The sequence below is a fragment of the Rhineura floridana genome, chromosome 4 (genome assembly GCF_030035675.1).
Source record: "Rhineura floridana isolate rRhiFlo1 chromosome 4, rRhiFlo1.hap2, whole genome shotgun sequence".
Lineage (NCBI taxonomy): Eukaryota > Metazoa > Chordata > Lepidosauria > Squamata > Rhineuridae > Rhineura > Rhineura floridana.
Window position 1 is genome coordinate 12,375,761 of NC_084483.1, and position 144,179 is coordinate 12,519,939.

Genomic DNA, 144,179 nt, shown 5'->3' on the forward strand with positions numbered 1-144,179 from the left:
GTATTCCTTGAGCGTTTGTCCAAGATCCTTCTCACATGTCGTATTGCTGAGCCAAGTATCCCCATCTTATAATTGTGCATTTGGTTTCTTTTCCCTAAGTGTAGAACTTTGCATCTATCCCTGTTAATTTCATTCTGTTGTTTTCAGCCCAATGCTCCAACCTATCAAGATCCCTTTGAATTCTGTTTCTGTCTTCCAGGGTATTGGCTATCTCTCCCAATTTTGTATCATCTGCAACTTTGATAAGCATTCCCTGCACCTCCTCATCCACGTCATTAATAAAATGTTGAAGAGCGCTGGGCCCTGCAGCACCCTGCTCATTACCTCCCCCCAGTTTGAGAAGGAATCACTGGTAAGCACTCATTGAGTACGATTCTGTAGCCAGCTGTGGATCTACCTGATAGTTGCTCCATCTAGCCCACATTTGGCTAGCTTGCTAATCAAAATATCATGGGGCATTTTGTCAAAAGCTTTGCTGAAGTTAAGATATATCGACAACATTCCCACAGTCCACCAGAGAGGCTATCCGGTCAAAAAAATTAGATAGAACTAGCGTGGCAAGATTTATTCTTGACAAATCCACGCTGGCTTTTAGTAATCACTGTATTGTTTTCAAGGTGCTTACAGAATGACCACTTTATAATCTGTTCCAGGATTTTCCCAGGGATTGATGTCAGGCTGACTGGTCTATAGTTCCCAGGTTCCTGCCTTTTGCCCTTTTTGAAGATAGAGACAACGTTAGCCCTCCTTCAGTCATCTGGCACTTCACCCATCCTCCACAATTTCGCAAAGATAATAGACAGTGGTTCTGAGAGTTCTTCAGCCAGTTTCTTCATTACTCTAGGATGCAGTTCATTGGGCCCTGGAGATGTGAACTCGTTCAAAGTAATAAGATCTATCAGTCTCAAGCCCCTTCAACTTGTACTTCACATTTGCCAGGAGGGTCATAGACTCTCTTTGGGACAAGACTGAGCCACAGTAGGAACTGAGCACTTCTGCCTTTTCTTTGTCATTTGTTATCATGTTCCCATCCTCACTGAATAACTGAGCCACTTCTTTTCTGTCTTTTACTGTAGACCTGCAAAAAGCTTTTTTGTTGCTGTTAGCATCCCTTGCTAACTTCAGCTCATTCCCAGCTTTAGTCTTCCTGACGTCATCCCAGCAATTCTATGCTACCTGTCTGTACTTTTCTTTTGTGACCTGGTCTTCCTTCCACTTCCTGTATGTGTCCTTTGTTTTCAGGTCACCTCTAAGCTTTTCGTGAAGCCACATTGGCAGCTTCTCCTGTCTTCTACCTTTTTTCCTTGTTGGAATTGTTTGCAATTGTGCCTTTTTAAAGAAACTTCACCATCTTGGACTCCTTTTCTTTGACGTGCTAGAGAATGTGCACTGTTGTGTGTGTGTGTGGGAAACTTGATTAATAGTACAATCCATTAAATTCAATGGGGCTTACTCCCAAGTAAGTGAGTGTAGGATCACATTCTTTTTAAAAAGGGTGGATTTTCTTGAAATGGCCGAGCATGCTGTGATGGAGTCAGTACCCCTGCACTATTTTTAAAGGGCTACAATCATGCAGATCAGTTAGGGATCAACAGTGGGAGATTTTGTGGCCATATCCAGTCTCCTGAGGAGCACCAGTTGCCCCCTGCCCTATTGCCAACCCAAGGCGCAAAGTAGGCAGGCAAAGGAAATTGTCAGATTTGCTGGCATGCCACTGGGAAGATAAAGGGGAAGCTATCACACTGCTTTTCATACCCACTTTAAAATATTTGTTTGCTTCTTTATTGTGGGATTTATATTCCACCACATGGTTCCATTGAGCTCCTAAGGCATCCAAGGCCCTCCTTTAAAAGCAATTGCTGCCAAGGGAAATGTTGGTAACCACGTATCCTTCACTGTACTAAAAGAAATGCTCTGGGTCTGTGTGTTACTTATCCCCAGTGATGCCATAAGCCAAGGGTGGGGAACCTATCCAGATGTTGTTGGGTCACAACTCCCATCATCCCTGGCTATTGTCCATGCTAGCTGGGGCTGATGGGAGTTGAACAATATCTGGAGGGTCACAAGCCTCCATTCCTGCCATAAACTCAACCAATAGCTACCCGCAGCAGCCATTCATAACTATTGTTGCAACACTTGAAGTGTGCAAGGAGCTAGTTCCCCCTTTTCCAAATACTGCTACAAAAATCTGCAAAAGCAGATTGATCTGAGAGAGTAGTGGGAAAGAAATGATCATGTGTCCAGAGAGCACTGATGGACTCAGCTTTTGAAGAAAATGACATGGACTAGGCTAGAAGCTTCTTACATCACGATGCCATCACAATTGCTTTGAGCTGCTTTTTGCCCCTGAGATCACAAACACGAGGATTCAATGGAGAATATGGTCTCCTCTCTAGTCTCTCAGTATGAGTGAGCTGTAATCTAGTCTTTTCAGGTTGGGGGTGCATTTTACTTCAACAGCAGAGGGTAGGACCCCCACCCCTACTAGCACCATTTCAACAGGCTTCAGAGAAGATAACATCAGGATGGCAAAGCAGAATCTAACATGCTGGAATTTCTTTCTCAAGTGCTTTGACCGAAATAAAAGGTACATTCAGAGAAAGAATCAGCAGCATAGGTGGAGGGGTGTCTACATAAACACCATACATTTAAAACATATGGCTTTCCCCAAAGAATCCTGGGAACTGTATTTTACCCCTCAGAGAACTACACTTCCCAGCACCCTTAACAAACTACAGTTCCTAGGATTCTTTGGGGGAAGTCATGTGTGTTAAATGTACTTTAAATGTATGGTTTGTACTAGGTGAGATGGGAAGTCCATCCATCCCATACTAAGCTTCTTGAAGGAATCACTCTGCCAACTCATCAGTGTGCTAGGAAATCACTGAGGTCTTCTAATTCTCATCAGTTTTGAGTGGACTTGGCAGGTGGAGAAAAAGATGCTGCTGCCTTGTCTATGGCAGGACATGTTGAAAATGAGCTCACATTGTGGTGTTAATTAGTGGAGAATGGAATGGAATTGCTTTGTGACCTAAGCCTTTGACTCCAGGGCTTGAAATCAAAGAACGTCATCTGCACAGGAATCCCAAATGACCATGTTATCTGAAAAATGAATATAGTGTAGGAGGTGGGATGGTGTCAGGTTGCTGGGGGACTGATAGGTCTAAAAGCATGCCACAGTCTTTCTTATTTCAGCTGTATCAGAACCGTAGCATCATCATCTTCTCTATTCCCCTCAAAATAAATCACCTCCTTCAGGCATGAGGGAGGGGAAAACTTGAAAGGAAATCTATCAAAGAATTTCAGGGCTGTAGTCCAATTCCTCTGATTTTTTTCTCCCACAGAATATTGTTAAAAAAAAGGAGGAGGAAATGAATAATGTGGACTAGTCTACGTGTGGAGCAGTTCATATTTTCTGAAAGAATCAAGCGGTAGGATTTTGGATTATTCAGTCCCCATATTAAAATGGAAGTGCAGTGCACTGGTCCATTTTAATTTTTCCTTATGTCTCTGGAAACCTTTAGATCAGGGGTGGGCAATCATTTTTTTTCTGTTGAGGATCATGTTCCTTCCTGTGTAATTTGTCAGGGGCCACATGCCAATGGTGGTGGAGCCACAGTTGATGATGGGCACCGGAGACAAAAGTGTGCTGAATGAAATAATCCAAAAGAAAAACGTACCTGCTTCACACAAACTGGGCTCCTGCGGATGACATATTTTTCATATTTTTGTCTTTCATCCTGATTTACTTGCATAAAGGTTACGTGGTGGTTAGATTATATCTGGTATTTATTTAGCATTTGTTCTGATCTGTTTAGAGTACAGTTGCATGGCAGTCAGCCTTCATCCTGATTTGCTTGGAGAGTGTTTAGTCTTCCTATAAATAATTCTTCCATTCCATTTTTCGGTGCATTTCCCTGTCACTTTCCAAAGCACAAAAAAGTGTAGATTAAAGTGGATTTGCTGTGCTAGGGCAACAGACTGCTTTAATCCACTTTAATAGTGCAGACCTTCCCAGCATGCACTGGAGTCCCTCCCACAAATTATTGACAGTCTGGAGGTGCCCACATATGCACTTATATGACAGACGCCTACCAATTTGCTCTCAGACAGCATGTTGTGGGCAGGGAATCTGTTTCCTCAAGACATACAACCAGGGGAAAATTTTTATTTAAAACAACAACAATTTATTTGTATCAAATACAATTCTGTCCAGCTTCAGCTGTTCTGAAACAACATAGAAAGGGGGGGGTGCACTTTTAAAGCCAGGGAAAATAAGGAGGAAATGAGCAGGAAGGAAGGAGTTCTGGGCGCTTCCTGACAACATGTTTAGTGAGCATTCATTCTGATTTGTTTGCAGGGAGATTAGATGTCTGTTAGCTATTTAATGAGCATTCATTCTGATGTGCTTGCAGGGGTTAGATGACCTTGCATCAAGGCAAGTGTTTTCCCACACTTCCACTGCATTTCCATGTCATTTTCCTTAGGGCAAAAGTCTGATCTTTGGGGGAAGTGGGTTTGTTGCTGCCCAATCAACAACAATGGCACAACCTGAATTGATCGGGATAGCCACAATCTCGACGAGCTCTCTTCTGCCATCACCTGGGCGAACAGGGCAGCTTCAAAGGGGATGCATACAGGCTTATAGCCCTTGGGTGGCAGGTTGCCCCCCTGTGCTTTAGAAGGCAGGTTTTCTTTATTGCTGTTGGTGGGTAGGGATTCTTGTTAATTAACATCCCACACACATACAGTGCTACAAATAGAGCCAAGAATCCCGATACCCATCCCTTCTTTAGTCATTACAAATCTTCTCCTCTCATTGGTAAGGAAACCTATCAAGACTAGCTTAACGAAAGAGCAGAGATTTCCCAATGTTGGTCTCTTTGCATCTTCAGAAGAGACCTCTCCCTCCCTCCCTCCCTCCCTCTTATATAAGTTATTTTTATTTATTTTGGCAAAAATTAAAAAAAACAAACAGAGATGACAACTCACAAGAAGAGTGATGGCACCCATACGAGGAAACACAAACATGTCAATAATGACTCCTGTGGATGACAATTGTTTGGATAGAAGCTAGTTATATGAGAAGTATCCCCTCCTTAAGGCAACATGAGTTGCAGGAGGTTGATAATGTGTTCTATTCCTATTAACAAAATGCATGAATGGAAACCACACAGTGTCAAACTTGTCATGTTTCCCATCTCCAGGAGACACTTCTTTGAGCTGGCAATTGCAGATGAGGAATCTCAGAACATGCAGGGACTGAAGATGGACGACATTTCCCACCTTTTGTCAGATGATCGAAGCATCATTGGGCACTGCAACATCGTCACCATTGTAGCAACGGTGCACATCACAGAGGAGAATGGAGATCTTTTGCAGGATGTTAAGACAGGACCAGACAGGGCTGCTGAACAATTCTGATGCCCCATGCAAAGGAAACGTGGGTGGAGATGCAGAGAACCCTAAGAGATCTGATGGTGGGAGAGAAAAGGACACCAGTGGGCAGCTGTCACTCAGAAATGATGTGGGGGGGGAATTCTAGGGCACTGAAAGAGCAAAGGGGAACAGAATAATCAAAATAAATGGCTTGTCACAATGCATGTGCCATCCAGGCACATGACATGCCTCCCTAGGCAGGATTTGGCTTCTGGTTGTATCACCCCAGCAGCAGGATGAGAAGAGATCTCTTAAATGAGGCACAACAATGACCACTCGTGGCTCGGGGTCACCCCCAAAGGCAAATCTGGCTAAGGAGATGCTCTTCTTACAAATGGAACATCAGAGAAAAGAACAGTGGCTGCATCACCCACCCTGCCACCCACTTGAGAGAAGGTAAGTTGTTCTATGCAGCTCTACTCCTTCACACGCTGTTATCATACCAGGGCTGGGGTACCTTTTTCAGCACAAGGGTTGCATTCCCTTGTGGGCACCTTTCTGAGGGCCACCTGCCAGTCATGGATGGGGCCAGAGGCAAAAGTGGTGGAAGAAATGAATGTGAATGTTACCTTTGTACAGTAGGCTAATTTCTACACACCCTCCCACACCTCTCTCTCTCCTCCACCTAGACACAAGGGAGGCATTACCAAAGTTCAAGGACACATTCCAGCCAGGCAAAAACACTCCGGATATGAAGCTGGGGTGGTGAGGGGTGTGGCTGGTGAGAGTTCCAAGGGCCAAATAGAGAAGCCTGGAGGGCCACACTTGGTCCCTGGGCATGTCTCCCTCCATCCCTCACTCGGCACACACAAGATGGCGGCCGTGGAGCTGGAGTGGGTGCCCGAGACGCTCTACAACACCGCTATCTTGGCCATGGTCAACAGCTGCGGCCAGGGGCGCCGCAGGGGCATCCACTCCTTGCCCGAGAACATCCAGTTCGACGTCTGTTACAAGTTTGCAGGTTCAGGAATGAGCAACGACTTTCAACTTGGTCTGGTGGACCTGTGTGAGCAGCCCCCCAGGCCCCCACCTGCACCCCAGCTGGCCTGGACCAGCTACTCCACCGTCTCTTCCTCCTCCACCCCATCCCCCTTTCCTTTCACTCTGTCCGGCTTCAAGGTCTCCCTGCCTGAGAAGGAAAAGGAACCCTCACGCAGCACCCCGCTGGCACCCCCATATCGAGAGGAGCCCCGCACCCCCACCGTCTCTCCCCACAGTGCTCCGCTGCCGCCCAAGAGAGAGGAGCCCTCACAGCTGCCAAGAAGGGCGCCATCTCAGGCTCACCTGGGCAGTTGGCCATTCGATGCTACTTGACGCCGCGGCCTGAGATTGGGCCGCCGGGAAGAACTAGGGTGGCGGCTGATGGAGACTGGTGGAGGCTAAGTTGAAGCTGCTTTAATTCTTTTTCTACTTTTGCAGTACTGATTGAATAAGTAATGTGGCCTTCTATTATATGTTATATTATATTTATAGTGTGGTATTAATTCTTGTATTGTAATATCTGCTATTTGTTATTTTTTATTACGGTTGTATTATTTTGTTTGAAATTGTCTTGTAATTGTTTGCTCTTGTTCTAAGTTATTTCAATTATTGTGTTTTTGCTTTCTTGTTGCAAGTCGCTTTGAGTTCTACTGTTGAAAAAAAAGCGACTAACAAATGCCAGTAATAAATAATAATAAATAAATAATAATGGTTTTATTATTATTATTGCCTGCCCTTGACCAGCAGGTTCCAGGACGGGTTATAACAGTTTAAAATTCCATGTTAAAAACAATTAGAACAGATTACAACCACAGGTTCCCTACCCCTGTCTTATATCTTGGTGCTCAGGCAAGATTGGTACATTTGAGGGCAACAGCTCTCTTTAGGTGTTCAGCCGCCCTGGACACTTCATATGTTCAGCCGGAAGGTCTGAACATGCCTACAAGCGTCCTCATGACTGAGAACCCTGTGTGCCTGGAGACATTGAGGGCAGGCAGCTGACGCCTACCGACACACCAGGGTGTAGTTGTCCAGGGTTCTGGAGGGTCTTAGACCCCTTACGTTTTTGGGAGTAGGGTCCCAGAAGAGTCCTTATGTCTCCAGCATCCTATGGGCCAATCAGCATGAAAGGGGAGTGATATGAGTCTTCTAACATGCTTTCTTATCCTTTCCTGCTGATTGGAGACAATAAGAGTGAAAGGAGATGAGTCAGCCACTAGGAAGACTCTTCTCAGTTGCTAACACTCTCCCCTTTCATGCTGATTGGCTCTTAGAGACATCTGTTGTTGTGGGAGAAGGCATTAATGAGGATCTCATTCTCAACCCTGTAGCAAAAAAGTGGGGAGGGGCGTGGTTGTGACTATCATGAAGGTACCCTGCACTTCCGAATTTGCCACTACACTACTGCGACCCATCGCTCTACACAGTTTTGTCCTCACATGTCCAAGCTGAACACCTGAAGGAGACATGGGCAGGTAAAGGGGTTTACTAGCCATCAGAAGTGACTAGCTGGCTGGGGCGGAGTTGCTGTGCCAACTTCCTGGCAGGTAAATCATTATCGCTTACTGGCAGGGGGAGGGGAGAGGTGTTGGGGAGCTTGGTCTGGTGCAAATCCATTGGTAGAGCCAATTCGGTGCTCACCTTCCTGTTGCTTAACCCCTCCCGCTTTCCCTCCCAGTAGGCAACAGTGACCCACCTGCAGGGAAGCTCACATAGCAGCTCCAGCCCACCTGGCAATTCGCTTCTGCCAACCACTCCCTGGAAACTGTAATCCTGACAAGACGCTGTGGTGCAGAGGTAAATTCTAAAGTGTAGGCACTCTTCATGACACCCTCTGTAGCCACACCCTTGTAGCCATGCCCCTTCTAAGACTATGCAACAAAAATGGTTTTTTTTTTTACCATTGCAGACATTGTGGCTTCAATGCAAAGCCGGCTTTCTTCTTTCTCGCCCCTCCCTTCCACTTTGGTTAATATCCAGACTGATGGAGAGTTCTGCCAGACTCAAAAGCGTGCACACTGTTTTGTGACATTTGGGTCAGTCCCAGTATTTACTTATTTAAAATATTTTTTCATATTGCCTTTCGTGAAAGCGTCACAAGGTGGTTCACAATAAAATTCACTAAAATACAGTAAAATACACAGGGTATTCAGCAACGTGCAAGGGTTAGCTTGAAACAGATAGGCATCTAGCTGGCATCAATAGGCAGCAAAAGCCTCTGAGAATAGTTAGGTTTTTAGGAGTTGGCACCTGCCTTATTTTAGAGGAGAGGCCCTTTCACTGGCTGGGCACCACAACTGACTTCGGAATCTTTCAAAATAAAGGTGGCAGTTTAACCCTTAGCCATGTACACTATGTAACCTACCTCTTCCTCTGCTTCGCTTATTTGGCAGGTTTCTCTGAGAACAGCTTAATTACTTGGCATTCAGAGAAGATTGGCAAATAGCACCCCAGGAGATGATGTCATTGTCCCTGCTGTGAACTGAGTAGTCGCACTTCAACCCTGCCCATACCTGCTCCACTACACCACTGGGGAGGAGGAATGGATCACTAACTGATAATGCTGAATATCTGCACCAGCCTGTAATTCCCAGGACCGTTTGTGGGGAAAGCCCAAGTTTAGGAAAAATCAACTCGTTTGAAATGCGGTGTTGGAGAAGAGCTTTGCGGATACCATGGACTGCAAAAAAGACAAATAATTGGGTGTTAGAACAAATTAAACCAGAACTATCACTAGAAGCTAAAATGATGGAACTGAGGTTATCATACTTTGGACACATCATGAGAAGACAGGATTCATTAGAAAAGATAATAATGCTTGGAAAAACAGAAGGAAGTAGAAAAAGAGGAAGGCCAAACAAGAGATGGCTTGATTCCATAAAGGAAGCCACAGACCTGAACTTACAAGATCTGAACAGGGTCGTTCATGACAGATGCTCTTGGAGGTCACTGATTCATAGGGTCGCCATAAGTTGTAGTCGACTTGGAGGCACATAACAACAACATATAATCAAAGTAATATAAAACTGAAACAAGCTGGTAGTGCAGACAAGCCACTGTTCTCCAGACACATTCCCAGATAATTAGTTTAGAGCATAATAAATGCTTTTCTGCAACTGATGTGTTGCAATAGACCAGATGTCTTCCCCCAGATGTTTATCCCCACCAGGTGTCTTCCCCTGCTTTTATGGGTATATCCAGCGGCAGCTGGTGCCCATTGGGACTGGTAGGGTGGAAAGCAAGGAACCCAACAGTAGGTGTAGCTAAAGGCAATGACAAACAGAGCCAATTAATTATAGTTTAGCCCCATGCTCCTCCCTGCTGAGTTCTGAAAGGGTAACAGTGAGACAATAGGAGGAAGCTGACAGGTAGTGTCATTCCCTGCACTGGTTATAAGTAGAAAAGTAGGTAGGTGGGGGCTGGCTGAGGTTGGTAGGGCAGTGCCCTATTAGCCCTAATAGACCAGCCTCCACTGGATATATCACATTTTACCACCACTTAAAGCACAATATTTTTGCCCATGCAAGATGAGATCCCCCAGCCTTCTGGCCAGTGGGTCAATTATGATAGAAAGTATTGTGTGGAATGTGAGTGTCATGTGCAGGACCGGCACCAGGCATGACTGGGCCCTTGGGTACCAGCCTGCCCCAGGCCCGTAGTGCCATAGCCCAATAACCCCTCAATACAGGCGGCGTGGAGCTAATAAGCCCATGCGCGCCCCCCACCTACCTCTTGTGTTGTGTGAATGACGTGCATGCATGCCTGCCATCAGCCTCTTAGGGAAGACTCCGTCACCAACAGGATGCATGACATTCACACTGACAGGAGAAGTAGCTGGGGCATGTGTGCAAGCCTGTGCTGTCTGTATTGGGGCGTGCCTGGAAGTTCCCTCTCTGTGATCTGCAGCAGGGTTGGATTGCAGGACCCAATGCTGTCACAGATCATGGAATGGGAGTGCCACCCTCCTAACCTAAAGAGGCGCCCTTCAGGGACCCCTCTGGGCTGCAGGGGCCCTCAGCCAGGGCCCAACCTGGCACCCTCTGGCGCTGGCCATGGTCATGTGCATCAGGTAGAGATGCATCTGGAACCTTCATTGTATAGCTTTGGTCATGTGCTGAAGATGCATCTCTTTATCCTGTTCTTTGACATCTATGTCTTTAGGATCCACCCTATTCTTTTGATTGTAAATTGTTATAACTGATTTTAATATTGTATTTTTACATTGCTTTCACCCGCCCTGGGACCTTATGGTAAAGGACAGATAAGAAATCTAAATAGTAATAATAATAATGATGACACATGCCTATTGGACAGTACCCACATCATGGCAAATGATGAGTATCTCAGTTTTGAGAACTTTGTGCTTTTCTAAAATGTTTTGAATACTGGGCTAACCTGAGCAATGCCACTGAAGTGCAGTATCACCTCATAATCCTTTAAGGCAATTAGTGACAAACTTCAGCATGGTTATCCTCTCCTTTGTCAGCAATGAAGCTTCTGATTTTTAAAAAACGTCGGGGGAGAGCTTTGAAGGCAGCGCACACCCCACCCTTTTCCAGTGCTGCAGTGCACATTTCTCCTGGGTTTTAAAAAAAGAGACCAAATCGTATGCAGCAAGGCTGTTTCTAACCTTTGTCTAGAGAAGAAATCTGCACTTGTATATAACTTACAATTTTCAGAGAAAGGTAGCTGTTTTGAGATTTGTACGGTGTCCCTGTTTCTTTCAGATCAAGAAGATATGAAGAGTGGTACATCCCCGTGTCTTCATTTTCCCAACCATCACCACAGGAAGGTGCCTAACATAAACTTTATTTTGGTAACCTGGAAAGCTGCATTAACACCGACACCCATTAAAAGTGTCTCGATTGTGGACAGACTTATCAATACACAGAGGTACTTGTTTAAGAAACCCTTTTCAGAAGATCTCCCTACAGCGGACCAGGTTAAGTAATAATTATCTATCGATCCCTTCTTGGGATCCACTGAAAGGTGAGGAATAGATTATGCAGGCAGGGTAAATTTTCCTTTCTTACAGCAGCTGTGCATTTTAGCCTGTTCTAAAGGTACCAGAGCAAGAGCATGTAAAGTGCACTATGGCCACATTTGAAAAATCATGGGAGTCTATTATGATACGTTGGCATTCCTCCAGTCTTTTAGGGGTGTGATTCCCAAGAATGGCCACTACATGCCAGTGTTGATGCGTATGAAGACTTTCTGAGCAGTCTCTCGGCCTAGAAACACAATTACTGTACAGAACCTAGTGCTGTTGGTTGGTCTCAAAGCGACTGAAACAAGCTGTGTTCCTTGGAGCCCTTCCAAGGACTTGATTTAATGTGGTTTGTGAAATGACCACCAGCTTTGAGAAGCGCCACCCTCTTTTGGTGCATTGCTATCCTGACATGCTCTTAGTCTGGTATCCCTTTGGCTAGATTTGTAGAACCGCTTCAGTCATGCATATCCTGATAACTCACAGCAATGAGGTATAGCCCACCTTTTGCTGCCATTTCAGTAGCCTATTTTTAATATACTCCTGGCCTTATCAGATTGCATCCAATCCTGACCTTTGCTCAACTGTTTGATCCACCAGAAGCTTCCATGAACAGAAGGGGGAGGGAGGCCATTTTTCCAAATTCTCAGTTTCATCTAAACCTCTCATGCCTCCTCCTGTGGTGTTCCAGGCAGTCTTCCAGTCCTCTGGAGCAGATTTGGAGCGGGGACATATGGAGGACATGACTGGAGTTTCTCTGTGCAGCACATACCTGCCTAACCTCTGTGAAAGTTAAAGGAAAGGAAAAGGGACATTGTGGAGACCAATGTCAGCCCCAATATTCCCAGGCCAGGTGCACTGACACCAGGCCTCTTTGCCACTGTGCTGCCCCTCTCTCCAACATTTAGAAACTACAGTGTTAGGCGGTATATATATTGTTGAAATAAATAAATACATAAACATTTGGGGCTGCCTCTGGTGGCGGTTCTGGGGAAATGAAGGTAGCTGGCATGGCTGGAGCTTCGCCCTCTGTAAAAGGTTTTTTTTAAAAAAAGACATTGTGGAAGGGGGCATCAGCCTTGGTATTCCATGCCAGCTGCTGAGGCTGGGCCTGTCTGTCTCTGTGTTGCCAAAAACACAAACAAAGAAAAAACCCCACATCATTTGCAGATGTCTTCAGCAGTTGTTGAGGGAATCCAGGCTTAGATCTTGAAATCTAGCCCTAACGGCTCTACAGTGTGTAGCAAAAGCACAGTGGGCCTTTCCCACGGCTGGGGGGAGGGGGAGATGTGATGCTTAATCCTTTCCCTGCCAATGCCTTTCCCCAGTTACTTTCACCCCCTCCCATCACTGCCCAGTGTTCTGAGGATTTGTTTACCTTGCCAACATGGGCCTATAACTCAGCCTTTCCCAACCAGTGTGCCTCCAGATGTTGTTGGACCACAACTCCCATCAGCCTCAGCCATGGCTGAGGCTGATGGGAGTTGTGGTCCAACAACATCTAGAGGCACACCGGTTGGGAAAGGCTGCTATCACTCCTTGGGGAGAGCGTAGCCTGGGGAGATTCAGAAGGAAGGGGCTGGCTGGCAAGGGAAGGGTTACAGAATGCTGAAACTGGAATGTAAGGGAAGTGGAGGGTCTGTTTGGCTGGTGGAGAAAAAACTCATGTAGGGACTAAAAGCAAGGGTGTTGTATGTTGAGGGCTACCTTGGGGGGAGCATCACATGGCAGGGGTGGCATAAGCAGTGGGCAGGGTCAGAGCTGGTGGAAGGTGTAACCACCCCTTTCCCCTTTTTCTGCCACCCCCTTCCCCAATGAAAAATGTTCTTCATATGGCAATTAGGTCTAGAAAGGAAATGTCTATTGGCATTGCTGATGATACTGGGGATCTAGGAGGCAGGATAGCTAAGGGCAAGAGAGCCAATGGAGTGGGAGGCAAGAAGACGAGATGGGATTAGATGGGCCACGAGGAAGCCCAGTCCCTTATTGTGAAAAGGGACCCTGAATCCCACCCATTGGTTCGAAAGAGCCAACCAAACTGTCCACTGCAGATTTCTAGTCATACAGGCTTGTCATTTGAGACTCAAGTGAATCAGATCAAAGGAAAGCTGTTTGTTTATTCTTCAGCACACTTTGCCCACTGCTGTGCTTTCACGGTATCATTCTCTTCTTTCTTGTTACTGGGAAAAGGTTCAAGTCCTCCTCACCCCAACAACATTGGCAGCATTCACATTTTAAACACCCGTTCTAATCTAGGCTGGAACCGTTGCATTTTTTTTTTAAATGCAAAGGTTATGTTTTAAGTGACATGGCACCATCTGGTCTCCCTGGCTTCCTGCTGCCAAAGGAATGCTTCAACCAGATCACATGGCTTTAGATCAGAGCTGGGGAGGCTCTGGCTGTCCAGATGCTGCTGGACTCTACCTCTTGAGAAAGACCGTTCTGTTCCAACAGGCATTTTAAATAAGTTGTGTTAGTCTTATTTTATGTACCTATCATTTTTAGTGTTTCACTGATGCATTGTTTTATTTGTTGTTTTGAAAACCACTTTGAGGTCATTTATAGTGAAATATTGGAAATAATAAATAAATAAAACTCCCATAATCTCCAACCATTGTCTATGCTGGTTTAGATGGGAACTGGAGTCCAACAACATCTGGAGGGCTACTGGTTTCCCAGCCCTGCTTTAGATGTTTGCTACAAAGTACAATCTTGGGTTGGACACATCTTCCCTACTCCACCACCGCTGCTGCTGTTCATCCATGTGCAGATGAGGCCAACAGTTTTAAGAGTAGCTTTTGTTTGATTCTTTCTATGTTTGGTTAAAACAGAGATGGGGAACCTGTGTGGCCCCCTAGATGTTGCTGGACTACAACTCTCATCATTCTTGACCATTGACCATGCTGGCCAGGGCTGATGGGAGTTGGCGTCCAACAACATCTGAGGGTTAAAGGTTTCCCATTCCTGGTTTAAAGAATGGCAGTGGTAGTTGTTCTTCAGTAAATGTGAGGACAGAAGTAACACATAGCCCCCAGCTGTCCCTATTGACCAAGGAGGGCCACAGGTTTCCCCACCCTACACTAAAAACATATTAACACTAAAACACCTGGGGTGACAGGAAGGTCTTCACCTGGCAGAAAAAGACCATAATGTGGATGCCCAATGAGACTGATTGGGAAGAGTATTCTATAATTGGGATGTCGCCACTGAAAAGGCATTGCTGTAGTGACCAGCTATTGTACCTTATTTGGCAAGGTCACTCATAGGAGGGCCTTGGCCAATGATATTTTATTTCAACAACTACAACAATTTATATCCCAGCCTTCCACCCAGAAGGAGCCCAGGACTGCAAACAAAAATACTAAAAGCACTTTAAAACATCTTGAAAACAAAAGACTTTAAAACATATTAAAACAAAACAGGTTTAAAAGCATCTTTTCTTTTTTAAAACAGCTTAAAAACATCTTAAAAAGCAATTCCAACACAGACACAGACTGGGATACTTAAGAGGAAGGCCCTATGAAGCATCTCAAAGCAATTTCACAATACAGTTAAACCCCATGTAAAACAATTGCATATAGAAAAACAATTAAAGACCATTACCTATATAAAAATATCAAATCTAATACAGATACCAATTGGGATAAAAAACTCTACTTAGAGATAAAATGGTATGTACAGGATGTCCTCTCCTGAAGAGTGCAGTGATTGGTTGGGCATAGGAGAGCCAGTGTGGTGTAGTGGTTAAGGCACTGTTCTTTAACCTTGGGTCCCCAGACGTCAAACTACAGCTCCCATCACCCCCAGCCATCTTATCTGATGGCTGAGGATGATGGGAATTGTAGTCCAACAACATCTGAGGACCCAAGGTTGAAGAACAGTGCGTTAAGGTGTTGGACTACGACCTGGGAGACCAGGATTCGAATCCCCACATAGCCATGAAGCTCATTGGGTGACCTTGGGCCAGTCACTGCTTCTCAGCCTTATGAAAACCCTATTCATAGGGTTGCTATAAGTCGGAATCGACTTGAAGGCAGTACATTTTATACTGGATAAGACTTTTAGGTATCCTGGTCCTAAGCTGTGTAGGGCTTTCTAAACTAGTACCAGCATCTTGAAATTAACTAATCTTAAGGCCTAGGTAGGTGTGTATGGGTTCTGAGACTCTTGGAATATCATCTCACCCACCTCCACAAGGCAGAACTAGGAAATGGCAGTTCTCCTCCTCTGTGTTGATGCATGAAGTTGTGATACTTTTGAAATTCTCGGAGACAAACATCCTTGAAAACCATTTGTTGTATCTTCATCTTGTGCTCTCAAGAATTTAAAGGCCCTGCCAGCTACAGTGCTGACTCCAGCGTGTGAAAATAAAACTCTTGAGAAGGATGTTGCTAGTCAGAACAGAACATTCCAGAACTCACTCTAAGCCACTTTATCTGCAAATGGAAACAATCCAAATACATTTTTTATTTGTTAAGCCAAGGTGATTCCCCCCACCCTCAAATGTTTGTTCTGCTTAAAAGGTCACTCTCTGGTATGATGGCAAAATGTCAGTTTGCCCCCAGTGTTTGGAAAGTGAAATTCCTCAAAGGAGGATTAAGGAGCTACACTGTGCTGGAAACCCAAATGTCAGGCAATCAAATGTCTTTTAAGGAACTGATCTTTTAACAGGCAAATTCTCTTTCGAGGAGAGGTAGCTGGCTTTGCTGGGAATTGATTTCTTCCAGAATATATTCCGTGTGAAGGATTAAGGAAGAGTTCTAGGCTTGGGGTAAGTTTCCAAGTTCTCCATCTCTGTTTTATTTATTAAATTTGTATCCCACCCTTTCTCCCAAAGGAGCCCAGGGCAGCAAACAACAAAATGTTAAAACAGTACAATTTAAAAGCAAATAAAAACATACATAAAACAATTACAAGAGGTCTTCTGTATGTTTAAAAGTTGTGCAGGGGGAAGGGAGAATTCCACCTTGTGGTTTTTCCCATTACAGTGTTGCAAGAACACTTGCACATGGCTGACTTTCTTTTCTCCTAAAGATACAGGATCAGTCTCAGGCCCTGAGCCTGGCAACCCTACTCCCAATAGAGGTCGTCATTCAGAACGACCAAAGGTGAAGCCAGATGGAAATATTTAGATAATCTGCTTCCTCCAGGCAAACCTGCAGTTGGCCAGCCACCACCCTCTCCATCACCTTGCCCAAGAAGGGAATATTAGAGACTGGACAGTAGTTTTCTAAAACCTCTGGATCTGGGGAGGGCTGCTTCAAGAGGAGCCTTGTCACCACCTGTTTCAAGGCAATGAATAAGAAGTTGGAATTTAGTAACTCAATAAATGAAGAATTGGAGAAAAATAGAAAACTGATCCAACTCTGAAATAAGAGTACGAGAACTTCAGCAAATTCTTTTTTTAAAATATTGAACTGAACTTTTTCCACTGTTATTTATATTTATTGCCTGTTTTGTCTTTTAAATCTCTTGGATGAATAATAATAAAAATTAAAAAGGAATAAAATAACCCAGTGGAGCTATGCCTGCTCAGCTGTGAAAAAGAAAAAGAATGCAAGAATAGTGTGCCTTCTTTAACATTCTTCTTCCTTGGGGCAAAGCTGCATGAGCAGTCTTTCTGGCTGCTCCCAGATTCAGTTCAACCAGCTGGGTGACAGCTTTTTTTTTTTTTAAAGGAGCCAGTGTGGTCTAGAACAGGAATGGGAATCTATGATCCTCCAGATGGTGTTCGACTCCAACTCCCATCAACCCCAGCCAGCATGGCCAATGGTCAGGGATGATAGGAGTTGTAGCCCAGCAACATCTGAAGGACCACGGGATCCTCATTCCTTGTCTAGAGCAGCCTTTCCCAACCAGTGTGCCTCCAGATGTTGTTGGACCACAGCTCCCATCTTTCCTGACCATTGGCAATGCTGGCTGAGGCTGATGGGAGTTGTGGTCCAACAACATCTGGAGGCACACTGGTTGGGAAAGGCTGCTCTAGAGGCTAGAAAGCTAGTCAGATGAATGTGATCAGGCTACTCAGAGCTTCACTTCCCTATCTATAGAAGCTTGAATAGTAATCCCTTGGGACAGGATAATTATGGAAGACAAAGGCAGTACAGTATTTTCCTTATAAAAGTATTAGATAAAATGATCAATAACTGCTGTGTAATAAGGCAATGGCATCATGATATAGCTCTTGTAAGTGCAACTAGTTGATCAGATACCCCAATAAACTAATTTTATTTAATTTTGTCACTTAAAACTGTTGCATTCACAAACATTATAAAGTTATGGAAGGCACAGATGAAATAAGCTGGTGTAGCGTGGTGTATAGTGGCTAGATCACGGTATGAATCAAGAGGTATCTGGTTCAAATCTCTTCACTGCCACAAACCTGCTAGGCGTCCTTTAGATCTACGGGTACAATACAGGAAAGATCTAAAGCAACAATGGGAAACCTGTGCCCCTCTAAACATGGCAGGACTACAACCTCCATCATTCTTGACCGCTGGGCTAGGACTACAGGTTCTCCACCCTCATCTCAAGATTGCAACAAGACAAATGTAAATGAAATGCTTCAAACACTAAGAACATTGTATAAATGCCAAGTAATATTATTGCCTGCGTAGGATATGACACACTGTGGTTAGTGGTATTTCAGAGCCCCAAAGCAGGAGGCCTCAACCTTTTTGGACTTGTGGGCACATTTGGGTTTTTGGGCATCGCTACAAAATGGCTGCTGTTGGGAGTGTGGCCAGTCACTAAGTAGTGTATGAGGATTAGGCCCTTCAGCCCACCCACATAGGAAGATAATACTGGCCTACCCTGCAGAGTTGGTGTAAGGATTAAGATAGTGTGTACATGAAGCACTATGAACATTTCAACCACTTGTGTGCTATTGTGTGGAGAAGTGTTCATTCCACACCTTGGAATTGGAAGAACAGATTTGCTGCTTTTTCTTCTCAAAAATTCTGCCACCTCAGACACTGCAGGACAAAGCTTTAAACACACCCACACCCCTAAAATAGTTCCTCTTCATTTAACTTACCCTCCATTGAATTCTGCACCCAATTAATTCTCCTTCAGTTGGGAAGGGATGTAACTAGTACATTGGGAAGGGCCAAAGCTCTGATAGAGCATCTGTGTTGCATTCAGAAGGTTCCAGGTTCAGTCTCCAACATCCCCAGATAGGACTGGGAATGTCCCTTGTATGAAATTCTTAAGAGGTGCTGCCTGTCTGTGTAGACAGTACTGAGCTAGATGGGCCAATGCTTTGATTGTCAGGTAGCTTCCTATCTCCATTCATAATTACCCTAGAACAGTGTTTCCCAACCAGTGTGCCTCCACATGTTGTTGGACCACAATTCCCATCTTTCCTGACCATTGGCAATGCTGGCTGAGGCTGATGGGAGTTGTGGTCCAACAACACCTGGTGGCCCACTAGTTGGGAAAGGCTGCCCTAGAATGACCTCAGATTAATTGAAGATGAATTTCTTTCGTTTCCCCAATTTAATTTCTTTCTCAGCAAGGTGGTCCAAAGGCTTTTTTTAAAAAAAATCCCTTGTTAACTTTAAAACCAAAGCTTCAGCAGGCAGTGTGATTTCTGTTCCTTACAACATTTGCAGCACTGCACTGCCTTGAAGCTTGCAACACTACGTGCTCTTATTAGGGAGTGAGCCCCCTGAACTCAAAGAGACTTGCTCCTGAGTAAAGTGTCCACTGACAGCATTTCACCAAGCTTCTGAAGGCAAGTAACCCTTTATTTTCTCCCCCCCTCCCCCCCCCCTCACATACACACCTATCTCTCCCTTTCTCTCTCTGTCTTACCCTTCGATACACACACACACCAGGACAGGAAGAAATTTGATCATGAAGAATGTATTTGAACATTAAATTGTCCTCCATTCTGAGCGTTTTGTTGTTGGGAAAGATGAGAAAAGAAGCCCAATGGATACTTTGGGGGGGGGAAGAGGAGAAAAGCCCAGTGACAAGGAAGCAATAGCAAGGGAAAATTTTCCTTAAAGTAAACATACTTAGCTGGTTCATGCTACCGGCAGGAAGACAGGCAAAAGGAAGAGGTGCATGTCCTGCCTCCTCTTCATTCTCGTTGCTTCGAGGCACGCAGGAGCTGCTGGCCTTGATAAGACCCCAGGAAGGGAGCTGGGAGCAGAGCAGCGCACCACACCACATGGGCACCTGGGAAGGTGTGTGTGGGTGTTTTGTTAGCCATGGGCACCACATAGCGGATGCCAGCCCTAGAGATTGCACCATCCAGAATGGAAGCATTACCTCAAAGTATGAGAGCAGAGACTCAGACTAAGTGTAGACATTACGAGTAATTGGAGAATTCATGTTAAAAACGAGCCCATTCACGACAGAGATGAAGGGTATGAGAACTAGACCATTTAGAAATTTTAAATTAATGGATGCTTAAGAAATATAAGTCTACAGTTAGGACATGGTCTAAATAATATATATATACATGACTCTAACCATTAGAGAGAAATCAAATGGAGAGCTAGATTACATTTAGATATAAAATGCGTTTTATTTTTAAAATAAGATCATTCCCAGAGACTTGAAGACTGCAATTTGTAGAGGACAAAAGGAAGTTCAATACAAAGGAATCAAGACAAACTGCCTCCCTGAAACAGCTCAGAAGTACAGACCAAAAACCATGTACATATACTTGCATTTATTGAACTTTTATATAATCAGCTTTGTACAGCAGTGACAAGATTCATATTATACAAGTGACTGTTTCAATTGCTGATATGCCATAGAAGGAAAATAAATATATATATATTCATTTTAATTATGCATTTAACACTTCAGTAAAAAGATACAGATGCTTGAGTTTCAATTACCTGGTACTGTAGAGAGGTATGGGTTTAAGTACATGCAAACATACGTATGTGACAAAATACTATATATCATAATTTCTGAATAAGTTATACACAGGGGTTAAAGACTGAGACCCTATTACATTTTGAAAATTGAATCTAACATTCTTTTTTTAAATACATCTGCTAGTGGCCAGAAATAAAAGAATGAGATTGTAAAAAAACCTCATTTCTCTATCTGCATATAAAGGGCTTATGTTTTTTCGACAACAAAGATTTAAGCATTTTTATTCAGCCCTTACTACCCTTGCATCATATAGCACCACAAGGGCACAAGGACTGCTGCATACAAGAGCTTCATGCTTAGTACTTACTTACTGGCTTTTATATTGTGCATCTGTGCCTTTAACATTTAAGGACAATGATACTCTTTTTTTAAAAAAAAATCTATAGTCAGACACTGGCAATTTGGCTTATACTGATTGAAACATTCTGAGCTTCAGCAAAATTCAGATACAAAACAGTGGAGGAGGGGTACTATACCCCTGTAGATTGCTAAACAGAATACACCATTCATCATTGTATCTGGCAAAATAAAGACAAGATAGCAGCAACCTGAAGGCAACGGGAAAAAAAAGAAAGTATATAATTGCAGTCTTGCAATGTGATGGCACACCTGTTTGAATAGATGCATGCATCGGTGCAAATGCACACAACTGAGGTACCTTTCCCCCCAGGCCAAATATAATCTTATACAGTACAGTCGTCTCCACTAGTATTGGAGTCAAATCAATTAAACAGTGATATTTGGCAGCTTAGATCCTAGCAATTTAGGCAACCATTGAACTTCAGCTTGCTCAGAAACCAGGTGCCTGTGTTACAATACACAGATTCCATCTTAACTGGTCAGTTCACAACATAGTCAACCAATAATTGCACTGACCAAGCATCTTAGCAATGACTTAGACAATCTAGCAATAATCTAATATTCTACAGTGGACCATTTGTTATTGCTTCATTTGGATGCAAGAACAGTGAGGCATACCTAGCATTGTTCAGTGGAAAGAATTGGATGTGCGTACCAAACAGCATTCCTTTCTGTGTGCAGCTCACTAGAAACTGTTTGAACTTTCTGTCTCTCTTGATTTTAAGGCGCTACTACTACACTTACACAGGCCTATAGTACTAAAATGGCTCACAGTGGGGCAAATGCAGCTTTTTAGCTCCGGTACTTCCTGCCTCAGCCGTTCTAGCTGCTCTGTCTGGAATATATTTGGTTGTTCAGGCATCCAGTCATAAATCCTAAGATGGACATACAAAAAACAAAAGGAATTAATACAAATCCACCCTATAGCAAAGTCATTCTCAAGGTCTCATATACATACGAGTTGATTTGCTCCAACACAACTAAATTTTTCACACACAAAAAAGCTTAATGCTAATGCTTAAAGTCATCTTGACTTGAATGAATGCAAAGGCAAACACACCATAACTTGAAATGAGCTTTTATATGCTTGTATGTTCAAGTATTTCACACAGTGGTATTTCTAGAAGAATACTTGGCAGCTAGCATGTCACCAACAGAAAGCTTTGAAACAACCCTGCTAACAAGTTATGGAGTAGCTTTCGTGATTCCTGGGTGTTAGAAGTTACTATGTTATGAATCCATCCAATTTTTAGGATGCATGCATTAACACGAGATATAGACGCTGCTTACTAGTTGCATGCCATGCTATACAACAATTTCAATTTTAAAATGTATGAAAAGCCTGTAGAAAACAGTGCATACTTGCTTCCAAATCAAAGCATTCAAAAATTGTTTTGAAAAGATAAGGGGGAAATATTATGATCCCAATGTGGAGTTACTGAATACATTTAAAAAAGTATTCTGGTGAGCAAGTACAAACCTGTTACATCATTGGGAAGCTGAGGATCTGGGGAATGTCTACAGGAAAAGGAATCCAGGTATCAGGGACTGCACCAGTTACTTTCCTATTTACAGAGCCTACTCCTCTCAACAATTGCTTAATTTTCCCTTAAGGCACTGTTACAATTCTTCATTAACTGCATTCTCCTGCTTCCCCAAAGCTAACCATGACCCTTAGGGCTCTAATTTCAGAAAGAGTTTATGACCTAGAATGCCAGCTTTCCACTATCCGCCTCAAGGACTGGAACGAAAATTGAACCCCTCCAGCCAGCTCCATAGCATTTTGTGCTGGTTCTGAACACCGGCATGTACATCTAGCACTGAGCCTGACATCCTGTTGATGTGCCAGGAAGTGTGACAAGCCCTGGGTTTCCCTCTTGTAGAATCTTACAACGGAATGAATCTGAGAATCTGGCAAAAATCCTGCTAAGTAGCAGTTCTTTTCAGTCTTGCACACATGGGTCTAATCAAGCTGAATGTTAGAACTGTGCTTTATGGCCAAAGTGGCAGGCATGTCATCTTGGGGAAATACAAGATAATCTTTAGGCTTCTGGCTCCTGATTCCATGATGGGTGAATACATCAATGTTAGCCCATGTAATAAATTAAATCTTGAAATATGTCAAGTAGTTATAGGTGTTGTTGTAAGGATTACAAGATAAATGTATGAGAAATGATTTGAATACTCTTAGATTTATATATAAATACTAAATATTCTTTTTCTTACAGCTCGCTTTCCATACAAAAAGGTTTCTGATAGGATTTAATCAGAAATTAAGTCCCTAGCTGTTGCAACATAGCAGGGTTTCCTGGCAAAGCTTATTCAGCCTCCAACTGCAAAATATGCTTTAAATGACCAATGTTTAAATCTAGTTAAATTAACAATGATAAAACAGTATTCAGTTTTTATTTTAAAATTAGCGATACATCTGAAATATGGTTTGGAGCAACCATCTCTCCCAATGTTTTAAGAGCCATCTCAGACAACAGCTACTAGATTCCCTCAGTATAGCAGGTGCATTATTTAATAAACAACCCAGCGCTCTATTTTCAAATTACAATATTATTTGAACAGTGTCCCCCCAACGCACACACAAGAGATACACAGAAGTGTCCCATCATTTCACTATTATTCAATCATGTTATCAGAACTATTAGCAGTACTCTGGAAAGATGGTTTTCAGATATCCAGGGAATTCAAATTGGTCCTTATAACTATCAACGAAACCACTCTGGCAAATTTTCAGGAACAAAATAGAAAAGGATAAATTTGGAAGCCATGAATAATTTTTAAAAGGTTAACTGAAAGCATTCACTGTAAATAACTTTAAAAAATAAAATACAGGAAATATTAATCTAGGTAGGTCACCTACTCACTTTGTAGTTAAAGATAACCAAAGTTGGTTCGCTCTCTCCAAGGGAGGAGTTAAAAGTTAACGCCTTGAATATTTTTTTCATACCAAATTATTTTTCTATTTACATTCCCAAAACATATTTTGCCAGATGTCAAACGGTGCCAAGATTGTTTCTAAGAACAAACTGAATTCTCCATGGATCTTCTCAGAGTGACAGGATTTAAAAACTCTCAGCCAATAATGTAGAGCCTCAAAAAAGCACCAGTGAAGCAGATATTAATGCTCCATTACCCTTTATTTGCAGGACTACATTTAGAGTACCAATATACTGGAAAGAAATATGTATAATACCTTTCAGAAAAGACACATGCTGTTTCCCAACAAGATGATTTCACCTTATATAAACGCTTTGGTAAAAAGCAGAAGATACACTAAAAGTCAGATTCCTAATAGCTCTACTTAACAGGCAGAGTGATAGGCAAATTCTAAATGTTGTGTCTCTAAAATGTATGACAGTATATTCAAAAGCCACCAAACCCTGAGCTAGATAAAACAAACTTAGCCAAAATTGACTTTACTGATTTTTACTTGCAAGTCTTTGCATGACGGTTGCGTTCCCTTTTCCAAATAACCTTTATTTAAATACACTGATATTTGGGCTTTATTTGTTTAATAAAAGGAATCTCTCTGAATTTCTCACTAAAATCTTCCCTGTGTACTGGGTCATCATGGTTAAAGGGTAGTTCACAAGGTTTTGCAATATTTTGGTATCCTCTGGAACTTTATGGAAGGAAAGTTAAAGTTCCTTACTGTGTAATATTTCTAGAGCTAGACTTAAAGGAGTGGTCCTTGTCAGCAGGGCTTAGAATCCACCAACCCCCAGCAGTAGGACAGTCTAGTGTTTTTCAGGCAAGTATCACCCTGACTAGTTGAGCCTATAAGGATGTCATCTAGTGAGAGAAAGGCTGGTTTAGAATAAAAATGAAAGATTTTGTGCCAACAGATTGCAGAATATCTAAACTAGCTCCTCCCTGACTCCTTCTGGCACAGTCCATAGATTCCTATAACTATGGTAAGGCACTGGATTTAAGACTTGTTCCATAAAATTATTTTTTCATTTGTAGTGTGTAACATACTCATATTACCTTTTGCTTCCATGCTATTTTTTCATGCTGCACATGACTCTACTTGTGTTGATGCCTAAATGTTAGTAAAGACTAAGGAATGTATCTTTCATGCTCATTTTAAAATTCAATGTCCGTGCAGTACTGTGGACCCACAAAAGCAGGTGCACCCTCTTCATGAGAGATTTAATGTTGCCTAGTTATCTGAGCAATTTAGTGCTGATCTAAATATTGTTGTGTGCAAAAGTTATTCATAAGAGGCAGTCCATTTATTTATTTAACAAAATTTATATACTGCTTGATCACAGAAAATGTTAAGCAATTTACAAAAAACATTTTAAACTGTTTTACTGATAATTTTAATGAAAAGTGGAAGATGTTTGCCAAAACAGGGGAACATTCACATATGAGTATACCAGAAATTGTAAATTATGTGGATAAGAGCAACTGTAAAATGTACAAGCTATTCAAATTACAATAATCAACAGAGAAAAGGGTGTATGCTCCCATTAGCAAGCTTTGCATTCAATATGTGTTTCACCATAGACGTATCAATATACAAAAAGGTACATTTTGTATATAAACATTTTTATACACAAATATTTTGTATATTGATACTTCTTTTCTTTTTTACAAAAAGAATTCAAGGCAACCTGAACATGCATATTGTTCTAAGCCAAGCTTTGGATGTTACACACAAAATCTACTACCACCACCACCAAGATACAAAAAAGGTCAGATGTGTGTGTACATTTGCCTCAATGAGTCAAGATTTTAAAAGCACTTGATTCCAAGCTTCGCCTGGTATCTCAGCAGCCATCAGAACACAGTTCAATGCAGATTGTATGCAATAGTTAACTACTATACCTGTCATATACCAGACCATGAACCCCATATTCCCTCAACTTCTTCCTGTTCTCTGGCTCATTTGTCTCATCACCCCAGCAGAAGACAACTAAGCCACTTGACTTGGCTTCTTCAACAAATGACGGATTGTGTAGCAACTCTTCTGTGTGTGCATTGATCCCCTGAAATAGAAAAAGAAAATATTTAAGCGTAATAGCTGAGATGTTAGTAGTGTAGTGATCAATCTTTCAAGTTGTTAGGTGTGTTACGTACGATACAATTATGGTAAAATACAATGCAGTTATCTTCAACAGGTTACAGTGCAATCTTAGAATTTGTAGCGAATAAGAAAACCCTATTCATGGGGTCACCACAAGTCGGGATCGACTTGAAGGCAGTCCATTTCATTTTTTCAAGATGATATAGCTAAAATGCCCTGTCTTCATTTAGAATGTATTTACCACTTATAGTTATCTAGATACTTTATGACTTACCAGCAGATTTTCAAACAGCGCAAAACTCATGGCAATAGCTGTTGTGCGGCACCTGAGATCCATGAGTTCTGGGTAAGTTTCACATTTTCCTTGAGTTAGAAATAATATTGGATATTTATTTTGTTTTTGTCTGACCCTGTGAAAGAAGTAAGAAGTAAGTTACAGCTTTGACGGAAAAACAATCTGCAGGATAATTCTCACATGGACAGACTACCCTAAACTTATTACGCAAGTAAATTAATTCTAAAGTCAACAGTTTAAATAGTGTCGCATTGTTAAATAGTAGCACATTAAATATGCAAAATGAAGATAGTTACAGAGAAAAGTGAAAACAAGTTATGAACACCACCTGATCTTCCATTTTGTTTTTCATAAAGCATGAGTCCTACATTTAGAACAGCCTAGGCAAAGTATTACAGTAGACTGGAAGTAAATGTGACTATTTGCATATTTAAACAACTTCACTAGTGATACACAGCAAGTTCAGATATGGCATTTCTTTACTTCTACTGACATCAAATGATACAGTGATACATGTAGGCAGAGATTATTTCTTGAAACTTTCATCATAAATGATGAAATTCAGCTGTGTTGAAGAGAAAACAGCATTTTAAACTGAACAGCTGCTTGCCTCTTCAGCGGTGTAAAAGCACAGGTGGAAACCTTGAAGGAAATGCCAGTTCCAGTATTATTCTTCCCACTGTTATGAAATCAAGTGAATTTTGACTTGGGTAGCCTATATCAGCTGAGTAAGATTTCATTCTGGTCATAAAAGGCATAGGAGAGGTGCATCTGTCAATATCACTATGCCATTGTTATATCAAGAAGAGGCATGATCATCAGGCATTTTAGGGCAGTTTACTCTCAGACTCACACCAGCAAGCCATGTGTCACACAATCATTATCCTGATAGCCAGGATCTTTGTTTTTTTGCTCAAACTGGGCTTAAAATTAAAATAAACAAAAACCTTTTGTCTTAGCAGCTAGGAAACTTTTGGATCTCAAAGTGACTATGTTTCCCTGCACCTGAACCCACCTGTGGACTTCCCCTCCCTTTCTTCTCCTCCCCTTCTCTTGTCACTTTCTGTTCCAGGACACTGAACTCCAGCCTTGCAGAAATAAGGACAGGTACTAAACAACCTTCCTTTTTGGCAAGTCCATCAGCTGGCCAAAGCTGTACTCTCTCTCCCCTTCTCCTATCTTAAGAGCATAAGAAGAACCTGCTGGATCAGGCCTATGGCCCATCTAGTCCAGCATCCTGTTTGCTCAGAGTGGCCAACCAAATGCCTATGGGAAGCCTGCAAGCAGGACCTGAGTGCAAGACCCCTCTCCCCTCCTGCAGTTTCCAATAACTGGTATTCAGAAGCATCTGACCGTGGAGAAAGAACATAGTCATTGTGGCTAATAGCCATTGATAGCCTAATCCTCCATGAATTTATCTAATCCTCTTTTAAAGTCATCCAAGTTGGTAGCCATCACTGTCTCCTCTGGGAGCATTAATTCCACAGTTTAATTATACTATGCACTGTTCCACAGTTTAACTTTTGCTTTCAACCCTTATCAAGTGCCTTTTTCTTGGGGTGATCTACTCCCCTCCCCTTTGCTGTGGCCATTTCCTCCTTCTTGGCCATTTCATCCAAAGACATCATATTCCCATTTCCTTCCAACTTCCAGATCATCCTCTAGCAGTACCAGAGTCTCCTGCCAGCTTTTTTTTAAAATTCTTGCCTTGAAAACTTTCCCAAAGTTCTATGAAACCAGAGTGGTTTAGTTGGTAGTATATAAGGGCAGATTCGAGGTTTAGACCATTAACATTATTCTCATATCAAGGCATACCTGCTTTTGTTTCTCTTATTTAATTCCCTGGAATTCTGAAAATCATTTTTGCAGAGCACTGCTAATAGTTCTAATAACATGACTGAATAATAGTGGAATGATGGGATTCTTCTGTTTATCTCTTGTGTGTGCGCTGGGGGGGCGCTGTTCAAATAATATTGTAATTTGAGAATAGAGAGCTGGGTTGTTTATTAAATAATGCACCTGCAATAGTGAGGGAATCTAGTAGCTGCTGTCTGGGATGCTAATACACTAAAATTACTTTTGATTGGTAACCCCCGGGGTGCTAACTTCTTGAGTGCGTTCAGGATTCACAGTAAAAAGATCCTAGAAGAGGCATCAGGGTTTTATGTGATGACTGGAGACGTGCATGTGAATTGCACACCACTTAACACCTGCATGTGCACACTACTGAGACATGCCAATGAAGAATGCTGGATGTAAGACAGGGCTAGGGAACATGTGGCTCTCCATACACTGCTGGACTCAACTTCCATCACCGACAACCGGCATGGCCATTAGTCAGGGATTATGGAAGTTGTAGTCCAGCAACATCTGGAGAGCCATAGGTTCCCCACTCCTGATGCAAGAGAATTATTCACATTTTCTTAGTTAAATATGAATCTTCTTGTGTGAATTCTAGGCACTGCTGCCTCTGCATATTTTGCATGCCAACCCCACCACCTAACCCAAGGAATAGCAACTCCAGGTACCCCATCCCCCACAGTGACATCAGGCATTGTCTCACAGCCGCTCAGCTGGACAGCCACTGGGTCACCTGCCCATCTCACTTGCTCACTGCATGCCAGCCTCGCTCACTCGCTCTGTGACTCACCCGCCCAGCAACATCACTTCCCATCACATTTTAGTTCACAGTGCCACCTGTCTGTGGCCAAGCAAACTGCAGTGTGATGACCTTGATATTTTGATATATATAGAAAGGAATATTATTTTAACATTGATATAAAAATAGTCCAACTTAAAAATCTCTCTAAAAATGATATTAAATATTTCCATCAACTCACATTGTGCATACATCTGCATCAAATGAAGAAAATATAATTCTCCTACTTCCAGCCTTGACCAAAACAGTTTTCAAAATTATGTCTAGATAGAGGTTCATGTCAAAGTAGGTTGAAAGGTTGCCATCCCATAAACCATCCTGCAAAAAGAAAAAAAGCCTGACATTTTAATTATTTAACTTGAAGGTTCATGAACATCCATTGATTTAGGTTAAGATTAAGCTACACCTTTTAAACACAAAAGACAAGCTACTCTGTTCTAGTCCATGTCAGTATAGTACAGAAAAATTGCTTTCCTTTGTCCATGCTTAAAATGTAAGCCAAGGTGTTACAGCCTAACAAGTTAGCCAAGAACAGAGTTGTGTTGGTTACAAAAATGCAATTTTTAAAAACTTAACACACCAATGCGAAACAGCAGACACCATCTCAGCAGAGAAAGTAGCAGATAATTATTTGGGGGATTGCTCTTTTTCTCTGGGGCTTAAAATGTTAACATGGTATGGACATAAACAGCCAATAAACATTTTCAGTTTACAGAGGCATTAGGGTAGTTCATACTCAGTGTTGGACTGTTCATACTTGGTGTGAAGAACAAAATGCAAGATTAGCAATGTCATGCAAGCAGACTGCCAGTTGTGCAATGGGATTTCACCACTTGCTCTCCTTCATCCTGCAGCCCCCTGTAACCTGTTGTAGAGGATCCCCAACCTTGGAGAGGAGATTTTGGGAGCACGTGGGGGGGACTGGAGCAGGGGAGCACAAACTGAAGCCTATTCCACTTGCACATGCACACCATTGGATTTCACCCTGTAGGATTTGATTTTAATGTTTTAAACTTCTCCTGCAGTATGAGGGCTGGCCCTTTTGCTTTAGTTGTGTGTTCTCCTGGCAGTTTTCTGCAATATATCTGGTCTTTGCTATGATTAGATTTGTCTCCACCAATCTCTGAGGGCTGCTGAGTGGTCCTTGCTTTCAGCAACAGGCTGGACTAGAAGGCTTCCTGCTTCCTTCCAGCTCCAATGTTCTATGAAAGCAATAGAGTGCCTCCATTTTCAGTAATCGTTTCTTAGAATTAGACATGCAAGCCACACATTCCAGAGGTAGACAACTATGCTAAATTTAGAAAGATAGTTCATTTGCTTTAACCAAAAGGGTATAAAAAGGTAAAAGGACTAGAAATGTACTATTTAGCACAAGCCTGTTCTAGAATTCTAGTAATAAAATAGGCAAGATACTATGCTTAATATGTATGTTAATAATGTTTCTTACCCTTTGCTGACAGATCCATTTAATTTCTATGTTAAACCCAACACTTTCAGGAATACTTTCTAGTACCTGGGTGGAAAAGCATTTATTGAAACAACCAAAACTAAATAGAGATATTAAGCAATACTGGTCAAGAACAACTGTACTAACATGTTAAATTTAGGAGTTGACACCATTACCTTTTAAATTTTAAATCAAAGTGATTCTGTAGAGAACCTACAGCAATTAAATTATAGTGGATTATAGGATTTCCCTTGCAAAGGGTAACAACTTTAGCAGTGCAGAACATAGCATTCCAATGATTATATAGTTAAGAACAAGTCGGCCAGTCTACACAGACACTTTCTGGATTCCCTCTCTGTCATATCAGCAACATTCTTTCAACATAACCAACCAGATCACAAGGCAAAGATCTGCAGATACCAGTTATGTTTATCAGTGACTCCCATTACATTGGCCTTGTTTCCCATAACACTAAGCCAAACCACGACTTAGTAAGAATAAGCAAGCGTGCAGGTACCCACAGCAAAAACTGCAGCTGCTTTGCCCCTCCGCAAGTCTTGCTGTTGCTGTGCTACCTGGCAATAAGCCATGGTTTGTGTTAGGGTTACACATGAACCTGGACTCGTGGTTTGCCACCCCCAAAGAAATCTCAAGTGGTAAACCAACAACAAACCTTGGTTCCAGAGGAGAGAGCTTAACCATGAGCCCTGGTACGGGTGGCATGCTAAGCTAAACCTTGGCTTAGCTCAACATGCCACAAGCAGCAAAAAGGAGTGCAGATGAGCAAAACAGCTCCTCTGCAGGAGCCCAGGGTGATCCGGTGAAGCCATTTGGCCTAGAGTATCACATGACCCAGAGTCCCATCTCGTTTACAGCCCTATGGAGAAACAGAACTCCAACTTCTAGTTATAGTATCTAAAATTCAAAATATCTAAAAGTAGCTGGAGCTTTTGAAGTGTACAGCATTATTTGTGTTCACCTGTTCTGTACCCCCTACTTAAAAAAAGAACAAGTAAAAAAAAACTTCAGATAAACATATTAGCTTGAGCCAAGCCTAGTCACCTTTTACAATTCTGAGTTTCACTTTTGACAGAAACCTCAGTTAGATGGCTCTTGCAAAAACTACATCCTTGGAACACTTGTGCAGTACAATGGGTTAGAAGGTGAGGATAAACCTGATATTTAAGCCAGCCTTGTGACACCAGTTTCTAGACTTAATTCAAGGTGCTGGTTATTACTTTTAAAATTCTAAACCAGGGATTGATGCCAACCCACAGAGGCAGAAGTGCCAACCCACAGAGAAGGAAGTGGAAGCAAGCAAAGTTCCCACAGATGGACAGCAAGGAATTAACTGACATGGGTTGCCCTGAGCTATCAGACAACAAGGGACCTGTCAAAATGGCGCAGGGTGGATAAAAATCAGGGAAAGGTGCAAAATTGACTAGCTCCCTAGGTGGGGCCCCTGAAACTGACAAATATGTTCTTAAAGTGTGACATGCTCCAATAGCAGACTGGACAGCAGCCTTATAGTCATTGGAGGCTAAACTAGAGACTGTTTCCATGACCACTGCAGATATCGCGAAAACAGCAAATGAAGCCATTACTTTGGGTCTCAGAAATCAATCAGAACTTGAACTCCTCAAAATGGGCGGCAAACTATACAGAGCTTAAACAGGACAAGCAGTCAGATAGGGAGCACTGCAACTTTTTCTGCTTTAGGAGGATCCTGGAGAAAGAGGAAGGGTGAAGAGATATGCAGTCCTTCCTAGTGGAATGGCTGAATGATATACAACCTGGGACACCCTTAACCCCTGCTGATACCGAAAGAGCTCACAGAGTGGTGGGTCCAAGGGCACACTCAGATGATTAACCTCAGGATACAGTTGTGCGGTTTGAACAATACCGCACCAAAGAGGCTGTATTCCAAGCACTCTGTAATTTCAGAGAATTAAAGTATGGCAAGACCACCACTGGAATATTCCAGTGCATCAGTCCTGAGACACTTAAAAGATGTTGATCCTTCCAACCTTACACCACTGCATTGAAAGAAAGAGGTTTTTCCTACAAATGTGGATTCTCATTTAAGCTAGTTGTGCAATCCATGGATAAAACCTCCACAATAGGCAAGCAGAACTTCTCCTGCAGGAGTTGGGAATTCATCCTCCAGCCAACGACCAAATGCCATTGTGTGTGTGCGTGTGTGTGGGGAATCAGGATTGGATGAAGCAACCAGTGGTCCCAGAAGAAAGGCTGGAAAGATAAGTTGATGCAACTGCTTATTGATGCAGATCCTTGTAGTTTCACAGCATTGATCACTGCTGGTGACTGTTCTGCATATCCATAGCAGCCAGGCCCCATGATTGGAGAGGTTCTGCACTCCATGGAAAGTCACATACTGACCCCCAATTTCCAATATGATCCAAAGCAACTTCCTATGAGGACTCACAATGCTCAGCCCAACGCTGAATACCTTCATATTAGGATTTTCCCTTCCAGTTTTTATTGCGCTCTGGCAATGTTTTCCCCTATCTGTTATTCAGTTACACAGCGAGCACCTCACTCACTTACTGATCTATTTATTACAATTGAATGCCGACTTTCCTCTCAGAAGGAACCCAGGGCAGCAAACAAGAAATAAAGCACTAAGAACAGCTTATATACCCACTCTGGAGCAATCCTGGACCTGCGGTTACCTTAGCAGGCCGTTTTATAACTGCTAATGCAGCAAACCTAAAAGTAGCTTCCTTGAATGTGAAGGGGCTTGTCAGTGTGGTTAAGAGAGATCAAATAGAGGCAGCGCTATGAAGGCATCACCCGGACATCATTCTACTCCAAGAAACACAAAGGAAGAAGTCCAATCATTGCCTGCTGAAAACAGCATGGATTGGCAAACACTTTTATGCCCCAGGCACCTCTAAATCAAGCGGAGTTGCAATTCTGATCACACGGAAGTGCCTATTGTCAATAAAGGACACACTAATCAATGCTGATGGTAGACTCCTCTATGCTGTTGGCTCCCAGGGGGTGGGGGCGTCGCAGCATTATGCTCAGATTGATCTATGCACCCAACATCAGCCAACAATTCTTCCAAAGAATATTATCAGCTCTAGAGGACCTTAGAAGGGGTTCTGTTCTTATTGGCAGAGACATCAATGAATGCTTATACAATATGCTGGACAGGAGTGGACAAAGATTGATCACTTCTTCTCAGGGGCAAGAATTAGCTGATATAATGACCTTATCAACCCCTGGAGGGAGAGGCACCCTGCTACTCGAGAGTACAGTTACATTTCTCCCAGGTGCAAGTAGGTACCATAAGTTTCGGAACAAATCCTTGAGACTTCTTGCCCATGCCCTTAAGCAAAGAAAGTCCAGAAACCTAATCACGGCATTTGCACTGAAAGTGAAGCAATGCGTTATGAGACCATGGAAATAAGCAAGATATTTAAAAATTTTACTCCTCCCTGTACTCAGACAACCCAGAAGCACAATCCGAGGACAATTACCTCACTGAAGTAGACATAGGCCCATTGTCCAATGAGCACAGGGATTTTCTGTATAGCCCTTTTTCGGAAACTGAAGTTAATGATACTAAAAAAGGCTGAAGAACTGGAAAGCCCAAAGCCCTGATGCTTATCTTGAGGACTGGAGTGATACTGGACACTTGGAAGCCTTCTAAATTCTTTGTTCTCTGAAAACTGGGCAGAGATTCAGTGCTAGTGGGGTCTTATCACCCCATTACCCTTATCAATGTGAATGCAAAATTATTATCCAGAGTCTTGGTCCAACACCTAAACACTTTTATTGGCGACGCTGCTGCTCCTGACCAGATGGGCTTTATTCCTAACTGGAGTATTGTGCATTCTATCCACCAGGTACTCAGTGTGGTACACAAAATGAATATAGCAGTGTCCCCAGCACATTACCTTACCTGGATGCCTTCAGGGTGTTTGATAAGATCAAACTGATCTTTCTTAAACGTTTATTTCATAAGATGAGGTCTAGATTTCTCCCAGAAATCAGGTTCAGGTTCCACTTTAATTATCACTGCCATTTTATTTCATAGCTTATATATCTAGGTAGAGCAAATTATTACTTACTATTTGTAGGGAGGGGAATGGTTGCATGTCAGAAGGAGCATTTTCATCTTCTTTAAATGATTCTGTAGGGAAATTATATAAAAGATGCTTTGAAAATAAATCTTAAGCCAAAGTCATAGGGTGAGATCCAACATCATTTGAGTAGATTTCTGCTCGCGCAACAGGATTTCTCCTCCCCAAATTACAAAACGAGTCAATTACAAAAAATGTAATTCTCCATCTTTGGAGATGCACTCCTGATCGCAGCTGTAGCCACCACTCACCATATGCTCAGAGGCACATGTTACCAAATTCTTCCAAGCTACACGGGAAGTGGATTGGACTGTGAAAGACCAACCTAAACTGTGTTTGCATTTTTACCAATTTGTAGGGCAGTACAATATCTCAGAGAGGTGGTCAGGTCTCCTGCTCCCCTGGTGCATTCACTATAGCTGCTCAATTGCCCTGCTTTTTAAAGTTTGATAGAAATATCTGTTGGCGTTAAGTTCTTAAAAGTCAAGGTTTTTTTTGCCTATTAGTGAAAATACTGTAAAAACTGTACACAAAAAGTACTTCACTAAAAGCACTTGCACTTCTTCACTAGCCCAACATTAATTGGAGCACGGCAATACAAGAATGGGCCTTTTCAGTGGTGGCCTCCTGCCTACAGAATGCTCTCCCCAGGGAGGCACACTGCACCTTCTTTATCCATCTTTAGAAGCCAGGCAAAGACCTTCCTTTTCACTCAGGACTTTGGTCCTTGATGTGTGCTGTCTTAGTTATTGTATGTTTAAAATCTGTTTCATATTGTATGTTTTTAAATCTGTTGTGAGTCACCTACAGACCGTTGGGTATGATGCTACTAACAAATGAAATAAATAGTTATAATAATGATTTCAAGATATAAGAGCAAGTGGCAATGCAGTCAGCTTAGCAGTAAAACAGATTTCAAAGAGGCTCTACCAGACAGTAGGATATATCCGAGAATCAAGTACAGTGTGAGCTTTGTTCTCATTCAACAAAGCTTGTGTACACAAGCTCTTGCAAAGTAATGAAAGGATACACTCCATCCTACAAAAACACCAGATATAATTGTTGAAATATTAACTAGCCTGTATGTTCATTATGAACCGAAGAACAGCTAAGAATTACCAAGATTTTCAACACTTCAATTTACCTTGGCTGTCTTTAGATTTCAATGCAGTCACATGTACCAGCTACAGGGAAGAAAAAAAAGATATACTTTTAAAAGCTTTGGTTGCCAGCAAGTGGAAATATCTTTCAAGTATGGGCCAGTCATTTTCTGAACTGTGCTTGCACACTGGCCTCAAAATAACGATGCGTACAATCTACAGTAAGAAGGAAGGCTTGTTCCTATTTGGTCACCTTGGGCATCCAGGTAGTTCTACAGACTATTCCTGATACCCATTTTTTGATAGGCTGTACAGAGACAAATTCAGATGCAGCCAGTTGTGAAGTTCCAGCACTTCAGGGCTCAATGAGAATGGAAAAGCAGGATTTTGCTGCTGGGTCTCTAGAAGCAACAGTTTAAAAAACCAAAACCTTTTCTTTTGCCTACAAGGACTGAGAAAATCTTGTCCAGCAGCACCCCCCTTCCACCCTCAAAAGCAATAGTTTAACCACAGCAAGTTATGTTGAGCTTTTTCTGAGAGATGCAGTGTACAGTATGAATTTGTGACACTTTTGAGCCCTTGTCAATAGGAATTTGGAGTTCCAAATTTTCCCCAGTTGCTGCTTTAGTAAACAGGACTCTAGCTCTGCTTTAGAATTGGCAGGAAAGGGAGAAAGGTGAGCAGAGATGACAGAACTGACGCCGCTCATTCCCACTGTGGAAGGACAACTGAGTGGATTATTCTGAATTGTTTAACATATGCCCCATGTCTTTTGACACTGCTGCTTTAATACAAAGTTTATTAGAGCATTTTTACAGCAAATAAGAAGGTTAGTAGCCTGGAACGGGGGAGCGTTAAGTCATGTTAAGACTATTGTGAGAAGCACTTGGTATGCATCTATATCAGAGATTCCCAAACTGTGGTCCACGAGTTTCATTCACGTGGTCTATAGCATGTCCCTATTAAATATTCATATTGATTTTAATGGCATTTTTATTGCTTCTTTGTAATACAATAAAACACAGTATTAGAAATAAAAGAAGCGATAAAAATACAATTAAAGATCATACCACGCTTAGAAAAGCACATTACAATTGTTACAACAGGCAGAAAGATCTTTAAGTAGTCCACCATGACCCTCAGCAAATTTAAAGTGGCCCATGGGAGAAAAAAGTTTGGGAACCACTGATCTATATTATTTTGGAAAAAACAAGTCTATACATTGGCAACCGTTTTGATCCTTCCATAAGATTCCCAATTCCATGGGAGGCTGGACTAGATGGATCTTTGTTCTGATCCAGGAGGGCTCTTCTTATGAGGCCTTAACGCTTAGCATAAATAGAATATGGAGAGCCTATTCCAAAGGCAGTATCCAGGGCAATGACCATTCTCTGGAACAAAGAGAATATAGACAATGCTTCAAATCACTCAAGTTGAATCTGAGTTTGAGCTTTCTGTAATCCAGTTTATCTCACGGAGCGCCTTCAACGCCACCAATTATGCCGCCCGACAAGATCGGCCACACAGGGCCTTCTCTCAATCCCGCCAACAAAAACAGCCAGATTGGCGGGTACAAGAGAGAGGGCATTCTCAGTGGCGGCCCCCACTCTTTGGAACTCCCTCCCACAAGATCTCCGACATGCCTCTTCCCTAAATGTATTTCGGAAAGCCTTAAAGACCTGGCTTTTTCAGCAGGCCTTCGGGGTATCCGGGGAGGGTTAATCGATATAATTGTAATGCCTCCTACCCAGTTTTAATATTGTTGTTGTAGATCTATTGTTTTTATTGTATTACTGTATTTTATTAATTGTATTTTAATAATTTTGTAAGTCGCCTAGAGTGGCCATTGGCCAGATAGGCGACGAAGAAATTAAATTTATTATTTATTATTATTATTATTATTAACCCTCACATGGAAGTAGTAACATTTCTAAATGCTGAGCGTTGTTCCTATAACAATGTCCTGTTCTGGATAACAAAGCTGTCTGGAATACATGCATTTGTCACTTCCTGATTTAATTACAGTGATGTGCTTTCACAGGCCTATTCTTAGAACCAAACAGAAAACTGCAGCCTGAAAATACTACTGTCCAACTACTGGTTGAAAAAAGTCAAAGGGAATTCATTACACATACCTTGAATGGGCTTCACTGCTTAGTAGTAATTTTCTGGGCTCAAGACACTGGTTCTTGCCTGGGATACTTAACTCCCTCTGTGTATATTGCTATCACCTGGAGAGGCCCTGCTTTGTGTGTGCATGTACACACACACTAGAAGCAGGGCCCTTCCTGTACTGGCACCAATCTTGTCAACCCCCCTTCCAGAAGGAGGCATGCCAGCTTCAGTCCATTTAGGCTTTCAGGAAGTCCTTTAAAATTTGTTTCTCCAGCAGTCAGATCAGGCAGACCCAGTAAGCAGTAAGCTGCTGCTATTTTTGTGATTTTACACTACCGTTATTAACTGTGGTAATTAATTCAGTTCTAGTAGTTGTGTGTTTTATGCATTTGTTTAAATTAATGTGTTGCCTTGATGGCCTATGTTGGGCAGGATAGAAATGTTAAAGGAAAACAGCCATTGGAATTATAAAACAAAACAGTTAAAAATGCAGTATAGGCCAGTCTAGTGCAATACCTTTAATAGCTGTAGTTGGGCAAATGTGAGCTCTTTAACGGGAATTTCAAACAGTTCCAACGGCTCAGATTCATCTTTCTTTTAAGAAAAAAGGAAAAAAGATTAGAAAGCTACTAACACTGCAGTCTGACAACAAGGGAGTAAGACTCATTGGCTATAACAGGACTTCTGAGTTAACATTTCTAGGACTGAACTGTAAGTAAATACAAGGACAATTAATCATTCTATCCCCCCTCCCTTAGAACCATTTCTACATAGAGGTTTCCATGCAGAGATCTGTTGTAGCAGAGGCGCAACAGGCCACTGCATCCTGCAACTAGCCTGTTCACCCAGTATAACAGTCCATGGAATTTTGTTCTTTCCCCCTTCACAGTTTGATGGCATGAGGGTTTGTGTGAGTAAAACCTCTCACACCATCAATACACAAACGTCAGACAGAGCAGGGAAGGCTTCCAGTCTCCTGCGTAAATACTCTTGAGCACAATAACTGGGAAGCCCATAGTTGAATCAGGGCCCATAGTTTGCGTCACTACAAAAAGGACTTTGACCTTAATCCTGTGAGTGGCAAGCAGAGGCAATATCATTTTTTAGAAACAGCAAGATCTTGAAGGACACTGCATGCTTTTATGTGTATGCTAGACACATATGAAATATTAGCTCTTTTCATGCGTTACTCAGGGGGCAACATGGATACAAAGGTGCTGCGGGGCCACATGTTTAATGCTGCCCTGAGATTATGCAGCTCCTCTCACACCTTTGCATGTTGAAGGGTAACTTCAAAAGCAGGGAGCCTTTTCTACCTGTGGAGTCTCCCCACTTGTTTTAGGACTCTGGGGAAGATCAGGGTTCTAAGTTATGCTCAGAGCCTTCACGGAGAGGAAAGGTGACATCAGGGGCAGGACTAAATCCACAGCCCTGCAACCCCTTTCTAGCCATGCTGCCTCATCATGAAGCTCATACTACTGCAATATTTGTTGTCACGTAAATACCTATCTGTATTCTAGATTACTTTAGGAGTTCTGGCAATAGGCTTCATTACTTTTAAAGCTCCTTGATCCATTACATACAACTCAGCAAACAAGCTAGAAAACTAAAAATTAATAACCCAAATCAACAGTGTTTGAATAAAAATATTCCAAGTTTCCTTTGTTTAGAAGTTGTCAAAATATTGGAATAAACATCATGACTGACTGGGACAGGAACAGCCGCCACATTTGGACATCATACTAAACCACAGTGAAGTGTGATGTAAAAGAGCCTAGGTTGGCCTTGGGTGGTCCCTGTCTTGAATGATTGTATGAAATAAACCATAGTTCATACTGAACATCATTTGTCAGTTCAGATGAAATAATAAACCACAGTTAAGCAAAAGTGAACATTTCTGAAAACCTCCTTCTAGCCATGCGACAAGAGAGGTGAGAGGGAGCAGAGGAGCCAGGAATTTGCTACTGCTCATTCCAGCTTGTTCATGTCTTGCTAAACTAGGATGTCTGAATGTGGACAGTGTCTTCATATGCAAACTAGCTAGCCCCCAGCCTATTTCAGAAAACCATACATTTTTCTTGGTTTCCTGTTTCAAATCAGGTGCATTACTTGAATTGTTGTTGCTGTTGTTATATGCCTTCTAGTCGATTATGACTTATGGTGACCCTATGAATCAGCGACCTCCAACAGAATCTGTCATGAACCACCCTGTTCAGATCTTGTAAGTTCAGGTCTGCGGCTTCCTTTACGAAATAAATCCATCCCTTGTTTGGTCTTCCATTTAAATGGTCTTCCATTTAAAAAAAAATGTTTTTAACATTTTGTTTTAATGTATTTTAAGGTCTGTTTTTATGATGTTTTAAAGTGTTTTTAGCGCTTCTGTTTGCCGCCCTGGGCTCCTGCTGGGAGGAAGGGTGGGATATATCAAATAATAAATAAAAAATGACGTACACAGTCAAAGGCTTTGCTGTAATCTATAAAGCACATTGTGATTTCCTTCTGAAATTCCTTGGTCTGTTCCATTATCCAACATATGTTTGCAATATGATCTCTAGTGCCCTCTTCCCTTTCTAAATCCAGCATGGACATCTGGCATTTCTTGCTCCATATATGGTAAGAGCGTTTGTTGTAGAATCTGGAGCATTACTTTACTTGCATGAGCTATTAAGGCAATACTTCAATAATTACTGCATTCCCTGGGATCCCCTTTCTTTTGAACTGGGATGTATATTGAATACTTCCAGTCTGTCTCCATATTTGTTGACAATTTTTTTGTCAAAATTTGGACAGATTTAGTCTCAGTAGCTTGTAGCAACTCTATTGGTATGCCATCTGTTCCTGGTGATTTGTTTCTTCCAAGTATTGTAAGAGCAGCTTTCACCACACATTCTAAAATTTCTGGTTCTTCATCATATGGTTCCTCCGTGAATGAATCTGTCATTCTTGCTCTTGCATGTCTTATATAGAGTTCTTCAGTGTATTGCTTCCATCTTCCTTTTATATTTATCTCGGTCAGTCAGTGTGCTCCCCTGTTGATTATTCAAAATCCCTACTCTTGGTTTAAATTTCCCTTTAATTTCTCTAATCTTTTGGAATAGAACTCTTGCTCTACCCTTTTTGTTTTCTATTTTTATACAGTAACTATATTTATACAATAACGTACTAGTCACTGTATAGTTGCATTTAGGGTTCTAACCGTGTTTCTATCTCCTTTTGGTTTTGCTTTCCTTCTCTCTTTAACCATTTTAAGAGTTTCTTCAGTCATCCATTGAAGTCTTTCTCTCTTTTTAACTAGAGGTATTGTCTTATTGCATTCTTCCCTGATAATGTCTCTGACTTCACTCCATAGTTCTTCTGGTTCTCTGTTAACTAAGTTTAAAGCCTCAAGTCTGTTCCTTATTTGATATTTATATTCTTCTGGGGTGTTATTTAAATAGTATTTTGGCATTATTTGTTCTTCTTTAGCTTTACTCTGATTTTCGATATTACCAGTTCATGATCTGTACTGCAGTTTGCTCCTGGTCTTGTTTTCACAGAAAGTATGGAAGTTCTCCATCTTCTGCTACCAATTATATAATCAATTTGATTCCTATATTGACCATTTGGTGATGTCCATGTGTATAGTCGTCTTTTCGGTTGCTCAAAAAATGTGTTTGCAAGAAACAAATTATTGTCTTCACAGAATTCAATAAGTCTTTCTCTTGCTTCATTTCTATCTCCTAAGCTCAATTTCCTCACAATTCCTAGTTCTTCTCTGTTCCCTACTTTTGCATTCCAGCCCCCTATGATTATCAGAACATCTTGTTTCGGTGTGTGATCTATTTCTTCCTGTACTTCTGTGTAAAATCTTTCCAATTTCTCTTCTTGAGTTTGCCGTTGGAGCATAAACTTGGATGATGGTTATACTAACAGGTTTCCCATTAAATCTCATTGATATCACTCACTCAGACCTTGCGTTGTAGCTCCTAATTGCTCTTGCTACATCACTTCTCACTATTAAAGCAACCCAATTTCTTCTTAATTTCTCATTTCCTGCCTAAAATATTTGTAGTTGCCTGACTGAAAATGTCCCATTCCCGTCCATTTTAATTCACTCAAGCCAAGTATTGTAATGTTGATACATTGCTTGAATAATGATGGCTAAAAAAATTACATGAACATTTCCACCAAATAAACTGCCTTTAGATTTGGACTGTTCCTTGACGGAATATAATATGAAAGCCACCACTCTCAATTAAAAGCAACTTTACCTTTTATCCTCTCAGAGTGAGCAGAAAAAATATCTTAAATTAATTCAACCCTGTAGTTCTAGGCAGATAAAAATGTGTTCAGAAATACCAGACATCTAGTCAGCAGTACACACAAGTCTGTGAATCATTGCATGGACAAGAAGGTGTTTTGCACCTCACCTGGATGAACCTCAAGTCAGGATTGAATATTGTAAAACAGCAAAGAGAACTAGTTACTTCCATTATGTTACCAGTAATGCTAGTCTTGACCACCCCAAAAACGTTAGCCAAGAAATGCAAACTGTACATTTTTATACCTTTTTCATTGCAATGCAGCAAGTGAGATCGTGATATATGATGGGGATCTGATCCCGGGAAAGGTGTACATCAAATTCTACGAAGGCTGCCCCCTAAGTCAGAAGAAAGGGTAGAGAAGACGACGGCATGCGGATTTTAACATTTGTACGGTTAGATAAATATATTTAACAATGAAGGTTTCATAACATTTCTGTAGCACCACGCTGCAAAGCTTGTACTTCATAGTTAGTGCCACAATACAATCGTAATAGAAAAGTTAACTTGGCACAACACTTTAAATAACTACTCGGAACAGATTCTGAAGTTAAAGCTTTGATAAAACCATAACAAAGGTTTTTAGAATAGAGCATCTCTGAGATTTCCCCTTCCTAATACAGACTCCAATTGTTATACAAATCCAGCAATCTAGGCCCCACACAAACTTCCAGCAGTAGTTTCCTATAGTAAGAATTACAAGTTCCCCAATATGAGTACAGGATTATGTCTCTTCTACATGGTTCAGATTTTCTTATTGTTGGCACAGGTGTTAACATGCAAAAAAGAAATTAAAAAAACCACCACAGGCTTACATGTCTAGCAGCATTTTTCAAAGAAGCAACAGTATTTTCTCGAAGTTTAGCAAGTCTGGGGACAAAAAAGGGTGAAAGGTTTTAGTTTACTATTTATTTATTTAATTAATTAAACGTATATCCCAGTCGTCCTTCCTGAAGGAGCCCAGGGTGGCAAATTCCTTTAAAAAAAAAGCAATTTACAAGTGGTTTCCTTTTGTGTATGAAATCAATCAGACAAGCATCAACTATTTATTTGCAATTCAAAGTAACAAGCCTTCACACCAATATAACCCAAGATCAAAATTTTGTGTGTAGAATACTACAAAGATGTTTTCCAATCTTTCTAGAAATATCTCAAAATCCATTTGTAATCAATAAATTAGATGCAATATCAGATAAATGAGTCATAATTACAATGTTCAGACCCCAAATTGCTATTGCCAGGGAGATGTAACAGATTAACAATTAGCCATCATCAGGAATATGAACATTAACTGATCTCAAGAAAAAAAATCTTTAAAGGGGGAACCCTGCTATTAGTATTTTGTTGCTGTAACATTGGATTGGCGCATTTCATCGTCTGTACGGGAGAAGTTCAAGGTCTGGAACTTGCCCTTTTGATCATTGTGGTAGTTTGTCCATCGTTATAAAAACAGAGGACAAGAAAGTTTTATTTGGCACATGCAGTGCCCTAATCTAACATGTCAAGATTATCAATCTGTTTCTCTTCCAGTGTTTCTTCTTCCCTTCCTGAACTTCTAACTAAAAACCTGTACAACTCCACACATAAAATACTACAGTGGTCTACAATGAAAGCAACAACCACAATCCATGGCAGATACATATATATGCAGACAAGGCAAGGGGCCATAGCTCAGTGGCAGATCTCATTTTTGGTATGCCAAAAGGCTCCAGGTTCAATATCCAGTGCCACTTCTTAAAAGCATCTTAGGTAGCAAGAGCTAGAAAAAATATGTATCTGAAACTATGGAGAGCTGCTGCCAGCTGGAATGTGCTCTTTAACACAGCTACAGCAACCAAAGGGATGTGTATACCAGTCTTACGTATGGGTAAATGTAGCATGTTTGGATCATGGCCAGAATGAGGGTGGTAAGCTAAAAAAATCTTATGAACACTTAGGGAGAACAACATTCTGCAGAATGCTGACCCCTGCATCCTAGGAACACACATTTGGGGTGAAGACACAAACCATTTCACTGATAGAGCCCCTCTTATTTTGAGTTGTATTGTATATGCAGGGTCTTGGATTTAATAGTGCCTTGATACTCCAAGGCTGCACCACGGAGAAAACCTCATTCCATGAGATGTCTGCTTGGGATTCATAGGGTCCAAAATTAATTCAATTATGCAAACTTACTTAGTGGTGGTTGTAGAGTTTCCTGCACCCCTATGCCCAACATCGAGTCCTGTTCTGGATCTCCAGTATTTGGCATATGAACCTTGCATATCACAGAAATATCCTTGAATTGGCTTAATAATCATGTAGTCAACTACAAAGAGAAAGTGAATGTCACTTGCTTGTGAAATTATTTTTATCCAATGAAAACAGTTCTCTCCTCACTTGTTGCAAAGAAACATTACTTAAAATTTACTGGAATGCACTCAAAGTACCTAGTGGAGAACAAATCCATTCATTTAAAATATATCCTTTACAATCTTAAACCTCTAATACTGGCTGAATATACAGGTTTTCTCAAATTCCTTGCATTAATACTTTTAAAGGCAAAAAAGGAAACATACTTAGCTTGCATTGCCACTATATTAAGCATACCTCTAACTTTTCCAATTGTTTTTCGTGAAATTCTGCTCATAATAGGAAGAGTGAGAATACCAGAGCTCTTTCCCGATTCTGCAATAGTGGAGGACAACAGACATGCAGAGCCCACATGCCCTGGAAGTGCATCGCCTTGAATCACTGCTTCACTAAGATCTTCCTAAAAATGCAACAATGTTTACATAATTAATTTTAACAACTGTGCTTATGAAAACAATTGAAACAAGTATTTTTCTGAACACAAGTCTTGCTTCACATATCCTGATAAAGAGCAAAGCACTGGGGAATGCATTTTTTGTTTGTTTAAATTAAGTTCATTTTTAAACTCAAGGTTTTTTCACCTACAGCTCACACAGAACCTATCTTGCCACACTTTTACATTCCTAGAAATAGGAGTATGTGGAACTTGGCAGCTTATAATGAGTTGTATCCAACTGTCATGCACCCTAAGTCAGATTATTTTACAAAGTGAGTCAGAAGATTTTGTGAACGTATTCCATACTCTTTTACATAGGTACTCTTTTATAATACTACTATTTTTAATGTAATCTATTATACTATGATTGAGAAGGATAAATTGTGTGAATGAAATGAATGAGTGGATACTTGGAAGGTGAACTCTGCAAGGTTGCCAAAGAAGAAAAAAACAGGTTCCTATAAACAGGACTTTGCTTTAAGCAAAACGTCAGATTAAAGGAAAACAATAGTCCTTGGACAGATGTGCCCATTTTGCCTAGAGGCACCCTGATACGGCCAGAGATCATGGCCTTTGCAATTAAAGGATGTCTGCAATCAACACACCAGTCCCCTTGGCCCGTAGCAAGAAACTAAGCAGACTATAAGGACTTTGGGGGCAGAGCCACTTTTGAGTGAAGATCTCTGCAGCACCCCAAGAAGTAGTTTGATGCTTCTACAATTGCTCCACTCCACCCCTCTGTGCTACTAGACTGGTCATCTAGTTAGACAGAGCAATGATCTTTGGTAACTGTGTCCCGGCAGAACATGGGTAAATGTGTTGCATGATTAAGAAGTCTTGAACAGAAGAAATTAATCATTTCTTCTGGAAACTGGCACTGTTGCCTTGGTCTCTGTGCTTTTCCCTCTTCGATCCTGGGTTGCATTCATGATACAATGGCTGTGCAAGCAGAAAGCATCTCGCACAACTTTTCCTTCCGTACCTCTTCTCCCTCCTGCAGCTCCTTGCACCCCCCCCAAAAAAAGAAGCTTCTCCAGGGCATCAGGGGCTACTGAACACTGTAAGCTGTGTTGTATGGAGTGTTGTATGGGGAATTGGCCAAAACTGGGCAAAGGATTTTTACAAGTGCAGCTCCATTGCAGCTCAGCCCAGTGATCAGCAGCCCCCCCCCGGAATACTTTTCAGGGGTACAGGGGCTGCAGAAGGGAGAAGAGGAAGGAAAAGTCTGGTTCCATGAGCTGCTTTCCGCTCATGCAATCACTGAATACAATCCAATCAGTTTTACTGGTTATTGAATTGAATTGAATTGAAACTTTATTTTTATCCCGCCCTTTTTCCAATCTGGAACTCAGGGCGGCTTACAAATAAAACTACATGTAGTTAAAAACATAGAAAAACATACAATTAAAATACAATTAAACTATGCACAACCTTAAAACCATAAAAGGCACTTTAAAAAAATCTAAAAACAATTTAAAATAATACAGATATAATATAAAACAATAAAACAAACCTTGGAGAGCCCAATCCTAAACACCTTCTATCCCAAAAGCCTGTCGGAATAAAAAAGTCTTTACATGCCGACGGAAGGATGGCAAGGAGGGGGCCATTCGTGCCTCCCTAGGAAGGGAGTTCCAGAACCTAGGAGCAGCCACCGAGAAGGCCCTATCTCGCGTCCCCACCAATCGCGCTTGCGAAGGTGTTGGGACTGAGAGAAGGGCCTCTCCTGAAGATCTCAGGGCCCGGGGTCAGGCTCGTATAGGGAGATACGGTCTGACAAATAGCCTGGACCTGGGCCGTATAGGGCTTTAAAGGTCAAAACCAGGTTATCAGTTAGTCAGTAGGGTAAAGTAGTAGTGGATGAATTGCATAAGCTCAATACATTTGATAGTGCCAAGAGATCTAAACATATTCCTCATTTTCTGTGACTTCCCTTCCCCTTCACCTCTGTCAACCATGTTGTAAGGGCAGATGCATGAAAAGCCATCTAGATGCTGATATCAAACAGATAAAATGCTTTCTTGCATAGCTAAACTCTCACCTCAAAAAAGTCAAAGATTAATTCCAAATTGTCTGGTTCCATGGTCTGTATAGTATATTCTGTCCATCTGTCAGGCTGCAGACCATAACCACATTCTGGCTGAGAATGTCGAGATTTGAATTCAGTATCACTTATTACTGAGATCTCCAACGTGTTTGCCATTTTTTGATGAAGTGTTGGCGTTAGTCTGTCATCCTCATCATCTTCACCCTCCTCCTCCAAGCCTTCAAGGGTGAGTTTCACCCTGAACAGTAAGGAAAAAGCACAACTGATGGCACATTATGTCACAAACCTTCAGTGACAGCAGTAGCCACAGAATGTGGAATCAGGGGATCTAATTGATGCATTATGCTTTTAGCAACACAAAGAACTCAGAGCATTATCCTATACATGCTAGGCCCACAGATGATAAACACTAGCTTTCTTTCCACATCCTTTGTTTTAAGCAGTAATTTATTACTTGTTTAACATCTTGGCTTTCCTCCAAGGAGTTCAAGGTGGCGTATGTGGTCCTACCTCCTCCAAAACCCATGACCACTGCAGCTAACATCAGAAATCCATAGATACTGATAAGCTTAACTATATATGTGAATATACAAACTCATGCATTTCAGTCCACTATGGAACTGCAGGTGGTATGTATCGTTCTCAAGCATCCAAGCAAAAAAGTGTCAAAAAGGAATTCCTGCAGGTGAACAAAGGGGGAACTCCAAGCAGCAAAAGTCACAAGTACATCTAGCCCTAGTCAGAGAACTCCAGATTTTAATGGATGTGCAACAATGGCAGCTTTTAAACACATATGCCTCAAACAGGGAAACAGGACTGATCAGTCTAAAACTCAATATGAAGTGAACTGCAACTGTGTAGTACACAGGCATCACCCCACTGAGATCAAATTTATGCCAACTTCAGGGCTGCAACCCCAATTCTCCATTACAGTACGCTTAACTGGATGCAATCTCCTAACACTCTTTCTCTACAAAACAATAAGCAAGTAACTACAATGGTGACAGATATTTCAGAGTCTACTTAAGGACTCCAGGTATTCAAGTATTCAAGTGTTTGGGAGGGTGGGGGTCAAGGAAGAAATTGTAAGAGCAAGCTTCACAATAGACCTAAATGCTACATTTCTTATTTTTAGGCTCCCAAAAGAAGATACTCAGTATTAAAAGATTGAGACGTAACAAATGAACCAGTGGTTACTTTGGAGAAAAAGGATTTTCAGTTTCTAAGGTCTTTAGAAAACAGACTGGGGAGGGAACTCAACCTCTTCAAAACTACACTAATATAGATTAGCATATCAATACTACTAGATCTACCTCAACACACAACCAGAAAGAAATGAAAACCAGGGCTGTGGAGTCGGTACGCCAAACCTTCGACTCCTACTCCTCTATTTTTCTACTGTCCGACTCCGACTCCACCCAAAATTGCTTCTTGTCAATCAAAATTTATTTGGAAGTCAGAGTCAGTACATTTCTACTGACTCCGACTCCACCCAAAATTGCTCCCGACTCCCGACTCCACCCAAAATTGCTCCCGACTCTGACTCCACGACTCCACAGCCCTGATGAAAACCACTGCCCACCAGGAAAGTCAAGAAAATGTTTCCCACTGTCTAGAAGATCATTAAAGATGGGATTTAGATTTAACAAAAAATGGCAAATTATGATTAGTGTAACCATACCTAAACCTGGATTTTTTAAATTTTCTCTTAGTTATAGATACAGGAGGTTTTTCAGAAAAGTGCAGGCGCAGTCTTATTTCTGTCTGACACGTCAGCCATCCAGAATCAGTACTTTCCACATCATCTGACAAAGGAAAGATATAGTAGTTACAGCATTATAAAATCATCTTGCCACAACCCAGAATGTCACCAAAATCTTCTTAGACACGGTCACCACTTCTTAGCATCTCTGTTTCCAAAAGGGAGGTGCCATCACATGCTTGCTGCTGTTGCTGAAGCTAGTTTTCCATATTACAGGTACAGAGGTTTGCGATACAAACAACGTGGAACAATTGTCATTATGTCTGAGCCAGGAGAAATGGTTTAAAATAAAGTCTAGATAATTTCAAAAAAAGCCAACTTCACACCATGGGTTATAAAGCTAGCTTGTTTAACAAACTAGAATTTATTTCTGGTTTGCACATAACAAATCAGGAACCAGCAAAAGCAAATCCTGGATTCTACCTCCTCCTGGCCAAGTGAAAGGAAGAGAAAGGAATGCTCGAATCAGAGACTTTTCTTGGGCTCAGACAGGCTGGTGCATGTAACGCTAGCATTACACGTAAACCCTCTCACTGTGTGAAATGCCCCCCAAATGCCCCCCCCAACAACCCTGAACACATACACCAGACTCTCCAGGAGGGGAGGAAATGTATTATTGTTTATTTAAAATATTTTAATCCATGTTTCTGGGCACTGTTTCTTCACAAGGCAGCTTACAAAGCTCTAACACATTGTTCTTCAACCTTCAGTCCCCAGATATTGTCAGACTACAACTCCCACCAGCCCCAGCCAGTTTAGTCAATGGACAAGGATGATGGGACTTGTCCTCCAACAACATCTGGGGACCCAAGGTTGAAGAGCAGTGCAACGCACATGAAAACAATACAAAAACAGAAACCACCACTAGCAGCTAAAGATTTTTTCAAGTACAGTACATCCAAACCAGAGCTTGGAAAAGTTACTTTTTTGAACTACAACTCCCATCAGCCCCAGCCAGCATGGCCACTGGATTGGGCTGATGGGAGTTGTAGTTCAAAAAAGTAACTTTTCCAAGCTCTGATCCAAACAGACCTGAATAAAAGCATCTTCAGAATCTTCTTCTTTTTTTTTTAAGACCAGCAATGATTGGGCCATACATATCTCCCTGGGAAGGGAGCTCCAAAAGGTGTGGGGCTACCACTGAGAAAAGTTATACAAAAGGCAGCTTTATTCTTGTTCAGAGCCTGAGAGCAAGCTTATGTCTGACAAGTTTTGATGGCACTTCTGAAATTATTATAGTGGTTTAATTTGGATTTCTGAGTTGGTCTTGGAATGGGCATTATGCTACATTTTAATAGTGTGTGAAGTTTGGATGTGTTAGGCACCCCAAGTACCTTTGGGAAATTAGGCAGGATGCAAGTTTTTTAAATAAATAAAAAGCCCCATTCCTGGTATCATTGGCAGCACCATTTAAAAACAAGTAACCTGTATGTCTCAGAAGACCAGTTCAATTGCATGCCCAGCAACCTGATGTTCTCTAAACCATAGCACAGCCTTTCCCAACCAGTGTGCCTCCAGGTGTTGTTGGACCACAACTCCCTTCAGCCTCAGCCAGCATTGCCAATGGTCAGGAAAAATGGGAGTTGTGGTCCAACAACATCTGGAGGCACACTGGTTGGGAAAGGCTGCCATAGCATGAGCACGTTCATTCACATGAATCTGTAACCTACATTTATATCCCACCTTTCCTCCATGGAGCTCAAGGTGGAATACATGGTTCTTTGCCTCCTTATTTTATCCTTATAACAACCCTGTGATGTAGGTTGGGCTGAGAGACAGTGACTACCCAAACTAGTTTCATGGAAGCATAACAACTTTATGATGTTGTGCTTGCTCAGCCAGTCTTAGTTTGTGACACCTTAAAATGATAACCATACATCCTTAATAGGTATTTCAAATTAATGTTTCATCAAACAAGTCATCTTAACACAAATATGCCTGGCCGCTGCATATTCTCTCTGTTAATGTGAAACCCTTTGTCCCCGTTAATTATATTTCAAACTTGCTCAATTTCAAATATAGGAGAGCATTTGCTTTAGCAAGATTTGATGTCTTTCCCTCAGCACTCTTGGAGGGTAGGTATAAGGGTGTTCCCCTCTCCGAACGGATTGCCCTTGCGGAGCTGAGAAGGTGGAGTCCATACGGCACATATTGCTGTACTGCCGTTTATACTCGGACTTTCGCCGTAAATTTATTTACCCAGTTTTGGATGATTTTCACCCGGGTTCGGTTCTCTTGCAGCGCCTATTGGCAGACTTGGATCCCCGGATTACCACGAAGGTTGCTTCATTTTGTGTTGCGGCCATGGCCCGCAGGAAGGAATTAACGAGCTCTTTGTAATCAACTTTTAGCGCTGTCGTAACTTTTAACTGTCTTAACCTCGGTGACCTTGATTTAAATTTTAACCCTTATTTTTTTGTTTCCCTTTTAACATTTTGCTGTCACTTTTGCTATATTCTTTTGTACTGTGGTACTTTTGCCGGTCATGGACCAAAATAAATTTGATTCTTAACACAAATGTATTTTTACATCGTACAAGACTATTCTAGAGCTAATGACTGATCAGCTACTTACCAAAGATTCCAAAGTGCCCATCATCAATGGAAATGTCCTCTAAAATGAAGGGACACACAATGAGAACTTGTTCACAGTCACAGGCTACCAACTAACTGCTAGTTTAGGCTGCAATCCTACACACACTTACTTGGGAATAAGTCCTATTGAACTTAATAGGACTTACATCTGAGCAAGCACATAGAGGACTTTCCTGTCAGTTAACAGTTCTACTTTCACACTTTATTTCTAACAGCTACAAAGTAAAACATATAAAAAGAATAAGCATGTTTATTGCAACCCACAAGATACCTCTAAGCTTTGTTTTCTTGCTAACAATATCTTCAGATAAACTTAGCAAGATGTATTTTCTTCAGACTGAACTGGAAAAAGGACGTCGCATTATCTGACAGTACTGTATATAATGCCAAAATGCTGTTACGCTAGGAGGATAATGCTATGTTACTAATGTGATAAGACTATAAATCTGTGAAGTAACCAAGAATGTTATAATTTAGATATAAATCTTTTTGAGTTAATTACAATTAAAAATGCTTATTCTCCTTCCCCCCCTTTCTTGAAACAACATTCAAACTTTCACCTTCTTTCCATGCTACAGAAATGTAAAAATTGAAAACTCCTCAATAAACAGAACTATGCAGAGTTTAAAGTTGATGAAATGTAAAGTTCTAATATCAAAAGGTTAGTTTTCCCCCTTTCAGTTTCAAGTGTTATTTATTATTATTAACTGGTCTGACCTTTCACATGCAGCAAAAGGACAAGTTTTCTTCTAGTATTACAGAAATGCTCCGTTTGGAATAATCTTGTGAAAACCTCAAACACTTGTGCAATTAATCCCCTCCAAGATCAGAGGGACTACTCAAGAAGTCAAATGTTTGCTGGAGAACAACAGTCACTGGCAAAGTTTCCAAAGTGATGTGGTTATTGGGTCTTAAGTTGCCTAAGGCTGTAATCCCAATAGGACTGCACTGTAAACGAGCCAAGTCTTATTGAAAATCAGGGGTACCCAGACACTGACACCAGAAGATACATCTGACAGTGCCATTTCATACTTTATGTTTAGAGGCAACTGAGGGCCATTTAACACATTACTTAAACAAAAATGAAGGGTCTACCTGAATTTAAGGTGTCATCTATGCAGTGAGGATGGAATCTAGACTAGCAGTTTGCTAGAAAAGCTGGATGATCACTGAGGGCCACGACTCTGACTATTCTTAACTAAAAAATGAATTAGTAAGCAGAAACGTACTTATGACATGCACGATTGCTTTCTAGCAATTAGAAAGCAAGAAAACAAGATATGCAGTGCAATGCTATGCACATCTCCTGAGAATTAAGTCCTACTAGGTTCAATCAGACTTACTCCTAGGAACGTGTGCAACGGATTATAGCCTTAGAATGACATCCTAAATTCATTCATTTGAAGTCCATATGTGAAGAGTATGGAATTTACTTCCAAAAATGTATTTAGGTGGACACGTTTCCATTTATTTTGGTTCGAATGTTCCAGAGAAAACAGATAGCAAGTAACTTCAATCACTTTATAAAACCACCTTGGGTTTTAAAACCACATTCACCCAAATTAGCAGAAAGATATATCCCACGTTTATCCTATATTTACTTTGTCCTGCTGTATTCATGAATATATTTAGTATAATGTTTTAGAAAAGGGATGCCTGGCCTCCAAGGCAAAAATAATCTCTCTTAAAAAGAACTGGTACTCAAACTTTGATTTAATGTGAACAACGGTCAATTTATAGTTTCCACTACAGAGGCATAGTCTGTAAAAACAAAAAAAACCCCTAATAATGAATGTTCATTCTCAATGCGTAATTATTGTCAATAATGCTTATTTGAAAATGTTCTGTCTCTTTTTTTGAAGGGAAGACTTGAGGGGTTCACATATTCCTCCTCTGTCTGGTGAACGTGACAAGCACCAGTGAAGAACATCTTCAAAGTGCAGCACATCAACTGGTATGATCCCTGCATATTTTCCCCAGTTTTGAGCTTGGAAGAAAATTCATCCAAAGCCCAATGTAAAGTTAAGAGGCAGCCCCCCCACACTGCACAGCCAAAATATGTGGACCCCCCAAAAGATGAAGGCACAAATAGAATTAACTCTTCAAATCCATTTTATTTTGTTCACAAATATAAGTAAAGCATTTTTTTAAAAAAAATAGAGCAATCCTCAGGTTACGCTAAAAGGTGATGCCTTTGTAGCAGTGGTGTTAATCTTAACCCTACAAAATATTATCAATCCCAATAAACCATTTTGTAACATATTAGTAATCTTATGCATATGCCTCAAAACAGATGCAGTTGGTGCCCATACCTAAAGGGGTTATTGATCGTGGTGGTAGATGAGTCTCCCACTTGTGAATTATGACTTGGCATGGACCATCGGTATTCTGTAATTTAAAAGTTAAATGTCTGCAATAATTTTCTTAAATCCAATTTTTACCAGTGATGCCATTTACAATCCTTTGTGAGCTTAGTTTACTGATACACCCTTTGAAGTCCAAAGATTAAGCTTAATTCACATCATGTCATAACCACTGATGCTGTTAAAATGCATCTGGTCATCTTATGACAAAACCCCTTTCCAAATGACATAGCACCCTACAATGCAGTGAGGGTGGGATTAGGATGCCAGCCCCTTACCCTACCTCTGCCATCCCACACCTTACCGTCATCTATACATTCAGCCTAACCTCTGAACAGTGCCTGCATGTGTCAGTCCTGTTTGGAGGCTTGGCTGAACATGCAAAAATCAAGATCCAGGCCTCCGGATACAATCGCATGTGTGTATCTCACTCCACAGATCCAGTTTGTATGTAAATTGGGCTTAATCTGTTACAAATTCTGACCAAAAAAAAGATTCTAGCTTGCTTTACCAAGTTAAGAACAGTCAAGTGCTGAACATCATAATTTTTGGAACAACTGCAAAAGTCATACAGGTTAATAAGCGTATTTTGGTATGGCAGCATATTTACAGCAAGTTATTAAAAAGCATATGACACAGAACACAAAGCCTGTACAGCTTACCAGAGGCCCTGGTCTTCTGCACTCATATGCAAACCCAAGAACCCCTACCACTGAACAACACTGGAAATGATGGGGGCCCAAATGCATCCTTTCATATATGGAAAAGGTCTTTTACTGAAAGAAGGGGTGCTTTACACTTTGTGCTACAGTACTAAACAAAAGAAATTTCCCTGCTTCTATGCACAACATTTCATAAGAACGGCATTAGAACCTGTGTAGTAGAGCACTGAATGGACTCCTGCGCAGCTGTTTGGGGAACAGTTTTAGCAGCTGTTTGGATCCAACCCATTGCTTTAGGCACATCAAAAACAAGAGGCCAAATTGCATGCTAATAACAAAGCTTTAATTTTTTTTAGTACGTCCTTGGGTGTTTTGGAATATTCTTGGTTATGCAGAGATAGAATGTGTAGAACTCGAAAAAGAGAAACAGGGCAGAGAACTAAGCAGGCAAAATCCAGCATGTGTATCTTTTAGTCTGATCATGCTTGTTTTCTGCTGAGATTTCTATGTAAAAGTCAACAGCGTGTGTTCCTTTGTCATTTTGAAAGTTCTCAGTTGACCATGGGGTCTTATGAAGGTACAACACGTTGCAGCTGCCATCAATCAGTTGATTGGCAGTACCTGCAAACCAGAGCTTGGAAAAGTTACTTTTTTGAACTACAGCTCCCATCAGCCCAATCCAGTGGCCATGCTGGCTGGGGCTGATGGGAGTTGTAGTTCAAAAAAAGTAACTTTTCCAAGCTCTGCTGCAAACCCCCTTTCAAATGAGCCATGGTTTCACCTGCGCCATACATATATTACATCAGGGGTAGTACAGGTGGGTGTGGCTTGGCCAAAATGGCCTCACAAGCCAAATGGGGAGGGCTGGTGGACCTAATGAAGCCCATGGGCCAGAGGTTCCCCATTGCTGAAGTAACCACAGGCTGGGGGAGGGAAGTGTGACATCAGAAGCTCATCACACTATGCTTATTTCCAAATGATGCAATTTTTAGCTGGCATTCAAAAGTTAACCCCATGTCCCTTTGAAAACAGTTGTGAAGCTCCTTCATATGTCCATGTCTGAATACATACTGAAGTGTCCAAGAATAGAGGTAATTTGCATAAAAGCCATCCTAAAAAAAGGAAACTGCTCAGGGTCCAGGTGGACTGCAAACAAGCTGTGCGTATTACCAGTTTTTAAGCATTCTTGGTTCCTCCTATCCAAATATATTCATTCACCAAACTTTCCCAAGAATCTTGCACTTGCACATTTTTATTTAGGAACTTAGTTCTAGAGAGTAAACCCCAATGAAAAAAGTGGGACTAATGGTGAAAGAGGACTGTGCTGTCACCTATAGCTATTGCCATTAGTTAAGTGTAGAGTTGACCCTCCTACGCTTTGGATTAAAAATCCATTTAACAAATAAGTATTTTAAAATCAAGAGCACATTACAATTCACAAAGACCCATGACCATTTATTCTCATTTCAGACATTGGAATAATCGAGTCTCTCACACACAACATCTGCCAAGGGTTTACAAGTTCAAAATATATAGATTATGTTGACCCATTGCATCATTAAACACTGCACACATGCATTTTATTAAGTTAAATGCTTGTACAACTGCATCCATGGTCATACAACATATACCAAATAAAATAAATCATTTGAAAATTCAAGATGAACTTAACTGATAATTCAGTATTATCATTTGTGAACATTTTGCTGTTCAGCAACAAAAGCAGGAGCAATGGCATGTACATCCCAAATGACAATCATTTGAAAAAGATGTGCAAGCAGTTTCTGACTAGAAAGATTTAATTCTTCTAGTGAGTATTTATGGCTGCTAGCTGAGGAGTATCTTAAGACATTTCTAAAAACGGATTATCAACAATTGTAAGCAAACTTCTAAATTATCAGGGACAAATAACTTTCCTAAGGAAGGGAAAGTGCCCCCCCAACCCACAATTCACAGGTAAATCAAGATAAAATATTGGTTTAGGTATAGGGGAAACATTGCTTTTTTTAAAAGGGAAGTGTCATAATAAAAGAAAATTGATTTCTTAGAAAGCCAGGAAGCTGCTAGTTATTTGTATTCTGTCCATGGTCTCTCTTAATGCTGTTTTTCCTCTAAAACATCAAAGGGAGCTGCTGAGAGTGAATTACTATCTCCCCTCTTTTAAGCTACCTAGATCACTTTCTTCAATCTTGGGTCCCCAGATGCTGCTGGACTACATTTCTATAAAACCCAGCCAGCTTAGTTAATGGTCAGAGACAATGGGAGTTGTAGTCCAACAACATGTGCTGAAAGTTGAAGAACAACTTCATCAAGACAACTTAATGAGGAGTTATAACAGTGTCACAGAGCATAATCCTGTCTCCTTCCAAACATATTCAAAGGAAGATCGTGTCAATATCCCAAATGTTTGTAATTATGCAGATTCACATGTTACTCAAGTAACAGAAAAATGGCACTTGCACTATGCAAATTATGAATCAAGCCTAAGTTTACATTTACATATTCCATTTTTGAAGATATTTTTGACCATGGGCTAGGAAATTATTAAAATATCGTGAAATGCACCCCCATCAACAACTAAATTTGTGTTTCACCACCTAAGATGTTATTCACATCAGTCAGCAAAAAATTAGATATACAGCACTCTCATGTTTAAAAGTCTCAAAAATGAGTGAACCTGTTAACTCACCTAAGTGCTTTAACTGAGCATTATGGAACTTCCTTCCATGCAATCCTGTGTTAGATAACAGTGGACTTGAAGCTAGATAATCTGTTGCACTGCTTAGTTCATTTCTGCATATAAAAACCCTCATTTGGCTCTTAACTCAAGTTTAAATGTAGGCAGTTTCCCAACTTATAATAAAATACTAAGGACTTAATGACACATTCCAGTCACTAAAACCAATTGGGGCTAAGTGAAACTGCTACAAAAAGAAAAATGCAACACAAAGAGCGAATTAATGAAAGTGCTGACCTGTGATTACTAATTCAACACACAGGTGCATTTAATGTTATATTTATATGTTGTAGTCAATCACTGCACTCTGCTTTCCATTTTTAGTATCATTCCTGCTTTCAGCTTCACTATATTAAATCCACACATAAGAACGATAGTGAAGAATATGTGTTCTTCACTACAGAATCACTGCCCTGAAATAAAATGCACACTTTTGCTCATAGCTAGGCTCACAATGGCCATCAGTATGGGCTCTTTACATATGACTCTACTCTGCTCTTGCATAAAAGTCATACTTACCATAGAAGCCTCTGCTTCATACAGAGCACCTACTCAAGGGAAACAAACTCACCAATACATGCTGTGAAGTTTGCATGTATTACAAAGGAACCTGATTTACTACATAAGACTTTTTTAAACACTAGGTTGTAGAGTTGTGTTCTCTTCCATACATCAGACATTTAACAAAATTACAAAGACATTTAACAAAATTACAAAGGTGCAGACAGAAAGGTATTAAAACTAACTTTGGCAAGAGTTCTCACTTATGATTCCACAAGTCCTCACCAGTTTCAAGTGCGTACTGCAAAACCACTGAAACAAGATACATGCCTACACATCTAGCTATTTTCTGCTGTTAGACTTTTTGTAGTGTTTAAAGCTTGGTATTCTTCATACATTACATCTTTCCTACATAGAAAGCACCTAGGCAGGAAAAGCATGATATGTGTACATCACTGCATGCATCAGTTTACATGTGTATTTTGATCAGCATATACATGCTGGAAAGCAACGGCCAACTGTAGGTGGCCAGTTATGTACAGAAAGTTACATAAAGGTGCTCTCTGCACAAAGGTTTCACTCTGTCTTATACAACTGCTGTGTAGGAAATTTTTACTGAAACTAAAAACAGGAGAACTGAACAAAAGCAGAACAGCCAGCTATATTGTAGACTATTCCCAAATGCCATACCATCATCATCATTATTACTATTACTATTACTATTATTGTTATTTATTATATTTGTATACCGCCCCACAGCCAAAGCTCTCTGGGCGGTTTACAACAATTAAATACCATGGAACCTTACCCTTCAGCATTAGTCAACAAGTTATATTGGGGTTTATCTAGGTGTACGTACCTGGGGTTCTAAAAAACTCCCTTGAAAATATCGATATTCAATATCATGTCCTCTTGGAAGGTCAACTGTAGCTCTCCATAGCAGACTGCAAAAAAAATTTTTTTGAAAATATATAGGATGACTGCAAAACAATGACACATTTAAAATTCACACATGTACACACAGTGAGACTTCTAACATTGTCTTCCCTGTTCTGTTCCAAAGGGCCATTTCTGATCTAACACTGGTATACTTTTTAAAAGCACCCAAAAGCTCTACATGGAAATCTTACATGGAAAATGAACAATAAGCGTTCTGTATCCAGAATCTAGAAGAATTCAGTTGTTAGATGTATTCGAAAAAGGCAATCAGGTGGAGCCACTGACATGATTGTTTTCAGAAGTTTATCCTTCAGCTCCTATTATTATATCAGATGAGGCCCCCCAGACACCCTTTCAAACAGCAAGAGGAAACAAGACATCTACTGCATGTGCAGAGTTCACTGTGCCCCAGCCAGCGGAGGTTGTAGTCCAGCAGCATCGGGGGGGGGGACCTTGCTGGCCATTCAACTGTGTTATGTGGGGAGACCATTCCCCTGCAAGGACTTAGCAGGCACACTGAAGACAAACATGAGCGATGCAAGTGCTTAAGCAGGATTCAAGTGCACACCAAGCCAGCAAGCAATAACTAACCTCAAGTGTCATTTGCCTTCTAAAATGAGGTGTTCCAATGCTGAGGCAAAGAACAAGCAGTGCTTGGACTGCATAATTGGCATTACCAAACCTGCATGTAAATCTACAAGTTTTTGTATATACTACTGAGAGAAACTTACACATCACCAGCCTCTTCCTCTGGCTGAAGGATTACTGCACATTGGGGATTCCAATTTCCCAGAGAGGTACAGCTTCCACATATTGCCAGAACCTCTCCTACAAAGAAAAATATATGTTAGAAGCATACAATAAAGCTTTAAAATATTAATAAGAGCTTTGCCAATACACTTTTTCCAGTATTCTGTAATGTATCAGGTCCACCTAAGAACAAGCGTAGGCTCAAAATTATACAACTTCGAAATTGCATTTCCATAAAAATGCTCAAAGCACTGTATAAAAATAGCACGGGCAGCAGGAAGACCGTATGTGCCTGTCCAAGCCTACATAAGGCAAGGCACACCGAAGGGAGATCTCTAAGAGTTGTATCTAATTAAGTTACTGTGTGAGTGGAACTTCCATTCTTGCCATGAACATCCCCTCACTCTCCTTCCATGATCTGCTCTGGGGGTTCTCCCAGCTTTCTGGAAGAGATCTGAGGGGATGCAGATGACCTGCAGGGGGAGGAGTGGGAGGGGAAGCTTCATTGTGCCAATGAAAGCAGTTCTGTTCACACAGTGACTGATGCACGCAATTCTGCTTTCTCTTGCTCATATAGCCCAGCATGCTGTTCAATAAAAACGGGGCACAAAACCATCTGGAAACAGATCTTGCGCTTGTAACCTTCTGTTAGCAGATACCTCCCCAAAGAAATGTTTAAAGGTTAACTACTAATTAGTTATAGCATTTTTCACTAAAACAGGCTTTTCTACAGTAACAAAGCATTTGTTGCAAAAGATGAAACAGGTAGTTTGTATTCTGAACCTAGAAAGTGGCAACCTTAAGCATTTATTACTGCAGGGAAACAATGCACTGCTTGATATAGACATACAACTGTATGGATCCATTTGGGTTGGAGGAGAGAGAGAAAAAGAGATGAACCGATATCCCAAAGCTGTGTACAACCTCTTCACGCGCCTTGTAGGAACATATGCACAATACATTAAATATATAATATAAATAATAAATACAGTATGTTATTATACATTTATATAGGTCATGTGTACTCAGCTAAAAATAGTCCATCAAACATTATCTGAGACTCCAACAACCTGCCTGCTGCTGGCTGAGTTTGGGACATTATGTAATATTTCTGAACATGTCACCTGGTGAGGTAAAATGATCAGTAGCTGACTTGAACAGGAAAGTGCTAAGAGAGCAATGTATGGACAGTAGAGTTGCTATGAGAGGAATGCAAGATCAGTTTAGCTGGCAGAAAAACATCACCCTGGTTCCAGGAATGAGAAGAGCTCTGCAGTGGAGGATGGAGATGTGAAGAGAGGCTAAAACTGAGGGAAAGGAAAGCCACAGACGTAGGAGTGTGAAGAGGACCAAGTAGGTATAAAGAGAATATCTGAAGAGAAATAGAATATAAGTCGGCTGAAAAAACAATGGTACTTTAGTTTAAAATGGGTATGTGCACTTGCTGCCCTGGGCTCCTTCTAGGAGGAAAGGTGGGATATAAATTTAATAAATAAATAAAATAAATAAATATGAATACATGTCGGAAAGCCCAAGCTTATTACAAGCCAAACCCAAACAAGCTCTGAAAGTCACAGCTACTTGGCTCATAAAGGGGCCACTTGGCATTAGTCTTCCTTTCTGTTCATCTCTTTCCCAAAAAGTTATCTTTAAAATGGGGAGCAGAGCGGGAGGGGCAGGGAAGGAGAGAAAAGTGGCAATAGAGAAGGCTTGTAGAAGCAGCTTCTTCTTTCCTAAACAATCACAGAATGCCCATCAATGCTGGGGAGCTCAATCCTTCATGCTAGAGGCTTTGGGAATAACATTTCCCCTGCTTCCTGACTGCAGTGGATGCTTGGCTCAAGTTTCCAAGCCTTGAAGATGAGGTTGCCACCACCCCTGACTGCCTGCCCTCCCACACGGGGGTGACAAGCCAGGGAGGGCCACTGGGGAGTTTGTAATCCTTCTGCAAGCCAGAAGGGAACTTTCAGGACACTGTATTGCTTAAAATACTTAATAAAAAGTATTATTTTTTAAAAGGTATGGGGAACCCTGACTTAATTCTTATGACAGAATGAGGAGGGAGGGAGAATCCAAAGGCAGGACTAGGAAAACATTAAGTGACCATCTTGAGTCTTTTCCCAGCAGATTTGCTATCTCAGCCCTTTTAAAAACATTTGTCAATTTGTGGCTTTTTAATTTTTAAACATGGTATGTGCTGCCTTGCAGTATTTTTAGGAAAGGTGACCAAGAAATTTTATATCAAAATCAATGATCAAAACTAAATCGAGCAACTTCATCTTAATAACTGCAAGATAGCAGAATCCAATGCAGAGGGGAAAATATTGATTTAGACATTTAGGCTGTAATCCTATGCACATGTATCGGGGGTAAGTCCCATTTAACTTAATTTGACTTATTTCTGAGCAGACAAGTATAGGATTACACAGTTTTTCAGCAAATCAGTGCTCCATTGAAAAGTATACACATTATAGAAAAAAAAACAGTCTCATCTTAGAGGCTCCCTAGCCACTAGCTCTGCATTCCATTACATCATAGAATGTTTGTCAAGTTACCTTACAAATGCTTTGGGTGGGGTGTATTCCCTATATTTGGGAATACAGTGGAACTGGGAAAAAACTGACAACACATATTCTGTGAGGCAAGTAGATGTTTAGTTTGGGTAGAAAGAGACAGACATTGGGCCCAGGAACAGAAGGGTCTATAAGCATAAAAGGGACAGCACAAGGATGAAAGTTGGTATGCTGCAGAGCCAGTGGGCAGCACAGCCACAGAGGCTCTGGGATAGATTTCACTCATGAATCTGACCTATCCATCAAAATAGTTGACAGGTCATTCCCAATATTTGGGAATACAGTGGAACTGGGGGGGGAATTCCATCTGGCTCATTAAAAATATGCTCATCAACTTTCTCAATATACAGCATTACCTCTATGAAGGTCTTCTATATGTAAAAGTCTGTCCATGCAAAGCAATGGAAATGTAGTTTGCCATACATCTCCATCACAACTTTTGTCTATAACATGTAGTTACTTTTACTCTAAGTCTGCAATACCAGACAAGTGTTTTTTACCTGGTGGCGATATTCCTCTGATTTCAAAGGTAATGCGACAAGGTGCCATACTTGTGAATGTTGTTCAACAGCTGCTGTACTCTATTGAGGAAGGAAGGAAAAAGCATCATTTTAGGAGCAGTACACTTTTGTACACATCTTAACATTTCATGAATTTATTCTACTGTATTCATTTATACCAGGGGTGGGGAATCTTTTTAAGCCTGAGGGTCACATTCCTTTCTGGGCAACCTTCCAAGGGCCACATGTCAGTGGTGAGTGGGACCAGAGGCAAATGTGAGCAGGGCAATGAATGTCAATTTTACCTTTGTACTGTAGGGTAGTTTCTACACCATGCACTGTCCTCCATCTACACAAGCAAGAGGTATTATCAGAGTTCCAAGACACATTCTAGACAGGCAAAAACATCTAGGGTGTGACTCAGTGAGGGGTATGGCTTGGGAAGACTTCCAAGGGACAGACAGAGAGGCCTGGAGGGCTGCATTTGGCCTCCAGGCCTGAAGTTCCCCACCCAATTTACATCCAGACTTTAAAGATAAAAAAATCTTTATACGGTTGCTTACAATACAAGTAAAACTTATAGTAAAGGACCATGAAAAGAATCAGAGAATACAGCAACAGAAAACCTTTTAAACAGCATCTAGAAGTCAGAATGGAGATGGTAAGAATGATTCAGACCAAAAAAGTCTGAATCTGCCCTGGGCAACTACTGGCAGAAAGGGTGGGATATAAATCTAATAAATAAATAAGTCACAGAATAAAAATGTCTTTACTGCACATCTACGGACAGTAGAGTATGGGCACAACAGATTTCCCTGTAGAAGGAGCTCTACCACTGAAAAGGCCTTGTCCCTCGTCTTTATAATTTTGCTACTAACTAAATAAGGAGTCCTTCAGTTTTGTTGGTATTAGCAGTTTACAGCTTTAAAAACATCAGTACCGGCACATTAAAAAAAGCCTGAGAAGTACACAGGAGCCAGTGTATAGTTGATGTGGGATCAGCATAATACGAGGTGACTGCTTGGTCGTACCAGTGTTCTGGTAGCTGCATTCTGGACCAGTTTTAATTTCCAAACAGGTTTTTTTAAAGGCAGAATGGTGCAAAGCACACTGCAGTAGTTCAGCTTGGTTATAACAAGAATCACTGAGGTCAGGCCTGCCTTTTCCATATAGGGTTACAGTTGGCAAACCAACTGAAGCTAGCAGAAGGGCACTCCTGGCCACTGACACTACCTGCATATGCAACGGTCCAGAGGAACACCCAAGCTGCATACTTGGTTCTTCAAGGACAGGACAACCGCATCCAGAAAAGGATGAATACCTTCAACCAGATTAGAAGAATTCCAACCAACAGTACTCTGCCGTGTGTGAATTAAGTTTCAACTTGCTCATTTTTACCCATGTCAGAACTGTCCCCAGACACTAGATTAGGATTTCCACTCTGGGATTAGCAGTTGGAAATGTGAAGTAGCACAGACTATCATCAGAATATTGATGGAGCTTCAACTCATACTTCCAGCTCACCCCTTCCAGCAGTTTCATGAAGACGTTAATGAGAATGAGGGACAACATTGGGACCTTGAGGCACCCCATATGCCAAAGGCCATAGAATGTAACAATACTCTCTCAGCATCACTTTCTGAGAACATCCCTGCAGAAACAACTAACACTTTCCTCCCTTCAAGCCTTATTCTGGGGATGTAGAAGGATACCATGGTTAATGGTATCAAAAGTTACTAAGCGAGTCAAGAGACTCGACAGGATAGCATTCTCCCTGTTTATCTCCAAGCACAAGTCATCTACCAGGGCAACTAAGGCTGTTTCTGTTTGTTTCTGTTCCAAAACTTGGCCAGATACCAGACTGAAATGGATCTATGTAATGAGCATCACTGAAAACTGTCTGGAGTTGAGATGCCACCACCCACTTTACCACATTGTTAGCTACGTGCACTGAGCAGAAAGAAAACATTGATTTCTTGAGTTCTAAGCAATATACAGAAGGGGCAGATTCAAAACAGTTCTACAGCGAAAGATTAGTAAAATAAGAATGCTATCTAACAGAATCGGGGGGGGAGTGTTCATGCAATGAAAGTACATATCAGGGAGTTGCAGAGCAAGGTGGGCTAGCCCCTCCCATAACATCCACATGCTGCATCAGCTGTAAGTTTGGCAGTCATATCAAGGGCTTCTGGGTCATCTAGGATCCTCCCTTGATTGATAGAGCACTTATGTCAGTACCTACATAGGACCCCTTCACTCAGCTGCCAAACTGAAGACTGATGTGCCTATGGAATGCATAGGGGCTAGCCAATAAAACCCTGCAGTCCCTCTGGCAACACTTCTAATACATAATTCACTATTAGGCAAAAAACCTTGCGGTTTAAGAACGTACCTATAGCCCACAGCTATTTCTATCCAACTTTAACAAGCAGGGAAATTGGACAGCTATAGTGAATGCACCAGGGGAGCAGGAGACCTGACCTCCTCTCAGAGATATTGGACTGCCCTACAAATTGGTCAAAACGCAAACACCATTTGGGTTGGTCTTTCACACTTTCCTGTGTAGCTTGGAAGAGTTTGGTAACATGTGCCTCTGAGCATATGGTTGGCAGGTAGAGAGAGCAGAGAACAGTGGCAGGAGTCTCTAGGGATAGTAATTAAACAGGGAGAAGCAACAGCTGCTGAATATGGATGAAGAGAGAAAAAGAAACAACTGGGCCTAGGAGACTTCACAACATCACCGTCCATTTTATTATAATGTTTCATAACTTGATTTTCAGAGAAGAAAACTTCTGAGTGGGTGACAAGACTAAAAACAAAATCTAAGTAAAAGAACAGCCGCACACGCAAAAACCCCTCCAGTTCTAAAAAGTCTACAATGCCCAGGCAATTAAAAATGAGTATGCTCTGTGCTTCTGCAGTTACATCTTTGACAAAAATATACTGAAATGCAGACACACTGAAGAACTGGCTTTGTGTGGGGGATGAAGCGGATTAAAATCTGTTTTTGCTTATCATGTTCTTTAAAGTGTAAGCTGTGACTTTACTCTGTGTTTAAAGTGAAACTGGTACCCATTACGTAATTTCTATGTACAGATGCTCTTTACTAAGTCAGCCAAGGAATCTATAGGATTTGTGATAGTGGCCTCCAATTTCTCTCCCAACCAATAGCCAGAATGATTGACAAGATAACTTTCTTCCATAGAAAAAAACATCACAGAGAATATCTGCATTTCCAGTGCTGCATTGCAGCATCACAGCCTACTCAAGTTCAGGAAGAAGAAACACATGGCATCAATGCTGAATGCTAATTAACTGAAATAAAGCTTTTCTGTTTCTTCCACATAAAACTCTGTAAGAATGAAGTGCTGGATTGCATACCACAACAACAACAAAGTAAAAGTGGTAAGTGAAAAGCTTTAAGGAATACATACTTATTAGTATGAGATCTTAAGCCCCATAGCTGGGAGAGTATTACCTAAAGGTGAAATCCATTGGTGTCTGTGTGTGAGAAGAATGTATCTCCACTCACCAATAGGACTTCACTGCTTACCACCCCTCACACCCCCAAATCCGCTCCAGATATTAGTGCACTGATGTGATGTTGGTTTTTCATCCAGACTGAATTTAGAAGTAAATTCATCTGATGCTTTAATTCCCTGGTCAGAAACTGTTTTTCAACAGGGGTCATATTCTGAACTGTACAAGAGCTGAAGGATCAGCAATACTTGCTCCATCCACTGAATCGTCTCAGAAGAGCAGAGAGACAGTCAAAGGGCTCTAGCTCCTTCTTCCCCCAGTGTGAGGAGCTGTCAATGTTTTAGGTAAGTACAAAGACTTTCATATTGGTACCTCAGCAGCGGGGCCAGCACCAGGGAGCAGCCAGGTCGGGCCCTGGCTGGGGGTCCCTGTAGCCCAGAGGGGCCCCTCCATAGGTTGGAAGGGTAGCGCTCCCATTCTACGATCCGTAGCAGCATCGGCTCCCGACCCGGCCATGGATCAGAAGCTCCCAGGTACCTCCCCCCCCCCATACAGTCAGTGCGGGCTTCAATAAGTCCTCACGAACACCCCACCTACCTCTCTCATCTGCCGTCAACTAAGATGGCAGCAGAGGCTTCCCTAAGGGACTGACGCCCCTGACACCATCTTGGCTGAGGGCAGGCATGTGCGCACAGTGCATATGCCATTTGCAGGGATGATAAGCGAAGGTGGGCTGTGTGGGTGGGTTTATTAGCCCTGCACCACTTGTATGGAGGGGGTAGGCTATGGCGCCGCAGGCCCAGACATGCCTGGTGCTGGCCCTGCTCAGCAGCTCTCTACTATTTGCCATATCAACTTACTTGCAGAAGTGAACAGTTGAGATGTTCAATAAAGGGAGGGCTCTGGCAAAGCTTCTTCTCACAACACAGGAGAGGGGTCTAAAGAGCTCTTTTGCCAATGCTACATAATGGCACAGGTGGACAGGTCATTCCTTGGATCAGGGTCTATGGTAGGAACCAGACTAAAAAGCATTGGTGATTCAATTTATGTGCCCTCCCTGGGGACCTCCAGTTGTACATTTGGAGCTGAAAAATAATTAACTTGTGTCACAATGTACTTCAACCCAATTACTGTCTAGCGTGCTTATTTATTATTGCACTGCAAGCATTCCATTTATTTTGAAGAGATAAAGTAGCTGATTACAAATTTGCTTATGTCAGAGCATGAGAGAAAATCCTTGTTCAGTTCTTCCAAGATGAGGTTAAGGGACACAAATCAGAAACTCTGAGTTGTACTCAAGTCTCTCTGGTAGCTTTTAAACTGCACTGCAAACCTCCAGAAAAAGGTTTCAAACGCCTCAAGAATTAACAGGAATTGGTATTGCTACTAGTGAAAGTCAATATACTAGTCCCTCAAAACAATCTTCAAATGAACGGTATGCTTGCTCTGCCAGCTACAAAATGTTTGATTTACAACTGCATTTTATGTTTCTACTTTTAAACAGAAGAAATATGCAGGCTACATGGAAGCTTATGTTCAAACTCCGCAATCCTGAGCCAATGTGATTAATCCTGTTTAAAAGAAATTAGATTGAAGTGCGAATAAAGGAAAACAGAATCACAGTTAAGCCTGTCTACTGTTCAACAGAGTAATTAACCCAAGTTTACAATGGCATCTGCTCACAAGAGCAATAAATAAACACAATTGTACATCTAGATTTTGTGTGCATTATCAGTTTTTTTTAAACAAAAAAACTTGCATACCTACACAAAGTAGGTACAGAGAAGGCACCTGCAACATCCCACTTTATGGATTGCTAGTCTTCCAATCCTTGTCTTCTGAAGAACTTTTTGAAAAAGACTCAAAATATGTCATCCATGCTGCAACCAGCTTAATGATATTTAATACAGTCACATTCCTCCCTAGATGGACAGCTGTTCCATATCAGCTGGCACCAGCAACACAAGATACTTTTTATCATAACAGCCATTACATAATGTACGAAGACCTTCAACACGTTTTACCCCTGCCCAGCTTAGGTGCCTATGACCAACAGCAAGCATAATAATTAAAAACCTTTCACTAGAGCCCTTCTCTCTGGCAAGCTTCCTCCCAGCTCCATGACAGCTTCTCATGAAAGTATGGCATCTTTCCCACATACTCTGCCACACAGGGGCAGACAAGGACAAGAAAGCCAAACCAACATCTATACCTCTTTCTACTTCCTTCTCCATAGTGCAGACTACTGGCCAGATCAACCATGATTATTATGAAGCAACCCAGTACCTGTCCCATCAGACTCTGCAGAGGTGAAATAAAAAGGGCCTGTTGCATAACACCCCAAAAACCACTAAGAAAGAAGCAGACTAGCAGCCTCAACGAGGTGGTCAATCTGTGCCTGGTCTAGTCTGTACAACTTCATGCAGGAACTCACATGATAGAATACTCGCACATACCAAAATAATTCCTTCCACACAGAAAGCTGTCCTGTCAGGACCTAGCCTTCTTCTTCACATACCAGAAGATTTCTTTTAATGTGCAGGGAATTCTTCTAACACGGAAAAGTGTTCAGTCACATGCATTCCTACCTTCAGCCTGAAGTGGTTCAGTGTGCAAAAACAGGTTAGCCCCCCCCCCCAAAAAAACCCTAGAGAGATAAAATCTTGAACAAGGGGAGACAGTCTTTAAAAGCCTGAAGGGTTTATAAGTGGAAGGGAAGGGGCACTTTGTTCCCTGTAAAGCTCTATGCACACTGAGGTGACAAGGGAGAGAAAGAAAAAACATCCCAATACAGAACAGAAAAAACATCCCAATACAGAACATGCTTCTTTCACTGAACTTTGATCTTCTCTGAACTTTGACAAGTAGAACTGCTGTCTCCAGATTCAGCTGAAGACCAGTGCCATACACAACATTGATTCTGTATTCTCTTTATTTAGTTGCAAAGAGAAATGGCATCATTTTCTGTTTACCTTCTTTTTTTATAACAGGAAGGAAGATTTGCAAGATGCAAAGAAGGCCAGAACTTTGAACCTCTGACTGTCATGTAGCAGAGATGCTTTCAACAGGTACATATTTCCAGTCTGCACAGGAAAGTGCACCTGCTGAAATTTTCTCATTTGCATAGCTGTAAAAATTGCAGGGGACTTCTGTCCTCCTTTGCATCTGGTCATCCTACAGAGAGAAAGATGGGCACATTCAGTACATGGCTTAAGCCAGGTCCCTTCTCAGACTGTTATTAAAGGAGGTTCTTGGATCCAATAAAGCTGAAGACTACTGACATTGTGGACAGAGATTGGTAAAGGAGACTCAGGTTTAAACCCCCACCATGATGCTCATTTCATAGGTGACCTTGGGCCCAGTCACCATTTCTCAACCTAAACCACCTTACAAAAATAGTTTGTATTTTTAAATATATGTAATCCGCCTTGGGACCTGAATTCTGGGTGAGAAGCAGACAACAAAAATTAATTTATTATTGCTTATTATTATTGTGAATAGAAGATGAGGAATCATCATCCTGACCTTCTTGAAGAAACAAACAATAAAAACGTAACAAAATGGCCATTTTATTGGGAACAGAGGTCATAATGCAGCAGCAGAGCATATGTGGAGTATGCAGAACATCTCAGGTTCAAACGCCATAATCTCCATAGCAAACAGGGGCAAGACCCCTGGTAAGATAGTGCCACTCAGTGTAGACAAGACTGAGTTCAGACGGTCCCAGACTCAGTAGAAGGAAGTTACCTGTACCCCTATGTAACAGGGCAGTTCCTGGTGTCAAGAAACACTCGGCACTGTGTACTACAACCAGACATCAACACACACACATATACGGGGTCACTTTCACACAGCCTATTCAGCCCTCCCAAAACCACATTGCTGTAATGTTACTGATTTTCGGTACAGCAGCTGCCAAGGCCCCCCACCCTGTTTGATGAGGATTAAGGAAGAGGTTCGAATCTTACCGTTAGCAATTTGCCCGGGATGGGGTGGGGGGTAGCAGTGATTAAATGAACACAAAGCAGCGCTAGAGCAAGGAGGGCGTGGGGAGGTGGATGGGGAGAAGGGAGAGCATCTCTCACGACTGCGAACAGAGGACACACCAGCCGCTAAACAGGCACACAAAGGGCCCCCTTTTTCACCGGCTATCTCGCCCCTCCGCCTACCGCCGGTGTCCCCCCCACCCAACAACCTCCCCCTTTCCTGACCCCAGCCCTGGTTTTGTGACTAACCTGCCCAAGGAGCGGCACTGTGAGGGCTTCAGAGGATGGGCGGATTATAAGGGTTATGATGACGGCGGTGGTGCCGATCCGCGCTCCCTCTTCCCACCTCCAGCAGCTTCCTCTCGGTCAACCTCGGGCTCGAGGAGAATAACGACGGAGGTGACGAGCCAGAAACCCCGGTGCACTGTGTGCTGACGACTAAGCCTCTCCCTGCCCCAAACCGGTTACAGCCGCCCCGGCACCAGCCGCCGCCGCCGCCGCCGGGCGGAGAGAAAGGAAAACTAAGTGGGTACCAGGAGCACGTGACAGACGCGGCCAATCAGAAAGCGGGCCGTGAGATGGCGGGAGGGAGGGAGACCGAGGGAAAAGAGGCCGGCGGAGAAAGAGAGGGTGTCGTGGAGGGAGAACAACAAGGGGATGCGGCGGCTTTCCTAGAAAGCGTGGCCTTGGGAAGGCTGAAAGGGACGGAGCCTTGGGAGTGGGCGGGGCGAGGAGAGAGCAGAGTGACATGGAAAGGAAGGGAAGGAGGACCTGCGAGTATGGGAAAAAGCAACGAGCAGCGCTTGTAGGCTGCGGATTTATAGCTTTTCGGCAGTTCTTCCGCCACAGACCCGCTTCCCCAAAAGATCGGACCTTTTTCTTTTTAATGTTATGATGCGGGGCCTTAAAACCGAACATATTTATTGCGACAGAAGCCTTTGAAGGGCTAGTGTCCACTTCTCTAGGCCACGAAAGGTTCTGCCATAATAAATGTGTTAGGCTTTCAGGTACCGCAAGAGCCGTCGATGTTTTGGTGTAGGGGATGCAGATCAGGGAGGGGCAGGGACGAAACGCCGCCTGTTATTTTACAGCAGGGGCGCTGGTGGGGTGTTATTCGCCAGTCCTCTGCAAGCCCAAGCTTTTCTCGGAGAGAAACCCGCCAAGGAGAGGAAGAGGTAGATTATATTCGCATGTACAGTACTGTATAGTTTAGGGCTAGGGTTAAACTGCCACTTTTGAAACTTTTCAAAATCCTCTTACCACAAAAATGTCACAAACTAGTGAACAATCTGTTGAGTCCACCTGAATTCTTCATCGGACAGAAAGTTAAACAAAGCGAGGATAGAGGGTGGAGACAGAAACTAGCTTAGTAAAGAAACTGGCAATGTCTGCATTGGTTTAAAACAAGTCACTTTTGTTATTTTGGGCCCCTCCAAACTGGTGTTTTATTGTGGGTGAATTCTGCAACATGAACCTTAACACAATAATAGTGCATTAGCAGTGGATTTATTCTGCTTTAATTTGTTCTGCAATGTTTCCTCAGTGCTTCCACATTAATATTGCTGTCTGGAGGGGCAATAGGGGTACAAAAATAAATCAGAACATTGATGGTAGAAAAAGTTACTGGATTTCAGCAGGAAGACACAGGGTATGCACTGTCTGGAAATGAAGCAGTGTGAGCGCCCTGAAATTTGCAGGTACAAACAGTACTGAAAGTAGGATCACATGTGACCACCCCAATAGCATCATGAGCACAAATCATCCTGAATGCACAATAAAAAAGAGGTCTGGAGGGGCTCACTGCCTTAGAAGGGGGCACAGCTACAGGGGCATGACAGTGGGGCTGTCATAAAGTGCACCTGCAAGTCAGAATATACCACTGTGTTACTGCAGCTGCGCTCCTGGACAATGCATGAGGAAAGACAGGAAGAGAAAACAAGGAAATGAGCTAGCTGTTGAGTTTCATAGAACTCCTTTTCAGGATGGATCTTAAACCAAACAAAAACAAAGAAATGGGGGAAAGGGAGAGATTCCTGGTAGACCTGAACAGTTCCAAACTATTTAACACTTGTGTCTGGTGTGTGTGTCCAGATGATCATACACATACACTCATGTGCAAGCCACCAACATAGGTTCAAATAATCCAGAGCTTGGAAAAGTTACTTTTTTAGAACTACAACTCCCATCAGCCCCAGCCAGCATGGGCACTGGATTGGGCTGATGGGAGTTGTAATTCAAAAAAGTAACTTTTCCAAGCTCTGATAATCCTCAATGTCAGGAGGGAGCCTGATTGGCCCGTGGTTCTCCCTCATATTGAGGATCTCTACCTACAAAAAATAACTACAGTCCATTCTCACAAGCTCAACACCAGACATCTGCCATGGGAGGTAGGGCTAGTCCATGGAACCCCACAAACCCTTCATCAGCCTTAAAGACCTGGCTGTTCAGGCAGGCCTACGGGACCTCTGGGGTGGGTTAGCGTTTAATATTGGTATTATTATTGCTTGGTCCTCATTGGCTTTTATTGTATTTTTATTGTATTTTACTGTGTAATTGTACGTCGCCTAGAGTGGCCGTTAATTCGGCCAGATAGGCGACTCACAAATAAAATTTTAGTATTATATTATTATTATTGTTTGTGGGGGAGAGGGCATCTGAATATTGTGAGATTAAGAAAATGTGGCAGTTTGTGTTTCCAAAAATTAAAATAAATTCTGCCCTTGTAACTTATTAAATTTCCATTAACTTGAAGAGAAGCACTTGTTTTAAAGAAACATATGTTTTAACACAAAATAAGGAGCCATCTTTTGAAATAAGGAACAAGGGGGAAGCCTAGTTTCTGGTAAAGGGCACGGTAGAAGCTGGCCAGTCTGCATGTGTTGTGGTGTTAATTCATAAACCACTAGTAGTAGTGTGGGCACCACTAAATACCTATTTCACATTACAAAACTGACAAAGCTTAGAATTTCCCCCCCCCCAAACAGACAAAATATTTACCCCCTCACAGATAAAAGAGCATGTAGTTACTTTACTCTAAGTCTACAATACTAGACAACTGAACCCACCCCATGACATCACTAGGGCCTGCCTGTGAAATCTTAGGGTTTGGGATGCTTCTGTCCACCCTACTTCTGACAGAGCTTCTTTCTGCTTCCTGGGGCTCAGTCTCATAGGTTTTCTGGTTCTGACCTGTTGCTGGCCTCCACTACTCACTCAGGAAACATTCCTCCCTTAAGGCCTGGCCTCTCACCACCCCTAAGCTTTTCCCTTAGAGGGGCAGGGCAAAGTTACCAAGGGAATGCGAACACAACAAATATAATAAGAGTTAAACCTGTGAATGAAGGGAACGCAAATCTTGAAGGATGGGGGAAGAGAATTGGCAAACCTAAGGGTATGCAATTGGAGGAAGGCAAAGCAGGAAGGACAGTATTGTGATGCACTGCAGAGCATCTCCCCCTCCCCTGTAGTGCTCAGCTAGCCTCTGTAGGTGCTGAGTGTTATTATTGCACCTGGTGGATGTTTGGGCTTTTGGGGCTAGACTTTGCAGCAGTCTAGCCTAGTCCAGGGCAGGACCTGAGAAGAAGAAAATAGATGAGTGAGCTGGCTCTTCTTGATGCAAGAAACCTAATGAGATCTTACTAACTTAGCCCAGGCAATAGGAGCTGGAATATTGTGCGTGTGTGTGTCTGGGGGGCATTTCATCCCTAGTTTGTTTAAAAAGTTGAAAAATATATCCTGTCAATCCTTTCAAGCTGGTTCTATTTCAAAATGGTTTATCTTTTCTCATGTGAACTTATGTACTAGGTGTGTGAGATTTGCTGGTAGAGCTGTCAGAAGTAGTGTTAGCTGGCTGGCCCAGGGCCTTTCTGTAGAACAGAGATTGGGTGCTTGAACAGTTAATTCTAGCACCAGTAGTTCAGAGAGACGTATAGTTCCTATGTGACGTGCTGTTAAGTATTTCCTTCTAAAAATGATTATAGGTATTAATTTAATTTTTCAAGTGAAACTTCTCTGAATTGCTTTCCCGGTATGGCAAAGGAGACTAGGGTGGTTAATTCTGAGAAGCAGGGGCCTCAGGAGAACCGAACTCCCAGTTCACGAGCTTACTAACACATTGTACCTGTACAAGGAAGCCTTTCCACACATGTACCTTTTGTATGCTGCAGGACTCACCTTTGGTGCATTTATAGCTGTGTGTGAAAATTCATACTCAACTTTGACATAAGTGTTGACACCATACAGGCGTTCAATGCTTCATCAGAAAAAAGCAAACAGTAATCTTGGCTTTTGAAAGTAACATATTTGAAGGAATTTCATATTTGAAGTGAATAGTTCTTCTGCAAGTTTGCAGAGAAATCATGGCGCATTAGAGTTTATTAACAGTTCATTATGGTAGGATGACTTGCACAATATACATTTACTCCCTAGTCACTATGGTTTCAGTGCAACTTCATCTTCGAGTGGATCTGCCTAACTGCACTGCAACCTATTATCTCTCTGTGTTATTTTTTCTCTGTGTTTATTTATATTTAGGTAAGAATTTATATGTCGCCTTTTGAACCTGTTTCCCCCATCTTACAAACACAATAAAACAATAACAAGAAAGCCATTAATTGTATTATGGGCAGGACCATTACTCAATGCTAATCTACATGCAGAAAGTCGTATTTGGTTCAGTCCCTGGCAACTCCTGGTAAAGGGCCCTGTCTGAAACCCTGAAGAGCACTGCCAGCCAGTGTAGAGAATATCTGGATAAATGGACCAATGATCTACTCGGTATAAGTTAGCTTCCTATGTTCCTATTTCAGTTTTAAATAAGTAAGTAACTTACTAAAAACAGTAAAAGTGAACCAGATTTGTGACCATCACAGCACTCCATTTAGACTTACAGACAGAAGGCAGCAGAGTGCCTTCTCCCACCCTACCCAAGCACCAAGTGCACAGAATCATACCCTCTCCCACCAAGATTATCATGCAAGGGCAGATAATCTTTGTGGAGAGCATGATCATCTTCAAGGGCTTTGCTTGGAGGGCTGTGGCTTAGTGGTAGAACATCTGCTCATGCAGAAGGTGCCGGGTTCCATTCCCGGCATCTCCATATAAGACTCTTGCTCAAAACCCTGAAGAGTTACTGCCAGTCAGTATAGACAATACTGAGCTAGATGGACCAATGTTTTGACTCAATGTAAGGCAGCTTTCTATGTTCTGTGTTTCTATGTAGACCAGGGCTGGGGAAGCTGTGGTCCACCAAGTGTTGTTGGACTAGAGCTCCCAGCATGGTGTATTTTAAAATTGTTGCAACCCGCCCTGAGATCTTTCAGTGAAGGACGGGTAATAAATGTTAATAAATAATAATAATAATCTCTGACTGTTGGCCATGCTGGCAGGGTTGATGTGAATTGTAGTCCATCAGCTTCTGGAGAATCATAGGTTCCCCAGCCTGGCAGGGTGCCTACCTCTCCATCAGCCTAGCCTAGCCATTTCCCTTGTCTTTAGACTTGGCTGCCAGGAAAGTCCCAGTTGTAAGCCAAGTGGTTATGCATGTTTCCAAAACAGGATACGTTTGGAAGAGAAAGTTAGGAATGTGTTGCCCCACAGTGGTTTTTTCTTTATTACCATGGCTTGTGCAACCTTGGATACATGCATGCAGAAGTAAGATCACTATTAGTGTTACAATTTTTATTTCAGTTTTATGATGTGCCTTATCATGGATGTTACATAATCCTTTAAAAAACTGGCAATCCTTGAAAAATAATAAGTTTCAAGAAAGGGAAGAGCATGACAAAACATGTCCTGACTAGGAAACAAAGAAGAAAATTAAAATAACTTATTTGAGTCACACTGATGCTTTTCCTTGCTTTGTGCTATAAATATGAGAAAGTGTTTCCATGGTTTTTATCTACCTGGGCAAGAGGAGGAAGAAATATATTTGTTTCCATGTCAATTAAATGGTGGTTAGGAATGTGAATTAAACCATGTCCAGCACTTGTTCACAGATTCAGGATGTCTTTCTTCAGCTTTGTTATATTGTAAAAATATATTTCAAATCCACTTTATGCTAACATTGAGCTTTGAATGGTGCATTTGGTTGAATGTTGACATACTAGCTAGATCTATTTATTCAGCATTTAAAATGCAAACCTTGCAGGTTGGAAGAGGTTAGGATTGCAGATATTGTTTTCAGAGGCCCTGTTTGAAATGCATGTACAGTAGGGCCCCGCTTTACGGCATTCTATTTTCCAGCGTTCCGCTGATGCGGCGGCTTTCAATTAGGGGAAATTCCCTGTTTTAAAGCCGATTTTGTGCTTTTGCGGCATTTTGCGGCATTTTGGTGTCGGTTTCATGCGACGCAACCCATTGTAGTCAATGGGTTCCGCTTTACGGCGATTTCTGCTTTATGGTGGAGGCCTGGTCCCTAACTCGCCATATAAGCGGGGCCCTACTGTAACTTAACAAAGTGTATGTTATAACAACACACTGAGCTGCATAGTAACAGTAGCCTTCAGTGAAGTATTGACTTCAAACAGGATCTTGACAAATAATAGTATATATTGTAGCTGAATCAAGGACATTTCTTTTTGCATAGTTCCAGAAATGATAACAAAGATATCTAGTGGCTATCTCCATTCTCATCTGTGTGAACAAGCTTCTTCAGTCTCTCTCTATACAGTACTCATTTGCTTATATAACTCCTTCTAGGCCAGCTATACAAATCTAGGATGATATCCAATGTTAGTAATACTCAGAGAAAACCCATTGAAATAGATTTAAGTCAGTTAAGTCCAGTGACTCAATGGGTCTAGTTTGGCCAATGTTTGATATCACCCCTAATGATTTTTGTGGAATAAAATATACCATCACAATATATATGTTGCATGCCAAACCGCATGATCTTTGAAACACTAAAGAGTAAATGAATTAAAAATACCTGTCCATGACACTTGAGATTAAACACGCCCTTAACCGGGGGTAAAAGTGTGTGTATATATTTACTGCAAAACTATAGGCAGGACCAAGAGATGTCTGCACTACAAAGTGAAGTGTCTCAAGCATTCAGCCTGTGCTGGATAGGGTTACACTCCCCGTGAAGACACAGGTTCGCAGTTTGGGTGTGCTCCTGGACTCAGCTCTGAACTTGGAGGCCCAGGTCTTGGCTGTGGCCAGGAGTGCTTTTGCCCAGTTAAGACTGATGTGCCAGCTGCGCCCGTACCTGGAAATGCCTGATTTGACTATGGTGATGCATGCCTTAGTTACATCCCGTTTAGATTACTGTAACACGCTCTACGTGGGGCTGCCACCTGGTTGGCCACTGTGAGAACAGGATGCTGGACTAGATGGGCCACTGGCTTGATCCAGCAGGCTCTTCTTATGTTCTTATGTTCTTATGCCTTTGAAGACTGTTTGGAAACGTAAACTGGTACAAAGAGCTGCAGCCAGAGTGTTAACTGGGGCTGGTTACAGGGACCATACAACTCCCTTGTTACAACAGCTCCACTGGCTGCCAGTCTGTTTCCGGTCACAATTCAAAGTGCTGGTTTTGACCTATAAAGCCCTATACGGCCTAGGTCCAGGCAATTTGTCAGACCGTATCTCCCTATATGAGCCTGCCCAGGCCCTGAGATCTTGAGGAGAGGCCCTTCTCTCAGTCCCAACACCTTCGCAAGCGCAATTGGTGGGGACGCGAGATAGGGCCTTCTCGGTGGCTGCTCCTAGGTTCTGGAACTCCCTTCCTAGGGAAGCACGAATGGCCCCCTCCTTGCCATCCTTCTGTCGGCAAGTAAAGACTTTTTTATTCCGATAGGCTTTTGGAATAGAAGGTGTTTAGGATTGGGCTCTACAAGGTTTGTTTTATTGTTTTATGCTATTATTTGTATTATTTTAAATTGTTTTTTAGTATTTTAAGTGCCTGTTTCATGGTTTTAAGGTTGTGTATAGTTTAATTATATTTTAATTGTATGTTTTTGTATGCTTTTAACTACATGTAGTTTTATTTGTAAGCCACCCTGAGTTCCAGATTGGAAAAAGGGCGGGGTACAAATAAATATTCATTCGTTCATTCAAGCAGAACCAAGTCTTGAATGGCCTGGTAACTAAAGAGCTGGATTATTCTACTATATAAGAGGATAACAGACATTGAATTGGAGAGCTGCCATAGCTGCCTGCAGAGCTTGGAAGTAATTAGTTACAAAAAAATGAATTACTTGTAATTCATTACTTTTTTGAGGAATGAGTGGGTAATTCCTTTACATTTTGATTGTAACAGAAGAAGGAGTAATTTTATTACTTTTGAGGAGTAACTGTAATGTTTCCAGTATTACTTGGGGCGGGGAGAGCAGGGGAAGTCTTCTGCTTCTCTGATTTGTAGATGAAAATCATGTGCCTCAAACTGGGCTTCTGTGCAGTGTCGCTCTTCCTTTGCGCTCTATGGGTAGGTAGGAGGCGATGAGGGAGGAGGTGGAGAGCGAGACTGGGGTGGAGTGGAGAAAAACAATTGTTTTTAAAAATGGGCAGTAGTGGAGAAGAATGGAGTGGGGGGAGAAAGGAGCCAGAGGGCAAGAACATGGATAAAGGAGGAGGAGGCAGCAGCAGAATAGAGATAAAGAACTGTATGTTGGGATAAGCAAGCTTGCATGCCTTTAATAGGAAGATGCTCTAGCCAGAATTTGGGGACACCTCTATGCTTGTTTACTGTGATGTAATTTCCTACTTAAAGGTGTTAATTCCCTTCTTCGATGCTGCTTCTTTGTTAAGAGATGTTGTTCTCTTATTAGCATAATTCTCCATTAAGCCACAGGAGAAGCATCCACAGGCTTCTCTCCCAGATGATCCCAATAATGGACTAAATCTACTACCTACTTCTATCTTTTCTCTCCAAGCTAGAGCCTATGTTTTCCTGAACATATGAAAGATTGTGAGTAAACATTCTTAATACTTTTTACCAAAGAAGACTTTCTCTGTTGTTCTTTTATTCATCAACTCTGTATGAGGGGAAGGTGGGCTGGGTAATTCTGCTTTTGCAAAATATATACTTTGCTAAGAAATAGAACTACTAAACTGTTTCTATTTCATTTAAACCAAATAGAACTGTGGAAGTGAAATATAATGTGCGTGTGTGTGTGTGTGCTGTGTTTGCACTTGGTACGCAAAGTGACCTCCGCCACCCTCCTTTGCTATTTTGCTGCATTTGCAGTGTTTTAAAATTTTTGCATCTTGGGAAAATGTTTGCTTGGGTGGATGTCCCTTAGTTGGTGGCAGGGCAGGGTCCTGGAGGTGGTTAAGTGAGAGAGATTATGCTTGCTGGCTGAGAGAGAGTGTGTGTGTGGGGGGGTTGCACTTGGTCTGACATGCAAACATCTGAGTAGTGGCCTCTGCCTCCCTTCCTGCGCCCTTAAGCGGAGAGACCACCACTATCTTATAGATAGAAAGAATTATTCTACTATCTCTCTCTCTGTGTTAATTTTAATGTTGTTCTAGGCGACTTAGGTGAGTAGCAGGCAAGGCCAGCACCTTGTAGGCACTCTAGGTTTTTTTTTTAAGTAACAAGTGTATTTTAGTGATTACTTTTGAATAACAGTAATCAATTCCTTTCAGAGCAATTGTAATTGCAATGGTAATTTATTCCTTTTTAGGCCTATGTAACAGTAATTGTAATTTATTCCTTTTTAAAAGTAATCTTCCAAGCTCTGGCTACCTGAGCAATAGATAGTTGTTCCCTCATAACCATCTGGTGCTGCCTGTTTTAAGAGGAAGTATATTAGGCTAGTTGGACAAGAGATCTAACTTAGCCCTTTTGTGGTTGAGACCCCCTCCCCCCCCCAAGTGTTTTAGAAGTTTATGCCTGGCTCTGGAATATGATCTGCAGCTTTGACAGGCCATCTTAGTAGTGATGTTAATTGAATGTCAAATGAGACACAGGATATAATTATGAGTGCTGTGGAAAATTAATTAAATTGTATTTCACTTTAAAAAGGATTTTAAATCTGAAATGATGGGTGTTGGCATCATCCAATTATCACTCCTTGAAAAACAAGAATAATGTGCTGCCTAAAAGTTACCCTGACTTTTAATCATTTTTCTATGCTGCAAAGTGCTTGAACAAGCTGCTTTTGAAAAAGTGGAATTGAATCTGAAATAGGGTTGGAGGAGGGGTCTGTTTTAAATAGATTTATTCATGGATTTTGTTGGTTCCAATCTGAGCAAGCTCTTGCAGTGAGCCGTTAATTGCTAGGTTTTTTTAAAAGCCTGAACTAATTATATGCAAAAATTATACACAAAATTATATGTAAAAAAGTAGTGTATATTTTACATATAATTTGTATAGCAGAATCAGTCCCCATGTTGTACTATATTTCTACAGCATAATTTTATATTAATACACACATTTTATATATTTATATGAATGTTGTATGTATCTGTTTATCTGTTACTTACTTTAGGAAACCTGTATATGTGTTATATTAATGCATAAAATATGCAAGAATTGCTTGTATTTTAAGCAGAATCAGAAATTGGGGGGGGGACTTCAACTTACCAAGATTAAGGAGTGAAATGGGAATTAGGAAAAATCCATGTGAGTAAGTCTGACATTGAGGTTTTCAGAAAATTCCATCCCCAAATACTTGTTGGACATTCACACACAAGTAGAAGGAAATTCCTCTTTAGCTATGGAAGTTTTCCAAAATCCAAACAGCTGTGAATGGGCACAAGGGCTAGATAGCAGAATTAGACTGCTTTAGACACAAACTTTAGGCATGAAAAGTGGAAGGGAAAGATTGATTTATTTATTAAGGGAAGCAGAAAGTTACAAACATTTGAAAAATGGAACAATAAAAGCCAAAATGTTCACCAAGCAAACAGCAAAATTCATACATACTTAGTTTAATGTTCCAGCTGGTGAGCACATGGTCTTTCGTTATAAAGAAAACAGCACACAAAATTCCTGACCCATCTTGAAAACCTTTTATATTATCTCTACACCAACTTCATCATTTTATTAACATTCATCAGCATCTGATGAAGTGGACTCTAGGTCACAAAAGCTTATGCCCTAATAAATGTGATCATCTTTGAGTGCACGTTGAAGTGCTACCATGGAACTCTTTCTTGTTTTAATTTCATAGAATCATTTACAGAGCTGAAAGGTAACTGAGGCCGTGTGGCCAATCCTTTGCCCAAAAGCATCTAACCAGCCAAATGGGGCTGCTAGATTCTTACCTGGAGGTGGTATGCATATGTATCAGAGTGAAGCTACAGCCCCTGAACCTCCCACTACATTCCTCCTCCTGTTCCTTGACAAACTAGCCTCACCTGCCTCTGTGACAGAAGGTGCAACAGCAGTGGCCCTCATTCATCTGTGGACAATGTTTCCAGATAGGACATGGCAACCCTAAGCAGGACTCTTAATTATGTCCCCACAGAAGATAAGAGCAGAGAAAGGATGGGTGAGGGGAAGGAGATTAGGGTGGGCTATACATAAGTGGCCAAGGCCCCAAAGAATCGGAAGTGTCCCTAGAAAGCCTGAAGAGACCAGCTATTTATTGGGGTGCCTACTATTATGCTCTTACCTGTTCGGCAGGGGCACAAGGTCATATTTCAGTAGCTGGGGTTGGCAAAGAGATTTTAGCGTTTCTGTTGTGTGTGCAAGCCACAAGAGGTGGGATACAGATTATTAAATGAATAAATAGGTTCATCTGGGACAGAAGTGGAGCTTCCAGGTCTCTCTGTCTAGCCTTCAGAACCTTCAGCAGGCCATGCCCCTTACTGGCTCTACCCCAAGCGTTTTTGACTTGCTGGAATGTATCTTTGAACTCTGATAATGCCTCTTGCTTGTCTGGATGGAGGATAGAGAGGGTGTGTGTGTGCGCAAAGAAACTAGCCTACAGTACCAAGGTATATTTTACATTTGTTGATCTGGCCCTGCCCACCATTGGAATGTGGTCCTCTGCCCAAAAGGAATATGGCCCTCAGGCTGAGGTTCCCCATCTCTGATCTTTGATATTAAACTGCAAAAACATACAAAGCTGCCAACCAGCTTCACTGCTATTTCACCACAGCTTGCCTAGTTACAGGGTGTTTGTTCTTTGTGGCTATGCATTGGATATAGTGGTTTGGATTGATTGGTTGGGGGTTTGTTTTGGTAGACTTATATTTTCTTCACCAACTTAAGACATAGACCTAATGCTGCTGAGCTGGCAGAGCTGCACAGTATGTTGTTGTTGTTAATAATAATACTAATGAATTGCTTCCTATGAAGCATCTCAAAGCCATTTCACAGTAATAAATGTGTCACACTGACTGGCACAGGGCAGCTTCCAGTTTCTGCATGGACCTAAAGCAGTGATACCATTTGCATCCGTATGAGAAGCTGTAGAGAAATATTGCATGGTAACACATTCCAAAATCAGAATGATTAGCAATATGTTTATTTACAAAAAAGAGTCAGAAGTGATCAACTGGCAGTTTTTCAGACATTGCTGGCAGGGATGTTTTCCTGCAGCTATCTAATCCAATGCAAGTGTAAGTGATGTTTTGGCCCTCTTGCTATAAATCCAGCTGCTAGGATAGTACGCATTCTCCTCTGTGTTTATCGCAGACTGCCTCACCCCAGCCAGGAGGAGGCAGATGACCTTAGCTAAACTTCAGCTGGGCAATCTGAACAAGGCTGCAAGCAGTCTCTTCTGCAGGGTGTCCTTTCTTTTTGCTAGTTTTGGCACTGCACGTCTCTTTAAACTTGATCCCTTTGTAATCAGGACAGGAGGCACTGTTTGGACAAGCCAGGCCAGAAAATTACAATTGTAAATGGGTATAGATTCTTCAAGCTAGTTTTCGTCTATAGTTAAACCAAATAGTTAATGCAATTAATAATAATAATAATCTGCATATCTCACCCCTTCCAATTTAGGGTGCACTAGTGAAACCACAAAAGGTCTTTTATTTGCATACTCAATGACAGTGCTAGACCCATGGTATAAAAAAGGAGTGTTCATGAGCAAGAATAAAAGAGCTATTAAGACTGAATTTAAAATGGGATAGTCTAGTATGGGATATTCCCATATTTGGGGAAGACCTGGCTGCAAAACAAGGGACTGCTTAGAGGCATTTGAGCATTTTAAACCACAGACCACGTCAGACTCAGCACTAAAGTGGAATGGAAGCTTACGGGGTCTCCACTAAAAGAAAGCATTAATTGAAAAGTTTGAAATTGTGATTGGCAATGAATTATTGTGTTGTGTTTGGGGTTTATGGCTGGTTCATAAATCTGAGTATTTATGGACTCAGCATTTTAGTACTTACTAGAAGACTGCTAAGAACCTAAAATTGCTAATGGGAGTGCTGGTGTTAGTGTGGAACTGTGCAGCCTGTCCAGGAAGTCATAAGCAGAGCAGGGCAACTTGGTATGTAGCTGATGGTAGCTGGAAACGACTGGGGAAAAGCGTGGGTGATTGAATCTAGGTATATTGAAAAAGGAAAGATCCATAACTAGCTAATATTGACACAGAGAGTGGTGGAGGCAGACTTCATGACAAGATTTGAATTGACCTTTGACATTCATGTCCTGGGTGAGAAAGTTGCTCACTGATATCCTTGGGAGCTTGTGGGAGCTTGCTCTTGCCTACGTGGTGCTCTATAAATGTCCAGCAGTAAATTCAGAATTTGAACACTGGGACTTTCCCCAGCTAGCTAGAGGAGCCAGACAAAAGGACAGACGTAAAGAAAATATTGCTGTGTTTCATAAATTCTTCTAAGCAATGTTTAATATGATTAGGAAATAAGATTCATGTAAGATTCCTTGCAACACAAAGTTGATGAGGTATGATTTTAATGTTTTTACCTCTCTTCCCAGTTAGTTAATTTTGCTTTAGTTATTCAAGGTTCTTGTTGACTTTAAGAACATTGGTACTTGTCATGTCATTACATTATGTTGCATTACATTACATTACTTTAGAACCAATTCACACTATCGTTCTGTAAATGGCCAGCTTCCTTATTTCAGACCGGTTTCACCGTGCATATGATTAATGGATTGTCCAAAGTGTTTCTCACAAGCTCAGACTGGGATTACCCACCACCACAAACCTTCCTAATGTGGGTTGAGAGTGAGAGCACAAATTCACAATTTATTGTTTGTGTCAAAAGATTCAAATGTTTTTGTCTTTTGCCATGTGCTCTGTGCAACTTAGGCTGAAAATAAAAATGGTCATGTTTTGGCTTTTGCATAGTTCTTGACTAATTAAGTTAGTGGTGCAAACAAAAAAACACCTTATAATATCCACTGTAGGAGTTTTTAATCTGGCCTTTGTTTAACAAAAGTGTTGAAGCTATTTATAAACCCTGCCTCTATGGACATATTATTGCTTGAAAATAAAAGAAAAAAGGAGTTAGAAAGTGATAATCAGAGTAATAGTGGGATTTCAGATATTGGGCTATCCATCCCATATTTGTAAGTTATGTATGGATACCTGTAGCACAGTGAAAACAAAAAAGTTTTAATGTTATTTGTAACCAAGAATCCAAAGCAAAATCAAGAGGGATGAATAATTCAAAATTTATGGGAGTATTCAAATATTCACCAAATGTTTGCAGCTTTCCAGTATAGTGGCATTTTAAAAGCTCTGCTTTTTTTTTAGCTTTGGTTGCTCCACTCTAAATTCCACTGAGATCCATGTTGACACAGTAGTAATGATGCAGTATAGTGAGTGACATTGAAAAACACCTTGCAGAACAGCTGCCCACTCATACTATGGCAACTTCCTCTGGTGTTGTGGTTTGTCAGGTCTACTTCATGGATTGCAGCAGCTCATAAAATGAGACTTGGTAGGGAAGTGGCAGAGGATTTATTTATTTATTTTACTTATGAATCACTTCCCAGGAAACATCTTGCAGATAATTGTGTTTTGAAGTGGACTGGTGGGAACAGGAGAACAATTGTAACTCATCTGTTGCAGGGATCCACGCATGGGATATCACAGTTTGCCAGCACTCAGACCACAATATTTTGTTGCTGGGAAAATTCAGGCTTTTGAAGGTTTTTTTGTTTTTTTATTGAAAAATACACAGAAAGTAGGGAGGTGTTTCAAGAAATCCAGAACTCTTTCATCATTAGCATGTCTATATTGGGGAAATAACATTTACTCAGCACACAAGACACTTATTTTGTTGCTGAGAAAATGTGATAACAGCACCATCACTTAACTTCTCTACTAAGGCTGTGGGCACATTAGTAGCTTATAGCAAAGCGTTTCCCTTGGCCTCATCTGGAGGGGCAACAGGTTGATCTGCGGATCACGTGTGAAATCTGTTTGAAGCTGAAACAAAAAAAAATGCACTCTAGCTCATCCAGCCAGGTTTTAGAGTAAAAAGGGGTTTGACTAGTGTTATATGCCATGTTTTCAGAAAAGGGAGGTGGAGACGCACTGGAACCAGCAGAACAGTAAGCGTGTCTCTCTACCCTAAGATTGTGAGTGGTATGTGTGTGGTTGTGGAAGTGTCACAAGCACTTGCTGAATACTGGTTGTGACATTACTTAGATCATGATTTTACTTAAATGGCTCTAAAAGAGATCAAACAAATTCATGGAGGATAAAGCTATTAATGACTCCTAGACATCTTGGCTGTATGCTACCTCCAGGATCAGAGATACCATACTGGTTGCTGGGGAAGTATCAGTCACTGGGGAGCAATACCAGAGAGCCCAGTTGTGCTCATGCACAACCACTGGCATCTGGTTAACCACAGAGCAGGATGCTAGATAGGCCTTTGGTCTGATTCAGCAGGATTCACCTTATGTTTCCCCTCCACCCTATGCATGCCATTTTTGTAGCCTTCAGGGCTTTAAGGGCAAGCACCAGCACTTTGAATTGTTCTCAGAAATGGCCTGGAAGCCTGTGAAGTTATTTCAATACTGGCAAAATGTTTCCACTGACTAGTCCCAGTCAAGAGCCTCATTCATCTCAGTATCCCGCAGAACAACTAGGGCAGGGATGGAGAACGTGTGGCCCTGTAGATGTTTTTTGACTCCAACTCCCATCAGGATCAGCCAGCATGGCCAATGGTCAGGATGATGACAGTTGTAGTCCAGTAACATCTGGAGGGCCACAAGTTCCCATCCCCAGACTGGGGCTTCAGCAGGAACACCAGCAAGTCAACTGGAACTCCCAAAGGGCTCTCTGGAATCTCTCAAATTTCATCCAACCCCCAGCAGTGGACCATTTTAATAGGTCCACCATACCTGCAGGGAAGAAGTCATCAAACTCTCACCAGGAACATTTTCTAACCATGACAAGTGAGTCAAAGAAAACTCCCCCATTCAGAACACCATCTTCCTGCTCAGGAGCAAACATCAAGTCAAGAGTGTGACCTGCCACCTTTCTTGGACTGATGACAAATTGGGCAGTCCCCACAGTTGCCATGGCAATCATGAAGTCCTGAGTCACCCTTGACAGGGTAATATTGGTGTGGATGTTGAGGTCCCCCAGAACAATCAATCTGGAGCTCCTCAGCATTCCATTTGAGACCATCTCTTGTCAGCTCAAGCAGGCAGACTGTTGAGCAATGGGAAAGCTGGTACACCAACGGTCCTCAGTCTGGCTGTTGTGCCCAATACAAGATAATAACCCTCCAAACTGATGCTCTGCTAGACAGGAATCCTGGAGAGGGATTAATTTTTTTAAAAAGCACAATAATTCACGGGCTGATGATGTGTGTATGTTATGTCAAATTTGGCTCTAAATTTAGTAAAGATTATGGATTGGCAACCTAGCATTTTCTCATATCACCTTAGAACTGTTTTAAACAGGAGGGAAGACAAATATTGTTAGCTATTTTGATCCAAATCACCCGGATAAATAGTTACAAGGGAGAATTTATAATACAATCCATCTGTCTCTTCAGTCATCTGGAATGGATAACTGAAGGTTTAGAGGGTAAACTGGTTGTTTTTCTTCTTTTTGCTGAGAGACTGTTACATAACAAATCCTGGGAGTGCCTGTTGCCCAAACAACTTATTATGTGACCTTTACGTGAAATGTAGTAAGTAGAGAAAAAACAAAGCCCAACTCTGTAGTTGTTGATTAATACTTCATTTTTTGTGTTGCCCATATCTGCTGTATAAATCTGTCCTTTATTTGATCTGATATTCAGTGTTGGTTGGATGACTTTGCACAGGCTAGATGGTGTTTGTTCAGTTATGAAAGAGAGGACTAGCAAGTCAGTATCCTTGCTTTGCTTTTTACCTTACATCTTTTTACTTGAGGTCTTAACTGCTGATTTACTCTTGTGCCTTATTGTACTCTGTGGTTGCAATAATATGTCATTTCATCTCTGTATGGTGGGCATAAGGAGAAAAACAATTAAAATGTGACCATCTTCACAGAGACCGTTGTTTTGTTTAGCAATGCTTTATTACACACTTCAGTCTCTGTGCTGTTCTACAGAAAGTTGATTCCTCATCACTTGATTTCACTGCACTTGACTAGAATAGACTACCAGCCTTTCCCAACTAGTGGGCCACCAGGTGTTGTTGGACCACAACTCCCATCAGCCTCAGCCAGCATTGCCAATGGTCAGGAAAGATGGGAATTGTGGTCCAACAACATCTGGTGGCCCACTAGTTGGGAAAGGCTGGACTAGACCAAATTCAACAGTTGCCAAACTGAACTGGCTCCACAGAATAGCACTGAGTATGACATGGTCTGAGATGATACAAAAGTAACATATTTCCATCGTCCGTCTAAACACTTTGATATCTGGAGGAGTTTTCTTAGTATGTGCTTAAATGGACACTGTAGAGTAGTTTTAATATCTTAGAGTTTTGTCTTAACATATTGATGCTTTAACAATTTTGATTGTCTTGTGTGCTAATATGGCAGTAGGCAGATTTATATGAGTGTCTGCTCATCCTATTAAGTAATGCTTTTCCATTATGGAAAACTATTATGGTATAAGACACAGAAAAGATTATGGCTTAGATCCAAATGTGCCCTTATGTAAGCAGAAGGCATTTTTGCTTGCTCAAGGGAGGGTCCCTGATTTGCCAGTCCTCCCTTTCTGCAGTAGCTTCCTCCACACCATGGCACCACATTCCATGCTGTTCTAGTAAGCTGTGCAAACATCAGGAACAGCTTTTCAGTGGGGGGTGGAGAGTGGGAGCAGGAGACAGGAAAACACTGCCTTTTTATTAGAACTTTGTCTACAGTAGCTGGCATCCAAAGCCATGCAAAGAGATCAACTCAACCAGAGACTCATTCCTCTTGTCTCATCCTGCAGACAGATGTCCAAGAGGTCTCCTTCAGCCCCAGCCCACGCTTCTGTCGTGCCTTCATGTAATATCTCTGGCTGCAGAAGATACTGTGGTGATGCTGGCTCTGGGCTCATGGGATCCTACATACCTTCAAACTTTTTTTCACAGCCATAAGGACTAGAAACATTAGAAATGAAAGGCAAAGCAAAGCTCTTATTCTTAGGCAGCCAAATTCTGTGTCAGATTTCTTGTACAGCATTGGCAGAGATGCTTGAAACGACACACAGCCCTGGATATCAGAGGCCTGTCAGCATTTACTCCTTGAACTCTGTACATTGAACTTCATACTGCATTGTTTTTCTGTGTAAGTATAAAGATCCCACAGTGGAGAGAGAAAGCTCACTTGTTATATCAGTGCTGGCAACTTCAATTTTCATGTCAGACATCTCTTGGGAAAAGATCATTTCCCTTTGTGTGGCTGCAGGTGTTCAGAGAATCTTTCTTAGGAGTCATTTTAATTTGAAGATGTTAATGAGGGCACACAGTTGGAGCTCTGTTATGCATCCCTCCCATTTCATGCAACTAAACTGGTTTTTTTCTTATAAGTATACATTAGTCTGCCAAGGATCATTGTACAACTAAGCCTCATACAGACATCTGGTTGGCCAATGTGAGAACAGATTGCTGGACTAGATAGGTCTGTGGTCTGATCCATCAGGGCTCTTTATATATTCTGAAAGGTCAAGTGATGGCTTAAAGTTGCAGCTTTTTAGTGAGTAAAATATATAGCTGGCAGAGGATCCTTGCTGCTTCCTGTGTGAAAATCAGTCCAAAGAGTTATCCACAATCAAAAGCTTCAGGATTATTCTGCTGACTTCTGGAATGAGGCACTGTGTCCACACTTCTGTATCTGATGACCTACAATGAGCTAATCAGCGCCAGGTCTGCGAGCTGCATCCCTGCCTAAGTTACCATCATATGTAAGCATTATATGATTTCCACAATAGAAGGTGTGGTGTGGTTTTTTATAAGTCAGGATAATGTTGCGACAACCTTTGCTGTAATATGTGCAAACATCCAGACTCATTCACCTGTTCTTTCAAAACTTGCTTGATAGCCTAAAGTTGTAAAAGATGGAGGCTACATCAAAGACCACATACCGAACAACTGAGACTTAATTTTGGTCTGAGCTTAGAGGGGCCTCAACCTGTTTACCACTTTGGAGAACCCTCCTACACTGGGGCATGTTCAGTTTTGTTGTTAAGAAACTTTTTCCTTTTAAAAGCTCAGCATGGAGATTTTTAGAAACTTCCATGCTTGTCAATGACTGAGAAGCTGGACCAGGTTTCTGGCTTACAGCCTGATGCTGATGACCAGAGGCCCAATGTATTTGAGGCTGGTAGGCAGGATCCCACTGAACTGGATCCTACAGCAGCAGGGCCTATAGAACCAGAAGTTGGTACCTTCTCAGGTGCCTTCTCCAGGGCTGAAAGAACCAACAGTGCCGGTGGGAAACTACGGAGCAAAGGAGAAGTTCCCTTCTTCAAGTCAGAATATTGCCCCTTTAAGAGTCTGCTGTTGTCCAACAAAAAGGCTGGTGTACAGGAGAGGTGGACTAGAGGCCTCAGTTCATTCCCAGCCCTTGTTGGAGCTAGTTGCTCCCTCAGAAATGGAAGAGGAAATCATTCTCAGAGGGGCAATCCAGCGAACAAGAGTTGACCCACAGTGTATGGAGAGTCAAATGTTGGGAGTAAAGCATGTACGCATGTAACAAGTGACCTGAACTGGGGAGGGGGGGGGATAGACAGAAAGGCAATATATTCTTCCCGTTGCTGATTCCTCCTCTAAAGTGTTTGTTGTTTTTCACAGACTTTGTTCCACCCGTTCCTCTTTTCTCTTCCTTTTTTCTTCTCAGTTAGTTTTGTAATGGCTCCCTGAGTACAAGCTTTATGGCTGCTTCAGCATGTATGATTTTTCCTCTTCGTAGTAATAAACCTTAAGTTTCTTTATTCTTTCACCTACCAATCTTAACAGACTAGTTACTTCTGCACTCTCCTACAACACACACAGACAAAGGACTGCTTCTCCTGCATGCTCTGCTTGCCACCCCCACCTACCATTGCCAAAGCTGCCCCTTTCCCCCCACGGGTTGCTAAAGCTCCCCCTGCCCCCCATGGGTCATCAAAACACCCCCTTTGGTAAAACACACACACCAAAACGTGTTAACACCAAATGATGAAATTAGACTGAGGGCTTGTCACCCTACCTGTAAACACCCTACCTATTTTTATTCTTCTTCATATTCTCCATGCAGCCGCACTCAAGGACACTGCATCTCCACCAGCCAGAACCTCTGAGAAGTTTAAAATTCTGTGGGAATTGTGGCCCCTCCCAGCCTGCCAACATGAGCTGACTGAGCAGATCTAAACCCTGCTGCCTGCTTTCCTCCACGTCACTCCCTCTTCCTTGAGGAGAAATGAACCTATATGAATTAATCTTTGAAATCAACTTAGCTTCTGTAACGCTATTCATTTCCTACAGTTACTAGACAAACTAAATTGAACTGAAAATTTGACTTAACCAAATTAGTCATCCAGCCAAATAGCACAAACTACTCAAATGAGAGGAAGGGGTAAGTGGGAATGGACAGACGCCTTGTCGAATTCTGTTTTAAGAACATGAGAAGAGCCTGACTGCTGGATCAGGCCAGTGGCCCATCTGGTCCTGCATCCTGTTCACACAGTGGCTGTTCAGATGCCCAAAGGAAACCCGCAAGCAGGACCTGAGTGCAAGAGCACTCACACACACACCCCGGTTTACAGCAACTGGTATTCAGAAGCATACTGCCTTTCAATGTGGAGGCAAAGCATAGCCATCATGGCTAGTAGCCTTTGACACCATTTTCCTCCATGATTTTTTCTAATATTCTTTTAAAGCCATCCAAGTTGGTGGCCATCACTGCTTCCTGTGGGAGTGAATTCCGTATGCTGTGTTGAGAAGTTCTTTCTTTTGTCTATCCTGAATCTTCCAACATTTAGCTTCATTGGATGACCACGAGTCCTAGTGTTATAAGAGAGGGAGAATTATTTATTTATTTATTTATTTATTTATTACATTTATATCCTGCCCCATAGCTGAAGCTCTCTTTTCTTAGCGTACACAAATTGTTGGCGCAAAGACAAATGCTTTGATAGTTGGAAAGATGGGTTTTTCTGTATGCCAGTTGAAATAGTCTCTTTGTATATTCTCTGTAGCATGATAGCAAAACTAGAACAATGTACGGGCCCCAGAATTTAGCTGCAGAATATCGTGCTGTGCGGGAAGGGCTGTAGCTCAATGGTAGAGCATCTGCCTTGCATGCAGAAGGTCTCAAGTTCAATTCCCAGCATGTCCAGATAGGGCTGGGAGAGACTCCTGCCTGAAACCCCGGAGAGCTGCTGCCAGTCAGTGTAGGCAATACTGAACTAGATGGACCAACGGTCTGACTCAGTATAAGGCAGCTTCCTTTCTTCCTGCCTATCAGTTCTCATTTTAGAAAAGCTTGCTCTTTTTTGTGGCTGTGAATATATACTTTTGAGTGTTTGGGCAAAGTTTGTTGAAATCTCAAAGTCAGAGATATGTGAAGAATAAAATTTCCAGGGGTGTCCCCCCAATGATATACAGTCAAAACATATTACATAAAAAAATAAAAATTGGAGAATAAATTATGTAAAATGAGCAGACTTGCTCAATTTTCCTTAATTTGCATTATCAATAATGAGACTGCAGGATTCAGGTCTCCTTGGTGAAGAATTTGGATTCAATTGGTGCAGGATTTTAAGATTTTTTTAGTGCAGAGTACACAAGTCCCAGTATATTGTAAATGAGAACATAGCACAATTTGTTGCAATCTGACAAGAAACCAAGAAGTCTCCTAACTACATTTCATTAATCCACAGCATTATTATTCCATGTATCATTTACATGGGTGGCTAGCATGCGGATATGTTGGGTGTGAAAATGGGGGGGAGCAGGAAGAGGTGTCCCACCTACTAGCATCCTTCGGCTCCCTCCTCCATCGTAGACCTGCCACCGTCCCTCTGCTCTAGCATGCCTCCTCTTTGTCCTTCCCTCCTCCTTACCTCTTTTAAAAATTGTTCGAGCCTGTTGTTTGTTTACCCTGATAAGTAGAGTAAAAATAGTTGCCCCATTTGCTATGGCAGTAATGACTGGTGTAGTATGCATTTTGCAATCAGGAAATAAGCTCCCTTTACAGCAGATGGATCTCACAGTTCCTGGCTTGACCCAATTTCACAATGTGTTTGAAAGAGGAAGCACTTGAACAAATTACTGTTAACATCTACAGTGTTGGGTTGTCCTGAAAACCACCTGCTCAAATAGACTCTGAGACAGGCAGATAATATTGCTGACTGTTGACCAAAGAGGATTGGCCAAGTAAAACCACTCCACCCAGTTTTAATCCTTGGTGAGGGATGCTCATTCTTTTCTGCTGTTTAATATGTAAGCGAAGAGCAAGGGGAGAAGAACCTCAACAAATATTGTACAGACAAATCTTGTATGATTGACACTGCAATGCAACATTTTAAATATGCTGGAACTGACATCCTTAGTAACTTCATGGCTGGCAGAAATTCAGTGTGCCTCTTTTCCTAGCATGTAGTGATCAGACAGGAGTCACAGGAAAAGATGAAAACTTTAGTTATAGTGCAACACCTAAAGCATCTTCAAGCAAATAGAATGGAGCTGTCCACCTTTCAGCATAATACTGGCAGTAGAGAAACAGTGCTGCCCTGGGGCTAGTAGGCACACAAAAGACCAGTAAATAACTTGACTGTCCCAGGGGTCTAAACAATTTATATTGTTGGATATTTTAGATCTGGGTTGGTTGGTTTTTGTGTTATCTGCAAAGTGGTGTAGGTAGTTTTTGTTTGTTTGAGAGTGGGTGTGATCTTTCAAAAGCAAGCATGTGCATAGGTATTTTGTTTATTTATTTATTTATTTAATTAAGCAAGCTTATATACCGCCCGACTAGCAACAGCTCTCTGGGCGGTGAACATTAAAAATACAATAAAAATAACACAAAACTGTACACAAAACTGTACAGTCTAAAATCAAAATATAATAATTTACAATTAACAGGAATTAAAATGCCTCAGAGAAGAGAAAGGTTTTAACCTGGCGCCGAAAAGATGATAGTGTCGGCACCAGGCGCACCTCCTCGGGGAGACCATTCTATAGTTCGGGGGCCACCACTGAGAAGGCCCTAGATCTTGTCACCACTCTCCGGGCTTCCCTATGAGTCGGAACCCGGAGGAGGGCCTTCGTATACGAAGTTGTATATGTCCGTGTTGTATATGCAGGGTCAGCTATGTCAGTTGGCCTTTGCAGCTCAGGATCAACCTCTTCTTTGTACTCAGTATTTTGGGCAAGTTACTTATCACACCAGCCATTTTGTGATTAAATAGACCCCCCCCCATGGTGGCCATTTTATCAAGGTCAGGGAACCTGTGACCCTTCAGATGTTACTAAACTCCTGCTCCCACCATCCCTGACTATTGGCATACTGCCTGAGGCTGAGGGGAGTTGGAGTCCAACAACATCTGGATGGCCACATGTTCCCCAACCCTGCATTTCGTGATGGTGCCCACAACAGTTTCCCAAATATGTGCTCACAGGCTCCAAAAGGTCTGGGAATTCCTGTTTTAGAGGTGCTTGGTTCCTAATGGAGAAAATTTGTGGGAGAGATCTGCTGTCTCCAAAAAGGGGCAATGAATATAGAATATATAGAAGGGAAAAGGATTCCTGGTACAGGATGAGACCTATGCAGATATTCCTACTAGTGCATAGGTGTCAGGTACAAGTTGATTATCAAAACGTTCATTTAGGTCAAATGCTTTTCCTCCATATCAGACATTGGGGGATATGGGTTGAAAGTCCAAGTAAGATGATTGTTGCTTCTTTGTTTCTTTTGAGTGAGAAAATCTATTGCTTTTTGCTCTTTGAGAGGCTCAGATCTTCATGATTTATTTAATCAAAGGACATAATGATGTTTTCAAAGAAAACCAAGAATGTGATGTATAATATGTGCAGTGCAATCTTATGCATGCAGAAGAAAGTTCCACCGTATTTCACTGAGGCTCACTCCCTTGTAAATGCATTTAGGATTGCAGCCTTAGTATAAAAAGGATTAACCACACACAAAGCTGAGAATGTAGCAGGGCACCTCTTCTATTACATTTTCCTTGGCTGTCAGAAAGCAAAACTCACATTTTGATCAATCTTTCCAGCTAGCAAATGTTTAAAGTGCTTAGATCTACAATTTGAAATAGATAGCATGGCAAATAAACATCCTCAATTCTACATGGTCTCATAAGCATATGCTGTTTTCCCATAATGGCCATCCTGGACTGTAGTGGCCATTTGATGGAACTATAAGAGGCACAGCTCTCCTAATCAGATATCTAATGAGCATAAAGAAGCATTTTCATACCTATGACAATGTTTAATCATATAACATCAGAGGGTAAGCTTCACACAATTCTCTTTTGATCACTGATTGTATAAGCAGGGGTAGCCAATGTGGTGCCTGTGACGCCCTTCCCTGGCTCTCCCTGTCAGGTTCCTACCTGCTTGTGGCTACTACCTTTCACTAGGCACCACCAGGGACTCCACCAGTCCGGACTGTCCTTTTTATGGTTTCTCTCTCTGCTCTAGCACAGATCTCAGTAGATCCCTCTGCTAGGCAGCACCACCAGTCACGTCCTATAAGCAATGTTCCCAGAGACTTTGCCTGAGCCTCTCTCTATCTGGTTACTTTTGTGACTCCGTGCTTATGCTGTTCCCAACCCCTTTGTATCTATGTAGATAACTCATATAACTCTGGGTTGCGCTGGATACTTGAAATGTTATTATTCTCCTCTTCACCGCTGCCACCATTCGTTATTGTTTCCCTTCAGCCTTGGTAATTACCTTGCCCTCCCTTCTGGTCTGTGAAAACCCCAGCCAAGGATCAGGCCTTCCGTAAACCAAAATAGTATTTATTAAATATCAGAAATAACAAGATTACTTTTATAATGGTACATAAGCATATGGTTTCATCTATTCCTGTGATACTTGACTTATTATTAACTAGAACTCCAATCCCCTCTTTCTCCACACTCTCCTAACATCCACTACCAAACACCTTCTTTCTCTCACATCCACCAACTCAACATCCACCAACTCAACATCCACCCAGATTCAACTGTCATTCTTCTATTTATACTCTTAGCCATTCCAACACTCAGCCAATCATCCAGCATTCTACTGCTCATCTACTCCCCCCTCCTCTTTCACTCCACTTACCATATATCTTCTATACAAACAGCACTTACCATATTTACATTAATACAGGAACATCACAGTGCCCTCCAGAGTTATGGACTACAGCTCCCATCAGCTGCAGCCAGCATGGCCAATCACTCTTTTAGATATGACTTTCTCCAATGAGCTCAACGCTATATCAAGTGCTACACCACTCTTCTCCACCCCTCAGCCCACACAACAAACCCAGCTGGAACTAAACCCAGCTGGAGGTGAAGTAACATGACACCACCAACGCCAAAGCGTAGGCACTCCAATACCACTATCCTGTTCTGCTGAGGCTTACAACTATCAGGGGAAGTGGGCAAGTCAAGTCCAGTAGGATCAAGCCAACTGGGCCCAGCAGAGTAAGTTGTCAAGGCAGGAGTCAGGACCCTGGACAGCTCCACGTAGGTCCTACTGTTTGCTGTGGAAGGATGATCTCAACAGGAAGCTGAAGCTGGCTGAGGCCTTATAAAGGCAGGCAAGCTGGTTCTGCGTTAAGCCCCACCTCCTTGAGGAAGCCCGCTGTGCTCCTTAAGGGTCCTTGTATGCTTCTGTATCCTTTGCCTTCAGCGATGTCTAGGAAGATGGAGAGGCTGTTGGGGACTCATCTCTGAGACCGAGGATGGTGGTAGGGCAATCCTCTGGCTGTGAAGACACAGTAAAAACGACTGTAGACATTTCTCTGGGGTAAGCGGTCTGAAGCTTGCCTGAGGCTGCTTCAGAGCACCATGGGAATGCAGGGTCAAGGGCCATACAACCACAACCACGTCAGGAGCTATCAAAGCTCCTCCATGGACAGGCAAGGGGAAAGCAATGAGAGAAGAAGCCTGGACACTGGGTGAGGCCTATTAGCTGCGGTAATAGGAGAGTGTATACATGCCCACCTACCTGCTAGAAAGGACGCCTGTCTCTGTTGAGGCTCAGCAAGCAGAGAAGCCAGCAAAGACTTAGGTGTTCTCTCAGGGTGAGAAGCAAGGCAGGGTCCCAATGCATGTCACAACATCAAAAACATGCAGCAGGACTGGTTTTAACCTATGCTATATAACTCAGGACTCCAGTATCTAATGGAACATCTCTCTCAACATTCCTGAATCATCATCTGTGACCCTTCCCTGGGTGCCCCCTCAAGATTTGAAGGGTGGCAGCAAGTGAGAGGACCATTTTGGTTGTGGTCTCCCATCTATGGAATGCTCTTCCCAGTGAGGCCCACATTAATGTCCTTTTGGCACCAGGTTTAGACGTATATCTTCTTCTAGACATTTAAGTGAATATGATTATCATGCTTATTTCTGTATCTGTGTTATATATGTTTGAATGGGGGGATATTGTTTTACTGGTAAACCTGATGTTTTTTAATTGTGTATCTAAGTTGTCTAGAGACATTTTGTATTAGACAACAAATAAATTAAATTAATATTAATAATAGCAGCTACCTCCAGTACATTTCTGAATTATCAGTCACTGAGGAACAACAGTGGAAGAAGAGTATTGCTCTCATATCCTGATTGTAGGCCTCCTAGTGTTTCGCCACTGTGGGAAACAAGATGAGATTGGCCTTTGATCTGATCCAGCAGGGCTTTTCTTGCGTTCAAGGTCCTCTGGAAATTTGGGAGGTGAATCTTCAGTTCCACCTCTGTGCTTGTGAAGGCAATGCAGTGAAGATAGGCAGCCTGACCTTCCACACTGGTTATCTGTACCTTTATACAGGGCATCTTTATACAGGGCAAATGTCTATACTATAAAAGTACTATATTCTGCCACCAAAACCAGATGTGTACAAGCTCATCTGGCATATTACTCTCTTGGCTGGTAGCCAGAATTGGTGGACACAAAGGCAGAAAACAAAGGCTGCTGTTTTTTTACGTTAGTGCATATATCTGAGCTATTTTAATAGCCTCATGACAATAAGGCATCACATGGTTGCCCCATTTTGGCACCACAAAGGCTTCACACCAAGGCTATCCAATTTTGTAGAGTACACGTGGTGGGACGTGTGTGTGTTTTGATGATCTAGAAAGAGCTATGCTGAAAAGCAACCCCAGGCCTATCCTCCTCAATCAAGCAATTGCCTGACCTTGTCTCAGGCCACCCCCATAGCCAGTGCAGCATCTATATTATTATTTAATGCCAGAGAAGGCTTCTAAGCTATTTACAAAATATTAAAAAATCAAGATACACAAGACCATTAAAACATAAATATCCATTGTTAAAACACACAATAAAACAGCATCATTAAAACCACACAGTAATTAAAAGACTGAAGATTCAGGTCAAGAAATCAAAGGAATGCCTGTGTAAACAGATGTGTCTTCATAAGCTGACAGACTCCTAATACAGCTGGGGCCTCTTGTATTTCAACAGGGAGGGCATGACATAACACCAGTGCCACCAGTTAAAAAGCCTGTCTCCACATTATTGCAAGCCTGTACTATAGAACTGCTGTTACCCTAAACAGGAAGGCTGAAGGTAATTTGCTTCAAAGTATTAGATTTCACATCACAGATAGACTAGAAAAAAGGGTCCCTACACAAAGTAATTCTGCTGGTCCTAAACTCTGCACATCTTCAGAGGCATTTAGCATTTAATCACTAAGTTAAAAAAACAAACAACTTTGGACACCCGAAGTACTTGTCGCAAGCAATACCCTTTTGTGCCTGAATATCTCTGGCCTGTATCCTTGGGACTCATACTAGTCTGACTGGTTTTTATCAGAAAGTTATTGACATGATGTGACTAATCAGCTCAGGGATATATACTGAGTTGAGATTAGAGCAGGAGCAGTAAAAATTGTTTTTAAAGAAAAAGTCTTCAAAAAATTTTTCAATGAGATTACAGAAATGACATACCCAAAGTCAATATACTGTGGAGCAGTATCCTTTTCATCTCAACAGGCTTATTGCTTAATTTAAGCATTTGCTTAAACATTCTATTTTAAATGTTTCACAGATAGTGAATTCAATACATCTGTGGGATTACTGTACAAACCTGAAATTACTTGGTAGTGGAGCAGAATTTACCATCCTAAGAATCTTTAAGTGAAGACAGAATGACATTCCAAAGCTTGATAGAGGTAGCTTAGATACATGTTCAAAGCATTCCAATGCATCCCCCCCTTTCAGGATAGAGAGTGTGTGTTCAAACTAGTTCTGTCTCACTTACAGTGGCTGCATTTGGATGTAATGCAAAGCCATGATTTAATGTTACAAGGATGAGCCTATCCTGGCCTCCGTTTCCCTCCTTTGGCACAGCTATGAGACCAGAAACTTCTACTCCTGTTTTATATTAACCACAGTTTAGTGTGTTGTCCAAACCCACTATGTCTAATCTTAACTATAATCAGTGAAAATAAACCAGCTCCATAATCTATAGTTTTAAATTAACTTATTCCAAGTAACCATAGTTAAGATGAAACGCACCTCATCTGTGTTCATTCAATATGGCAAGATGGATGTTAATCTAAACTGGAAGGAAAAGCTTCCAATCTCCTCCTCCTGGCCGTGCTAGAGAAGGATGGTGGGGAGGAACCCTATGAGGCTGGGGGAAGGATGGGCTCACTCTTGTAGCTTAATGCCTATTTGTCTTCACCCACAGCACATGTGCCTAACCCTTAGAGTTGTGAAGGTATGACTGAAAAATTATTGAAATTTCAGCAGAAGCTAAAAGGATGGGAGTTAAGTACTATCTTCTGGTGGTCAGGGAAAACTCCCCAGTGCTCAGCATAACTCTTTCTTTGTCCTCTGTTATTGCCAATGCTATAAACATCCTAGCTGTTTGTAGCCTTAAAAAGTTGTTCTACTGAAATTGTCTTGTATATCTGATACGATGGTGAAACCTAGCAACCGGGAATATTTATCCAAGCTTGTCTGTTGCTATTATTCCTGGAACCTGTTTGTCAGCCTTTTTTCTTGTAACTCTATCCCACATTGGTTCTTCCTTCTATTTATGTAGTATTTATTTAAAATATTTTTATCCTGCCTTTGATTCCCAAGGTGGCTCACAATGAGATTTACTTCTTCACAGACATACATAGTATTGCATTGTGAGCTTAACACAGTCCTATGCATGTCAACTCAGAAGTAAGTCCCATTCCATTAAATGGTGCTATCTTCAAGGTTAGTGCATATAGGATTGCAGCCTGAAGCAATCAACATCAAATATTTAATAATAATATTAAAAACAGAACAAACAGAATCAAAACGTTTTGAAACAGAGCAACAGGGGATGAGGAATGGAACAAAAATGTCTTCTACAGCTTGTCTGAATGCCGATAATAATGAGAAGGCTAACTGGGCCTTCTAGAGGCATCACTACAGAGAAGGCCCTGCCCCACATCCCAGCCAGTTGGTTCTCCAGTGGCAACAGGACCAGGGACAGCCCTACCATTAGGCAGAGTAAAGTGGTTGCTGCAGGCAGCTGCTTGCGAAAGGATTTCATTCAAGCAGCAAATAGTTGGTTATTTAATTTATTGTTGATGTATTTTATTATTATTATTGTATTTTTACAGCTGTGGGAGGGGGACACCTGTAAGATTTTCTGCCTCAGGAAGCATAACAACTTGACTGGCCATGAGTACTGTATGCACCGGGGGTGTGGGTTTGGAGAAGCAGCATTTGCTGCTCCACTTTAGGCAGCAAAATGTCTTAAGCTGGCCTTGAATGGACACAGGGCATTTAAAGTTTTACAGATTTTTTAATATACCACCTTTCCCATGCTCAAAGATTACATAATAATGCAGTAAAATCAGTAGTGTAGTGGCAAATTCAGAAGTGCAGGGTCCCTTCATGATAGTCACATCACACCCCTTCACAGCCACACCCCCTTTTCCATTTTCCCTGTCTCCCTTACTCTCCCTGTCCTCTCAGGAGCCCACTCTCCACTACAACAGAAGTCCCCAGGAGCCAATCAACATGTAAGAGAAGGCTTTCTGTTAGCTACTGAGAAGATTCTTCTCAGTGGCTGATTCACCTTCTTTTACTCTGATTGGCTCAAATCAGAACAAAAGGACAAGGACTCTCCTCAGTGGCTAACACACTCCCTTTTCATGCTCATACATGAGGATGAAACCTTGCTCCCAAAAAAGTAACTTTTTAATGACCTGGATGACTACACCCCTGCATAAAATATAAAACTAGAATTAAAACAATAAATAACAAAAACATGGCAAACCCCCCAACAAATTCAGCAGCTCCCTCCCAAAGTACTGATTCAGAGCAACATCGCAATCACCAAGCCACCCAAAACAGATGGATCTGGTGGCATCCTTTTTTGACAAGATTTAAGGGAGGAGAGAGTCCTGTCTGCCTGTGCTCCAGCAGCCTGAACAGTATTTTCCTAGCGTTGTGTGTGATTGGAAGCATAATTATATCAGACTACGACCATTCTTTCTTTGTATGCACACACTGACACGACATGCCCTTTATATGCCATTTACTCTATTACAGTTCCTTAGTAGCAAATTCAGAAGTGCAGGATCCCTTCTTGATAGTCCCAGCCACACCCCTGCCCCCCTCCCCTTTTGCTGCTAGGTTGAGAATGAGATCCTTGTTAATGCCTTCTCCCACAACAACACGTTCCCAGGAGCCAATAAGCATGAGAGGGGGGAGTGACCCCTACTGAGAAGAGTCTTCTCAGTGGCTGTCTCACCTTTCAGTCTGATTGGCTCCTATCAGCAGGAAAGGACAAGGAAGCGTTTTAGAAGACTCTTCTCAGTGGCCAACACGTTGTTGCTGATAAGACTGGTAGGATGCTGGAGACATTGGGACCCTGCTCCCCAAAAAGTAAGGGATCTAAGACCCCTCAGTACCCTGGACGACTACACCCTTGCTTGTTTCTGCAGTCCGACGCACATTTTCCCGAGAAAGAGGAAAGCCGTACTGAATGCATTAAAACTTACTTCTGAGTATATAGGTCGCCAATTATACGCGCTTTTGTTTTTCTGTAACTTTTGCTGTCTCCAATTATTTCCTAATTGTATGGACTCTGTGTGGATTTTCTCATCGAATTCCACTCTAGGTCGTAACGGTTTCCCTCAAAGATTATCCTTCAAGTTCTTCCTATACTAACAGTTGAGACCACGGACAAATTCACGGCTACCGCGTCCCTAATTCACCTCCTTTTCTTCGTGCCCTCAACAAAGATGGCCGCGATGACGTCCTTTGCTTTATCCCCACTCACGCAAATTGGAAGCACGGGGTTTAGAATATTGGGTCATTTTCCTCCTCCTTTCCTAGCCGAGGAAACGTTTGCTGTGATTTTTTTTTTTTTTACATTAAAAAACCCAACAACCTGAAAGTTACTTTTTTTCCCCACACAAGAAAATCGGGGGTGGAACACATTTCTGTCTTCTGCTTCTATTCTGCTTGTGTGTGTGTGTGTGAGAAAGAGAGAGAGAGAGAAAGAAGTTGCTGCCAAGTTCCTGCAGCGGTAAAAATCTGGATTTTTCCATTCATTTATGAATCGCTTCCCATGAAACATCCGGAATAAAAAAACCAATAAAACAATTTCTCCATGATCTCCTATACGAGTAGCTACCGCCACTCTAACGAGGAAAAAGCTAAAGCCTCAAAGCAACCAGGAAATCCGGTCTGCAGGCAAATAGGCTATAGCCCAACGTTTAGTCTTTGCGTGCAAAGCCTCGGCTATAACGCTTTCTGTCCTCCGATTTTTTGACTGCGTGTCTGGAGCGGTTCAGTCCGTATGTAAGTAGAAGAGGCTCTAACGGGGGTTATCTACAAACACATCTCAAGGCTGTGCGGCGGGAGGAGGGAACGCGCTTGGGGGCCAATGGAAAGGAGATGCAGTAGTCTCTAGCCTAGCAGATCCTCCTAGGCAAATGTAATAATACCTCAGGATAGGGTAGAGTCGCCCGCCTGTTGCTTTTGTTTTTAGGCTAGTCTGAAATCCGTCTGGAATTTCTCAGCGTAGTTGGACTCTGATCGCATAGTCTGGAACACGTGTCTCTGTGTGGTGGGGAGAGCCTGACCTACTTCATTGGTATCCGTTGGAAAGAATTTTATTTTTGCCTGCTAGAAGATCTGACAGAAGAGGCTTGCCTGGAGGCGTGTTGCTAAGGCTCTGTTGGCGGAGCCAGTTTTTTTTTTATTCTGTGGTTTTTAACCATTTCTCCTTGGGCTGCTTTTTTTCTGTCAAATGTGGTGGGGCGGGGCTTTCCTTCCTAACCGTCTTTCTCCCTTCCAGTCTGCTGTTGGTGACAGATACTGAGTCACACTTAGCACTATGGACCCCATTGGATCCGTTTTCGATGAGGTGGCCATTTTGTGCCCCTCACATGCTGGAATCCTCCTCTGGGCAAAAACATTCAATGTGCATAGAAAGGTTACCTATCAGAGAGCAGGCTGGCATACTCCTACAACCTTTTCTCCCTTATATCTAGTTTTCTATTTTAGTTGTTGATGGAAGAGCATTTATTCCATCATGTGAGCTTGCACCTAGCAGTCTGAATTGTTCAGCAAACTGAGAAGCCATTGCAATAATATTGTTACACATTCACCCCACATTCTCCAGTGGCAAAAAGTTCCAGGGGTGCAGCTTTTGAAAAGAAACCAGATATAAGTTTATTTACAAATAATTCCGGTTGAACTTAGGTGGGAGCAAATGTTTTAAACACTGCACCAGCAAATCCAATGCCCTCGGAAAGACACCCCTGCATGCCCAGACACTGTTAGCTTACAGAACCCCCCAAGCCCAGTGCAGCCCTGTTCTCTCCCCTGACAGATTTGTGTTAGGAGGAATGTCCATAGGTGTCACTGGCTTGCCATGTCACAGGGCTTCCAAGGGTTTTGAAAACTGTCCCTGTTTTAATTCCAACCAATCATACAGAACATATTTATGCTCTCCGTGGCACAGAAAGGTAAGGGGCGGTAACACAGCCGAAGCTCTGCTCACGGCCGGAGTTCGATTCCAATGGAAGGAGGAAGTCGAATCTCCGGTAAAAGGGGTTGAGGTCCACTCAGCGTTCCATCCATCCGTGGTCGGTAAAATGAGTACCCGGCATATGCTGAGGGGTAAAGAAAGGCTGGGGAAGGAACTGGCAATCCCACCCCATATATACGGTCTGCTTAGTAAATGTTGCAAGACATCACCCTAAGAGTCGGAAACGACTCACACTACAAGTGCGGGGACACCTTTTAATGACAGTGGAAGTAGAAGTCATTTTCTGTGCTTGTTCTTCAAACTACCCAAAGCCATGACAACTCATAGGTGTCAAGAGGAGGCTATACATGCAGACTTTTAAAGTCTGTGCATCTTTTGATTGCCAATGGGCTAGAAGTTTCAGATACATGTTCAATAAATGTTTTATGTAGTCTGTGTTCAGCTTTCCATGACTGAAGGAAAGAAATCTTTTCTGAGAAGAATACTGTGGCCTCGTGACACTAATGGTCACACCCTCCAGAAGTGCTAGTGTGGATTAGTCTAGAGCAGCCTTTCCCAACCAGTGTGCCTCCAGATGTTGTTGGACCACAACTCCCATCAGCCTCAGGCAGCATTGCCAATGGTCAGGAAGATGGGAGTTGTGGTCCAACAACATCTGGAGGCATACTGGTTGGGAAAGGCTGGTCTAGAGAGAGCCATCAAATTTTCATTAGTGTATACATAACCTTACTTTATTCTACTCTTCTTATCACACAATAATTTGGGGGGGGGAATAATTATGAGGGTCCAAGACATCATACAACTAGCCCCATCCCACCATGTATATATTTATAGCCACAATGCAGTTCTGGTTTTTTTGTAGGGTTCATATGGTGGCTGATCAGATGTATTAGCCATTTCTGTTTAAGAATGAAATACAAAAGGGGGGTAACCAGAAAATTGGGGGGAAACATCTTTATTGGTTTTCTGGGTTTTCCCTTTTTTTCAGAAAAATTGGGGGGGGGAGAAAAAAGTTCTTCCTCCGGATTTTTTCCAGTTTTTTTTTCTGGGCCTTCACATCTTCTACCCCTGCAATATTAACCTGCTGTGAGTCTGCATCACTTGAGCAGGAGTCTGGAACTGTGGAAATCCACTTCATTGGACTGTTATCTTCTTTACAAAGCCTGTGGCAGTACATTGCTGATGTCTTCCAGAAGATGACGATCTTCTTTATCCTAGAACTGATAAGCACTAGTGATATGTGGACTTGAAACATGCTCATGCTTTGGAAAGGTCACGCTGTATCTGGCGTCATGACAGTCAAGTTTTACCCAGTCTGTTTATTTCATTCCAAAGAGCATGACCAGATTTCTTAGAAGGGGTATTTGCATGACAGGTGTTGGTCAGAGCACGCGGCTAGCTTGTTTGTCTTTGGCAGCTGCCCAGAAGAACTGTTGAAATGTCAGAGCAATCTTCACAACTTCAATGTGGGTGAAATGAGAGCCCTTCAAAACATTAACTCCAGCTAAGGTTTTGCAACTAATCCCTGGTCAGCTTTATGACCATTTTCTGTCCATGCTTCTTCTGATTCACGTGCCACTTAACTTTGGCTGGCCAGAACTCTTTTTAGAGCAGCTGAAAAAGGCAAGTGGATGCGATGTAAACAGTGATTATTTGTTTACTACATTTGTTTATAGTTGTTCACAACATGCTTTTGTTTAATTGAACTAAATGCAAGAGTTGGGCAAAATAGAGACATACTTAAGCCTTGAAAAATTACTGTAGCTGATTGTCTAAAAAACGGACCACCCGTTAATATAATTTCTAGACCTGAGCATTCATATGAACACATGATGCTGCTTTATACTGACTGTGAACATCGGTATATCTGTCCTGGTTTTGCCTGTTCTGAATGACAGCAGCTCCCCAGGGGGTCTCAGGGAGAGGTCTTTCCCAGCCCTGCTGTCTGAGAGCCTTTTGACTGAAGAAGCTGGGAACTGAACCTGGGACTGTTATGCATTAAAGTATGTGTTCTACCACTGTGCTATGCAGAGCTTGGAAAAGTTACTTTTTTAAAACTACAGCTCCCATCAGCCCCAGCCAGCATGGCCACTGGATTGGGCTGATAGGAGTTGTAGTTCAAAAAAGTAACTTTTCCAAGCTCTGGCTATGGTCCCTACCTGGTCACCAGACATTCCACTTAAGGCAAAGACTTGCTTTCCCTTGCCCTATTTTCTCTCATCAGTGTTGTTCCTATGAGAATTTTAATCTTGCCTCTGTTCTCTAGGGCAAGTAAACTGATATTGTTCCAATCAGAAAACTGATATTGCTGAGTTAACTGGCAAGTACGATACAAAGGGCAAGTTCAATAGCATTCAGGGAGGGGGAGAACTTGTTCACACCAAAGGCACAAGTTTGACAAAACTAATGCCAATAGAAAAGACAGATATAATTTTTCTTTGTAGCTATGGAATGGATCTGACAGCATTGGGACGACTTGTCACAGTAGCACGTAGTTGGAAGTCCAAAACTGCATGCAAATTTTCATACTTTCTCTAAACCAATTGCTTATTTCACTTGCTTGAGAACAGCAGTGTGCCAAAAACAGGGCTCTCCACTGCAGTCCTCTCTGACCAAATTGTATGCCATTGGCATTGTAACCCTGCATGTCTGTTTCTTCTCAAACACTAGGGTGACGTACACAATTACGAAATACGAAAAATGACACCCAAGACACAGTACTTTTTTTTATTCTTCAGGCCATTTCCCCCACACTCTTAAGGAGATCTGCCAAGGAAACATAATTTGTGTCCATCTATCATTCCCAGCGTTCAAACTATGAGGCAGTCCTCTCACACTTTTTGTGACACGTTGTCACCAGTATCAGCAATATGATTCCCAAGACCCAGTTGTATGATCCTTGTGCCTCCACTGAAGAAAACACTTGCATCACACTTAACACTGCAGCATACAGTCTTTTTCTACTTTGACATTGCTCATCATGTATAATGGGTGGGGAACCAGCATACCTCCAGATGTTATTGGACTACAGCTCCCTTCATCTTTGATCATTGGCCATGGTGGCCGGGGCTGGTGGAAGGTTGAGTCCAACAACATCTGGAGGGCCACATGTTCCCCTTCCCACATATAGAAAATGCTCTGTATGAAGTGGCACTCCCTGGGAATAGAGAATCCACTTTTTTTTATCTTTATGTAAAGCAATTATTCTGAGCACCTCCCACACTTATTCTGAGTGTTATGAACTTGGTTCTCAATTAGCATGAATGGTTTTGCAATGGTTTTGCCTGCTCAACTTGATGGGCAATCAGGAGTGTTAAGAAATGGTTTTTAATGGGCTTTGATATCTCAAGCCTTTGGAACATCTTTTTGGGAAAAGTGAGATGACTAGAATAAGTTTTTGCAGTTTGAACTGGGGCAAAGAGAGTAGGCAGGGAGCTGTGAATTGGCCAAAGATAAAGCACTGGGTAGTGGAGGGCAGTTGCTCTCTTTGGGAACCTGATGCAGGATGAGGTGTTGTTCTATCCACCTGAAGTGTCTGTCTGTTCTCCAAAATGTTCTGCTTGTATGTTTGTAATTAAATAGATACTACGAATTCCAGAAAAATAGTTGTGTTAGTCTAACAACAAAGCGTCTTGCAGTACTTTAAAGACTAGCAAGTTTAGTACGGCATAAAGTTTTGTGGACCTTAGTCCACTTCATCAGATGTATGAAGCGTAATTCTGACTTGGCTTGTACACATGGTTGTGCCATGGGGGCAGGAAAGGAGTGATTTCAGAAAGAAGTGCAATGCACAAAATGAACATTAGTAACAATTATTTGAAACCAAAATAGCTGACAGCAGTTAACAAGCCAGGGTGGTGGTAACATCAACATCTTGGCATTGGTATGCTAATTAACACATGTAAAATGGAAATGTACTACCTTCAAGTCAATTCCGACTTATGGCAACCCTATGAATAGGGCCAAGTTCAAGGTTCTAGTTTTGGAGTACAAAGCCCTATACAGTTTGGGACCAGGATACATGAAATATGATCTTATCCCTTATATACCCAGTTGATCACTCTGCAGGTGAGGGCCTCCTGCAGATACCATCTTATCAGGAGGTCCGTTCTGCACAACATAGGAAACGGACGGCACCTACCCTGTGGAATTCCCTCTCCTTAAATATTAGACACGCGCCATCTCTGTTATCTTTTTGGCGCCTATTGAAGACTTTCCTCTTTCAACAAGCCTTTTAAGTTGAGACCTATCCCAGTCTGCATCTCTGTTGGAATAGCTTTTTAATATGTTCTTAAACTTTCTTTTTAAAAATGTTTTTAATCTTAGAAGATGTTTTCATAGCTTTTCTTTAAGTAACATTTTTGAAGATGTTTTGTTTTAAAGTTTGTTTTTATGATGTTTTAATGTTTTTAGTGCTTTTGTTTGCTGCCCTGGGCTCCTGCTGGGAGGAAGGATGGGATATAATAATAATAATAATAATAATAATAATAATAATAATAATAATAATAGGGTTTTCATGGTAAGCGGTATTCAGAGGGGGTTTACCATTGCCTCCCTCTGAGGCTGAGAGGCAGTGATTGGCCCAAGGTCATCCAGTGAGCTTCATGGCTGTGTGAGGATTCGAACCCTGGTCTCCCAGGTCGTAATCCAGCATCTAATCATCAGGGTTTGTGTGGCAGCATGCGCAGCACATTGAAGTCCTGACAATCATTTGACAATTACAATGCCTGGGAGTAGAGCCTGGCTCCAAAAAGATAGCTGTGTCAGCCCCAGGTGGACCTTCTTGGGAGAGTATTCCATAGTTGGGGAGCCACTCCTTTTGTAGCCACCCTCCACACTTCTGCCAGAGGGAGCACATGGAGCAGCATGTCTGATAACTGGGCAGATTCATATAAGAAGAGATGGTCTGAAAGGATAGCAGATCCCTGTTTGACGATCCTTGGGTGTGTCTATGTAGATTTGGTCCTGCACATTTGTAGGAAATTCTTTCATTCAGTTATGTAACTCCTTCAGGTATTTCTTAGTGGGGTCTGTGAATAGGTTTCGGTCCTAGGTGTGGGGAATCTTTGGCCCTCCTGATGTTGCTGAACTACAACTCCCATCAGCCCCAGCAAGCATGGCCAATGGTCAGGAATGATGGGAACTATAGTCCAGCAACATCTTGAGGGCCCACACCTGCTGTAAAATGTGGTATTGGGGAGTTGCCTCTCAGCTTCTCCTGTGTAGTCCAACTCCTCCTTCGTAGTTAGCTCCTTTTTTGTTGGCCTCTTCAATTATGATGTCAGGATTGTTTCTGAGGCCATGGATGGCATTATATGCTGCATGGCCGAGCCTCTAAATATCACTAAGGCGGTATAAGTTTCCAGTGCATGCTTCCTCCCCTCGAAGGAAATAATACTTCATTGCTGCCCATGAATGTCTTAGTGAACAGCTTGTTTCCAGAACATAACTTAGACAGAATTCACCCACCAGAAAAAAACAGTCTTTGTATTTTAAACAATTCCAAATTAAAATATTTTGAGGTGGCGTTTCCATGTGAACAAGCTCATAGTGTGCGCGCAATATATCTCCCTATTTGCAACTGAGGCACTGTTTTACAGTCCTAAACACGCTCAGAATTGGAAGTCCTGCTGAGTTCATTGGGGTTTTCATCCAGGAAACTATGCTTAAGGTTGCGTATCAGGGTCTTGTTGTGAACAGGGTTGTTTTGAGGTATTTGCCCTTTCTGTTTTCTAATGGGTAGAGTGGATTGCTACACAATCTCTTCTTTTTTGTGGGTATCCCAACTTCCCTGAAGCTATCAAATGTCAAAAGTGATGTATTTGAGACCCAAATTTTGCAGGCGTTTGTGTTTTGCTTACTTTTAAGAAGATGCTCATGATAGCTCCAGAAACTGAGGCATATTCAGACAGGGGCCATAGTTCAGTGGTAGAGCAATTGCTTTTGCATGCCTTCTGGAGCCCTAGCTGGCGTCAGCCTTGTTGTTGTTGGGAGTCCACTGTTTGATGTAAATTTACCTGTTTTCTCTAGTTCAGAGAATAATAGGAGAGTTGGGAGGGACCTATAAGGCCTATACATTCTTGGTGGTTATGGTTAGATTGTTTTGGAGCATTGATTTTGTGGTTTTATTATTGATATTGTTGATATATTATGGTTTTATATTGTGGTTTTATTACTGATATTGACATTTGCTGATATTAATGTTAATTGTGATTTGATTTGTAATTTGTCATGCGGTAATGGCTTTAAGGTAACAAAAGCGGTATATAAGCGCAAATAAATAAATTAAATAATGCTCGAAGTCTCTCAGGTTCAATCCCCGGCTCCTCCAGTTGAAACAATCTTGGGTAGTAGAGCTGAGAAAGTTTATGGTGCATTTTAATCTCTAACTATAGAGGTGAGATGAACACATTTCATTTTCAGCTGCTATACGTGTTTGATATGCTGACAGGGCTATGGCTTGCACATCTGTCACCCACATATGAGCAGTTTAAAAAAGCATTTGAATTTGGGCCGAAAACCAATCCCTTTGAGCTGCATGGGGACAGTGAGGTGTGTGGGGCTTTGTTTATTCCAAACATTGACTATGTGAGAGGTAAATTCCCACCGGTTGGGGGGATAAACCCATGATATTACCAACCCCACATGCTCTAAGGCAGATCATTAAACCCTAAGACGTGGATAGTCAATGTGGTGTCCTCTAGATGTTGTTGGACTTCAGCTCCCATCATCCCTGACCATAGGTCATGTTGTCTGGGGCTGATGGAAGTTGTAGTCCAACAACATCTGGGCTCCTACTGGGAGGAAGGGCAGGATACAACGACGACGACGGAGGACTTTACATTGGCTAGTCCTGCCATAAGATTTAAGAAATAAATTGTGGAGTGGTCCCTACTTCATTTTTAGCAATTGTGGCGCACATCATAGTTTTATTGTTAAGCACACTGGGAGTGGAGGTTCACTTCTGGAAACCATATTCAAGGTTTTCCAGGATTTTAGCATGTGAAATATTTCCCCCCATGCCCTGTATACTTTGCTATATTTGGTTTCATGGTACTGGCACTGTAGAAGAAAAATGTTACTCAGTGACATTAATGCCTCTCTTGGTTGTTCTTAATTGCTATATTGTTTTTGATTCAGTTTGTTTGTAACTAGTGATGGCAGCCATCCTGAGAACTTTACGGATGAAGTGAAAGGATAGGTTACGAATTGTGAAAATACGTTTAAAAAGGGAAATAAATCTTTGCCTTTGTTTCAGTGGGGCTGTCATGGAAGGGAGCGAGGCGGCCTCGAGCTGCCAGTCTGGAGAAAGCAGCTCGCTGGACATACCATGTGTCATCACTGCAGACAGCTTTCTGCTGAATGCCAGAACTCAGAGAAGTGATGAGATGCTCAGTCCTATGGACACATTTGTTTCACCAGCATCCACAGCAGCTGACACAGGTAACGGATCTCCACTGTTAATTACTCTCGTTGGCACTTGTAATTTCCCAGAGTAACCTGGTTGGGAAAATAGCAAATCTATCTGCAACTCCAGGCACAATTTTCTGATACTGGGCGGGAGGCTCAGAATCAGATCTGTGCAGGAATATGGGTGATTTCTTTGGCTTTCAAAGAAATGGCCACATGGTGCCTTTTAGTTCAAGTACAGGATTAGGAACATAGGAAGATGCCTTATACCAAGTCAGACCATTGGTTCATCTAGCTTAGTATTGTCTATACTGGCTGACAGCAGCCCTCCAGGATTTCAGACACGGTCTCCCCTAGTCCTACCTGGAGATGCCAGTGATTGTACCTAAGACCTGCATGCAAAGCAGATTCTCAACCACTGAGCTACAGCCCTTCCCCAATAATTATTCACTAGCAAAAAAAAAACCTCTTGTGGTTTAAGAATGTACCTATAGCCAACAGATATTTCTATCAAACTTTAAAAAGCAGGGAAATTGGGTAGCTATAGCAAATGCACCAGGGGAGCATGAGACCTGACCTCCTCTCTGAGATATTGTACTGCCCTACAAATTTGTAAAAAGACAGACACAGTTTGGGTTGGTCTTTCACAGTCCAATCCACTTCCTGTGTAGCTTGGAAGAATTTGGTAACATGTGCCTCTGAGCATATGGTGAGTGGTGGCAACACCTACAATCAGGAGTGCATCTCCTAAGATGAAGAATTACATTTTGTGTGTGTGTGTGTTGGGAGGTAAGAAATGGGATCTTGTGCAAGTTTGCTGAGAATGGATCGATCATTTACATGCTTATTGAGTTCAATGGGATTTACTCCCATGCAATCAGGATAGGTGAAACTGATCTGGGGAAGGGGCAGGGAGGAGGGGAAGGAGGGAGGGGGATAGTGTGGCGAAGAGAGGAAGAGGGGCAAGGGGGAGGGGAGGAGGAAGAGAGGAGAGGGGAGGAAAGAAAAAGCGGAGGGGAGATGGGGAGGGCAGGTTTGATCATTTGCTTATTGAGTTCAATGGGATTTACTTGTGTGGAATCATGCTTAGAATAAGTGAAACTGATCTGGGGGAGGGGAAAGTAGGGGAGGGAGAGAGAGGGGAGGAAGTTGGGAGGGGAGAGTGAGGAGATTGGGTGGACGGACAGTATCACTGTTTTTTGGGGGGTTTCCCCACATTTTTATTCTTCAGCAGATACCTGTAGTCTCCCACCCAAATTTAAACCAAAGCTGTCCCTGGCCACATGCACACCAGATATTTATTCCACTTTAAACACTCATGGTTTCCCCCAAAGAATCCTGGGAAGTGCAGTTTGTGAAGGGTGTTGAGAGTTGCTGGGAGACGCCTTATTCCCCTCAGAGACCTGCAATCAGCAGAATCCTCTGGGAAGAGGGGCTGACTATTGAACCACTCTGGCCACTGGAACTCTGTCAAGGAAATCTGAATCTCCTAACAACTCAGCACCCTTCACCTTTTACAGTGCTACATATTTGGCACACTTAGTTCAGTCGTGGAATAATTTGAGCATTGTAGATTGAGGCCAAGGGAAGACGGATGTTTGGGTCACGTGAAATGCAGTTATGGATGGCATGTAGTTTGAAACAGATGTCGACTGCAGCATTGTCAGTAATGGCACATGGTTTGAGAAGTCGGGTAAGTTGCAACCCCCTCCCCCATCTTCATGTATGTTGTGAAGGGGGTGGAAGGCATGGCCCTTTGCCCCTTCTGTGATTCTGTTGAAGCTTGTTTAAAAATATTACATATTTGAAAATGTAAGTGCCTGATCATTTTTAAAAGGAGTTTCTTTTTCCCATTCCCCTTATTCCTGTACCTGGCTCTTGTTCCATTAGATGCTGCCCTGGGCTGTTACTGGCACTTACATTTGCAAACATGTAATATTCTTAAACAAGCTTCAACAGAATCACACACACACACACACATATAGATAGATAGATATAGATATATAAATACTATATAAATATTATGTATGTATGTATATGAACAAATAAATAAAATAAAATAAAATACTGCTGCTCCACAGACGGTTCTGCTTTTGAATGATCAAATACAGGTTTTTATTATTCTGTAACGCATAGGCGGGGTAGACTTCAGCTTCTCACTGCATTGCATTCATGTGATGCTTTCTGAGATCACATTTGGGATCCATCCTTTGTCTTTCCCCTTTGAGACATGTTTACACAGGTGGTGAAAATAGCATAATTGTCCTCTGCCTCTTCGAATCAGAAGAAGGGGTATGCGGGCTGTGTGTTCTGTTTATTACCCTGGTCTGCAGTGGGATAAACTATCATTGCTTGTCGGAAGTAAAATTCCTTGACCATGTTAAGCTGACACAGTATTAATTCCCCCCTCCATGAGACCAGAATTAATCTGAGGCACGATTGCCTGGCAAAAAAAAAAAGGGGGGGGAGATGAAACTTCAGGTGTTAAAAAGTATTATTTATTATGAGACCAATGCAGTTTGGAAAAATTCCTTTATCATGAGTGCTATAAATGTACAAATAATGTAACTAGAGTGAAATATATTCTTATAAACTCATGCTAAACCATTAACACCTATCAAGTTTCTTTGTATAAAGTCTACTATGAAAATTTAGAATACAGTACATTTATATCATAATATCTAACAAAACCAGACTAAATGCAAACTCCTAAAAATGAAAACCTGCCCCCAAACAATCTTTGTCTGTGGCTGTTATGTCGTATGTTGCCACACCTGTTGACGTTGTACTGTAACGTTATGGATATCAGTGCAGGAGCTAACAAGTTTTACATATTCTACACACCTGTAACGTAGGGTGCACATGTACTGGAGAGACGCTACTGTTCGCTTCCCTGCATATATGCATGTAATAATTTATGCTCATGTAAGATCATCATATATTGCAGCACAGTACAATCTACATTTTGGTAATGTCCTGCTTTAGATATGTTTCTTAAGTCTTTCTCTAGCCTCCATCGTCTACCTGCCTCTCTCCCTGTATGTTTTGTCCACCCCAGCACAGAAGGAGCCGTAAAATGTGCCTTTATCTTTTGAATTAGCTTCCACTTGGGATTTTGCATGAAATCGTCCTGATACTGATTGTGACCTCAGTAGATATAATCTAAGAGTCAAGCTATACTTAAGTACAGGAGTTTTGGTGATTGGGTCTTCCTTTTTTATTTTTTTTTTACTTAAAATCACAGGTATGGGATCTTGTGTTGATCTTGTTGAATTATATAGCACCTCCTATAAAGAAGAAACATAAAGAACTTTACCTCTTATATGTTAACAGCTGCACAAATTATATTTGCCCTAAAACAGAAAATTATAGTACCACCTTATCGGAAAGAGTGGTTTAACAAAGGATGAGACTTTGCTGTAATAGCAAAAATAACATCCTGTTTAACAGCAAGCGCATCAAGTGATTATGGGAACAACTTGTGGGGAAATTGGTCTCCCTTTATACAATATTGTCAAGACAATTACTACCTGCTGCAATCTCAAATTGGTTTTGATTTTTTTTTTGGTCTATTTTATTTTACTTGACTGAGATATGTTAGAAAGCAGACAAAATGAGTGAAATAGCATTATAAATCTATAAGCCTTCTTTGAGGTCTATTTTAGTTGTATGTTTCTGATTTTATTAACTGTTATTAACTGTTAAAGTGCTATCAGCTTGAAAAAAATTAAATCATAAGTATGGAGTGTTTTTTTCTGATGCAGGGTTAATAGTAACTTTGTGGGGATTCAGACCAATAATCTTGGGATCTATGTGCAGCTACCCTAAGCCACCGAATTGTAGACTTCATCATTTACTGAGGCCCTGCCTTCAGGACCTGGACTGGCTGCCCAATGGGTCTTTCTGGACAGAAAGACGTATAAGCAGGCTTCCTGCTTCAGTTGAGCCTTGCCTAAGCATCACGGTCTTCCTGAGTTTTGGGGTGTTATTGTAGCCTTTAGTTGTTCTTCAGTCCTCATTTTTGTGATGTCCTTCAGTCCTGCCTCCTAGTTTGTCCTTCAGTTTTGACTTCTGGCTTCATCCCTCAACTTGGATCGCCAAGCTCAGCTCCTGGCTTTTGGTTCCCGGCTGAGCTCTGATAGCAGTTCAGATAAGAAAAACAGTGGTGGGGAGAGGGTTGAATACCTTTTATGTCAGCGCTGCTGCTGTAATCCAGTTTGGACTTCCTCTCCCTCTCTCCTTGCCCCACTGTTTTAAAGTAAAACTTTGGGAAAATAATGTGTAGTTTGACCCTTTAGAATGGATAGGTGGTGTCTAACTTCAAATGCAAAGGCAGCTTGTCTTTCATAGTCATCAGAGTCCAGTTGGAAATGCACATTGGTGGCCCAGTTGCAAGAGACTCTACTGACCACTAGATTGCATTGCTTATCAAAGAGGAATAGTACGCAGATTTTCCTGCTGAGAATGTATCTGAAGCAGTCTTTCCCAACCTTTGGATCCCTAGATGTTGCTGGAATATAGTTCTCATTGTTCATTGGCCATGCTGGCTGGGGCTGATGGGAGTCATAATCCAGCAACATCTGGGGACCCAAAGGTTGGGAAAGGCTGATCTGAAGCATTACTAGATGCAAAGGTGTGTGTGAATGTGTTTTAGTGTACAGTACTCAGAAAGCACATTTGTAAAATTGTATTTCTCAGCAGGTCAGTCAGGAGATGTTACAGCTTTTGCTGTACTTTAGCTAGAGACGGGCAAAGATGCAACATAGAATTTCAGGGAGCCACATGAACCCAATGATTAGAGTGGGAGGTAGAGTGCACAGAATTTTCCATCTAATTTTAGTGGTGGATTTTGATGTGTCCTGTGCACCTCTTTGAACTTCAAGGACCTTATGATGAGTCATAAACCCTGAGATACCCAAAGCATAACTTAAATACTGGATAAACTAAAGGATGGGGGAGAGGGGAGGGATACATTTTTAAACTAGGTGAGTTCCAGTTATATTATTGAAATCCTGCAAAATGTTGCAATAATGGGAGGTCAACCCAAGCTTTGTAGAGCCATGTGGATGGTTCACTCAGGAGAGGCTTTATGACTTTCATCCTGACATTGCCCTCGCCCTTCTTTTTTCTGGCTGTTGGGATAATCTTATTTCATATGTGTAGACCAGCTTTCCCGATGTTTGGACAGAGCTCCCAACACCCCTGTCCATTGGGCATGCTAGCTGGGCTGATGGAAGCTGTAGTCCAAAAAATCTGGAGGGCACCAGGCTGGGGAGGCTGGTGTAGACAAAAGAGGACATTTGGGGCCCTCTGAACTGCTGTTTTTGTTCTGCCTTAGCTTGTATTTTTATTTGTATGTGTGTTTAATCATTGTTTTATTATATGATCTTTTTGCTACCTTACACAAGATGGCAGGGCATTTTTAAAAGAATTGTTACTGGGTGTCCATGTTTTCATTGAAATGACACACACACACAAGTGAATACAGCCTTGCAAGTGCATTTACACAAGAAGTTTTTTTTTTCCAGAAAGACTGGTGGTTTGTAATAATCCTAAGAATTATTGTGTGATGTGCCCCTATGTTCTACTATTTATATTCATTTTCACTAAAATTTCATATCTCTAGTTGGTGTTTCAGTCAATCTGAATTTGTGTTCTTGGTTCACTGATTAAATTTTGTGTGTCCATTTGTATCCATTGGGTATCCAAAAGCTAGTACTGGATGTCCATTTGGACACACAACTATTACTTTTAAAAATGCCTTGCAAGATGGTGGGATACAAATTTTAGAATAAATAAGTAAAAGTAATCGAATGAGCAATGATATCAATTTTCTGGTTCTAGAAATTGCCATCCCTATAAATCTGAACTGTAAATCAGAAAAAGACTTGTTTAAACTATCAGAGGTTGGAAATTGTAGAGTGTACATCTTATACTCTGTAGTTCCCCTGTGGCAGTTGCAAGAGCAAAGAGCCCTGGTTTTAATATACAGTTGGATACATTTTAATGAAAGATTTTGCAGATATGCTAGTTTCTAGAATGAATAAACTGACTCTGTTGTTTGATAAAATTCCTTTGTATGTACATATTGTTCTTTATTATAGAAGATTTGTATGCTGTGTCCACACAAACTTGAAGCAGTTTGCAATACATAAAAGATAAGATACCTACAATAAATAAGATATCTGCAATGTATCAAGACATTGAGTGATATCCAACATGCTGCCTTGGGCTCCTACTGGGAGGAAGGGCAGGATATAAATAAAATAATAAATAAAGAAATATATAAACATTAATCATATTCTGAGTCGACCCACTGAAATCAATAAACTTGTCCATTGATTTCAGTGGGTCTTCTCTGAATATCAGTTGGATATCACCTTGTAGAAACAATTCATTCAATAAACAATTCATAAACATCAGTGAATTTGATTTTTAAAAAATGCATAGCATTTTATACCCATAGGATAATATCAATACTCAAATGTTAACATAGCTAATATCATTATATAGATCAAAATTATATTAAACTCTCTATGATAACAATACCAATGCAGTGCATAAATATTCAAAACAGAACTAGCAGCTGTTACTCCTCTTCATCTAAATGATGAGCTTCCCGATCCCTTCTTTCCCACAACAGCCCAGACAGATTCATGCAGAGCATGTGTGCATCCCAGTCCAGTTCACCTGCAGTGTCCAGTAAGTAACCCACCTTCCCATCAGGCTACCTCCTCCTCTTCACCTGGAGCATTCTATTCACTATTCCTCCTTGTCATAGTAGGAGAGCCAAAGTAATTAGGGTGTAATCCAGACCCCTGGCCAGCAGGGCTCCTACTGGGAGGAAGGGTGGGATATAAATAAAATAATAAATAAATAAACAGCAGGGCAGCTAGGGCCACACCCACAGCCCTGGCACTCACACTGGTCAGGATGGAGGATGACGGTGGGAGAGCCGGAAAAAAAGTGCCCCTTCGCTGTGCCAGGTCCCAGGTGGATTCTGTTCTTATGGCTGGTTCCAGCAAGGGTTAGGAGATAAAAGCATCAGGTGGTCACAGATGGAGACCAATTCAAACTTTCCCTGTGAGCCACAGTAATCCCAACAGCTAACAGAATGGACCAGTCCTGAATCTTCTCCCCAGTTAACAACCTTTGTGGCTCTCCAAAAGCTGTGTGGGATGACTACTGTTCCAATATTTTGCAGAGTTGCACTATACAATTGGAGAAAGAGTGACTTTGCCTAAGACTATTTAGTGACCACCTCCAAACTAAGGAGAGATGTTACTCTTGCCCAAGGGTTTTGATGAACTTATATATGATGTCATAAAGGAATCCTCCCCCACTGCTTTCATTGGCTAATGATCATCAACCTTTGTTTTATAGTGTAGCCAACGTGGTGTTGCTGGACTCCAACTCCCTTCAGCCCCAGCTACCATGATCAATGATGATTTGAGCTGAAGTCCCGCAGCATCTAGAGGGTACCACATTGGCTACCCCAGGTGCAGCCTGTGGCCTGCTGACTCTACAATTTGTTCTGAAAGCACCCCCCCTCTCAGCTCACCTGCTTTTTAATTGTGGCAAATTGTATATGCTGATGCTTAGAGGAGCTAAATATGGCACTGATTTGTTCAAAGGCAGATTTCCCAAGTCAGCTTCTCATGGAAGTGTGTAGACAGAAACTCTGTCCACAGCCACAAGGTTTCAGCAGTCTAAATTCCTTCAGATGGCTGCCTCGTATGCACAAGCTACTAGACAGGTTGTTATTGCAAATTACAGCATACAACATTAGAGAAGACACTTCAGGAAAATGTAAGGCTGTGTGTATGTGGGCAGGGCCAGCCCAATGCATTTTGCTGGTTGAGGCAGAATAGCAAATCCCCAATTCTGGCTAGGTCAAGGCACATAGTACCCAAATTAGTTTGATACTTGAGACAGAAAATCCTACAAGTGCCTCTCCCTGGTGTTAAAATATACTAATACTTAATACTAATAATAATATATTAAATGGCTAATAATTTCTGCCCTTACATGACATCCCCAAAAAGCAGCCTTAGACATCTGTCTTGCTTGACCCATTGACAGGGCCGGTCCTTTGGAAGGTTATTTAGTATCTATCTGTCATTACATTTATATCCCACTTTTCCTTCAAGGAGCTCAAGCTGTTATACATGGTTCTCTTCCCTCTCCATATTATCCTCACAACAACCGTGTGATGTGGGTTAGGCTGAGAGACTGAGACTAGCCCAAGGTCACCCAGCAAGCTTCATGGCTGAGTGGGGATTTGAACTCTGGTCTCCCAGGTCCTAGTCCAACACTCTAACCACTACACCACACTGGCTGTCTAGTGTGAAAATAGGGATGTTTTTATGTGGGAAGGTATACTCTGTAGACTTTTTGGGGTGGGGCAGAAGAGGACCAGAGGACTATCAGAATGTAAGGCTTGCAGGATGGCCTGTCTGATTTTTGGCACTATTTTGTTTAGGAATTAACTACTGTCAGCTTCCTCCTCTGGTTGGTTGGTTGAATGGTTAGGGAAAAAGAAGGAGGGGCCAAAGCCAAGATGCTGGAAAAATAGAAATTAACAGGCTGAAATGCATTGGGCTTACAATACAATCAGTTTTTATTTTTCCAGCATCTTGGCTTTGGCCCCTCCTTCTTTTTCCTGGTTTGGATGCTAGCCATTTTTTGTTGTTGCCTTGAATGGTTAGGGAGGCAGTAAAACTGGGTCTGTTGTTGTGAATATTCACTCTGTACATCTTCCTGGTTTATTTATTTTTATTTATTATTTGATTTATATCCCACCCTTCCTCCCAGCAGGATAATAGTCTATCCCTCCTTTGGTTTAGTTTAATAACTATTGAACGTGTTGGGAGGATGTATTGCGAATCGTAAAGAAGAGCCAGTTTGTACTTAATTTGCTATGGGGTAATTTATGGATCCAGCTGCCAGAAGTAATCAATTGGAGATGACAGGATGGGGCAGCTTTTAGCCTTGTCCTGTCAGAATTGTAATAACTCTGCCTCCTAGCCAGAGCAGGGGATCCCCCTGTGTTAGAACTACTGTTCAGCAGAACCCCATAGAGGGCAAATAAACAAGATAAGAGCTATTTTTGCTTTCTTGAGGAGGTGATATTAAATTGTCAGGTTTGTATTAGGTGTGTTAACAACCTGTGTTGTAAGGGTTTTGGACTATTTTCCATTTGAGTGTTTCAGGCAAGAGAGGAACTTTTCACAGATTTTATGTTCAGGTTAATTTCTGATGATTTCTGACAATTTCCGACAAAATAATTTGGCTTAATTGGCTGTTTCTGATTTCCATGTCTCAGGAGTGTGTGTGTGTGTGTATGTGTGTGTGTGAGAGAGAGAGCGAGAGAGAGAGAGAGAAGAGGTATGTATGTGTTAAAGATAGTACATTATTTAGACCCTACTAGTCTTCCTATATATTCTTTAGGCTGTCTTCATTGCTAAACTGACAGCCCAGTCCTATGTGAGTAGTCGCAAGTGCCTTGGATTGCAGCCAAAATAAGTCCCACTGTGTTCAGGGGGGTTGCTCACTAGTAAGTATGTTTAGGAGTAAGTGTGTAGCTGGAGTGTCCTAAAGATTAAGAACACTTTTTTCCCAAGTAACCTTTTGTAACAGATTGAGCTGAATACACCAATAAGTTTATTTCATATTGAAAGTGTTGAAAGAATAGAGTTGCTAGTGTCTGCTGGTGGAAGTCACCAAAGACCTATAGCCCTCCAGTGTTGTTGGACTACAATCTTCATCATCCCTGGCAATTAGCCATGCTGGCTGGGGCTGATGGGAATTGGAGTCCAACAATCTCTGGAAGGGCAATTGTTGTCCATCTCTGCCATAGAGTAAAGCGGGTTATTTTGCACACACAACTGGTTCAGCCAATTGCCTTTTAAAAATAAACACATATAAAAGAAATTTCCACTAGAGGGCTCTCAAAGAAGAGTTTACACAATAACCTGATTTCTTTTCAGGTTCTTGTGTGGAAACTCCTAATTGTACCTCTCACCATAAGGAATTGTTTTATATCTCATGCTTTATATCTCAGAAAATGTCTTTCCTAAGATGCAGACAAACTGGAACAGGTTCACAGGAGGGCAACAAGGATGATCAGGGAACTGGAAACAAAGCCCTATGAGGAGAGAACTGGGCATGTTTAGCCTTGAGAAGAGAAGGCTGAGGGGAGATATGATAGCACTCTTCAAGTACTTGAAAGGTTGTCATACAGAGGAGGGCCAGGATCTGTTCTTGGTCGTGCTAGAGTGCAGGACACAGCATAATAGGCTCAAGTTGCAGGTAGTCAGATTTTGACTGAACATCAGGAAAAACTCCCTAATGGTTACAGCAGTATGACAATGGAACCAATCACCTAGGGAGGTGGTGGGCTCTCCAACACAGGGCCGGCTCCAGGAATGCGGGGGCCCTTGGGCATTAGCCTGCCCCGGGCCCCTCCACTCCCCTTCCGCGATCCCATGGATCGCAAGACGAGCTTCCGAACCGCCCGCCATCCCCAGCACTTCACCTACCTTTCTCTGCTGTTCGCGCAGGGTTGCCCTCAATAAAGATGGCGGCCGAGGTTTCCGTAAGGGACTGAGGCTTCAGTCCCTTATGGAAACCTCGGCCGCCATCTTTATTGAGGGCAACCCTGCATGAACAGCAGAGAAAGGTAGGTGAAGCATGGGGGATGGCGGGCGGCTCGGAAGCTCGTCTTGCGATCCATGGGATTGCGGAAGGGGAGTGGAGGGCTCCTAGAGCTGTGGGGCCCTCGGGGCAGTGCCCAGCCTGGCCGCCCTTTGGAACCGGCCCTGACTGGAGGCATTCAAGAGGCAGCTAGACAGCCACCTATCGGATATGCTTTAATTTGGATTCCTGCTTTGAGCAGGGGGTTGAACTTGATGGCCTTATAGGTGTTATGGAAATATGCAGAGATACTTAGCAGTCTGAGCTGTGTGTGTGCCAGTGTGTGTATGTACCTAAGTAGTAGGCTTTTATCCTGCATTTAGATCACTGAGCCTTAAGACTTAGTAAAATAAGAAAAGCTACATAATACATAGTAGATAGGAAAGGCATACCCAGTTCTAACTAAGTTGGAGGTGCAATGCCCACACTTGGGTATTGCTCTCATGGCTCAGGAGAGAGAGCAAAGACAAAGATGTCTCCTCTCTCCTCAGACAGTCAAAGAAGAAGACAAATGAAGGAGGGGCAGGTCAGCTTCCCTGAGCATATCAGTTTACAACAGAAGGAAGTTAGGCAGAGAAGAGCACAGGTAAAGGTAGGCAAGCCTAGCCAGCTGGAGGACCCTAACTCTATCTTCCTTCTGGAATACAAACAAAAGAACCCAAACAGGAGTTGCTCTTGCCCCACTTCCAACAATAGGCCCCTTCCAACTCTATGATTTTTTGATTATGTGATTCTAAGCCATAGACCTTCTAAGTTGCTGCCCCTCCCTATGGGGTCTAAATTGGATTAGAATGTAAAAGAGCCACCATAGTTTAGTTCCCAAGATTAGAATCTGAAGAACACAGGATGCTCTTGCGGGGGAAGAAATCTAGGCGATACCTGTGTAGGTTCCTTTCCGAAGAGTCATATCTTATCCTTCAGGACTGAACTTTATATATTGCTGTAGGCAAGAGTGAAAATACAATGAGCAGAGAAGGGAAACAGGAAATTAAATTCTAATCTGTAAAGCTAAACCATGTTGAGTGTCATGCTGCTGCAACAGAAGAAGCCTTATGTTTTATTGTAATATTTTCAAAGCAAATAAATTCAGTGCACAGTGGGGAGTATGGATTGCAAGGGACATGTGTGAATTTCATACTGTTGCTATCTTTGCCCCTCTGCTAATGATATGTTGAGATTTTTCGGAGGATTTAGAGAGGAAACATTTGTATTTTTCAATCCTACTGAATATACATGAATCCTTAGTCATTTGCTGGTGGTAGCTTTAAAAGGTAACTGAAAGCCAGATGCATCTTCTTCTTTTCTTTTCTTTTTTAAGGAAGTTTGCACGTGTCTACTTTGTACATCTAATGAAGTAGTCCCCTTCAAAAAACCCACTATTGACAAGTGCCATATTAAATAAATAAACAGCATAATTAAAGTGTCAGATAAAATAGTTGAGTGTTTTGAAATGCCACAGGACACTCTTTATCTCTTAATGGAAAACAAGGGTGAAGACCCTGTGGCCCTCCAGATGTTGCGGACTACAACTCTCATCATTCCTGACCATCAGCCATGCTGACTGGGGCTGATAGGAGTTGGAATCCAGGGATACCTAGAGGGCCAGAGGTCTCCACAGATGTATAAGCACACGTAAGTCTCAGTGGAATTGAACCTGCAACAATGCATTTCTCACATGTGTCAGATGGGCAAAACAGTGGAAAACACTAGGAATTTAGATTCCTCAGACTCTTGACAAAAGTTTCCTAACCTTACTGTTTCTGAAATAAACTTGAAGTCATTATTGTTATATCAATATATATGCGTCAGGGATGCTGGTGGTGGCTGTCCCATGATAATTTAAGAAATGGCAGCAGATTCAGGGTCCCTGGAGGAGCCAGCCATCAGTCAGGTGGGTACTAAAGGCAAGTAATGTGGTTTGATGCAGAAAAAATGGTCATATTCCAGAAGAGGAGTATGGGGCCGGGTAAAGAGGTCTGGAAGGGCCCTCTCAGTGGGGTATTAGTTGCTCAGACTGAAGAGCAGGCCTTGGGGATGAGGCTTTATAGGGCCAGATGCAGCTGAATTGGTTCTCTTGAGTCATGTGACCAGCTGCTGACAGCACTCATTATTCTCCATCATCAGCATCATTGCCGAAAGAATATACTTATAGAAACAGCAACAAATAAAGAATCTTTGGTTTTAAACCTGGGGCTTCTGCCAGACTTATAGATCAGGAGATAGGGACCTGTGGACTTGTGTTTGGTATTGCTGAGGACTGAGCTTCCAGAGCCTATGTGACATATTAGGCAAGAAGATTATGTAGTATCAAGTAGCATACTTCTGGATGGCATGGTACCTTTGACTTGGCCTGTGTACACTCCTGTTTACTCTTCATCCAGTGCACCCCCACCCTGGTTTGGGAAGCAGTGTATGTACAACGTTAACCACAGTCCATATCTATCCTATATCTATCTCATTGTTTCTAGTGAAATACTGGATTTTTATGCATTTTCCCCTAAACCAACTTGAATGATCTAGCTGTGTTTTAAGCCGACAATGTATACGCAGCCTTGGTATGCAAAGACTAAATTTAAAGGTTTCCCATAGTGGGATCACATAATATGCTTGGGAAACTTATTAAATGCTGTAATACAACAAGTGCTTTGTCATGCCCTATCTCTGAATATACAAGTCATCCCGTTTGAGTCAAAACAGACTCAAGGTCTAGAAGAGCTTGAACCAGATGTATACTGCTTGTGTGCTTGTTTTTTGCTTGTTTAGTACGTTTAAATCTCACCTTTCCTCTGATGAGCTCTCTCCCCCTTAAGTCAAGAAGACTAAAGTAATGACAACAGAAGATTTATGTAACTTTAAAGTTGACAATGAGGACATTGTCAAGGATTATCAATACCTCGGCACAGTCATTAACCAAAATGGACAATAGTCAAGAAATCAGGCTAGGACTGGGGAGGGCAGCTATGATAGAACTAGAAAAAGTCCTCAAGTGCAAAGATGTATCACTGAACACTAAAGTCAAGATCATTCAGACCACGGTATTCCCGATCTCTATGTATGGATGTGAAAGTTGGACAGTGAAAAAAGTGGATAAGAGAAAAATCAACTCATTTGAAATGTGGTGTTGGAGGAGAGCTTTACTCATACCACGGACTGCAAAAAAGACAAATAATTGGGTGTTAGAACAAATGAAACCAGAACAATCACTAGAAGCTAAAATGATGAAACTAAGGTTATTTGGACACATCATGAGAAGACATGATTCACTAGAAAAGACAATAATGCTGGGAAAAACAGAAGGGAGTAGAAAACTAGGAAGGCCAAACAAGAGATGGATGGATTCCATAAAGGAGGCCACAGATCTGAACTTACAAGATCTGAAAAAGGTGGTTCATGACAGATGCTGTTGGAGGTCACTGATTCATAGGGTCGCCATAAGTCATAATCAACTTGAAGGCACATAACAACCACCACCACCACCTCCTTAATTTTAGCCTCACAACAACCCTGTTAAATAGGTTAGGCAGAGATAGTGAATAGCCGAACTTCACCCAGTTTGATTCATGGTTGAGTGGAGACTTAAATCTGGGTCTCTCCTAGTTCATCATTTTAACCCAGCCTTGGACTTCAGTTCCCATGATGTGAGGGATGATGAGGGTTGTAATCCAACAACATCTAGGGACCCAAGGTTGGGGGAAGGCTGCTCTTAGCACACCACCACACTGGCTCTAAAGCCATACAGTTGATGGGTAGTTTACTAGAAGTAGCTCCTATTTCTTATTTATTTAATTTTAGAGTGTTTCAAGCAAATGGCAGTCATTATATTCTAAACTTTACTGCAAGCCTGTATGGTAGGTTGCTTTTAGTATCCTCATGCTGCAGATGAGGGACGCTAAGTAAGCTTATTGTAAATGGTTTTTTATTCCTCAAATGATGCACGCCCACGAATAAGCAACAAGGAATTCTGCTGGGTGCTGCTAGGAGAAAAGGGACCACAGGAGAGTCCTGGAGGAGATTATGGGCAGGGTGCTTAAAAACTCAGCCAAGACAATATTATAGGTGTTACATGTTCTGAAAGTGGATGAAAGTCAAATGAGCATGGATTGCTCCTGGGTTGCCCTGCATTTTGATGAAGACCTAGCTGTTTTTGGCAGCAACTATCCCCCATGTTGCACTACAATGTCATTGTATTGTTAGAGATACATCAAAAAGTACAGCCTGGCTCACATTTGCTGACTAGCAATGTCTGGTTTTAACAACAGGTCCTGTCCGTGTGATGAACTGTACTGATGGAACTTGCTACTCAGTGAGGATAAGCCTATATAAAAATTAATTGTCTGCCCTCTGTCAAAGTAAATACTGTCTGCATTGACACATGTGAACAAGGTGCAGCTGGGCTTGATGTCATCTTGTTAGTGATGTCCTGTTCTGGCCCTAAGGAGGAACCGACCAGGCACAGGAAGATAGCTTGGCTGTCTCCACACCAAGGACAGCTCCTAGTCTCAGCTGAAGAAGGCTAGAGGTGATCTGAGGTGATCTGAGGTCTGCCTCCAACCCTCCTATCCTATGTTCTGCCCCTTTGTTGGAGAACTGCAGACTCTTAAAGGGCCAACCCTTCACTCCCTGGACTCCCATGTGGTGTGCTCCCTGCACCATGGAATTGACAAGATGTAGGAAGCACTGTTCCTTGGGCTCAGGAGAAGGCACCTATAAGGCTCCTGACTGTGGTCAGTGAAACCGGGTACTGTGTGATCCGGTTCAGTTGGCACCTCCTACCTGCTAGCCTCGGGTTCAGTGAGCCTCTGATCACCACCATCAGGCTTGGAGCCAGAACCTGGTCCAGTTTTTCAGCCAGTGTCCCTATAGTCTTTGATTTGGTGTACTACAGGGTCAGGGCAAGTTTGGAGACTTTTCCCCAGGTTTATACACTATCACTCCCTTGCCTTCTAGCATGGTTATGAGGAGAAGTTCAGAGACCTTTGTATCTGCTTTTATTAATTACAGTTTACAATGTCATCCAAATTTGACATATTGTGGTTTATCTTAACTATGGCTGGTTGGCTTGAAATTGGCTTGTTTTTTAAAAAAATAGTTAAGATTAAACCACAGTTCAGGGTTTGGATGACATGCTAAACTGCCATCAATTTAAAAGAAGTGCAAGCTTCTGATAACCTCCTCATAGCTGCAGAGTATGAAGGGGAAGGGAGGAGCATGGAAGCCTGGGTTAGGCTCTATTTAGTCATGCTAAGCCACGATTTAGCATCTGAACCTAGCCAGAGGAACAGTTGAAAAAGCAGCTTAAGAAGGGAAATTTTGAGTGGTAAAAGGTTAATCAGCAGCTTCTCTCCACACAACTTACTCCAGGCTGAAGGTGCAGCTTACTTCAGGCTGAAATCCCATGAGACACTGAAGTCTGCCATAAGGTCCATCAGCTATTTCATTCACTAGAAGTGAGGAAGGTTATCGCTGTGCTGCATGACTCCATTGTTAAAATGTGAGATTGAAGGAGATCCTGCTCACTTTCTGGGTACTCATGCCTTGGTTACGTCTAAGTTAGACTATTCTAATTCACTTTACACAGGACTCCCTCTTAAAACACTTCATCAACTGAAACTAGTCCAAAGAGCAGCCGCCAGGATGTTAACAGGAGCGAGATGGCGAGCCCACACTACCCCACTCCTAAAACAACTACACTGGCTTCCAATTTCTTATCGAATTCAGTTTAAAATTTTGATGTTAACATTTAGAGCATTATCTGGCTCAGGCCCTAGTTACCTATCAAATCGTATCTCATTTTATGAACCTACTCGTCCCCTAAGATCTTCATCAGACCCTGGCCTTAATATTCCTTCTTTTTCTCAAATTCATCGGACTGGCATTAGGAATAAATCTTTTTCGGTGGTAGCTCCAACTCTTTGGAACTCTCTTCCGCAGGAAATTCGTTTTTCCCCGTCTTTGATTAGTTTTCGCCGTCAAGTCAAGACCTTTTTATTTCGGTTAGCTTTTGATGTATAATGTGAGAGATAATTGTTTTTATATATTGTATATTGTATAATTTGTCTATATTATGCTATTGTTTTTGCCGCTTAGCATTTTTTGGAACTGAAGCGGGATATAAACTTTTTAAATAAATAAATAAAATAAATATTACTTTTAAGGAGGCCTGCCGCTTGCTTTCAGAACTGTGGATTCACAGGTACTGGCCTTCTGCTGGCCCACCTCACACGTAACACATGGTCTATAATGGTGGTTCTTAACCTTTTTTGGGTCATGGACCCCTTTGAGAATCTGATGAAAGTTATGAATCTCCTCCCCAGAAAAATGCATGTAAACATATACACACAAAATTTTGCATACAACTTATTTTATTACATTGGATTTTTTTTTTTTGCACATGGTTCATAGACTCCCTAGGAATCCATAGACCACAGGTTAAGAACCCCTGGTCTATAACAAACCATGGCTTACCACTAGTGAACAGCATGTTAGTGCACAATGGTCAATCATGTGTACCCTGCTCCTCCCTGTGCCGCAGTGGGAGAAAACAACCCAGAGTGCTGGCTTAGCCCTATATGCGAACTATTGCTCATCGTTTGTTTCTCTCAAACAAACCAGGAACTGTAAATAAATAACAAATCTTGGTGTCTGTTCATTTGGAATGAAACAAACAACAAGCTGCGGTTCACATGTAGTTCTAAGCCAGCAGCATACACTCTGGGTTGTTTTCCCAGACACAGCTCTGGGAGGAGAGAGGCAGGTGCAATTGAGCAACCTGCGCCAGCGCACTGCTTGTTCACAGTAATCTACAGTTTATGGCTTATTGTTTTATGTGAAACACTGAGGTGGTCAGTGTGGGTCTTTGCTGCACCACTTGCAGGTGAGGGCACATTGATGGAATGCTCCTAATTCAAAGAAGTATCCCCCCTCACCCGAAAAATAGCATGTCAGGGGCAAGGCTAGACAAGAACCTTACGCCATGACATGCTATTTTTTTCTGTGGAGGGAACTTTTTCAATGGAGGGCTGTTCAATCATGTGAGCCCCCACCTGCAATCAAAAGTGGTACAGCCCAGATTGATAATTTCCGTGAGAACGAGGCCACAGGAAAATTAGGGATGTCAGGACGCTGTCAGCACTATCATTGTGGTGATGCTAACAAACTTCCTATTATGTGGATTAATGTTTTCATCCTTCCTATGCAGAGCAGCCTCCTCTAGGATGCACACCTTAACGTGGTGAGGGGGTTTGAGAGTGTTGAAGAAGCTGAGAGCAATGCCGTCAGGAGTCTAGACCAAGAGGCTAGACTCCTATCAGGGTCACCCAAGGTAGAATGGTCAAAGCTGAGACACCAGACTAAGATGCATCCAAACTCAGAGGAAGGCAATGGTGAACCACCTCTGAATACCTCTTACTATGAAAACTCTATGAACACAGTATCCAAAATGCAACACGAGATAGTACTGGAAGATGTGGGACCAGCGTCGGGAGATGCTTCAAACAACTGGCCGGCTGAAATGCAGGACTTTTTAAGGAAACAAATGGAGTTTATGAACTTCCATATGAAAGCCATGCAGGATCGGGACCAGGATCAGTGTACATGGCAGGAGCAGGGACGGCCCCAAGATGGCCTGGAGAACATTAAGAAGAAGCTGTTTCCAGTTTTCTGACCTGGGGATAATGTTCATGCTTATTTCCAGATTTTTGAGCAAGCCTGTGAAGACCAACAGTTGCCTAGGCATCATTGGATGTGTGTGGTGAGAACACAAGCTTCTGGGGAATTGAGGGAGTTGATGAGCTCATTGCCTAGAGAACAGGCTGATGATTATGATTTTTTTTAATGAACTGGCTCGGGAGCATTTTGCTTTGTCTGCAGAGGCATGTTGCCAAAAGTTTGAGACTTTGCAGCGGAGCAGTAAAGAGACTTTCTCAGCTTTAGCCTCACACATGGGAAAGGCTTTGGACTTGTGGTTCGAGGCCGTGGAGGTAAGAACTAGAGAGCAAAGGCATGATTTATTTGCTCTAGAAAAGTTTTACAGACTGTTGCCTAGGGAATTGGCTATTGCTGTCAGATACCAGAGGCCCAGGACTCTAGGTGAAGCTCACCATGAGAGTGGCAGAGAGAGTCAATGGCAGAGAGAGTCCAAAAGCTGAGAGCTTTTAAGGGCAGTTGGCCTGATAAAGGAGCGGAAGGGAAAAAGAAACCTTGGCTGCAGCTGAAAGAGAAGGGGGGGAGGAGTCATCTCCTGCCTCTCCAGCACCTGTTACAGCTCAAGCAGAGTTTTTCTGGGGGTTTTTGCAAGGAAAAGGGCCACAAAAAAAGGAAATTGTGCCAAGTTGGCTAAAAAGAATGCTGGGACTGTTAGTAAAGGTCCTAAGGTCGCTCCAGTATGATGTGTAAGAGATACCGCTGAGCCAGGAGGCTTGGAATCTCTGGAACTTTCTGAATGGTTGTCAGCGGGGAGTGTGGCTACAGAATGGGATTTCTCTGCACCTAATTCTACAAACAGTAGTCCAATTGCATCTAAAAGTGTTTCAGAGAATCTAGTGTGGTGAGTGTGATCCAGCCCGTGCTGGGACAAGAAGGGGTGGGACAGAGCAGTCAGCCTCTTGGAACTATTCCTGTTTGCTTAATTCAGCCAGGTCAAGCTGAATGGTCTCAAGCTCAATTTGGACAGACTGTTTATATTAATTATGTCAAATTAATTAGTCACTGGGACACGGGGTCAGAAATAACGAGCGTGGCAAGAAATCTGGTGAAGCCAGAACAGATTTTAAAGGGAGTCAAGTACACTGTTACTCCGTATGGACAGCAGCGATTGCTTGTGGATGTGGCTAAAGTGCATCTCTGCACTCTGTGAGTGGGCTCCTACTTATGCCAAGTTCTTATAGATCTGCTGTGTTGCACATGGTACATGATTCAGTCTGGTGTGGTCACTCTTGTGGCTGTATAATAAACATCCTAATAGACAATCTTTAATCACTCTAATATGACAGCAAAGGGATATTAATAGAGTGAGGATGTGGTAGTGGGAAATTTGTATCGTGTCAACTCTCTACGGATCCCAAGACCCTCTTTTGTGTCCTGTGCATGCAAACTGGAGAAATACAGTTAACATGCAACTCTCCAGATGATGTCAAACTGTAACTCCCATCATCCCTGACCATTGGCCATACTTGGCCAGGATGATGGGAGTTATAGTCCCACTACATACAGAGGACCTCATGTTGGCTGTTCCTGCTATACGCCAACAACTCCCATCATCTCTGATCATTGGCTATACTCGCCACAGGCCACGCAAGCTTGGGGTTCAACAGTGCAGTTCCAGTGTGTCTTGTGTATGGTGGGTGGATTCCTAAGACCTTCTGGATGTCACATGCTGCCTACTGAAACACAGAAGGGCATCTGGATCTCACCACAGCATTAACACACATGGGTAGCTGAGATTGAAGACACAGAGTTTACAGGAGGCTTGCTGCTGTATGAGCAGGAGCTGTCAAAGGTGCGTCACATTCATGTTCCAGCTGTAAATATAACATGCACGTTTTGCAGAAGCCAGAATCAGGAAACAGACACACCTCCCACCTGCTTCGCATTCAAGTTAATCTTCTAGGTGAAAATGGTCTCTGGCTGCCGAGACTAGAAGCTTGGAGTTCTTAAAGAAAAGAGAGGGCAGATTATTAGGAATCCAAGGGATGCAAAAGGTTCTGTAATTCGGGCCATACAAAACGGGTTAAAAGCTTAAAAGTGTAGTGGCTTCAGGAGCTGAATAATTTGCACCTTACAGAAGGCTTGCTTCATTTGCCTTATACCTGTGTAGCCTTCTCAAGGAAGGAATAATTTTCTAAGTGTTTTTAAATGGGGCTCTGATTTCTGTTCCTCGGGGGAACATTTCAAGCTCTTAGATTTGTATCTGCTAAAAACTGGAACTGCAAATGTCTGCTTCTCCTCTTTGCTGCTTGGCAACTTGACAAGTATTAGGCAACTAGTGTTCCTCATCCACTAGCTAACATGTACTGTCACGTCTGCTTGGGATTCCTGGTGTCTTGAGTGTTTATGATTTGTCATTTTAAATCTAGTCCTTAAGGGCAAGTTTCCCCCCCCCCATGTTCTCATGCGATATTACCATGTGGATTTGTCTGACTGGAGCTCTTACTTGATTGCTAATCATTTATGTGGATGGAACTTTGGGCTTCATGCAGCTCAGCTTTCCCCAAGCTGGTGCCCTCCAGATGTTTTGGAGAACAACTGCCATCAGCCCTGGCCAGCACTGCCTCATGCTGCTGAGGCTAATGGGAGCATGGTTGTTTTGAGTGGGGCTGATGGGATTTGTAATCCGAAACATCTGGAAGGCACCAGGCTGGCGAAGACTGGTATAGCGGAACCTTTTCATATCTCTTTGTCTCCATATTCTGAGTTTTGTATTAAAATTAGATATTAAAATCTCTTTTGCCAATTTACTAGGGAGTGTTCACATATTAGACTGCATAATGTTAGGAAACACCCCTGGCGCCTCCTCTATCCATCTTTAGGTGCCAGGCGAAGAACTTTGTTTTCACTCAGGCCTTTGGTATGCTAAGTCCTTTGTGTTTGAATTTTAATTTTTTGTATATATATTGTATGTTTTTCAAATATGTTGTAAGTTGCCTAGAGACCACTGGGGATGAGTCAACTAACTATATTATTATTATTATTATTAATTATCATCATCATCATCATCATCATCATCATCAACACTAATTTCCCTGATGAAGTGTTGAAATGCATTGGTCTTCTTGGGGTTATTTTCTGCACTAAATAAGCCTTTGTTTGCACTGTTGATATTATATGTTTGTTTTGTATGCTCCACACTCATTGAGTGGAACCCACTTGCTGGATTATAAGAATTTATCAGAGCGCTTCTCCTACAACAGACCTTGTTTGTGATTGTGCCTGCAAAGACAAAGCGGAAGGAGCTTAAACAATCCCCAGGATTCCATTACAGCAGTTTGCAGGCATAATGCTTCTCAGCCTTTATTGTTGCAATTTTGGCAGGCGATTGCTGTTGTTCTATATTGGCAGCAATTCTAGTGCAAAGGATGCGTTTTTGTTGTTTATGTTCTGTTCAGTAGTAATTTTCCCCCAAATTAAATGCTGCTTTCTATTATACTGCTAGACTGGAGGAAGACATGATCACAGCATCCTCACATCCACGCAGTTCAGAAAGCTGCAGTTTGTTCTTTTTCAGTATGCCAAACTGGATTATCCCTTTGTTTTAATAATAATTGTCCTGATGTAGGCTTAATTAAAAAAAAGATAATTTAATGACAGAGAATATGAAAAGCGAACATAAATCATGGTTGCATGGTTGTTAAATTAGGTATAATAGTAATAATTTAAAAACAATACTGGGTAGGGTCCAACCATCTGTTTCATGCATTTGTGTTCAGCAGAACCAAACCCTGGCGGCTTGCTCTTTTTATTTGTTTTTTTAAGGAAAATCGGCTTTTTTATGGGGTGGGCAATTTGGAGTGTAAGCATGTGTGTTTTTAAAAGCCATGAGGGTACTGTTACATGCAACTATATATGTATATTTGTTTTAAATTTGACAGAATCACACGTGTGTGTGTCTGTGAGTTTGATCTCAGTATTTTTAATGAATATTTTATGTTTTTGTAAACCGCTCAGAGCTTTTGTCAAGCGATATATAAATCTTGGCCAATAAAAATAATAAATAAATAAATGTACCATCAGACTATCACGGCTGCATCTTGCCTGGCAAGGGCAAGAGACAGAAGTATTGTCAGAGCAGTAACGCTGAGTTAGGTGAAAAGCCACAAGCACTTGTGCACAAAAAATGTTCATTGTTTAATGTCACAATCTTGGCTTTTAAAGGGGAAAAAATGGCCCAACTGCGTGTCATGGGGGAGCTAACTAATGATTTTTGTGCCGTATTCTCTGAAATGAAGTGCCAGGTCTTGTTCTTCTGGTAACTGTGGGGAACCAGCAGGACTTGGATCACTCAAAGAAAACTTAGAAGAGTAGAAAGTTGAGAACCAAGAACTTTGCAATCATTCCTGCCATGTTCTTCAATAGGCACTCCTGCAATTCTCTTCCCATTTTATTATTTATTTATATATGTACCTCTTAATGCTAAAACAAGCTTCTAGGCAGTTTACAAACACATTACACAGACCTCTAAACATAAGCACTCATAATTAAAATACACAATAAAACCAATCTCAGTTCTACCACTTTAAACTTGACTGATGCCAGAAAAGAGTGTGTAATAACGTCAGTTATTTTCTTAACTATATGTCCCCACATTTTTGCCTGAACTGTGATGGTTTTAAAAAATATTCTGGGCCCCAACATTTAAATGTTTATTTTGCATTTATACAAAGTCATCTGTTACCCTTGCTTTTCCCCACATTACTAAAATTATAGGCATGTCTGTCTACTGATTTCAGGTATCTCACTAGTTTACATAATTGCATCTCTCCCACTCCACGTTTTTAACTACGGGAGCCCCAGCAAAGCAGTCCCATTTTTGCTGAATATACACTTCTTTAACGTGGGTGGGATTCAGTTCTAGTCCTACCTATTGAAGTTAATGGACATGACTTATTTAGGTTCCTTAATTTCAGTGGGTGTGCTCAGGGAAGGACTTAGCTGAATATAACCCACTGCCCATGATGTAAAATTTTCCCCTGCCTCCACCAATGTTTCTTCCTTTCCTTTCTTCACCACAGCCCACATCCTAGTACCTCACCTACCATTTGGGACTTGTGAGTGGTGAACTTTGAAGGTGACATATTGTGCTAGCAGGCAGCACAAAATACAATAGTGTAAAGAGGTCTAGTATTTGGTACAAGTCCTGACTAGTGCTTTCCCATGAGACCATTGCATACCAGTGTATGAATCATCTTGCATGTTGTCTCAAGTCCTATTGCTCTGACCCCATTTATTTATCCCTCTCCAGGACCGGCCTTACCATTGGGCAAAGTGAGGCAGCAGCCTCAGGTGGCAGATGCTGAGGGGTGAGGAGCCAACAGAGCTCTGTGTGCCATTTGTTCTACTTAGCAACCCCTAAGCTAGCTTTTACTGCCCTCAGGTACATTGGAGGACACAGACCTATTGCCACTCTGGTTAGCTTTTGTAGATGGAATAGGGGCAGACACCCTCTTGTCCATCATTTTCTCAGGCAGCAATCTTCTCTGGCTGACCCTGCTATTCTCCTCCACCCCTGCCTTGCAGATGTCCTGCTTTGGTCCTGCAGTGTGGAGGTGCCCACAGGGCAAGGCAGATTGGTTGTTGCACCACTATGAAGAGTTCTCAGTGAACAACTTGCTCCAACAAGAGTTGGAAGTGAAGTGGGACTTTGAGCCTCTTCTTCAGTCCATCTCTCCTACACTCTACTCCAGGGGTAGCCAACATGGTGTTTCCAGATGTTCCTGGACTCCAACTCCCATCATCCCTGACCATTGGCTATGCAGCTGAAGCTATTGGGAGTTGGAGTCTAACAACTGGAGGGTACCATGGTGACTGTTCCTGCTCTGTCCTCTTTGTTGGAGAGCTACAGACTCTTAAAGACCCAGTACTCTGGCCTGAAGACAGGCAGTTCTCCTGTGTCCTATGGCCACCCACCATGCACTATGCTGTTAAGACTGGTGAGACAGTTGTGGGAGGCGCTTGGGTCCTCAGGCTCAGGACAAGGCTCCTGTAAGGGTCTCTGCTCTGTATCTGTGGGTCGTGGTACTGTAGGATCTGATTCAGCAGCTTCCTGCTTGCCACCCTCTGGTTCGGTGGGTCCCCCTAGTCACCAGCATGAGGCTCAGAGCCAGGAACCTGGTCTGGCTCCTCAGCCACCAACACTGTAACCTCCAACTTGGTGTCCTGTTCATTGCTGGACTCCAATAGTTATAACAGCTCTGCAATAGTATTTAAAATTCCTTATTGGATTCTGTTTCAAATACTGCCACAGCTGACAGGCCCTGGAAGTTTTCAAGTAATCAAATGCATGGCAATGTGTTCAGTCACATGAAAAATAAAGTTGCATGAATCCAACCCAGATCAGAAACTGTTGTGAATATTTTATGCAAACTTTGGGCAGCTTCTCGCCATGTAAATGGCTACTTAACTTGATCCCTTTTCATTTGGGGGCAAGTAATCTGTTCATCTGTTTCCATTCATATTTCATGCCCTAACTGTGTGAGGAAAAGGAAATGAAAGTATTTTCAGATAGAGAGCTTTTATTAAAAAGAAAAGAAAAAACCCTCTAAACAAGTGATGTGTAACTGAATGGTATATGAAGTAGCAAGCCACCCTCCCTTACAAAAATATATCTCAACTGATATGGAAAGTTTAATTAAATTTAACATTCTGCCTGAGCAAGGCTTGTCTTGGGATCTGAAATTTTTGATACGTATACCATTTTGCAGATGGTCTTTATTAAAGTAAGGGCAGATTAAATTTTGTGGCCGTGTCACGATGTTGCTTATACAGGTACATGTGCTGGAAACTAATTACCTCTCTTAAATATAAGCTTGATAAGGAGGTTTTGGTTTGCATCCATGGCAAAAACAATTAAAAGCTCCACACTCTTTTTCTTTGTTTGTTTTAAAATTTATAAATGGCCTGATTTTTAAAGGACAATTTAATATGCCTTGATGTTTATCATAGCCTAAAGTGTTTCTTGCTGGCTAGCCTGTTCTGAGTAATATAATTTACCTGCCTCTATAATGCAATTTCTTGCAATCAACTCTTTTCCTATCCCAGGGCTATTAATGTTGGAAAACACACTAGTCTTTTCTCTTTGGTTGAGGGGCGGGGGAGAGAAGCATGCTTTTGTAGTTTTTCTTGTTCACCTTTGTAGAGAGATACAGCTGCATAGATTTCATAGAAAGCAAGGAGCCCTGGTTCCTGTTTTTCACCTGGGGCAGCACTGCAGTAGCAGAAAACAGCCTGTCTTCTCCACACTCCACACATCGCCCTCCGTTGTGAACTGGGATCTCCCCATTAAGTGTCCAGCTGGCCAGTTTGGGTGATGTTTTCTCCTCAACCATTTTTGCAGGAGTAGAATGGTTGTAAGATCCTCCATGGCTCCATGGTGGTAAGCGGCGGTAACGCAGCCGAAGCTCTGCTCACGGCCGGAGTTTGATTCCTACGGAAGGAGGAAGTTGAATCTCCGGTAAAAGGGGTCGAGGTCCACTCAGCCTTCCATCCATCCGTGGTCGGTAAAATGAGTACCCGGCATATGCTGGGGGGTAAAGAAAGACCGGGGAAGGAACTGGCAATCCCACCCCATATATACGGTCTGCCTAGTAAACGTCGCAAGACGTCACCCTGAGAGTCGGAAACGACTCGCACTACAAGAGTGGGGACACCTTTACCTTTAGAATGGTTGTGGGAAACGGTAAGGTCTGGGTGTCTCGTGCAGAAGTCCTGCCACTTGCTGGAGACCAAGACTGAATGTATTGGAGCACGTTCTGAAATGGAGATTTTTGGTGGCTTTTGAAGGGACCAGCTTTTGTGTAAAACCATTAGTGGTCTGTTTTGCTGTTCACATTGTCCCCACCCTGCTCCACCTCACCAAAGCTATCTTGTTCCAGAGGAAGAAGGTCTGTGCTGTACCAACAGCATCATTGCAGGTAGTGGCTATGCAAGGGTTATCTTTTAGCATATGTCAAATGTTAGTGCTGATTTTAACATATGCAAATTCTGCGAGTCAGGTTATGATTTTCCATATGTTAAAATTAGCACTTAAATAGCCACTTGCATAGCCACAAGATGTAGTGATGGCCACTGGCCTTAAAAGGGGATTAGACAATTTCATAGAAGAAATTTCATGGTCTACAAATGACATCCAGATATGGGGGGGGGGATCTGTGGCCCATCAAATGGTGGGGGACTCCAACTCCCCTCAGGCCCAGCCAGCATGACTCATAGTCGGGGATGATCAGAGTTTAGGCCAGGGGTGGGGAACTTCAGGCCCAGGGACCAAATGCGGCCTTCCATGCCTCTCTCTCTCTGGCCCTTGGGACTCTCCCCAGGCCACACACCATCCCAAGCCACACCCCTCACGGCCCTGCTTTGCAACCTCCATTAGTGTGTTTGCTGTCTGGCAGGTGTCCTTAACTTTGATCATGTGTCTTGCTTGCCTGGATGGAGGACAGAGAGAGGGTGTGCAAATGTGTGTAGAAACTAGCCGGCTATACAAAGGTAGCATTTGCATCAACTGCCCTGTCCACTTTTGTCCCTGGCCCCACCCATCAATGGCATGTGACCCCTGGAAGGTTGCCCAGAAGGGAATGTGGCCCTTGGAATGAAAAAGGTTCCCCTTTGTTGGGTTTAGTCCAACAGCACTTGGAGGACCACAAGTTCCCCACCCCAATAGGAGTAGGAGGGCTGGCTCCATTCTTTCCTTGTGAGCTTCCTAGTGGCATCTGGCAGAAAGAGAATGTTGGATGAGATTATCTGATCCAGCAGGGATCTTCTTCTTCTTCCTTTTGTGTGCATGCTTATTATTAAGATTGCTCTGCTCATCTGTAAGAATCTCTCTTACCCTCAAGCTTTATTTGGCGTTCAGTTGGACCCAAAATGCGGTTGGAGAGCTGATAGTGTGCAGTTTCAAAAAATTGGGTGGGTGGGGATTAGACACAGGCATATGTATTTATTAAGCACTTCAATGACAGGCAATGTCAGGGACAGCATGTACATAAATTATACAAGTATAAAATGTACTCAGTTTCAATACTTAAAACAAACTGCTCAAACCATATTAAAATACCTTCTTCTTGGCCAGAACCTCCTCTTCAACACCTTCATTTTTGGGCAGGTACCACTTCATCGCATTCTTGAAAATACCCTTAAAATGCTCCTGGTTTTGCACCTGTTAGCTACTGAACTGAGTCAGAGTCATAAATGAATTCTTGCTGTGTGGTAGATAAGAACCACTGACTCCTGTTGTGAAACTGCCACTGATACAGGGGTAAGCAAAGAGCAAAGCACACATTTGTTCTGCTTTGAGGGGGGAGGGCAGCTCTGGAATTTGTGCAGTTGGAAAATCTGCTTTTAAAGAGCCCTGCTTACACTACCCTCATAATAGCCACAGCCTTGGCAAAGGATGATTTCAAGCAGGAGCCAGTGATGCTAGAGTTTTGTTGCATGAAAGGCCTGCATCATCACAATGCAGAGTGTGAAGTTGGCCTGGTGTTGCTGAGGACATGATGGTTCATTGCACCCTGCTTTCAAGATAAGTTGATCTGCTTCCTCTTAACATGCAGTTGTTAAGGTTATGAGGCTACAGAACCCTAACATTAAGAAGGCAGGACAGATATTTGGATGGTACTAAAACTCCAGTTTGTACACAGGTTTCCAGAACTCCTGGATCATCTTGAGGGCAGCAATGCACCGTCCGACTTGTAGAAATACTTCAGTGCAATCCAGAATTTCATTCGCTCATTGGGTGGCGGTGGGTGTTCCAGTGAGCTCCTTTGGGGCAGCAGAGATGGGGTTCACTCTCAGGGCTGGATGGAATTGTGCTGCCTAAGCCAAAGGACAAGGTGGCACCCCCTCCCATTCCATGTACGAAAACCTACCAGAATTACAGTGTCCTACACTGTCCTTGAGGGCAGCATGTTGGCTCACAGCAGATCAGATGGCATACACAGCTTTGTCCTCCACAAACTCATCATTGATCCCTGCCCCCCCCCCTCACCTACAGCTTGAGGCAGCTACTTGCTCTGTCTAACGGCAGGGCTGGTCATACTCACGCTAGTTCTCATGATGCCTTTCAAAAGGTGAGTTCAGAAAAGGATAGAAGGTTTCCAACATGTCCATGTGGCTCCTATGGAAGCAGAGGCTAAACCATGCCTTCTTTTATACTGTAGTGCTGATTAGGTGGTTAATGTGTCAGCAGGGGGCAAATCCTAGTCGTTCTTCCTGGTGAATTACTTCTTCATTTCATGAAAACATCTCTTTGTAACCATATTCTTTTAACAGTTTATAACTGTGAAAGATGGGCTTGCAAATATGCTGTATTAAATATAGTTATGGGAATGGAGCTTGTTCTGTTATTAATTGGTACCTTCTTGACTAGGGTGAACTTCGTGTAGGCAATTCAGGCTGGCAACCAACCCATTCACCTTTTTAAAGAATCCTTCTTGATGTCAGCATTGTGCACAAGAAAACTTCAGCAAAGTGGATTTCCCGATTTACTAGTACTGGATTATTCAACTCCTAGAATGCCTAGCTTGAAGAACTGGGCTTCTCTCCAAATCCTGGAAGCCTTTGTTATGAAATTGGATGCCAATGTTGGCTTCTTGAAAGCTCTGCGTACTGAAGTCATAATAACTCTGGGCAGTTCCACTGGTTTTCATCAGAAGGAACAGAAGTTCAGTCCTTTTTGAAATCCTTTGAATCATTTCCTACTTATGGCAAGAAGTTAAAAATTTTGTTTGGCCTTGGCTGGGCCCAGTCATGCTTTGTACTTTCTGCTTCTACTTTCCCTGACTTTACACATTCTCCAGCTTGCCTTCTGTGCTGTTCAGGTCAATCTTCTATTGCTGAATGGCCCAAGGGCCTTTCCAAAGTTTCCAACAGGCTAAAAGATATATTATGCAACAAATTGCATTTGGAAATACAAATACTGAATATACTCTCTCTATAAAACACAATAAATAAAAAAATAGAATCAAGGGTTTTAAAAAAAACAATAAACAAAGGACCAAAAAAAGCGATACAAATAAATAATAAAATTATCATCAAATCCTGGGCCTTTTGTAGTGTGAATCCTGACTTTTAAATGAGACTTTTAACTTCTAGAAGCAAGTTTAGCCTTGTTCTTACCACTACAGTGGAACAAAGGGAGTTAGCTTGTGTAGGGCTCACTCTTTAAAACAACATGCACTTACCTCAAGACATTGTAGTGCTTTTCCAGTCAATTTGAGCCCTTTGGGGCTCTGATTGGGCAAAAAGTGTGAAATGTATAGCCCCAAAAACTGAGTACTTCATATTTGACTAATTTTTTAAAAAAACATTTTTCTCAGAGAAAACTACTCATTGCCGATGACTAATAATTTAATTAGGGTCATAGGCTATCAAAACCAGGCTACCATTTTTAATCCTTCCAGATGGTACTAAAGACACAAGATTTAGACCCATGGACTAAGAAGAGCTTTTTGGAGATGCCTGTTACTCAGTCTCCTCCCTTGTATCTCGTCAACTTAATTGACTCTGAGCATTCAGGATAAGTGGCTTTCATCCATATAGCTTCATTTACACATGTCAAATCCTTTTCATTACTCAAGAAGCAGTCTTTGCAGACATTTTAACTGTTTTCACGCCTTCAGCAGTGTAAAATACACACATACCTCCCTTAACCCCTTTCCGTTAAAATATTAGTGTGTGGAAATGGTTTGAAATCATGAGCTGTTGCAGCTACAGAATACAGGGAATTTATGCCAGAGGAATTCCACTGGTCTCTTTCATTCGAGACCAAAGTTGGTGACTACTTCTCAGTTTTTTACTTCTTGTTCCCAGCTGGTGGAGATGTATGATATGGAATAGCCCCAAGCTTATTTGGGGATACAGAAGCATATAAACATCCATTCCTTATTCAGGCTGCTCATGCAGCTCTGTTTTGAATAAGGAACTGGGAATGAGGAATAAGGTATTGGGAGATAGTAATAATCTTCAGCATTGGACCTTTCACACAGCTGGAAGCTCTGCAAGTCAAATGTGTAGAGGGAGGAGCAAGACAGTGCTCATTGTCCTTGTTATCTCCACATTTGTCGGCTCTGTGTGGAAATTATCTTTGTGGAGGTAAACAAAAAAGTAGGCTCTCCATACAACCAGGGACCCTGCTTTTTGCAAAATTAGTCTTGATTCACTTTTTACATAATTTTATAAACTTCCATCATGTTCTCCTCAGCCATCTTACTGTCTAAGCTTCAGCCACACCTTTTAAAGTCTTTCTTTAACATGAAAAAATACTCCAAACTCCTGAAAATGTTAGTTGCCGTTTTATATTCACTCTTCACCTCTATCTTATTTTTGATGGGGCCACCAGAGCTACCTATCCTAAATACTAATGCACTACACTTAACATTTATAATCTTGTGGCATTATGACACTTTCTATTCTTATTTTTGTTTCCGTTCCTGATAATTTTAAGAGCTAAATTTGCCTTCTCATTGCCACAACAAGATGGTAGGAGTCATAATCCAAAACATCAGGAGGGCACCAGGTTAGGGAAGGCTGATAGAGAGCAGTGATCTTCAGTCTTTTCAGACCCTAGACTCAGCTGTAACCCAAACAACCATTTGTGGACCCATTTCTTAATTTTTTTTACCATCTATTTGTATGGTGGTGCTGCTGTTATGACCCACCTTGGATCAGCCATGACCTGGTAGTGGATGCTGACCCACCAGTTGAAGACCAATGATCTAGAACATTCTGTTTTAAAACTATAGCAGCCTTCTGTGAAACAGCAGTCTCTGGCTAGGATATAGGGTGCATCAGGCCTGCAGAGCCTCGTTGCAGACTGCACTGCTGTACAACACACATAAATTGCGGACTGGATCCTGGAACCTTAACTTGCAGTAGTGCTTTGTGGTATCTCAAATGTTGGGGGAAAGGATAACTGGGAAACCATGTGGCATCAGCCTTCAGCCCTTCTTTCTAGTGTTACATCTGTCCTGCTTATCATCAGTCTCATTTTAATAAAATGTTCTAACCATGACCTGCTTCTGTGTCACACTGCAGTAAAGTCTGACAGCCGGTTAACATGTTTGAAAAATGAAAATGGACTGCCTTCAAGTCGATCCTGACTTATGGCAACCCTATGAATAGGGTTTTCATGGTAAGTGGCATTCAGAGGGGATTTACCATTGCCTCCCTCTGAGGCTGAGAGGCAGTGACTGGCCCAAGGTCACCCAGTGAGCTTCATGGCTGTGTGGGGCTTTGAACCCTGGTCTCCCAGGTCGCAGTCCAACACCTTAACCATTACACCACACACTTTTTATTTCATTGCCTTATACTACAGTTTTGTCTGGTGACTTTTTTCTTTCTCATTTTAATTTTTTTTGTACTAACAAGTTATCCTTTCAGGGACTAGAGTTAAACAAGATGCACTGATTGGTATCTGCATTCCAATTATTTTGTTGTCCAAAGGATAACATCCTTTGTTATCCACCGTAGTCTGAAATGAGGAAAAGCTGCATATATTTTCTTCAGTCTAGCACACACACACACACGCGTGCCTTCCAGAGCATTTTTGAGACTCAGAAAATAAGAATGAAAGTTAACTCAGTGTTCTGAAATAGATTGAAAGAGTTGTCCCCTGCCCCCACAAGCATTTCCTTTGAGCACAGAGGTTACTGTTCAATCGCTTGTCCTATTGGTATCTGACCAGGCATTAAGCATGTGAAAGGTCTTTTGTGTGTGTCTGTTTTTAAGAGCACAGAGCAAAATCACAGACTAGCCAAGGTGATCAAAAGGTTTGCTGAAGGAGCAGACATATAGCACAAAGGCTACATAGCTTTTCGAAACCTGGCCTCTATATATAGACGGTGAGTAGAAAGTAGAGTTCAAAGGAATATGTGACATTAACATTTACAGCAGGTTTCACCAACCTTCTTAGGCCAGTGGGTACATTTGGAATTTCAAGAAAATGCCATGGGCACCAGTCACAAAATGGCTGCTGTGGGGCATCGCCTAAAACAAAAGAGCAGAAAAAGAGATGGGACCACAACATTGTTTGGACCGACATACCCACCCACCCCCATCAGTGGGGAAGAAGGCATCTACATCAGCTAGGACCACACTCACAGACAGAAGTTCTTTCCACCTCTCCTCTGTTCAGAACAAATGGGAGGGTATCCAGTTGGCGTTCAATGAAATGTGGATATATTTAAGGAGGCTTGCTTAATGTAGGAGAGACTGAACCAGTGCAAACACGAACTGAGCAGGAAGAGTAGTCTCTCATGTATTGTGGATTTGTGTGTGGATATTTATGGAAACCTTTTGTATGCCCCATGGGAGATACTGGTGGGCACCCTGGTGCTCATGGGTGCCATGTTGGTGACCTCCTGAACAATGTTCCAGATACATTTTATTTCAAAACAGGGTGAAGTAGATCTGACCGTGCAATTCAAGACATGTCTACTCAGAAGTAAGTCTCATTGAGTTCATTGGGGCTTACTCCCAGGTAAGTGGTTATAGGATTATAACCGAAGCCTAAAAATTTAAGCCAACTTTATAGTGCCTTTAAAAATAAGGAGAGAGCAAAACAATAAAATAAATGTACAATTATACAACAAATACAACTCTGTATTTTGGAGTGCTTCCTGGGTGTCCAGGTGAGTCACCCCAATCTACAGACTCTCAGCTTTCATTTTTTAATTATTATTATTATTATTTATTACATTTGTATACCGCCCCGTAGCCGAAGCTCTCTGGGAGGTTTACAACATTTTTTTAAAAAATTAAGTTTCTAGGTGGCCTGGTTCAAGAGATACACACCAAAATGTCAGTTCCCCCATGACTTCTGTTAAATTAGCTCGTAGCTGGCTGCTCTAACCTTGCTCTTTCAGTTTTGTAGCCAATAAGTGCAGTCAGGGTTGTGATTGACAAGGGATTTGTGGACCTAGAGGCAATGGCTAGAACCCATTGTAAGGTCAGAAAACTGTTGTCCTGCTTGTCTGAAAATCTCATAAATTGAGTAAGTATATAGCTTTAGCAAAAATTCCTTTCTTTGTGTGTGCATGAGATGTAGAACAAAAAAATCAAGCAGGATCTTGGTAGGCAATTGTTTACTGTAAGCAATTTCAGTTATTATTGTATTAAAAGTGTACATGCAGGGATTTTTAAATTACTTGCAAAAATAGCATATACATTCTATCTTTCAAATAAATTTTGAACAGAAATTTAAAAGAAGTGTACATGCAGCTTGCGATTACAGTGTGCTGTGCTTTTCTAATTATGAGGAGTCAAACAAGTTTAACTTTTCCTGGGATGTTGAAAAGGGCAGTTTATTTGTCTAATTCATACCCTGTTTTGAAAAACTTCCCAATATGAAGCTTTAATCCTCTAGTCGCTTTTCTGGGAGTAAAGCTGCAATGCTAATTCCACATACTGGGAGTAAACCCCATTGAATTCAATAGGACTTACTTTTGAGTAGACATGGCTAGGATTGTTCTAT

General features: G+C 41.9%; 2 protein-coding genes and 2 long non-coding RNA genes across 12 annotated transcripts in view; 2 read left to right on the forward strand and 2 right to left on the reverse strand.

The window, feature by feature from the left end:
- The first annotated feature begins 7,768 nt into the window (after window positions 1-7,768).
- Window positions 7,769-16,919, forward strand: LOC133382885 (uncharacterized). Of its 2 annotated transcripts, none has more exons than XR_009762110.1 (5): window positions 7,769-7,895; window positions 8,099-8,217; window positions 11,148-11,409; window positions 16,079-16,178; window positions 16,442-16,919. It is a non-coding gene; the product is annotated as an uncharacterized LOC133382885 (long non-coding RNA). The 2 variants fall into 2 exon arrangements; XR_009762111.1 differs by having other exon boundaries at window positions 7,885-7,967.
- Window positions 16,920-19,923: 3,004 nt separating this feature from the next.
- GPCPD1 (glycerophosphocholine phosphodiesterase 1) lies at window positions 19,924-70,191 on the reverse strand. Of its 2 annotated transcripts, XM_061622491.1 has the most exons (21): window positions 69,670-70,191; window positions 61,955-62,035; window positions 58,863-58,959; window positions 58,052-58,136; window positions 53,242-53,317; window positions 50,910-50,948; window positions 48,255-48,378; window positions 46,568-46,811; window positions 44,328-44,490; window positions 43,914-44,046; window positions 42,554-42,608; window positions 41,984-42,076; window positions 37,954-38,031; window positions 35,367-35,406; window positions 34,211-34,272; window positions 30,111-30,176; window positions 28,845-28,981; window positions 25,984-26,119; window positions 25,511-25,671; window positions 22,146-22,183; window positions 21,387-21,540 (listed from the first exon to the last, which is right to left on the reverse strand). In XM_061622491.1, exons 2-21 carry the CDS (start codon window positions 62,001-62,003, stop codon window positions 21,488-21,490), a joined length of 1,929 nt encoding a protein of 642 aa, XP_061478475.1. In that variant the 5' UTR covers window positions 62,004-62,035; window positions 69,670-70,191; the 3' UTR covers window positions 21,387-21,487. The 2 variants fall into 2 exon arrangements, with proteins under 2 accessions (XP_061478474.1, XP_061478475.1); XM_061622490.1 differs by lacking the exon at window positions 22,146-22,183 and having other exon boundaries at window positions 19,924-21,540; window positions 69,670-70,190.
- Window positions 70,192-94,679: 24,488 nt separating this feature from the next.
- Window positions 94,680-101,992, reverse strand: LOC133382887 (uncharacterized). The gene is made up of 2 exons (XR_009762112.1): window positions 100,899-101,992; window positions 94,680-95,650 (listed from the first exon to the last, which is right to left on the reverse strand). It is a non-coding gene; the product is annotated as an uncharacterized LOC133382887 (long non-coding RNA).
- SHLD1 (shieldin complex subunit 1) overlaps window positions 101,220-144,179 on the forward strand; it is a 57,019-nt gene continuing 14,059 nt past the window's right edge. Inside the window, exons 1-2 of one of the 7 annotated variants that reach the window (XM_061622492.1) lie at window positions 101,220-101,703; window positions 110,157-110,341. In XM_061622492.1, coding sequence (XP_061478476.1) covers window positions 110,167-110,341 — 175 coding nt within the window. In that variant the 5' untranslated portion in view covers window positions 101,220-101,703; window positions 110,157-110,166. The other 6 variants (XM_061622494.1, XM_061622497.1, XM_061622499.1 and 3 more) reach the window with 6 other exon arrangements.

Coding starts and splice junctions, on each gene's coding strand:
- GPCPD1 (XM_061622490.1), bottom strand. CDS start 62,003: ATGGCACCTTGTCGCATTACCTTTGAAATCAGAGGAATATCGCCACCA. Junction 53,318..58,051: donor GGAGTTTTTTAGAACCCCAG/GTACGTACACCT, acceptor TTTAAATTACAG/AATACCGATGGTCCATGCCA. Junction 50,949..53,241: donor ACGATCAATAACCCCTTTAG/GTATGGGCACCA, acceptor CCTTCATTTTAG/AGGACATTTCCATTGATGAT.